Here is a 144179-nt window from a genome sequence, read left to right on the forward strand (position 1 = left end):
GACGTAAGGTCAGTCAACGAGGCTCTCAGAGTGCGACATTTTCGCATGGATACCCTGCGCTCCGTCATTGTGGTGGTACAGCCAGGAGAATTTCTCATGTCTCTGGACCTGAAAGAAGCTTACTTGCACATTCCTATTTGGCCCCCGTACCAACCGTTTTTCCGGTTTGCAGTGGTGTACCTAGGGTAGTTGACACCCGGGGCCGGTCATTTTTTAACAACCCCCCCCCCCCCCCAAATCCAGTACTAGGCATGCCGAGAATACAAAACACTCAGGACCTATAGAGCAATTGTACCATACCATAAGCAGTCATTTCTACGAGTCACACAAGGAAAAGGAAAGCATCTTAAACACTACAGTGAGCACTAGAACATCAATTCACCTACTGTAAAACGAAACCAGACAGAATAGTACAGATCGTAGATCCTGCACAGTCAATGCCAACTGAAAGCCATGTCTTTTTCACAAACACAGATACACCCTAATCCACTATAGAATAAGTAATCATAAACTTTCTATTTAGACAAAAATTAAACTGAACCCCCAATGCCAGACTCTGCATACAATGCAACACCACAGAAACTGTCCCCTAGTACTGTGCAAAATATAAAGACAGCAGATGTAAATTTGAAAAAAACTAACAAGTACCAATCACCACTTTACAAATTAACAATAGAAATAAAACAAATATAGAAAGTAAAATAATACCATTTTATTGGACTAATACATTTAGCTTTCAGAGGCCAAAACCTCCGTCCTCGGGTCAGTACAGTATAGTGCTGTTACAGTATCCTATCCTGACCTGAGGAAGGGGGTTTTGTTCTCCGAAAGTTAGTCAAAATGTATTAAAATTAGTCCAATAAAAAGATTACCTTATTTACATGTTCTATTATAAACATTTAACACATCTACAATACTTTATCCTAAAGCAAAAAAAATAAAATATATATTTATTTACAGTTTGTTGTCTCTGGTTTCTGCTTTCCTCATCTTCTTTTCACCGTCTTCCTTCCATCCAGCATCTGTCTTCACTCTCTCTCTCTCTGCCATCCAGTGTCTGCCCTCTCTGCCGTCCCTTCCATCCACTGCCTGCCCTTTCTCTGCCCCTTCAATCCACCATTTGCATCCTCTCTCCCATCCATCCAGGGTCTGCCCTCCCTCTCGCTCCCCCTTCCATCTAGGATCTGTCCCCTCTCTCTCTCTGCCCCTTTTTTCAGCCCCCCGTTCCAGCCCCCTTCCCCCTCTGAACACCCCCACCCCAGTCCCCTTCTCCCCTCCCCTTCTCCTGTCTGAGACCCCCACCACAGTCCCCTTCTCCCCCCCCCTGTCTGAGACCCCCCCCCCCGTCCCCCTCTCCCCTCTGAACACCCCCACCCGAGTCCCTTTCGCCCCTCTCCTTCCCCACCTCAGTCCCATTAAAACCGGCGAAGCAGCGTCGCAGGCAGCGCCTCGTGCCCTGCTTGTAAAAAAAAAAAATCAAATCTCCTTCCTTCTCCTCGTCTTGACGTCTTGACGTCGACTCGGGCCTTCCAATCAAATTGATTGGAAGGCCCGAGTCGACGTCAAGACGTCAAGACGAGGAGGAAAAGGAAGGAGATTTGATTTTTTTTTTTACAAGCAGGGCACGAGGTGCTGCCTGCGACGCTGCTTCGCCGTTTTTTTAATGTGCGGCGCCACGGGAACAGCCACGGGAGGCGGCGGGAGCGGAGCACCCCCACCCACTGGCACCCGGGGCGGACCACCCCCACCGCCCCCCCCTTGGTACGCCACTGCCGGTTTGTGGTGTTGGGAAAGCATTTCCAGTTTCGGGCCTTGCATTTTGGCCTCGCCACAGCTCCCCGACCTTTTCCAAGGATTACCTTAGCTGCCTTTCTCCGGTGAGAGGGTATCCGGGTTCACCCGCACCTCGATGACTGGCTCATCATGTAACAGCCAGAGTGGTCTCAGTACTGCAATCTCTGGGCTGGGTCATCAGTATACCCAAAAGTCACCTGACCCCTCTTTAGATTTGGGGGTCCGGTTCGACACAGCCTCGGGTTTGTCTTTTACCCGATCAAAGGCGGTGCAAGCTTCAGAATCAGGTCCGTCTGCTCCTGAGGATGCCTTGCCCACGAGCTTGGGCCATGGTCCAGCTGTTGGGGTTGATGATGGCCACCTTGGAAGTGGTGCCATGGGCGAGAGCGCACATAACACCTCTGTTTTCCCTGCTTCAACTATGGTCTCCAATGTCTCAGGATTATCAGCGCAGAGTCACGTGGCTCCCTGCGGCCCAATTCAGTATAGAGTGGTGGCTGTCAGTCAGCATGCTGCGGCGAGGAATGGCACTAGCGCTTCCTGATTGGTGCCTGGTGGTAGCAGATGCCAGCCTGAAGGGCTGGGGAGCACATTGCCAGGGAAGGCATGCCCAGGGTCTGTGGACACCGGAGTAATCGGAGTGGTCCATTAATCCTTAGAGCGATATTCCAGGCGCTTCTGGCCTTTCACACGACCCTGGAGGGACTGGCTGTCAGAGTTCTGTCGGACGACAGCAGTGGCCTACATAAATTGACAAGGCGGCACTCAGTGCAGAGCACTGGCCGCGCAGGCCGCGCAGATTTGCCACTGGGCCGAGCTACATGTGCAGTTTCTGTCAGCAGCTTACATTGCAGGTCAGAGCAACGTGCAAGCCGATTATCTAAGCAGGCATCAAGTTGACCCAGCGGAGTAGGAACTGGCAGACGAAGTGTTCTTTCAGATCTGTCCCAAATGAGGGACGCCCATAGCGGATCTTATGGCATTAAGCGCAAATGCCAAAGTCCCGTGCTTTTTCAGCAGATGGAGAGATCCTCGCTTGGCGAAGTTGGATGCCTAGGGCGAGTCCTCCTGCGAAATCGGCTACATCAAGGAGTGGTGGTCCTCATTGCCCCGGATTGGCCCAGGCGGCCGTGGTATGTGGACCTCCGGCGGATTCTGGTGGAGGCTCCCTTCCTTTGCCTCTGGTACCGAACCTGTTGTCGCAGGGTCCGGTGACAATGGAGGATCCCTGCCGCTTTGGTTTTACGGCATGGCTATTGAGAGGGCGCAATTGAGAGACAAGGGCTATTCAAACAAGGTTATCTCCACTCTCTTGCTGGCCCGCAAGCGTTCCACTTCCATTGCTTATGCTCAGATCTGGCGCCAGTTGAGGCTGGGTGTGCTTCTAAAGCCATCACACCCATGCAGGCTTCTGTCTCGCCAATACTTGACTTTTTGCAGGATGGTTTATAAAAAGGCTTGGCCTATAATTCCCTGCGTGTTCAAGTGGCAGCCTTGGCATGTTTTCGGGGGAAGGTGGCTGGCCTTCTCCTGGCTGCTTATCCGAACATTGCACGTTTTTTTAGAGGGGTGCTTTGGCTCCGTCCTCTCGTGTGGGCCCCTTGTCCGGCCTGGAACCTGGGGCTAGTATTAAAGGCTCTTCAGTGTTGCCCTTCAAGCCGCTTATGCGAGCTTCGGAGAAGGATGTGACCATAGGCGTAGTTTGGCTGTTTCATTTGGGGGGCAAAGAATGGGCGGAGCATGTTAGCATATCATTTGCATATATACATATGCAAATGAATATGCTAATGTGGAGGAAGGAATTGAATTTACAGGCAAAATATCACAGATGCACATTTCAAAAAGCTGACACATTTCAATTAATAAATTATGAATAAAATACTTTTATCTACCTTTGTTGTCTGATCATTTAGTTTACTATTCGCTTTGGTCCCAGTGTCTTCTGTTTTATTCAGTGTCTTCTTTCCAGTAGGCTTCCCTCTGCTCCCCACCCCTCGCAGTCCCATCCATCTCTTGCTCCTTCCCTCTGCTCCCCACCCCTCGCAGTCCCATCCATCTCTTGCTCCTTCCCTCTGCTTCCCACCCCCCAGTCCCATCCATCTCCTGCTCCTTCCCTCTGCTTCCCACCCCTCCCAGTCCCTTTCTTGCTCCTTCCCTCTGCCTCCCACCCCTCCCAGTCCCATTCATCTCCTGCTCCTTCCCTCTGCTCCCCTCCCCTCCCAGTCCCATTCATCTCCTGCTCCTTCCCTCTGCTTCCCACCCCTCCCAGTCCCATTCATCTCCTGCTCCTTCCCTCTGCTTCCACCCCTCCCAGTCCCATCATCTCTTGCTCCTTCCCTCTGCTTCCCTCCTCTCCCAGTCCCATTCATCTCCTGCTCCTTCCCTCTGCTTCCCTCCTCTCCCAGTCCCATTCATCTCCTGCTCTTCCCTCTGCTTCCCACCCTCCCAGTCCCATTCATCTCTGCTCCTTCCCTCTGCTTCCCACCCTCCCAGTCCCATCCATCTCGCTCCTTCCCTCTGCTTCCACCCCTCCCAGTCCCATTCATCTCCTGCTCCTTCCCTCTGCTCCCCACCCCTCCGTCCCATTCATCTCCTGCTCCTTCCCTCTGCTCCCCACCCCTCCCAGTCCCATCCATCTCCCTCTGCCCCCCCCCCCCCGAGGTCCAAGATGGTGACTCCGTTTACCCCCTCTCTTCCTCCTCCCTCCCTCCGCCGCAGGCAGCAGTCTTTTCCAGCGTTCCTGGCAGCGGTAGCGATGTACACGCTGCCTTCGGTCTGCCCCGGAAGCCTTCTCTTCAAGTTCCTGTTCCCACCTATGCGGGAACAGGAACTTGAAGAGAAGGCTTTGGGGCAGAGCTGAAGGCAGCGTGTACATCGCTACCGCTGCCAGGAACGCTGGTAAAGACTGCTGCCTGCGGCGGAGGGAGGGAGGGAGGAAGAGAGGGGTACGGACACGCTCCTCTCCGTCCGCTACTCCGCTTGGCTTCCCTGCCCTCTCTGTCTGCGTCCCGCCTTCCTCTGACGTCAGAGGAAGGCGGGACGCAGACAGAGAGAGCAGGAAAGCCAAGCGGATGGAGAGGAGCGCGTGCGTGCATGTGTTTTTGTTTTTTTTTTAACTAATGGCGCGGCGGCGCCTCATCGTCATTTGGGGGGGCATTGCCCCCCTCGCCCCCCCAGTCTACGCCTATGGATGTGACCCTAAAGACGGTCTTTTTGGTGGCCATTACATCGGCGAGACGGGTGTCTGAGCTCCAGGCGCTGACCTATCGAGACCCATTTCTGCAGTTCTCAGAGTCCGGAGTCAAAATTACGTACTGTGCCTTTCTTCCTGCCTAAGGTGGTTTCAGCGTTTCACCTAAACCAGCCTATATTCTTGCCTTCCTTTTCTAGGGAGGAGTTTCCGGAATCCTTTGGGCAGTTGCACCTTCTGGATGTACGCAGGGCTCTGTTGCAGTATCTGCGAATGTCAATGCTTTCAGTACCTCTGATCACCGTTTTGTTTTTTGTCAGGTCCTCGCAGAGGGTCTCCAGCGTCTAAAGCTACACTACCCGTTGGCTAAGGAAGCTATTTTTTCTGCATATCTGCTGTGTGGCCAGCCTCCGCCTGACGCCTTTAAGGCACATTCCACAAGAGCGATTTCCTCTCTATTGGGCTGAAACAGGAGCACTCTCTCTTCAAAAGATATGTAGTGCAGCAATGTGGGCCTCTAAACTCTCATTTGCCCGACATTACAGGCTGGATGTGGCCACCAGGAGGGATGCGCGTTTTTGCAACACAAGTGCTTGCGCATGGTGTGGCCTGTTCCCACCCTATCTAGGGATTGCTTTGATACAATCCCATTCGTAATGGATTCCTCTGCTGCCTGATGATAAGGAATCCGTGGAAGAATGGCTCGGAGTCGCTCGTCTACAGTGTCTGTCGACAAGGCTGTGGGATCGGTACAGGAGACGAAGCCAGACCGAATCTGCCTTAGGGCGAGGAGGCGGTACGGGCTGACCGGAGGACCGGCGCATCGACACCTCCTGCAATGGGAGGGTGAGAGGTCCTCCCGGCGTCGACGTTTTCACGGGTGCCGAATCCTTCGGCGTCCCGCAGTCTCCGGTACCGTGACGGGAAGCACGTCACCGGTACCCCCCCCCCCCCGGTACTGACGAGGAGGACGTGGAATCCACACGCCTCCTTGGGGTCGGGTCCGAAAGAGCTCAGTCCCGATGGGCCTGTACCGCAGGCGCCCTTGAGGCAGGTGGAGACCCACTCAATGGTTCACTGCTGCCAGCGTGAGATGGTCTCTGGACAGCCATTACCTGCGCTCCTGATGTCAATGCACTCTCGGTGCCGCCATCGACACTGTCCCCGAAGACCTCGGTACCGCTGCCGACGTCAACTCCAAAGGACCGGGCACAGCTCGAAACAGACGTTCCCACTGGGCTAATCTCACACCTGTGTCCGCTTTTAAGGCTAAGACACAGAGTACAGGCGTTGGGGCGATGACCAGCCCCAAGACACTGAATACACGAAGCGTGTGGATCAATGACAGAGATTGCCCGGCTGCACTGCGTGCACTTCTTGAAGCTGCTGGCAATCTTCAATGTCATCGAGAGAAAACAGCGGTGGCGAAATCAAAAACCCGCGATGGTGCCAAAGAAGGGCACAAAAAAGGGAGAGAAAAACCGTACGGGCGGCCAACAAGGCCGCACCCGAAAATGAAAGAAAACTTACAGGGACAAACTAAGAATTAAAAGAAAGTTTGTTTGGGGTTCTTTTTTTTTTTTTTTTAGAAAACGAACACAAGTGCACTCGTACAAGAAACAAGAAAAAAGCGAAAAAACGCTACATCGCTGAAGAGGGCTCTCTTCTGAGGCGCATAGCAGCCGAAAAACAGCCACCCTGACCACAGAAAAAAAAGAGACTGAGTCTGTACGCTCGCGCTACGGGCGGGAAGACGGCTGCACATGCGTGGTGCTCACACATGCGTGGTGCACGCATGTGCGTGCGAGGGCTCTAGCAGCTTTGTTGCTAGGAAGATTTCCGGACCTGGGGCTGCCGTCGGACATCAACCCATCAGTGAAACAAGCAGCCTGCTTGGTCCTCGGAGAATATCTGTTTCCTGATGGGTTCATCTTAACTGGTTGTAATCTGCCTTGGGAAGCCTGGTGTTTTATAAGACGATGGAATATATTGTAGAACTTTGCCTTTTAGATACACAACTGGATATTCTGTTTTGGAACATGTTCAGGGGTAAGTGGTTTATAACTCCAAATAAAAATATGGGCTATAAGCTCCTTATGCAATCCTTTGGTTTTCTTATATTTTGTTCTTGTGATGACTTATACTGTGCCAAAATGAAACTCTTATCGCTATCACCTGAGGTTAAATGAGGGGACATGGGATGAGCTTATCTGGTCCACATGAGACGGTATGACTGTGAAGTTGAAGCCGGTCCCCCTGCTGCAGCCATCTCCATTTGTCAAAAACAATACCAAAGTAGATTTGCCTTCTGTCTTGTAAGGGGATGGGGGTGGGGGGTGCGGGGAGGGAGCGAGAAGGTCTAAGAGGAGTTGTAGGGGGCTGGTGGAATTTTCAAGGGTCTGTGAAGGAGGGAGGGTTATTTTCAAAAATATATTTGTCAGTTACTGCAGAAGCTGCTTTGTTATTTCCAGTGCTGCATTGTGGTTTTCATTGGAGCACTAGATGCCTGCCTTTTTCTTTATGATGACAATAAGAGAGTCCTGTATAAAAATACTTGCAAAAGTTTTAATGCCTATGTGTGTCATTTTTTTAAATTTGACAAAATTGTATTTTATTTTAAAGCTTCTCCTATGAACATATAACATAAAATTTTTAAATCAGCAAAACAGCATTAAAATTACTGTACCTGCTAGACACAGCAGAAACTCTGTTTGCATCACCTGATCACCTTCACACTTCATCACCCTCCCCCTCAGTCCCCCCCAATACTAACCACTACTTCTAGGAATCTCCAGGCGGTTGACCCTCCCACCTTATCCTCTACTATCTCTGATCTCCTCCCTTCTATTATGTCCTCTGAGACTGTCAACAAGACTGTCTCCACATACAATGCCACCCTCTCCTCTGCTCTCGATGCCCTTGCACCATCCATCTCCCGTCCCATGAGGCGTACTAATCCCCAGCCCTGGCTGACCCCTTGCACCCGATACCTTTGCTCCTGCGCCCGATTGGCTGAACGCCTCTGGAGGAAATCTCGCACCCACACCGATTTCATTCATTATAAATTCATGTTATCCTCCTTCCAGTCCTCCCTATTCCTCGCCAAACAGGACTATTACACCCAATTGACCAACTCCCTCAGTTCTAACCCCCGTCGTCTCTTCGCCACCCTTAACTCCCTCCCTCAAAGTGCCCTCTGCTCCCACCCCACCCCCCTCACTCTCTCCTGAAGCACTGGCGGACTACTTTCGCGACAAGGTGCAGAAAATCAACCTCGAATTCACCTCCAAACCATCTTCTCCTCCTCCTCACCCTACAACACACTCCCTCAACCAACCAACCCAGGCCTCCTCCTCTTTTCCTGATATCACGAAGAGGAAACCGCCTATCTTCTCTCCTCTTCGAAATGCACCACCTGTTCCTCAGACACCATCCCCACCATCTTACTTAACACCATCACTCCTACGGTCACCCCCCCCCCCCCCCCCATCTGTCATATCCTCAACCTCTCTCTCTCCACTGCAACTGTCCCTGACACCTTCAAGCATGCTGTAGTCACACCACTCCTCCAAAAACCATCAGTTGACCCTACCTGTCCCTCCAACTACCGCCCCATTTCCCTCCTACCCTTCCTCTCCAAGATACTTGAACGAGCCGTTCACAGCCGCTTGCCTCGATTTTCTATCCTCTCACGCCATCCTCGATCCACTTCAATCCGGCTTTCGCCCCCTACACTCTACGGAAATGGCACTATCTAAAGTCTGCAACGACCTGTTCCTTGCAAAATCCAAAGGTCACTACTCCATCCTTATCCTCCTCGACCTATCCGCCGCTTTTGACACTGTCAATCATAACTTACTTCTAGCCACACTGTCCTCACTTGGGTTCCAGGGCTCTGTCCTCTCCTGGTTCTCCTCTTATCTCTCCCACGTACCTTCAGAGTACATTCTCAGGGTTCTTCCTCCACCCCCATCCCGCTGTCTGTCGGAGTTCCTCAGGGATCTGTCCTTGGACCCCTTCTTTTCTCAATCTACACCTCCTCCCTGGGTTCCCTAATCTCCTCCCATGGGTTCCAATATCATCTTTATGCCGATGACACCCAGCTTTATCTCTCCATACCAGACATCACTGCAGAAACCCAGGCTAAAGTATCGGCCTGCTTAGCCGACATTGCGACCTGGATGTCCAACCGCCACTTGAAACTGAACATGGCCAAGACCGAGCTTATTGTCTTCCCTCCCAAACCCACTTCTCCTCTCCCTCCACTCTCTATCTCTGTTGATAACACCCTCATCGTCCCCGTCTCATCTGCCCGCAACCTCGGGGTCATCTTTGACTCCTCTCTCTCCTTCTCTGCGCATATCCAGCAGATAGCCAAGACCTGTTGCTTCTTCCTCTATAACATCAGTAAAATTCGCCCCTTCCTGTCTGAACACACCACCCAAACTCTCATCCATTCTCTCATTACCTCTCGCCTTGACTACTGCAACCTACTCCTCACTGGCCTCCCAATTTGCCACCTATCCCCTCTTCAGGCCATTCAAAACTCTGCTGCACGTCTTATCTTCCGCCTGAACCGGTACACTCATATCACCCCTCTCCTCAAGTCACTTCACTGGCTTCCGGTCAGGTACCGCATACAGTTTAAGCTTCTCCTTTTAACCTACAAATGCACTCGATCTACAGCCCCTCCCTACCTCTGTACCCTCATCTCCCCTTACATTCTTACCCTTAACCTCCATTCTCAAGACAAATCCCTCCTGTCAGTACCCTTCTCCCACCACCGCCAACTCCAGGCTCCGCCCTTTCTGGCTCGCCTCACCCCATGCCTGGAATAATCTCCCTGAGCCCATATGCCAGGCCCCCTCCCTGCCCATCTTCAAAGCCTTGCTCAAACCCACCTCTCAAAGTCGCCTTCGGCACCTAACCATCATACCTCTATTCAGGAAACTAGACTGCCCCTACTTGACATTTCGTCCTTTAGATTGTAAGCTCCTTGGAGCAGGGACTGTCCTTTATGTCAATTTATGTTAATCTGTACAGTGCTGCGTAACCCTAGTAGCGCTCTAGAAATGTTAAGTAGAAGTAGTAGTAGTAGTATATGTGTAAATTTTCTGGAAGGGATGCTCACACCTAAATCCAGCTGTATTCATTGTATGAGGGGCAGCGTATATCTAGACTGAGCTCTGTTTCTCATCAGAAGGGCCAAAGAGACCAGGATCCTGGTGTATTTGGGATCAAAAGCACAGCACACATCAAGATCCTAGTGTATTTTTGATTGGAAGGCCCGCATACTGCCGGATCCTGGTGTATTTTGCAATGTCAGGGGCCACAAGCACCAGGATCCTTGTTTATTTCGCACAGGAGGGCGAAAAAAGACCAGGATCTGGGTGTATTTGGGTTCAGATGGCCAGCATACCTCTAGATCCTGGTGTATTTTTGATTGGAAAGCCCGCATACTGCAGGATCCTGGTCTGTTTGCAATGTCAGGGGCCACAAGCACCAGGATCCTTGTTTATTTCGCACAGGAGGGCGAAAAAGACCAGGATCTGGGTGTATTTGGGTTCAGATGGCCAGCATACCTCTAGATCCTGGTTGTATTTTTGATTGGAAAGCCCGCATACTGCAGGATCCTGGTCTGTTTGCAATGTCAGGGCCACAAGCACCAGGATCCTTGTTTATTTCGCACAGGAGGGCGGAAAAAGACCAGGATCTGGGTGTATTTGGGTTCAGATGGACAGCATACCTCTAGATCCTGGTGTATTTTTGATCTGCAGGGCCGCATACTGCAGGATCCTGGTCTGTTTGCAATGTCAGGGGCCACAAGCACCAGGATCCTTGTTTATTTCGCACAGGTAGGGCGAAAAAGACCAGGATCTTGGTGTATTTGGGTTCAGATGGACAGCATACCTCTAGATCCTGGTGTATTTTTGATTGGAAAGCCCGCATACTGCAGGATCCTGGTCTGTTTGCAATGTCAGGGGCCACAAGCACCAGGATCCTTGTTTATTTCGCACAGGAGGGCGAAAAGACCAGGATCTGGGTGTATTTGGGTTCAGATGGACAGCATACCTCTAGATCCTGGTGTATTTTTAATGTGCAGGGCAGCACACGGACAGATCCTGGTGTAATTTGCAATGCCAGGGGCCACAGGGACCAGGATCCTTGTTCATTTCGCACAGGAGGGCGAAAAAGACCAGGATCTGGGTGTATTTGGGTTCAGATGGACAGCATACCTCTAGATCCTGGTGTATTTTTGATTGGAAAGCCCGCATACTGCAGGATCCTGGTCTGTTTGCAATGTCAGGGGCCACAAGCACCAGGATCCTTGTTTATTTCGCACAGGAGGGCGAAAAAAGACCAGGATCTGGGTGTATTTGGGTTCAGATGGACAGCATACCTCTAGATCCTGGTGTATTTTTGATCTGCAGGGCCGCATACTGCAGGATCCTGGTCTGTTTGCAATGTCAGGGGCCACAAGCACCAGGATCCTTGTTTATTTCGCACAGGAGGGCGAAAAAGACCAGGATCTGGGTGTATTTGGGTTCAGATGGACAGCATACCTCTAGATCCTGGTGTATTTTTAATCTGCAGGGCCGCACACGGCCAGATCCTGGTGTATGTTGCAATGTCAGGGGCCACAAGTACCAGGATCCTTGTTTATTCGCACAGGAGGGCGAAAAAAGACCAGGATCTGGGTGTATTTGGGTTCAGATGGACAGCATACCTCTAGATCCTGGTGTATTTTTGATTGGAAAGCCCGCATACTGCAGGATCCTGGTCTGTTTGCAATGTCAGGGGCCACAAGCACCAGGATCCTTGTTTATTTCGCACAGGAGGGCGAAAAAGACCAGGATCTGGGTGTATTTGGGTTCAGATGGACAGCATACCTCTAGATCCTGGTGTATTTTTAATCTGCAGGGCCGCACACGGCCAGATCCTGGTGTATGTTGCAATGTCAGGGGCCACAAGTACCAGGATCCTTGTTTATTTCGTACAGGAGGGCGAAAAAAGACCAGGATCTTGGTGTATTTGGGTTCAGATGGACAGCATACCTCTAGATCCTGGTGTATTTTGATCTGCAGGGCCGCACACTGCAGGATCCTGGTCTGTTTGCAATGTCAGGGGCCACAAGCACCAGGATCCTTGTTTATTTCGCACAGGAGGGCGAAAAAGACCAGGATCTGGGTGTATTTGGGTTCAGATGGACAGCATACCTCTAGATCCTGGTGTATTTTTGATCTGCAGGGCCGCATACTGCAGGATCCTGGTCTGTTTGCAATGTCAGGGGCCACAGGGACCAGGATCCTTGTTCATTTCGCACAGGAGGGCGAAATACACCATGATCTTGGTGTACTTGTGTTCAGAGGGCCGGCATGCATCAAGATTTTGGTGTATTTTTGATTGGCAAGCCCGCATACTGCCAGATCCTGACACCATGATCTTGGTGTACTTGGGTTCAGAGGGCCGGCATGCATCAAGATCTTGGTGTATTTTTGATTGGCAAGCCCGGATCCTGGTCATCTTGGATAGGAAGGCACAAATACCTGCAAATCTAATTTGCTATAGTTTTTGACAAACGGAGATGGCTGCTGTTGGGGGACTGGCTTCAATTTTATAGTCATACTGTCTCCTGTGGACCAGATATACTTATCTCATGTCCCCTCATGTAACCTCAAGGAGATAACAGTTTTTAATTTTGGTACAGTATAAGACATCACAAGAAGAAAATATAAGGAAAGCACTGGACTGCATTTAGGGCTATTTGCCCATTTAGTTATGTTTAAATGAAAGAGATCTGCATGAAAGAAAAAAATTATTTTTATTTGGAGTTATAAAACTACTTGCTCCTGAAACATGTTCCAAAACATAATAATCCATTTGTATGTAAAAGAAAAACTTCTACAAAACAAATGAAACTCATTAAAAGGAGAGTTTAATTCTACTTCAGACTGTGCTCTTGCAGTCCCAGATGGTACTGCTTTCAGTTGCTGTTTTGGAAAGGGGGACGGTGTAAACACCGGATACAGCGGGATCCTCGTATTTCCGGTGATCGGTGATCGCTGCGGCCGTCAAAACAAAGTCGGTGATCGCTGCGGCCGTCAAAACAAAGGAGCGCCCGTCAAAACAAACAACCGCTTAAGGTAGTACTTAGATCCGGAGGATCCCGAGGATCTGGCTTTTACACCGTCCCAACCAGAAGAGCTCCTAGCACTAAAAGGAAAAGAAGGGAAGCTAACACATAAGCCAAAAGTGATTCTAAATCACCAAACACCAACAGCAAAGACTGCAATGCTCCCAATAGCACAAACACCAGAAGTACTTCTAACAGCAAACTCTGCAGTGTTCCCAACAACACCAAACCCTGAAGTACCTCTATCAGCAACAGAGCTTCCAAAGCCCTACACACAACAATGCTTCCAAAACCAAGAGGGAAAAGCAGTGGAGCTAAACACACAGTCACCAGTGCACACTGCACTAACACTAACCTGGACCTTAGCAAAAGCAAGCAGGGAAACTAGACACAACGTCAGAAGTGCACACTGCACCACCCTACCTACAGCAAACACCACTGTTGCAAAGGCTCTGAAGGAAACAACACCACTTCCTTATCAAGGCCCTCCCTGATGATGTCACACTCCCTAGACCTAGGCAAAAGCACACTGACCCAGAGAGGCCCAACCCACACCAATGCAAAACCGTGAAACACTAGAAGCCAGTACACCCAAAGAGAGTTAGAGCAACTCAGACTACACCCACAGCTGCAGTGAAGAGACAATTAGCCCCATGCTGCTGGACCCGGAGCGAGTTGCAGCAGGGGCAGCCAAAGAAACAGAAGCCAGCTAAGAAGCTGACCCCCAGGAAAGAGGTAAGTTTGAGAGGGGTTCAGACCCCAATCATAACATTATCGAATGACTGCTTAACCTCTTTGCTATTAATGATCAAGCACTACCATAGGGTTATCTCTATAGTCGACGACCTAATGTATGTTACAATCCAATTTATTACTCAGGAACTTCTTGAAATACCATAATGTATTCTTCCTTACCAGGTACGTCTGCACATGCTACAAATAAATAAATAAAAACTTTGCAGATTTTATTCCTGGTTTCCCTGCTGATTGGATCTGAAGTTGCCAAATTGATTTGGTGTCATACTCCCAACAAACTCCTGGATTCCTGATTACCCAATCTATTACTCAGTTTTTGTTTCTCTTGATCAACTCCACGTACCCCAGAAACACTTTAACTGGTGAATACCTATACTTGTTCCTAGTACACAAGAATGGTTTAATGCTCACCATGCAATATATCACTGCTAATGTGAAGAATATACTAAGCCATTCAGAAAAAGTGATGTCCAACCCATACAACCACAAAACGCTAGACCTAAAAGATTCTTTGTTTTTGTTATTGATGTCCTTCTGTTTTCTGCCTTAGAATCACTTTTTGGATCATACATGTCTATTGCTCCTGCAGTCTCCATGAGTAAATTACAATCCCCTGTACTAACCTTGATGCATGTAGTTTCATTTTTTAAAAATTTAAGACATTACTAAATTCATTCATGTATTAATTTATCTGCTATATATAAGCTAATTTATGAAAAATTTGAACATTATTGTATGATATACTGAAATTACACATTATATTACAATTTAATTATCAAAAATGCCTGTGTTAGGCCCGGGTTTGCTTTAGTATATCCATTTTGCTTTCATTTGTGTTCAGACGTATATGCATCTCTATTGTCTCCTGTCTAGTTGTATTGTTACATAGGCTGAAGATGGAATACACTTCAATGTAGTTATTCTACATTGGGGGGGGGGGGGGGGGCTGTAGGATGTCCCTGGTGTATCACCTTTTGTGCAACTGAAATCTATGAACCAAATTCTGACCAGGACAGGAATCTTTTTAGGACAATACTGTCGTGGTTATCTGAATGTTTCCAGTATATCTACACTGCCTGCCAGCTCAAGGACATGCTGGCATTCCTAAGAGCATCTGTACTCTCATCTTTGGGGATGTTGTGGTATGAGATAAGATGTGAAGTTCTCCTTGGTCAGTGCTGGCACTCTCAGGGAGTGTGTCTGAATCAACAGACTGTTCTCCAGGCCTACATTCTGCCTGCTGGACAGGAGGAATGTGTGATCTGATTGGGTCAAAACACTCATCTGAGCACAGTGGACAGAAGTCTGGTACCGGAATTGATAAACAAAGAGAAGAGTTTTGGCAAGGGACCAGAGCAGATGCATAGCTGATAGAAGGCACAGAGTCTCTTCTCCAGAGCTAAGTACTGAGCTTCTCTGTATAACAAAATTAAAGAAGTGCACGCTGATAATTACAGCTTCTAACCTTGTGTGAGAGACCAGCTACTAGTGCTGCCTGGGTCTGTAACTGATCTCTACACTAACCAGACACTTACTGGTAGGCTCGCTGTGAATGTAGCTTGAGTCAAAGGGAAGAATCCTGCCTTTCATCCAGAGATCCTGCTATGAAGTACATGGCTTGTGATGGTGAGAAATCAGGGTTCACTCCTGTAGTTTGGGGACAGTTAGTTACTATTTCTAGTCTGCAAAAGGCTGTGTCAGCTCTCATGGGCATGGTATATGAATACATTTGGTATTCTGTTCTCAGGAATAATTCTTAGTACTGTAATAGAATATATATATATATATATATATATAATATATGCAGATAGTTTTGTGTAATTCTTATTCAGATCTCTGGTGTAATCCTAGCAGTATTTTGTATCTTTTGCCATGTTGCTAATAATTAGTATTATTGTATAATAAAATATAAATATTTCCACCTTGGCATATATCTTTATTGGGTACTACCATTTCCTTGACACATAAGTCCAGAGAATTGCTATTCTAGTGAAATTCTGCCTTTGGCAAAGTATTACTAAGTTCTACGATTATCTGTTCTTTCCTAAGCACTTTTCACTAAACCACCTTGCTATCCGAATTCCATTATTGTCCAGTTTCTTTCTTATTATGGAGTCACAAACATTGACCTTAGCTGAAGCTAGAGAGGCCTGCAGTTTTAGATGTTCTTCTGTTTTGTGACTTCCCGGATGAGTTGTCACTGTGCCCTTAGGAGTAATTTAAGCAGGCTAACCACTCCTGGAAAGATTAACCACTGTTCCAAGTCTTTTCCATTTGAAAAGGATAGCTCTCATTGTGATTCAATGGAGTCTCATAGCTTTAGAAACAGCTATGTAATCCTTTCTAGACTGATATATTTCAACAATTATTTCTTCTCTCTTCTTGAATTTCCTATGATTGTGATATAGCTTTCTTGTAGAAATTTTGTGGTGACTACTTCACACTCATGGTAAGGTTCAATATATAGTGAGGTTTAAAATTAAACAGGGCTGACCACAATCAAGCCTGGCTGTGTTCAATCAGCTGAATCTAATTCGTAATCACCTGTACCTGAAGAATAGGATGAGCCTCCACACACCACCAAAGACACTAAGGTCCTCCCCAAGGACTTTCACCAACCACACCCTCACCAAAAGACATTACATGGTGTAATACCCGTAAGTCAGCCTTCTCCAGAGTAGCCCCCACACTCGAATGCACTGCCTGAAAGGCTCTGCTTAACACAGGTGAAAGCTTGGCTCTTCAACCAGGCCTTTAATGGAAGAAGTAAATAACTTGTTAAGTCTCACTCAAGGAGTGACTTGGGCTGCACACACTGCAGCAGGACATGTTTATCCACTCCTAACCTAGCTGAGATAATATTTAACCATCTCTCTGACCTCATGTGCAACTCTTTTTAAATCAGTCACCTTACTTTCTAACTCCTCCTACTTTCTTACCTATCTATATGTTACAATTTTGCCTTACAATGTCAACACAATACATAATAGAACATTATAATTGATAGTGAAGGGTAAGTAGTATACCATGATAAACTTTGTATTATTTGAACATTTTTACTGCTGTAATGATCTATTGCTCATGTTTGATCTATTCTTACTGTAAACCGCCTTGAGCAAATTCCTTCAAAAAGGTGGTAAATAAATCCTAATAAATAATAAAATAAATAATTTGGTTAATTGAGTAAGAGGGAAGTTACTTTTCACATGGATGATAGGGTGTTGGATAAAATTTGTTTCTTAAACAACAATGTTAACAACTAACAACTGTGTTATATGTTTACTCCGGTTCCTTCTATCTAATATTACATTTTGTTTAAATACCATAAACCATTCAGTGTGACACATATACAATAGTGGAAATCAGAAGGGGAGGGAGAGAAAATGTATTTATGTCATTGTAAATGTTTGCCTCCTAGTAGTTCTGGTCTCATTTGCTCTGATCCTCTTGCTGCAGATGGATTTGCCTCTCTTGTACTTGGTGTTAACCATTGTACATGTACAGCTTGTTATCAGCTTCTGCTCATTTAGGGATTAATTGATCCAAATAACTTGACCAGGGTACCTAAAATTTTGCACACAACTGTGTTAAGGATTAGGTGAAAATGTACAGGCAAAATTCCTCTGCAATAAATACAGAAGCAAAATCCAGGAGCAACAACTGAATAAGGAACTTTTTTTTTTCCTTTAATGTGTTGTGTCTGTTAACATGAAAAAGGTACAAATATTCCCATACAATTTTATCACAAGGAAACATTGTTGTGGGTAATAATCATTCTCCTTGAGCTTACCATACTCAAATTGTACAAAATGAGTATTCTTCGATATAAAACCTGAAATACTTCTGAATCAATTTCAAAACTGTAAAGGGGGAAAAATAGAACAGCAGTACATTCCAAATATTTTATTTTTTTAAATTCATATTGTTTGACATTTCCTATACTTCCTACAACATATATAGCATGCAGAGGATAAAACTAAACATTTGACATAAACCATCTTTCCCACACAAACTTAAAAATACAAAACAAAATGACCCCCCCCCCCCCCCAAACCTCATTCCCAAGAAATAATGTAAGCACTATTTTCTGTAACGCCAGCCAAGATATGCACAAGCAATTAAGAGAACAGAAAGAATTTGCTAAAATGTTTGTAACAAATACTTATGTACAAAAAATTCACAAAAGACTAGTTCCCTCTTGAAGCAAAGCACATGGCAGTTGACACTGCAACAGATATGTCTGCTGGCTGGGATTATAAACCACGTACTGATCCAGAAGAAGGAAGTTACATGTAGTGGAGATAATCTGTTTGAACATTTACAAATTACCAAAGTTTGGCAACATTCTCTTTTTAAATTATGCAAATTATGTAAACAAGAGGAACATTTTCAAATTGATCTACATGCAAAACTCCATGTCATGCAAAGACACCAAGCACCTGGATTTCTCTCTCACAGACAGAGCCCATGATGTGCAGCACTCAGTCTAAGGAACAGCTATGGCAAGCAGGTGCTTGATTTGATGTACGAGTATAAAACCTGCCCTTTTCAATGCTGATTGATATACAACCAGTCTTCATTAAAGCAAATGTGTCACAGGATAGATGCACTGTTCTACAAATCTAGCAAAGTATGTGTTTGTTTTCCAACCTACAGTACCATTGCAGAAAAGGGAAGGGTTGAGTGTGGCGGCATATGACTCGCATACTTTTATATCACACATAATCAATTTTGCCATTATTTAGAAATCGCGATATGACCATGAACTTTTCCCCACATGAAAGAATGCAGAAGAGAAGGAGTTATGGAGCTAGAAACTCATTAAACTTCTCCTCTAATGTGTTTTTAACATGATTTGTTGCCTGTATCCAATATACATATATTTATTAAAATTCTACCAGTTATCTAGGTTGCCTGCAGTAGTAGGATTATTTTTTGTCTTGCTTTGTTCTTTTTAAATGGAGGGGAAAGATTCTGCCTGAACGATAATAAATTTACTACTGAATAAAATATTATATTCAGGGCTGGCTCAATGGACTCTGGTGCCCTGAACCAACTTTTGTATTGGCACCCCCCCCCCCCCCCCCCCAGCAATCCAGGATCTCCTCTTGCTCCTCTCAAACCCTCCCCCCACCCCCGATGATAAAGGGTGCCATAAAGAGGGGGCATCTCTTCTCTTCCCCCTACCCTGTGGATCCTGAACTGCAAGTGGACAAAGGGAAGGGAAGAAGGGAGACATGTCAGATGAGGATTCTGGCATCCTTAGCCAGTGCCTCACCTGGTCCTTAGGTTGAACCAGCCCTGCTTATATTACTCATACATATAAGTAAATAGGAATTCTGTGGAATTATTAAAAGATCAAAACTTCTTTACATTGAGTTAAACAAAAACAAAAAAAATCATGAAAGCAGACTGCCAGCTGTATTTGAAATGATTTGCTCTCCTTTCCCATCCTCCACCTTTCCAGCTGGTAATTTACATTTACTTAAGGACCCCTGAAGATATGCAAATGCTCCCCCATTTATTAATAGAATGCACCAGCTAAAATAAGCCTCGTGCAAGTACTACATACACAAAGGATTAACATTTGGCATTAACATTTCAACTGCATGTTCTCATACAGAAATGTTTTTAAAGACTACTAACAAAGAACCCGTCCCAAGTAGATATACTAACAGGTATAAATAAAACTTAAGTCTCCTGTTTTTTTTGGGGGGGGGGGGGGTGGAGAAACATGTAAAGTAATTAACAGAAGCAACAATGTTTTGTCCATCAGTCAATATATAAAAATGTTGGAAAAGTCACCAGGAAACCAACTGACCAAACACCAGTTAAATCTTTACAGTCTTCTACTATAGCGTACATATAAAATTGTGTGAAATAAAAGTAAGGATTTCTATTCATATGTTGAACTGGTTATATTCTGCTTGGCACTTGGTACTCTAGTTTTGTTTCACAATAAAGCATGTTAAATTAAAGCCCACCTAACTACATATAGAAAGCTATATATATATATTTCCGTGTTATAAAAGATGAAGAAAAAATAAATTAAAAAGCCAACCCCCTTCCCTTTCTCCACCACACTGATATGCTCTTTCCATCTGCCTGTCCTTCAGACTATAAAGTGCTACACTGAGTTATTGAGAGAATTAAAGTTCAATAACACTTAGTTGGCTTCATGAGGCTCATGTTGGAAAATGTGGCTTCACAGAGAAAAATACTTCCATTTAAATACACAGAGAGCATTGCTGGACGTTTTGAGCAGATCTTCAGAGATGGAGAAGAAAGCAAAAGTGTTGGATGGTGCCTTGAAGAGAGTCACACATCTACCACCATCTTTTTGTGGATATCTAGGCCTCCTACAACCTGAAATTGAAAGACAGTAATGTAGGATTACAACAGGCAATTTGAATAAAAATCTATAAAAAAAAATTTTTTTTTTTTTAAACAGGAACAGATAGGTGTCTGCAAAAAAACTGGCAGACGTTTACCAAATAAAGAGAATTTGTTAGTTTTTGGGTTCTTTAAATAGCAGCTCAATGGATTCATAATATGGGTTGCATAGATATGCCAAGGGTAGACCATTTAGAAGACCATAATTTTTGAGACTGTGTGACTGCGTGTCTAAATTTAGAAAGATTTACATGTCACAAAGCTCTACAAGTGAAAGTAGTAAAGAATGTTATTTGCCTTTCTTTGCTGCCTCTGAAATAATCCATTATCTACTGTAATGAAGAAAAATTTAGGAGTAGACAGAGAGAGATACAGGAAGACAGATGGAGAAAAAAAAAAGCACAGAATGGAAAAAAGAAGGCAGATACTATTGGCTCTCCTTTACTAACACATAAGGATATGCTTCCCCTACTTTTTGTATCTTTTTTTCTCAGTTCTCTCTCCTTACCCCTTATCTCTATGGTTCCTTACCATAAGGCTCCAGAAAAAGGACAGATTGAACCAGTCTGGGTTTTACTTCCATTGCTTTTAATGGAAGAAAAACCCAGACTGGATCAATGTGTCCTCCTTTTTCTGGAGCCATATGGTAACCCTACTTTAAAAAGTGCTTTTCAACAGAACTACTTAATTCCTCCTTCTCAGAAGTTTAATCAGTTTCTGAGAACCAATCATCCACCAGAGGCAGGTAAACATGCTTAAACTTCTTTCCATTGTTGGAACCCCCAGGCTTTTCACCTCTTAGGCCTGCTTCTCAATCATGAAATCAATGATCAGGATCAGTGTACTTGCACAGAGGCTCTGATGAGTGACAGAAGAGGCTCAAAAGTGTGAGTGAGAGATATTGGACCAGACGATCTCACTCAGTATCCCACTCATTTGAAGGCTGTCTTTGTACTCCATCGCTTGAGATCTTTAATCGTTTGAACAGGTTGCTAAGCAACCTGGTAGTCACACTACTAGCTGCCCACTCAAATTTCCACTTTCTTTTCTTGGCAAAACTTGAAGACAGTTGAGTATGTGGGCTGTGTGAATTCATTCAGCTAGAATTTGAGAACTGTAATTACAAGTAAGCAATTTCACTTTCCCTAACAAATAGACTCAAGGGATTCTTAAAGCTAAGGATGCCTCTGGTGTGCAGTGCATATGGACTACTGCAAATTAAAAGAAGGCAGAGAGGAAAAGGAGTCAAGTGTTCAGTAAATGGATCAGAAGACAAAAACTAAAGTTAATGGCAAATAAATACATTATTCAGTCAGAAGTTTTGAAATCAAACACATCAAGTAAAAAAAAAAAAAAATCAACCATGTGTCTACAATCAAAAATCAGACACCAGGTTAGACTAGTGACTCAGCAGAAGTAATTGTAGCATCATGCAGACGGGCCTCGGTTTGATTCCTGGTTCAGGAATGAAGTAGTTGCTTAGTGATTACAGCAGTAGGCAGATAGCTAGGGGAACCATAGTTCAAATCCAGCAGAGACATTCTTTTGCCATTGCCTAAGGTGGACACTTAGGGGCCCTATTTACTAAATGTTTTCTCCATTTTATCTCTATAGGAAAAATGTTTAGTAAACAGGGCCCTTAGAATGTAAGCCTTCTGTAGCAGGGGAAAATATATACCTAATGCTCAGATGTGGAAAGGCACATCTAAAATCCATCCAAGTCTCCCTCTCCAAGAGATGGCCAGGAAGTAGCGATCACATCTCTGGGGGAAGTCTCACCATGCAATGGTGACACCTAGCAGCCAAATTTAAGACCCATGACTGCAGAGTTCCTGAAGGACTGTCACTACAAAGACCAGACTGCAGAAAGTAGAGGGGATATAAATTAAGAGAAAACACATTCATGTAATTGCAAAATGACGGGTTATTGAATTAGATTATGACCCTAGTTTTGACTGTGGAAGAATTCCAAAGAACCAGGAGGAAACTGAACAAAAGCTAGGACTTTGGTATGTCTTTTGCTCTTTTCTTTCAACAGATATCAAAGATATGACAGGACAGCTGGGAAAGTAGTGTCAACTGTCAAAGCTGTTGCCTCCGTTACAGCTTCTGCCTCTATCCAGATGGAAAGCATACTCCAAGATGAGGGACTGATTCTCTCTGCAAGATTTCTGCAGGTTGAATCCCTCATGAAACAAGCAGATGAATTGAGAGAGAAGATAGCAAGGCTGAGAAGAATCCATTTTATTTATTTGTTACATTTGTATCCCACCTTTTCCCACATATCAGTAGGCTCAAAGTGGCTTACATAGTTCCGGAGAGGTGGTTACAGACTCCGGTGTGAATACAGTATAGGGGTACTATTACAGTGACAAGTACAGTAAAGCATCGATAAATAGGTTGGGGTGATTCAGCTTAGCGGAGTTAAAAAAAAAAAAAAAAAAAAAGGTTTGGACAGCTTCTTAAAGGAAAGTCCATAGACCGTTATTAAATGAACTTGGGGAAAAATCCACTATTTCTGGGATAAGCAGTATAAAATGTTTTGCACATTTTTGGGATCTTGCTGGGTATTTGTGACCTGGATTGGCCATGGTTGGAAACAGGATGATGGGCTCGATGGACCTTTGGTCTTTCCCAGTATGGCAATACTTATGTACTTATGTTAGGGTGTGATCATGCGTCGGGGTAGAAAACTGTCTGTTTCCTGATTAAAATGCCATATTTCATTATTCGGTGTTTGTCAGATATTGTGGGGTATGTCTTCTTGAACAGGTGAGTTTTTAGTTTTTTTCAGAATTCTAGATGATTATTTGTAGATTTCAGGTGTTTTGGAAGAGAATTCCAGAGCTGTGTGCATATGTAAGAGAAACCGGACGCGTATGTTATTTATATGTCAGGCTTTTACAACTTGGGAAATGAGGAGTTAAGTACGTTCTGGCTGATTCAATTGTGTTTCTAATTGGTAAGCCGATTAGTTCAGACATATAGATCGGAGCTAGACCATGTATTATTCTGTGAACAAAGGTACAAATCTTGAAAGCGATACGTTCCTTGATTGGTAGCCAGTGTAATTTTTCCCGGAGGGGTTTTGCACTTTCAAATTTAGATTTTCCATAGATAAGCCTGGCTGCCGTATTCTGAGCAGTCCATAGTTTCTATGACTATAAGAAGTATATTGAATGTTTCCTGAGGCATCAAGGATCTCTAGCAGAGGGGAAGAAGCAGCTTAAAGAGGACACATATCACCAGAGCCTGCCTGTTTCCACGTCTGTATACCAGTTTTTCAGTTTGAGGAAGGGTGGAGGCAATAAGAACATCCCAGAACACGAGGAACCACAGCTCAAAAATACAAAGTTGCTGGATCAGTAACCACTAAGGAGCAAAAGATAGTGGTGGTTGGTGATTTCCTTCTGAGGAGTACAGAGGCATCCATCTGTCAACCAGACATGTAATCTCAGGAGGTGCTGGTTACTTGGTGCCTAGATCCAAGATGTTACAAAGAGTTTTCTGAGATTCATCAAGCCTACTGACCATTATCTGATGCTGTTCATGCATGCTGGCACAAGCGATCCTGCTAGGTATCCCAATGAATGTATCAAAAGTAACTTCATGGCTCTGGTATAGAGGGTGAAGAAGCTAGGTGAGCAGGCATTCTTGGTGATCCTCTGTCAAGGGTAAAAGCCAAAGCACAGAGGTTTACATCTAGGAGATGACTGCATGGCTGTGTAGATGGTGTCTTAGGAACTTAAGTATCAGAGAGCATTACCTGACAAAGGTGTTTTCATCATATACCCACTCCAATGGGGGGGATGAGAAGACAACACTCTCGCGTTTTGTTTTTTTCATGCACATGCTTTGCTCCCCAGCTTATTTTTTTCAATGAAAGGTGTTCAGTATTGCATGTTAATGAGTAGAACAAAAATCATTTAAATACATACAAGACTTTTGATAACAAAATGTGAAAAAATATTCAAAAGGGGTAGAGACTTTCTACAGCCACAGTATCTAGTTGATTTTGCCACTTTCTCAGTCTCCTGGAATGTTTCCCAGGACATCAACCCTATATATGGTGTCTGAAAAATGTTATTTGAATAATAGGACTATATAATAAATTTGATATACTTACAAGTTAATGGCAGTAGTATAACAAAATATTCACTTTTATTTTACTTTCACATAAAAATTGAACACTTACAGCACAGAATTCTTCAAAAGATATTCTGCCATCACCATCCTTATCTGCATTAATTATGGTTTTGTCTACTATTTGTTGTAATTGCGTGTCCTTGAGATTGTTCCCAACCATCATCTTCAACACCTGGAAGAGTTCCCCATTAGAGATATAGCCATCTTTGTCCATATCATAGATGCGGAAAGCAACTGCGGAAAGCAAGTTGACAGGAAAAATGTAAGGAAAAATGTCACATGTAGCACCTCAATTGTTTTTAAAATTCATGGCTGAACACTCGATAAATAGACCATTATTATAATTCAAATACATCTAAGATATCAAGTATTAAATCAGACATCTGTAATAATCATTAATGCAGCATTTTAATAAAAATTTGCACCAGCATTGCAGACATCTACTAGAACTATAAAAATAATTTAGTAGTGGATCCATGGTTACTAGAAGATTTCAGAGAACTTTCATTGAAAATGTAAGAATACTATGGGAATTTTAGTTGCATTTCTTGCAGCATTGTTCTGCCAATTTGCATGAGTTATAATTGCTCCAATAAACTTCATCAGAGCCTGGAGACAACCTACCTAGTTATCTTCAAAGACCCAAACAGATTGAAGCACGATACAATACACTTAGCTCATAAAAAAAAGTTGGCAAAGAAAAGTAATTGCAAGAAAAATTTAAAAAGGGAAGGAACTTTGGATTTAGCGCATGCCTTTTTCAGTTGTAGCTCAAGGTGCATCAAAATTCAGGTACATTTAAGCATTTTCCTGTATCTGGAGGGCTCACAACCTAACTTTGTACCTGAGACAATGGAGGATTAAGTGATCTGTCCAAAATCCAAGAAGCCACACTGGGATTTAAATGAGCTTTTCCAGAAAATTTTACTACTACAGGGAGTAATATGCAAAAACACCAGAAAAATAACTATAGAAATGTAAAGTGAAGTTACTCACCTGTAGCAGGTGTTCTCCGAGGACATCAGGATATATATATATCTCACATGTAGCTGTGTCTAACAGAGCGCGTCAAGGCATGACCCAGCATTCTATAAAATAGAATCCTTTGGCAGCTCTGCACCATGCATGTGTGGGTGCCTTCCCGTCTGGCTCAATTGCACGGGACCAGAAATTGAATTCAAAAAGTTTAAAGACTAACTCCTAGGGTAGGTAGGAGGGTATGTAAGAATGTATGCCCTACTGTCCACGGAGAACACCTGCTAAAGGCAAGTAACTTCGTTTTCTCAGAGGACAGACAGGATATGATGTTCTCATGTGGGAATCCCTAGCTACCAGGCTCACTGAAAACAATAAACAGAGAATAGAGACTTGAAACAGTCAAGGACACAACATAACCAATTAAATTAAAACTTATATAGTGTCTTATTGTGTAGGTGCACTTTGGAACTGTATAAAAGTCTAGAAGGATGAAGCTGGATTCTAGACTTCAAACAAACTGCAGAACTGTCTGACTGAACCGGCTGTCGTGTCAGGAATCCAGCTCAAGGAAGTAATGAGGTCAATGTGTGGACTGATGATTACGTTGAAGCCCTGCAAATGTCCTCAACTGAGGCTGAATTTAATTGGGCCACCAACACCATCCAAGGCCCTAACATTGTGGGTTGTGACGTGACCCTCAACAGTCCTGCGTGACTGTGCCAGGTGGGAAGGCACCCACATATGTGCAGTAGAGAGCTATTTATTTCTTATAAAATGCTGGGCAGCATCCATGCCGGACTCCATTGAGAGATGTCATCCACATGTGAGATCATCATCATGCCCTCTTTGTCCTCAAAGAAAAACTTTTCTACCTATTTCCAGTGGCCTGGCCACATCAACCCTATTTCTATATCCGTAGAGAAGTCTATAAACCATGGATAATAAAGTTTTCTGGAATGGCTCTATTTTGTCATTGCTCATATTTGCAAGAGCTTCTGTCTATTCAATATGAAATATATAGACATTAACTTACTGACTGTACTGATGATTATACATCTCCAGTCCAGTATATGGGACTCCTCGTATATATATGTTCAACTTTGAAGACTGACAAAATCTCTGTATGATACCCTTTTGTATTTCTAAAATATTTTTAAAGTACTCTATGCCTTAACTAATAGGTAGATCTAGGCTGTTTAGAATGCTAACAATATTACAACATCAGAACATGGGAAAAAGGAACTACAAAGTAAGACTGGAAACAGTAGTCAATCATTCCAACACAGCCAAACCCAGGATAATAAAGGTAAAAGGAAAGGGGTCGGATAGGAGCGAGGACTAAACGGGGGGGGGGGGGGGGGGGGGGTTAAAATTCTGAGGGTTTGGGTGAATTCTTGATGTTTCTGTCTGTATATAGAAAATTAAGTTTCTTAAGAACTTTAAAACCAGGTTTTTCTTCTTTAAAAAAACATTTGATTTAAATCTATTTTTGAGGTCTCTCTTCCTTTTTTCGGGGCCAGAGTACAGAATAAGTTACCTCTGAAACTGAAGTTTGCACTCTCCTATTTCTCTTTCAAGAAAAAGTTAAACGCATTTGTTTGAGCAATAACTCTGACTTTTTAATGATTTTGTTTTATCCTTATAATTCTATTTTGTTATGTTTTTATAATTATTATTGCTGCTTTAACTGTTAATTCCTCAATATTGTAGTTTTTTTCCCCCTTATACTGTAAACCACTGTGAATCCTTTTGGAAAACTAGTGGTATATAAAACTCCGATAGTATAGTATAGTATACAGGGAAGAGAGAAGTGGGAAAAGGTGAGAGAAGCAGAGAAACTAAAGGAGACCAATGGCATTAGCAGCAGACAACCCTAAGTGGGATTGTAGGCTTAGAGGAAGAATCAGACCTTTAAAGCTGATTTGAATTTATTTAAAAGACAGCTCGGCCGGCAGGATTTGGTGAGCTGAGCTCCATCGTCACTCCGTTTTTCATCTCTTTGCATTTACCTCACTGAACATGCTGAAATGGAAAGACCCATCTTCCCTCTAGTGCCATCAATCTCTCCTTACGGCAGACGGCAATTACCCAGTTTATTGCTGAGAATGCCGCTATGGGTGAATCTGTGCATAGGGAGGGAGGGAGGAAGAGCCCTGCACTAGAGAGCGAGGCATCACTCAGCTCAAAAGGCTCTCTGGTTACCCCGGCGCTCCAAATTATGGCAAAGCCTGAGATGATGTCAGCATCTGGAACCTCACCGCCACTACGTTACTGTAGAAAGACAGGCTTCTCCCTTTATTCCGGAGCCTTTACCATCACCATCTCCAGGCTACATTGCAGTACTGGCTGTGAAAAGGGAGGTCCAGGGGAAAAGTTGGTCATCCTTCCCTGATTAAGCCCACAGAAGCAACCCTTGACTCCATTTGGTCTGGCTTGGGTTGCATCTATAAGCTCTTCCTTTCGTTGCTGAGAATGTTCTCAAGATTCAGCAGTTTGAAGAAACATTAAAGGTTTATAGAGGGATCTGGAACCAAGACGGCAATTGAGGCAGACATGTGGTTTGATGCCTTAAGGCGTTTTCCAGCCTTAAGGTACTCCTGCATCTTGCCCCGTGTTTTAACATGGGCAAGAGGAAAGCCAAGGTCCGGGGTTTCTCCCTCTTCTTCTGGCATTGGTCGGCAGCTGAATCTGATAACACTGGAGAGATTCAGCGTTCAACCACGGGAGGAGGCAGTGCTCGTTAGGGTCATGTCTGCTGCAACAGTGTCAGACCGCAGTTTGGAGGGAGTTTCGCTTAGCCCTCCTCTGATGGCAGCGCCTCCATGACCTGGAAGCAGTCTAGGGGCGGGGGATGCACGGAGTGATGGTACCTCAAGAGAGGTGTATATTTCTCCAGTTGTACAAGGAGGAAATGCTGCAACTTCTACCACTTCTGCAATAGCAGCTGCAGGGGGGAAAGCTGGAATTTAACTTTTGCTTCTGGTGGGATGTTTGATTGCATAGGATCTGGGAGCTCTACAGAGACATGTTGCTGTGACTATGGAGTCTTTGTGGGACCTAATTCAGAGATTACACCTTTCCCTTCAAAAGATTTAAGACTCTTTTGGGAGTGAAGTACAAAATTTGAGAGAGACTTGTGGAACCTTATCTAATGATTTGGGGTGACAGGACGCAAGAATTGGTGCGTTAGAAGAAGGAAATCAACAACTTCAGAGAAGTACATTGTGATAAGGTGGAGTACTCAGAAAATCAAACTAGAAATAATGATTTGAGGTTTCTTAACTTCCCAAAATCTCCTTTGATTTCACTGTTGGACATGGTTAAAAAATACTTTCAGGAAGTATTGGGGATCCCAGCAGAGGGGTTTTCACCCACTGTGAGTTCAATTTCTCTCAGGACTATCTAATAGAGCTGGTGATAGACCTCAAACAGAAAAGAATCTGAATTTCTAGAAAGCTCCTCAGAAGTGATAACTGAACGTATCATACTGTTGGTGACTTTTGCTGTAAAAATGGATAGGAATAATGTTTTCCGTTTGCATTTTTGTCATATTAATGCAGTTTTGTGTTCTAAAATATGGATTTTTCCTGATTTGGTGAGCGACACTCAAAAAGGAGGAAGGAATTCTTGGGCCTTTCAACGAGGGTTTTTTTCCCTAAATGAGTCTTTCATCTTGAAACTTTCTTGTCTTGAAATGCTATTAATTATGTTTTCTTTGACCCCCAAGAAATTGCTAGAATGGATAATTGCTAAGGAAGGTGAATTGAAAGTACCCGGGACAGACCCTGCAATTTAAATATGTACTGTTAGGCCGGCTGCAAGAATTAGCCTTCTTTGTCTCTGGGAGATTTTTTTTCTATTTTTGTGAAAGGAATTTTATTTTCCTTTGAATATTTCCTTGCATCTTGGTTCCAAATTGTGGACTAAGTTAGTAGTATATATTTTTCCTTAAGATTTGGTGTTACTATTGTATTTTCTTATTTTTCCATTATCATTATGAATGTTAAGATTCTAAAAGACTATAAATAAAATATTTTAAAAAAGGTTTATGAAGGAAAATTAGAGGATTTAACAGGTCAAATTAACCAAGTTAAAAACTCTCAAACATCTCTTATACAAGATTGTTTGATGTTTCAGAAAAAGATTAAGAACTTATACCAAATTTTAAATCTTTGTTTAAAAAAAAAAAAACCCACAACTTTCCTCAGTTATTGTCACTATCACCTAAGGATACTTTTTATAAATATCTTCAACAGGTTTACAAATGAAGTGCTTCCTCCATTGCATAGAATACACTATTTGCTGGTGTCTAAGAAACAGTCTACTCCTGAATGAGAATCATCAGTGGTGGATGTTTCTTCTGACATTCTGAACTCGACAGATATATTGGAGAAATTGCAGGAGGAGGCTGTGCTGAGAACAACCTTACTGATGACTTTTGTCTTTAACCAAGATAAAGAAGCTTTGCTGCGACTTTAAAGATTCAAATTTCGATGCCAGTTTCAGTATTTCCTGATGTGGCTAAAATCTACTCAAGCCAGATGTCAGCCGTTCTTGAGCCATCATCAGAAGGTTTTGGACATTGGTGCTAAGTTTCACTGAGATATCCTTGCAAATGTATACTATGCTTAGAGAATCATACTTGTATATTTTATGAAGCATATCAACTTCAGTTTTTTTTCTAGAAGGCAAAGGATCTGCTGTTAGTGGAGAATCTTCTGCCCCTATTATTTAGAGATATTTATAATAATTATTATGATCAACCTACCAAATTATGTTTGTATTTTGTTTCCTGTAAGTTTTCACTTCCTTGGAATACTTAGGATTCTTGCTCCTCTCTCTATTGTGGACTATATTGAGCTAAATTCTTTTCTAATTTTCTGCACTGTTTTCATTGGTCTCTATTTCTTGAATTAGCTTATTATCCTGATTCAATTGTATTGATGTTATATTGAAAAGGCAAATTTAAAAAAAAAAGAAAAGAAAAACAAACAAAAAAAAGACAAGAGCAAATGATGTTCCTGTAGTAAAGGGGACACTTGGTCAGATCTCTTTGCATAGCACAATAGCTTGATTGCCATATTTTGCAGCATTTGAAGACATTTTAAGATGCAACGTGGGGATCCTAAATAGACTATACTGCAATAGTCAATTCTAGAGATTAGCAGAGAGAGAATCAGAGAATGGAATGTAATTGCTTAATGATAAAGAAACCAGTTTTACAAAGCTTGGATGTGTGTGTCGAAAAACAGAGTCCAAAATAATACCTAAGTATCGAAATGACTCAACTGGTGTTACAGAAGTTCTAAAAAGAGTTAGAGGAGTACTTGGCGTTGGAGAACATCCAGTAACCAGCATGCTACTGTCTCATCCTTACTTAAAACCAGTCTGTGTTCTAATAGGCAATTCTGAACTAAGCCCAATTTTGAAGTGGTTGAATTGAGAATGTAGGTTGGTAGGAAAAAGTAAAAGAATGCCATATGCATAGAAGTGGAAGGAAATTCTGCAGGACTGTAGTAGGAGAGGCAAGAGGGCTAACAAAAAAATTAAAGAGTAGAGGAGACAGGACTGAGCCTTGTGGGACTCCACAAGTCAGGGGGTGAGGGGAGGCAGAGGAACAGGAGGTAATGATTTGATAAGACTAATCAGAAAGAAAGTAGGAGAATTAAACAAAGACTGATCCTGTCAGCCCTAACGCAGCAAGACTGGACAGTGAGACAGACATTAGGTATATTCACAAAAGAACAGACCTTTCAACTTTTTCACTAATAATGAGAAGTTTAAATAGCTGAAAATTAAATGAATTATTACAATTAAAAATTAGAGCCTATCTGCTATATTCCTTCCTTTATTCACTTACAGCCAGCCCTCCCCCCTCAGCAATACCAAATGGGTCCACAGAAGAACAGAGTTGTACAGGGGAAAACTCTTAAGTAGACATACATGCCAGCGTGGTTCTAGACTCGTGCTGCATAATGGCCACCAGGACTCTGATCTCTGCTGAAGGAGAATTCTCTTGCACCTCAGCTGAGCGGGAAACAACCATCGGGTCAATACAGTCATTCTCCACAGACATCGGGCTCCCGATGCAACCTCCCTGACGCTGCCCAGAAGCTTTATCCTTTCTGTGGGTCCCAAAAAATGGCTCCCTACCTCCATGGCTACTAAAGCTTAATAGGTGAAAGGAGTGATTTCTTCAGCTTATCTCCTGGCAGATTTCAAGGCTCACTCTTCCAGATGCTTCACTACTTCCTGAGCAGAAAAAAGATCTGTTTTGCCTTGATTACATTTGTAGATCACCAATGTGGTTTTTTATTCATACATTTTTTAAACATATAGACTCGATGTGTTAGCTAGGAAGGAATCTTGGTTCAGAGCTTCAATATTTGCAGAAGTGTTTTTCCCTGATAACTTGAGGACTACTTTCATACATCCTGCAAGATCTGGACTGATTTGCTTGCGATGCTAAGGAAGGAAAAATTAGGGCTTACTTGCTAATTATCTTTTCTTTAGTCCTAAGAGATCAGTCCAGAAGCCCACCCTTTCTATCTTCTCATTTGATATATTTGCTTGTTTCAGATTACAAGACTTCTGTACAGATAGGCAACCTGCAGTTGCCTGTTTGTCAAGTTTGAAGGTGGTTCTTATTCTTTATAGTTGTTTAAGAAGGCAGGAAAAGTTTGGGATGGCAGAAAATTATGTCATTGCTTTATCACTGAAATGTTTAATTGAACCAGCTGCACAGCTGCTATATGGCAGAGTGCAGTTCTTTACTCTTATCTCCGTCTGCTGATAGATAGGCATAATATGTAAGTGCACAAAGGAAGGAATATTAGCAGATAGGCTCTAATTTTTAATTGTAATAGTTCATTTAATTTTCAGCTATTTAAACTTCTCATTCTTAGTGAAAAAGTTGAAAGGTCTGTTCTTTTGTGAATATACCTAATGTCTGTCTCACTGTCCCGTCTTGCTGCGTTAGGGCTGACAGGATCAGTCTTTGTTTAGTTCTCCTACTTTCTTTCTGATTGGTCTTATCAAATCATTACCTCCTGTTCTTCTGCCTCCCCTCGCCCCCTGACTTGTGAAGTCCCACAAGGCTCAGTCCTGTCTCCTCTACTCTTTAATTTTTTTTTGTTAGCCCTCTTGCCACTCCTACAGTCGTGCAAAGTGTTAATGCCAGAACATCCATGTGTCAAGCTACAATCGTAGATCCAAGCTCTTCTTCGTAGTCCTTGTCCTCAGGTTTGGGATTATGTTCAGACCCTTGGGTCCATGGCGGAGACTCTGGATGCCATACCATGGGCAAGGGCGCATATGCATCCACTGTAACAGTCTCTCCTGAGCCATTGGTCTCCGGTATCTCAACTTTACCATCTTTGTCTCTGTTGGATGCCTGCAGCCTGTCGAAGAACTGGTGACTGCAGAAGTCCAACTTGCATTGCAGTCTTCCACTGGCGACTCGGAGCTGGACAGTAGTCATGACGGATGAGAGCTCACTGGGTCAAGTAACTAAAGGCCTTTGGTCTCCGGAGGAGTCGCAGTAGTCAACTGTCTGGCGCTTCGGGCAATTCAGCTGACTCTCCTTGTCCTTCTACCCCTAGTGATGGGCAAGCTGCTTCGAGTTTTCTCTGACATGAAGGCTGTGGCTTACATCAACCAGCAAGGATGCACTCGCAGTATGGACTTGGAGCACGAATCTCAGTTGCTCATTCATAAATAAGGTGAAGAAAAGCACTGAATCTTAAAACAAAATTAATTAGATACAAATGCAGGTCACCAAAGTGAGTGCATTCCATATACATGGCAAAACAAATTAAAAGTCAGACAAGGTGTGAAACTTACACCTTGTGATTACAAACAAATAATCATTGGTCTAAAGGGACACATACCTAACCAGGGGTTGAAAGCAATATTTCCCCTAGCTGACAATGTATATCCAAAACACCCTGAAACAATTGAAAACAAAGGGATACAAAAACAAAATAAAAAACAGGATTAAAAAAAAAAAAAAATGGATACCTAAAATGATTCTCTGCTAAAAGGAAGAAATAAGATACTCTGAAAACACACTCACAATCTGTGACTTGAAAACACAAAAGTGATTAGCAGCAAGGTGACAGCTCATCTCTTTCCACACAAGAATCAGCCATATTGTATTAGCAGACTGCTTTATATACACACAATGCTACTGAGAATCAGTGCAGCTTAAATTCTTAAAACATCACTAAAAGAGGAAAGGATAAATGTCATAAAAAAGAGCTTAGAGCTCAAGGAGCACTTGATAAACATCCATTGGGATACAAGTTGTAGACCACCAACTGGTAAATACTATACATGGCACTTAATGTTTGCAAATAATTGAATAGTCAATGGTAAAAAGATTAAATTTGAATTGTAAGAAATCAGAACTATTTGTAGGGGCAGACTCTATACTTCTCTTTTCAGCAGTCTTGTTTTGGATTCTTGTATATACATCAGTTGTGGCCATATTTAACCCTTAAGAATCTACATGTAGTACTACAGATCATGATTTTATACAAACTGTTGAGTGCAAATGACAAACACTGCGGCGAGACATTTAGGTCATTTGAGGTTTAGAAATCACAACAATGCACCGACTTCCAGTGTGATTAAGGTGTCAGTTCAAAATTTTTATAATTTGTAAGGCCTTGATGGGCTTGGCTTAGGGTTGGTTTCAGGAACTGATACAGGTCATGTATGTCTAATGGGACGCAGAAAAAACACACTGTCTCATCCTCTCATCACAATACAACACGAACAAACCCAACACTATAAACACCCCAGACCACACCCTTCCTGTTTCAAACAGCCTAAAAATTCTTGGAGTTACAATCGACCGAAACCTCATGCTAGACAGCCAAGCGAAAAATACAACAAAGAAAATGTTCCACGCAACGTGGAAACTCAAACGAGTAAAACCTTTCTTCCCGAGGGAAATATTCCGCAGCCTGGTACAATCAATGGTGCTAAGTCACCTAGACTACTGTAATGCAATCTATGCTGGATGCAAAGAACAAATCATTAAGAAACTCCAAACTGCCCAAAACACCGCAGCCAGACTCATATTTGGAAAAACAAAATACGAAAGTGCTAAACTCTTAAGAGAAAAACCACATTGGCTCCCAATCAAAGAACGAATTGCGTCAAAATCTGCACCCTGGTTCATAAAATCATTCATGACGAGGCCTCAGTCTACATGGCAGACCTCATAGCTTTGCCAGCCAGGAACACAAAAAGGTCAGCACGCACATAACTAAATCTTCACTACCCTAAGCTGCAAAGGACTAAAATATAAATGCAACCAGTTTCTCCTACATAAGCACGCAACTATGGAATGCACTACCAAACGTCATGAAAACAATGCACGACCTAATAAACTTCCGGAAAGCACTAAAAACCAACCTGTTCAAAAAGGCATACCACAATGATCCAACCTAAACACCTGAACCTTGCAACACAACGAAACTCATACCAGAACTGGACAAAACTTAACTTTCTCTCCTTGACTACTTAATTTACTCTGTCATTCATGCAATACTTCTCTGTATTTCTCTTACCGGAATTGGCAATCGCTATAACGGTACTATGTAAGCCACATTGAGCCTGCAAATAGGTGGGAAAATGTGGGATACAAATGCAACAAATAAATAAAGATGATTTACAGTTGACAGTGCTTTGTGTCAGTCAAATAAATCAGCCTTTTCTTAATGACTCCATCCTTGTGGAAACATATACCTCAAGAGCTGCGGTTATCATCAGATATTAAACAAGAATATGTAGTGGAATGAATGATGGGTGGATAGATGGAATCTGAATGCTTCTAGTGTTATTTTCAATAGATGATTTTATATCCAAGGATGATACATTTTAGGTTGCAGTTTATGTTTTTATGAGCTAGTATGTAGTAATGTCTGCTAAATGTAATAAATGGAATGGAATGTTGAGTTTGTTATAGCTGTTTAGTGTGTGGAAATACTTATTTCAATTTCAAATCTTTTAAATATTTATGTGGGATTTAGGAGTGAATTATATGTACATGTATTATAATTTTTAAAATTATAACTTGCCTCAAATAATTACAGTGAGGCATATAGTCAAATACTGATAAATTGCTAAGGTTGCATTTACTCACTTGTACGAATTGCAGTTCACTTGCGCTCACAGCAAAATTTCTTTAAACAGTATTTCACCCTGAAAACAGTATCACACTCTACAGATAGTTATTTTAACCCACAAGCTCTCTCCCTCCTATAAACTTAAAGGCTCAATTTTACAGCAAACCAATACTCGAGTCCTGCTCACTCACCTACAGAGTCATCTTCTGATACCAGCCTTCCTCTATTTAGATCACATTTGACTTAGATGCAGTTAGGAACTGAAGACAGAAATGTCTTCACAGAAAAGGTAATTTTTAGTTTGTGAAAACAGTTTAACCAGATGTCTCTTTGGCAACAAGCCCAAATTTGATTACCTCGTGCCAGAAGGCCAAAATTATGAGCCTCCTAGAGGAAATGCAAATTCGAAGACAAAGTGATAGATGAACCTGTCTGCCTGCTTCCCATAACTGCTGAATACTGAAGACAGTGCCAAGAACTATCTGCTCCTGCCCTGAATACTATTTTTCTCCCATCAAATTCACAGAAAGGCTGTTCCACACATCTATAACCCCTGTCTGGGAAGATCTTTCCCTACTTGACTCCTAGTTTTCTTCAAATAAAACTATTTTTATAAAATCAAAAGATAATTCAGTGGCCCTGAAGCAAACTACTGGTCAGAGAGGAGAAAGTGCACTTGGCCCTCAAAAACAAAAATCTGAGCACTCTGCTTCATGTATTCCTTTTAGAATATAAGAATAAGAGTTGCTGTATTGGTTCTAAGGGTCCATCTAGTTTCCAACAGCGGCCAGTACAGGTCATAACTACCTGCAGAATCCCCAAGATTCCATACCACTAAACCTCAAGGATAATCAGTGGCTTTCCCCACTTAACAGTTTAAAGACTTTTTCTGCAGGAATTTGTTCAAATCTTTTTTAAACCCAGGTACATTAACTGCTTTTACCACTTGTTCCGTCAATGAGTTCCGCAGCTTAACTATAGGTTAAATGAAAAAAAAAAATTTTTTTTTTGCCTGTTGTGGATATGGTAACTTAAAAAAAAAAAATACATGCCAATAAATACACCCTTGTTCCCTCATTGGCTTATTGTGGAAGGGTGGGTTCTCAGATTTAAAACAGAACACAAAATAAATCAGTATATATCCACGAACACTGGAAAACCTATCAATACTTTCCCATTATAACTACTTTTGCAAGAACACAGAAGGTGAGAACAGTGTTGGAAAATGGACATTGCCTAACGTAAACGTACATAAAGCCACACAAAAGCTAATAAAAAGAGACATTTGCTGGGTGCAGCAAAGACATATCAAAGCAAGGGTAGTGGCTAGGTTGTTAGAATATGTAAGGAGTTGAAGAGTGGTAGATACAAATTAGGTGGGGGGGGGGGGGGGTAGAGTAGCAGGGATAGTTTTGTGATGGAGCAGAAAGAGCAATAAGCTGGGGAAGACAAAAGACAGCAGTACAGACAAGCAGTAGTAGGGAAGACAGTAAGGTGGCTGGGGGATGGTATAGCATGTAGGCACAGTGATAACAGTATAAGCAGATAATGGTGGGGGCATGTAGAATACATTTCTTCCATTAATGTTTGGAATTTTATAATAGTTTTATTACCCAATAACGTTTATGATGATTCCACAGAAAAGGAAGCATGTTTTTATAATATGCAGTCACATCCACATATTTGTGAAAATAACAGTATTGAAAACTACCTCTAAGCATATGATAATGTTGAACTTATTTATTACATTTGTACCCCACATTTCCCCACCTATTTGCAGGCTCAATGTGGCTTACATAGTACCGTAGAGGCGTTAGCCAATTCGGTTGATAACAGATACAAAGTTATATTGTGGTCAGAAGAGGTAGTTATTTATTTATGGTTTGCTTATATCCCACATTTTCCCACACATGCAGGCACAATGTGGATTACAAAAAGTTAAATAAAATCACAAAATAGGAAACTTAGAAAAGTATACAAGGAGGAGGCAGGATGAAAAACATCTAACAGGGTGAATCTAACAGGGTAAGGGTCAAGGAGAGTGCATCAGTCAATGGTGAAAAGTGGGGAGTAAGTCTTGGCAAAGTAATAGGACTTTAACAACTTCTTGAAGAGAGTGGTCTGCTTGGGTTTTAAGGTGTTGCGGGAGTGCATTCCAGTGCTTAGGACTCCAATAGCGGAAGGACGAGGCGAAGATCCTCTTGTACCTGACACCCTTACAGTTCGGGAAGTGCAGATGGAGATAGGAATGAGCAGCAGGATTGGCATTTCTGGGCGGAAAGGCGATCACCCTATCTAACAGGGTGAATCTAACAGGGTAAGGGTTAGCGATCAAGCGAACCGCTATGTAGATAATGATGAAGAAAAAGCCAATTTACTAAATAGATACTTTTGTTCGGTTTTCACTGAAGAAAATCCTGGAGAAGGACCACGAGGGACTGGCAAAAGTACACCTGAGAATGGAATGGATAGAGCACCGTTCATGGAAGAGAGTGTGTATCAACAACTTGGAAAGCTAAAGGTGGACAAAGCCATGGGACCGGACGGGATCCACCCCATAATATTGGGGGAGCTCAGAGAGGTTCTGGCGGGTCCTCTTAAAGATTTGTTTAATAAATCCTTGGAGACGGGAGAGGTTCCGAGGGACTGGAGAACGGCTGAGGTGGTCCCTCTTCACAAAAAGTGGTGATAGGGAAGAAGCTGGAAACTACAGGCCGGTAAGCCTCACTTCGGTTATTGGAAAAGTAATGGAAGCCATGCTGAAGGAAAGGATAGTGAATTTCCTAGAAGCCAATAAGTTGCAAGATCCGAGACAACATGGTTTTACCAGAGGGAAATTGTGCCAAAGGAATCTCATTGAATTCTTTGATTGGGTAACTGGAGAACTGAATCATCGACGTGCTATAGACGTAATCTACTTAGATTTTAGCAAAGCTTTTGACACGGTTCCCCACAGGAGGCTCTTAAATAAACTAGATGGGCTGAAGATAGGTCCTGAAGTGGTGAACTGGATTAGGAACTGGTTGACGGACAGACGACAGAGGGTGGTGGTAAATGGAGTTCGCTCGGAGGAGGGAAAGGTGAGTAGTGGAGTGCCTCAGGGATCGGTGCTGGGGCCGATTCTGTTCAATATATTTGTGAGTGACATTGCCGAAGGGTTAGAAGGTAAAGTTTGCCTATTTGCGGATGATACTAAGATTTGCAACAGAGTGGACACCCGGGAGGGAGTGGAAAGCATGAAAAGGGATCTGAGGAAGCTAGAAGAATGGTCTAAGGTTTGGCAATTAAAATTCAATGCGAAGAAATGCAAAGTGATGCATTTATGGAGTAGAAACCCACGAGAGACTTATGTGTTAGGCGGGGAGAGTCTGATAGGTACTGAGGGGGAGAGGGATCTTGGGGTGATAGTATCCGAGGATCTGAAGGCGACGAAACAGTGTGACAAGGCGGTGGCTATAGCGAGAAGGTTGCTAGGCTGTATAGAGAGAGGTGTGATCAGCAGAAGAAAGGAAGTGTTGATGCCCCTGTACAAGTCGTTAGTGAGGCCCCACCTGGAGTATTGTGTTCAGTTTTGGAGGCCGTACCTTGCGAAGGATGTTAAAAAAATGGAAGCGGTGCAAAGAAAAGCTACGAGAATGGTATGGGAATTGCGTTCCAAGACGTATGAGCAGAGACTTGCTGACCTGAACATGTATACCCTGGAGGAAAGGAGGAACAGGGGTGATATGATACAGACGTTCAAATACTTGAAAGGTATTAATCCGCAAACAAATCTTTTCCGGAGATGGGAAGGCGGTAGAATGAGAGGACATGAAATGAGATTGAAGGGGGGCAGACTCAAAAAAGATGTCAGGAAGTATTTTTTCACGGAGAGGGTGGTGGATGCTTGGAATGCCCTCCCGCGGGAGGTGGTGGAGATGAAAACAGTAACGGAATTCAAACATGCGTGGGATGTGCATAAAGGAATCCTGTGCAGTAGGAATGGATCCTCAGAAGCTTAGCCAAAATTGGGTGGCGGAGCAGGTGGGGGAAGAGAGGTTGGTAGTTGGGAGGCGAGGATAGTGGAGGGCAGACTTATACGGTCTGTGCCAGAGCTGGAGATGGGAGGCGGGACTGGTGGTTGGGAGGCGGGAAATACTGCTGGGCAGACTTGTACGGTCTGTGCCCTGAAAAAGGCAGGTACAAATCAAGGTAAGGTATACACATATGAGTTTATCTTGTTGGGCAGACTGGATGGACCATGCAGGTCTTTTTTCTGCCGTCATCTACTATGTTACTATGTAAGGGGTGCATGTAATCTGGGGCAGCCCCATAGATGATTTTATGGGTCAAGGAGCAGAGCTTAAAGGCAATGCGCTCTTGTACAGGCAGCCAGTGTAATTTGAAATGCAAGGGTTCGGCATGTACAAAGCGTCATTCTCTTAGGATGAGTCTCGCAGCAGTGTTCTGAACTGTCTGGAACTTTTTCAACAGTGAGGCCTGGCAGCCTGCATAAATTCCACTGCAATAGTCCAAGTGGGAGAGGACAAGCCAGTGGACAAGTGTGAGGAACAAATCTCTAGTATCTGATGCACCGGAGCCTCCACATGGCGTGAAACATATTTTTGGAGACCAAGTGCACATTTATTTATTGCATTTGTATCCCACATTTTCCCACCTTTTTGCGGGTTCAGTGTGGCTTACAATATGAGTTAAATGTTGGAAATACAATTTGTTACAGATTGGTTATGGATTACATTGTGCAGAGTTATGGTTGTCCAACTGGAGGTGCGTGTCCAGATGCACTCCTAAAAGCCGGAAGCTGTTGGCAATCGGAAGAGCAGAGCCCATTGCTGGGAGCACTGTGTCAGTTACTGGGGTGTGGATGGATAAGAGGATGAGACACTGTGTTTTTGTCTGTGTTTAATTTGAAACGGAATACCTGAGCCCAATGCTCTATGGTGGAGAGGCAGGCATCAATGAGGTTAGCAATTTCTGACACGGTGGTGCGAAAGGGGATGTAGACTGTGATATCGTCAGCATAGATGAAAGGGTTGAGGTCCAGTTTTGCAAGAGCGGCGGCTAAAGGCAACATCATGATATTGAATAAGGCAGGTGAAAGTGGAAGCCTTCCATGGAGCAGAGGTAGTGGAGTTCACTGTGACCTGGTAAGTTCTTGTAGTCAAAAAGCTATCAAACCAGGGTAAGACAGAACCTCCTATGCCAAAAGAGTCCAGCAGATGAAGTAAGATTTCATGATCCACCATATCAAAAGCACTAGACATGTCAAATTGAAGCAGCAAAACCTTCCGTCCGATGGATAGCTCTCGTTTAAAGTTAGATAAGAGGGTGACCAGGACAGTCTCGGTGCTATATTGGGCCCGGAAACCTGACAGAGTGGTGGAGGATATCGAAAGCAGTCAGGAAGTCATTGAGCTGGACGTTGACCATACTCTCCATCAACGTGGTAACTAGGGGTATCGAAGCCACTGGGCGATAGTTAGAGATGATGTCTGGCTTAATCTTTAGGTTCTTCGGAATGGGGGTGAGAAGGATGTGGATCAGACACCAAGGGGTCGAGGGAAGTGAAGATTATAAATTGTCCAGTACGATCATTAGTTATGCTATGTTGCTGGGATTTATGCTGGATTGGTGGGATAGGCTTTTTTGAAAAGGTGAGTTTTGAGTGATTTCATGAAGTTTAAGTGGTCACGGATTGTTCTCACAGCAATTGGGAGTCCGCTCCATAGTTGTGTGCTTATGTAGGAGAAGCTGGATGCGTAAGTTGTTTTGTATTTTAGTCCTTTACAATTTGGATAGTGTAGGTTTAGGTATGATCGTGATTATCTGATTCTGTTTCTAAGGTCAACTACACTAAAACTTTTAAATTAAAAAATATATATACATATATAAAAAAATAAAGCAACTCCAGTAGTTGGGGCGTAAAGACAGAGCCAAGCAGACTTTTACAGTCTGTGTCGCGAAAATGACAATGATCAGGATCAAGTACACATTTTATACCATATTCATTGCTGATATAATTATGAATTGATAATGAATGTGACTTATGGGCACACTGGATGGACTGTTCAGGTCTTTATCTGCCATCATCTATGTTATAAGCTACTGTGGATAAATTGGACGTTTAAATAAATGTCAATTGTAGCAAAATAAAAGCTCATTATACAAAAAAATTACTTTCCTACCATTTACTACTTATATAACTAGGAAGAGATTTACAAAATAATTAAAAAAAAAATACTCACACCTCAGTTTCTGTTCCTTGTCGCCTTTGACACTGAATTGAGAGACTCCTTCTATAAACTCTAGAAATCATAGGGGAAAACATATACAGAATGAATTGGCAACATTTAATACAATATTCCCTAGTATTTATGTAGCTTGCATTATACAGAATGGTACAGTTGGGTTATCAAATAAAGATACAAAAAAAAAAAAAAAAAAAAATCAATGCTACATCTAAACGCCAACCATTTTATTTAAATAACGCAAAGTTTACCTGAAACGGGGAGTTCTCCATAGACAGGATAAAATCAGCCACATAGGTGTGGGACATCAACTGATGGCACCAAGGCACAGTAACTTTCTAAAGTGTGTGTTCATGTCAACATTCACGAACATGCATTAATGCACATTATGTACTACAGGTCCCATTTGCTGCACAATCCTATTGGGTTGTATCCCCTTCTACCAGCAGATGAAGGTAAAGAAACTGACTCCCCCCCCCCCCACCAGTGACATCACCAGTATAAGGGCTGGTGGCCTGTGGAACACTCCAGTATGCCTCTGCCAAAGCAGCAGAAGGTCCCATAAAACACACCAGTGCCCCATCAACCATTGCAGTTATAATTCATTCCATAATCAGAAACGTGGTTCAACCAAAATATATATATTTTTTAAAACACCATTAGACAGAAAAGCAGTGAACTCAGTACCATGAACTAAGGGAGAATCTCAGGATGCTGCAGCAGGTATGATTATCTTTCACCATTCTTAGTGTCCAGTTGTATCATCCTGACTACTGGGATGTATCCAAACAGGAATTTACTGAGCAAAGGAAGACAAGGCCCGCTAAACGGCAGCTCTGCCAAAGTCCAACTGGGCTCTGGCAAGCACATCCATCCTGTAATACTTCATAAAGAAATGGAATAACCACCACATCACCAACCTGAACCTGCTCCACCAGGCAACATCTGCCCAAGCCTCTGCCCAAGATGTCACCTGAGCACAAGTGTGTTTTCAGGACAGAAAGCACTTTTTTTTTCCCCTGCAAATCTAAGCGGCCTCGATGTCTGCTTTTATATAACAAGCAACAGAAGCCTTGAACACTGCCTGGCCCTTTCGGAGCCCATGGAAGAGGATAAACAAAGGATTTGACAGCCAAAATGCATTCTTCTCCTGCAAACACAAAGAGGACTCCGAGGACCTCCAGCCTGTGGAGCCTTCTGGCTGTTGAATTTGATCCAAGACTTACAAGAGGGCAAACAGACCTAGTTCATATGGAAAGGGGAAATCACCATCTGAAGCAAAGAGGGGACAAGTGCGAATGGACACCAAGTCCTTCAAGAAACAGATACAGATCCCAAAAAGACAGTGCCTACAGTTCAGACATTTTCCTGGCCAAAACAACTGCCACCAAAAGGACCGTCTTCAAGGTAAGATCCTTGAGGGCCAACCTCAGGGCTCAAAGGGAGGCCCAGAGAGAGTCTGTCCAGCACCAGAGTCAAATCCCAGGAGGGGAGAGACAGTCCAATTGGGGGGGGGGGGGGGGGGGGAGTGGGGAGTAGGTGGAAGGCTCCCTTCAAAATCCATGCAATGTCTCCATGAGCTGCCAGGGAAACCCCTAGCACCTTGTCCCTGTAATATGAGAGGGCTGCCAGCAGGACTTTGAGTTCAGTGCCAATCCTTGGTCAAACCCTTACTGCAGAAATCTGAGTACTTCCAGGATCTGAGCCTTTCATGGGGAAAGAGAGTGCTGTTTGCAACATCCCTCAAAACCTTCAAGACTTGGACATAAGCCAAGGAAGTAGATGGCTTACAGGCTTTAAACAAGGTGATACTCACAAGAGAAAACCACTGCCACCTATCGAGGGCCAAATTATAAGCCAGAAGGGCTCCAGATCCTTTATTTCCATAGGACCCTTTCTGAGCAACTCAAATTTCCTTGGCAGAGGAAGCAAAGCTTCCACCAGTAGTCAGACTAGATCGGCATACCATGGTCTTTGGGGCCAATCAGGAGCTACCAAAAGGGCCAGAAAGGGAAGACGCACTATCCAGCACAGGACCTGGCTGATTAGGGGCCATGGCAGAAAGACAAAGAGGCTCTTCCCTGGGCCACTGTGGACTGAGGCATCTATTCCCATCGAGGCTGCCTCCTTCCAGTGACTGAAGAAACTATCTGCCTGGCATTCTCATTCAAGGCCACAAGTTTGAAGACAGGCTGCCCCATCAGCCAAGGAGAGCTGGAAGTTTGTATGTCCCAACTCTCATTCCCCTGGAACCAGTAGAGCACGGCTGAGAAAGTCCACCAAAACACTGTCCTTACCACAGGTCAATGGATTCCTGACAAAAGCCAGGAGGTTTGCCCAAAGACAGAGGCCACTACTTCACTTCTGGTGCGTCCCTGTTTGTTGACATAGGCCTCTGTCATCACCTGAACTGCTCTCTCCCAGATCAGGGGGAGCAATTCCACAAAAGCCAAACAAACTGCCCAGGTCTCCAGGCTGCTGATGGACACCAACACCCCTGTGCCACTCTGCCCAAGAACTAAGAACCTAGCCAAGAAGACTCTCAGAAGTGATCACACATCCCCTCCTCCCCAGAAGGGAGACCATTAACTAATTTTGGGCACCAAACTTTGAATCTGCTACCTTTATAGAATCCAGGGACATCTGTGGGTATGAGAAAGCTGAAACCAGGTGAGGAGTCTTGTGTGTGTGTGTGTTTGGGGGGGGGGGGGTGCAGGGGGACAACAGGAATCTGAGATGGCATCCACATTTTACAATGTTGAATACTCAGGTGCCCACCGGATCTTCTGCCATTCCTGAAGAACAAACAAACTATACTTGATCCCCTACAGAAAGGGCAGGACATGTATTTATTAAAGAAATTAGCAGGAAGGTGGTGTTTGGGCAGCTTGCTTTGTTTGCAGCCTCTCTTTGGAGAGGCATAGCGTAAGTCTGATGCTGAGCCTGTTATGACTGCCTGGAAAAGGCTATAAACTTATTTTCGTGTAGCAGAATCATCTTAACTGGCTGTGCTCATTATAGAACAATACAGACTCTGGGGCAACTGCAGAGAGATGCTGCAATGTGGTACAATGATCCTTAGTATTACCTAGTCTCTTAACCTTATCACCAAAAAGTGTCTCCCCACTACAAGACACATCTGTCAATTTAGAACGCACTGTGTACTGCCAAAAAGTATGCCCATCAATGACTCCTAGCCTTGAGCCATTGTCAAACATTTCTGCACTGTGTGTGGGGTCTAGACAGAAAACAACACCTACAGAAGGTGATCTCTCCACAGGAGAAATGAAAGCCAAAACCAACAGTGGATCCAAAACAGTCCTCTCACAAATGGTGTTTTCCTAAACAAGGTCTTTATTTCGAATTAATAAAAACAACCTGACACGATTCATGTTTCGGCCATAGAGGCCTGTGTCAGGGGTCTATTAATTTTCAATACAAAAGTAATCTTGCAGAATAAATGATGAACAGTTATTAGTCTGCTATCTGAGAAATCGCATACAAAGTGCCGCTGCATTATCTGGCATAGGCTAGGCATTTCTTGAAGTTTGGTACCTCCATGGATATCCTGAAGAGGAAGAAAGCTATATCAATGTTTTTCTCATCTAAATTAACTGAAGTATTTAACTGAAAAAAGTAACTTAAAATGAGGAAAAAAAAGTTAAACAAAAATTTACAAGGGTGATAACTATTTCCACATCTGGTCATTAGAGCAGAAAGAAACCGAAGTTCTGATGACAACGGATGGGAAATGACCACACATTCAAAATTTTAAAAAATCTAATTCTAAGCTCTGAGAGCACTACTCCATCTTGGTGCCAAGTCTGATGATATCCTCATGTGTGGCTCACATCTTATTTGGCAGAGAAACTCGCTCTTGAAATTGTATACTGCACTTCAATATGTCACAAAACATTTTTGGCTACACCACTAGAATAAGCTTTCATTAAATATACTTAAGAGGCATATTTTCAAAGCACTTAGACTTACAAAATTCTGTAGTAATCTATGGAACTTTGAAAGCCTGTAAGTCTAATTGTTTTGCAAATAAGCCCCTTAGTATTTTTTCTTAAAATGGAACATTCTTTTATAGGGGCCTATGTACCAAAGTTCACTAATGTTTTTTTCCCAGTAACATGAGTTAACAGCAAATATCTCCATGGTAATGTTTTCTGGTTGAGGGGGTGTAACTGGCATGGCTGGAGGGTAGAAAGGGGGGGGGGAATGACAGTAATGAATGTTACTGCATGCTAAAGTGGCTGTCACCTCATTTTCTTGCTAACAGCTTCACTTCTCACCAACACCCTAATATCTGTGCTGCTCTCCTACCCTTCCCACCTTCCTCCTGCTGTTAACATAAAATTCTGCCATTAGTTGTTTTCATGTGCGACTTAATGGTATTTACTATGTGTCAGCTCAAAGTGTCATGAAACCTGATACACATTTTAGTAAATAGGCATTATAGTATGACATTAAAGTACGTTTATGGGGTTAAACTTTACTAAACTCCTCAAAGCAAAAATGATACACTCTTCCCACTGTAGAGAGTCTCAGGCTTACTTGTTTTCACTTTTGATATTACACCACAGTTCATAAACTTTCAACGCCAGAAAATTATTAGGAAAAATAACTAGTTATAAAGGTTCCATACAAACGTGGTGTTACTGGTTAAGGAGTGAATTCAAAGCAACATATCAATATAATTTATAAACCAGGGGCTCTCAACCCAGAACATACCACACCAATCAGGTTTCCAAGATATCTATATGAATATACATGATAAAGCGAAGGAGTCACCTGTAGTAGGCACTCTCCGAGGACAGCAGGCCCCACTGTAAACTAGAGCCAAGTCCCACCGCTCCCAATCTGACGATGGAGCAGGACCAGCCAAGGGCATACAATAGATCCCGCTACTGGGGTTACTGCCAGGTACTGGTGACCTGAAGTGGCCAATGCTGGAAGCAGGATACTGGTCCAACCCAGTATGGATATTCTTCCCCAAATCAGCCAGGAACCTGAGACTGTCAGTATGCAAGCCATCCACCTTCCAGAATAAAGGAGGCTGCGAGGCTGCAAAATAACACTGAAGATCCCACACTTCCATGGATACCATGGAGACAGTGCCCCAGTAGCAGAACAACCTCAAGATGAAACTGATTCCAGAAATATGGAGCTAACAGCACCAAGTGGACCTCTACACGCACTCCGTGCAAAGATGGTGCCAAATAAATACCTGCATGGCTCTGAGCAATAGCGGTCCAGGGACACCAGAAGTGCGGGAAACAACCAGAGAATTTTTTTTTGGCATGGTGCATTGCAGCCACCAGTAACCACAAGGTGGTGTGTGTGATGATGGTGGTGGTGGTGGGGGCTCCAAGCTCCCCCAAACGAAAGGGCACAGAACCAGGCAAGGACTGTTGCCACCAAATAAACCCGCTGAAAACCAATGCAGACGTCCCAACGCATGGGAGAAATAGCATGACACGGGCGCCACGGACTCCCTTAGCAGAGTAGACGCCTAACGTCTGAATCCTGCAACACATGTAGCTGCCAGAACTGTGTCTCAAGAGACCAAACATAGCCCGAGTAGGGTCAGGAACAACGAACCCAGCAACTCCACTGAAGAAAGGCCTTGAACCGCAGTGACAGCCTTGGGCATCCAAAAGAAACGGGAAGCCGCTCCTAGGTCCCCTGCAGCCAGGCAGATCCAAACTGCCTCAAAGGCCCCTGCAGAAAGAGGTGCCCAAAGAAGGACCAACCCCCCACTAGCCAAGCCTGACCGCCCCTGTTCACTCCAGGAGCCAGGTGAAGAGGTCGGGAGGCAGAGAAACCTGACAGCTTCAGTGCATGCTGGTGCGGTCCGTTCGTTTTTGCTTTTTTTTTAAATTTAAGAAACAGAGATTTGCTGGAGATGAAACAGAGGAAACCGCTGTGCCAAAACTCACCCCCCTCTGGAAAACTCTTGGATCCGCAAGGGGAAGGCAAGCACCAAACAGAAAGTCGGTCAGAAAGACAGACCCGGCTTGCATGCTAGGAAGTTGCACAGGAACAAGCAGCGAGGCCCATACAAGCACGGCCTCGGGAGTCTGCTGCCAGCCTAGATCAACCACTGGGAAAAATATTGCACTGCACCTCCCACCCAACTATGGAAGCAATGATCACACCTCCCCACAGACACCCCTGTGAAAAGGATGAAAACAGTGGGACGCAGCACAACAAACGACAGAAATGAGAGGCTTCCCCCAGGGCGCCAACCACAGCCCAGTTCATGTTCAAGTGCAGCCAGAGCACCATCCTCTCCTATTCAGCACCAATACTGGGGGCACCAGTATCTATCCTAAAGGCATACGCAGGTCCACAGCAGAATGCCCCAAAGACATGGCTTTTTTTTTTTTTTTTTAAAGATGAATTTCCACAGCATGGAAGGAGAAGAAGCAGGGCAGGAGAGGACAGAAGGGTGGGGGAGAGACCTGGGGTGACCAGGTATACCCCTTAAAGGTAGCACCGCTCAGCCGCACACCCCATATCTCTACTAAACTGTAAAACCCAGAATAGGAGCTGAAACCAGGAGCTGCAAGAGACCGTCCATCCACCTGCTGGAGATAGAGAATACTGACTGACTTAGGAGTGTCTCGACCTATAAGACAGTGCAAATCAGCGCTTTCTATCTCCATCTGTTGGTAGATGGTTACAACCCACAAGTTTCTGGATTCATCTGTTGCTGACACTACGGAAGTGCTGGGGAGAAGCTAGTTGCCTTGGTACATGTAGAAACCAATGAAATTGGAAAATGTGGGCAGGAGGTACTGAAAGCCAAATTTAGGCTCTAAGGTAGAAAGTTAAAATCCAGATCCTCCAGGATAGCATTTTCAAAAATGTTCCTGTTCAATGCATAGGGCCCAAGAGCAAGGCGGAGCTCTGAAATCTCAACATATGGTTAAGATGATGGTGCAGGGATGAGGGATTTAGATTTGATAGGAATTGGGCAACATTCAGGAAAAGGGAGGAGCCTGTTCCAAATAGGATGGCCTCCACCTTAACTAGGATGGAACTAGGCTGCTGGCACCAACATTTAAAAAGGAGATGGCGCAGCTTTTAAGCTAATATAGGGAAGAAAACAGTCACCCAGGAAAACATGGTTCAGTGTGGCGTATCCTTGAAGGATACTACTGAAATATGATCTCTAGGGAACACCGATACAGAGGTTTCAATAATGGTGAAAGAAAGCCAGGAGTGGTTCATGAGAGAACAGAGTAAAGGATGCAAATTATCCTCGTCAACTTCAAAACAGCTTAAAGATGCAAGTGAAAAACACAATCTGAAGTGTCTATATACAAATCCTAAAAGCTTAAGAAATAAGATGGGAGAGTTACAGTATATAGCACTAAATGAAGAGGTAGACGTAATAGGCATTTTAGAGACCTTGTGGAAGGAGGACAATCAATGGGACACTTATCACTGTACAAATTACATCACAATGATAGCGTGGATCAAATCAATTTTTCACTCTTTCAAGAAATACACAGACTAGGAGACACTCAATGAAGTTACATAGAGATACGTTTTAAACAAATGGGAGAAAATATTTTTTTCACTCAACAAATAGTCAAGCTCTAGAACTTGTTGTCAGAAATGTGGTAACTGCGGTTAGCTTATGGTTTGGACAAGTTTCTGGAGGAAAAAATCCATAACCTGCTATTGAGATAGACATTGGGAAGCAACTGCTTGCCCTGGGATTGGTAGAATGGAATGTTGCTACTATTTGGGATTCTGCCAGGTATTTGTGACTTGTGACTGCCCACTGTTGGAAAGAGGATACTGGGCTAGATGGACCATTAGTCGGCCCCAGTATGGCTCTCTATATGTTCGAACTCCAACATACTGCACACCAAGTTTCATAAGTAGATGCTTACGTAGAGCTGGAAGGACTGTATGTGGGACACAAGTAAGTATAGAGGCCTGGTAAACATTTCTCCCATAAGGCTCCATGGTCCTAGCATCTTGCCCCAAGGGCACCGAGGCGTGGGTTCTAGAACTCTTAAGAGCAGATTCAATCACCATAGCGCGGCGAGGTGGCTGTTGCTTCTCGAATCTGGGGGACTTCCAAACTCTATACATAGACTCTGCCTTCCAAGGAACTGGCTGCACAACAACGAGAAGGGGGTCCTCTCAATTCTTCATCTGCGCTTGCCTCAGGATGCAATGCACTGACACTGTCATGGCCTCTTTAGGAGGATCCTCAGTCAAGTACATCCAATATTTCAGCAATGGACTTATCCTCAAACTCCGAATAAAACTGAATGTCTTTAGCCATTTCCCTGACAAAGAGGAGCTCCTCTGGTGGAAATGTTCTCCATTCCTGACGTGGGAAAGGGGGCCTGATGATAGACCAAGGGAGCCCTCCTCCAAAATCTCCTCTGGTTCAATTTCAGACACTCAGAAAAGGTCTGAGTAAGACTTAAAATACTTCTCCTGAGCAGACTGGACTCTGGGCAAGAGCGCTGAGGGACAGCCCTGTCCTGAATACCGGGGAAGCTTTCTCTTCTGATGGGCTGGAGATGAGCACTGCCTCTTCCAAAGTTGATGCCAGTCCCTGTTTAGGCACTGGTGTCTGTGCACTGGTGTCTGTGCACAGGTGACAGACAAGGCATGGGCCTCGAGGATCGCTTGGGGTGGAGCCATGGTCGGTCTCGACACCCTACCCCACATATACTAGGATACAGCCATATCATGGGAACCCTGTATGGCTGCCAATCATTTTTTTTTTTTAATTTTGAAGCACTGGAAAGGGAGCACAGATCATCCTCAGAACTCTGGTCTGCGGTCTTCCAAGGGCGGGATTGCAGAATAGCGTCACTGACTAAAGAAAAGAAAATTATCTGGTTAAGACAATTTCTTTCTTGGCAACAGCTCCACCATTCTGCTCAAATGGGATGTACCAAAGAAGTCTAGGGTGGGTGAAGATGAGGGCCACCCCCCCCCCCCCCCTGAAATGATGGCTCTGCCAAAGTCCGAGCAGACTATGGCCAACAAGTCCAACCTGTAGTGTTTAACAAAGGAATGGAGTGATGACCAAAGTTGCCGTCCTCAGGGACACTGCCCGAGCCTCCACCCAGGCAGTGGCCTGAGCCACATCTGTGTAGGCCATCAGTCCTTGAGGAACCCGACGATTCTTGCCAATGTAGGTGGACTCGATAGCCACCTTGATCCACCTCGCAATGGAGGCCTAGAGGCTGCCTGGTCCTTCCAAGGGCCATGGAAAGCACGAAGAGGTGGACAGACAAAATTTGTCTCTTCAGGTACCAGACCTGTGTCCTCCTGACATCTAGCTCATGAAGCTTCTGATCCCCAGGAGCCAAACCTTCTGCCAAAAAGGAGGGCAAGCAAACCTCCTGATTAACATGGAACAGAGACACAACTTTCAGCAGAAAGGAAAGGGACCACACACATGGATCCCAAGTCCTCCGTGAACGATAGATACATGTCCTGAGCAAATTAGTGCCTGTAGCTCGGAGATTCTACGAGCAACGGTGATACCTACCAGAAACACCACCCTAATAGTAAGGTTCTTGGTGGAAACTGAGCACAGATGCTCAAACGGAGCTATGGACAGCGCCCAGAGCAAAGAACTGAGGTCCCACAAAGGGAAGGAAGGGTGTAATGGAGGTGGCAGATGAGCCACCCCCTTCAGAGACCGAGCCACCTCTCTATGCAAAGCCAGAGAGATGCCCTTCACCTTCCCACGAAAACTGGCTAGACCCACCACCTGGACCCTCAAGGAGCTCAGAGCCAGTCTCCGCCCAGACCTAGCTGCAGAAACCTCAAAATAAATTGGGAATCTGAGCATTTCATGGAGACAGCTCTCCACACCAGGAATCAAGAACTCGCCAGACCCTGATGTAAAACAGGGACCTTCAGGACTTCCTGGAGTAGAGCAGCGTAGAGACCACTATGATGGATAACCCACACATCTCCAAACCTCTCCTCCCAATGGCCAAACTGTAAGCCATAAGAAATCTGTATCTTCCATGTCTACCGGCACGCATCTCCAAACCTCTCCTCCCAATGGCCAAACCGTAAGCCATAAAGAATTCGGATCTTCCATGTCTACCACAGCAGACACCGACCCTAGAGCTGTGAAAGACGATCTTCCATCAGGAGGCACCAGAGAACCAGATGAGGACGACACGCAATCCTGTGCAAGGGACAGCCTAATCAGAGGCCATGGAGGGAAGAAGTAGAGGGCCCACAGCCACAGTTGAACCAGGGCATCTATCCCCTGGCAAGGCCAGCTCCCTCTGCTGACTGAAGTTGATCCTGGATGCAATCAACTCGAACTTGGGAGGGCCCCAGTGGTCCAGAATGAGCTGAAAGGCTTGTTGTCCCAGTTCCCACTCTTCCGGATCCAGAAGAGCGCAACTGAGAACTTCCGCCTGTATCGTGTACTTGCCTACAATGTGGACTGCTAAAAGGATCTGCAAAGGGGTCTCCACCCACCGACAGACACGCTGCCTCCAGGGACATTGCCTGACTCCTGGTGCCATCCTGCTTGTTTACATACACCACTGCTCCTCAAAGAGTGGCCAAAGCTCCTGCTGAGCTAGGCAGCAATTTACAGACCAGGACACCTCCTGGCTCAACCAGTGCCCTGCCCCCCAGTCCAGACACTGAACTCCCCAACTGAGGAGACCTGCATCTCTGGTGACCAGAACCCACTGTGGGGGATCCAGAGGAACACCTCTCAGCAGGTGAGCCAGACTGTCCCACTAGGCTAGACTGAGCCTCACCTTAGGCGGTAGCGGCAGAGGACAACTGAAGGTCTATGAGGTCAATACCCATTGGGACAACAAAGCCTGCTGCAGAGGGTGCATATGAGCCCTCACCTAAGGCACCACCTCCAGCATAGCGGCAGGCCACAGAGACTAAGAGTTGCAAGTAATCCCAAACCGTGGGCTCCAGGAGATGGCACAACCAGCCCAACTGTGCCCAGAACTTCTCTGCCCACTCCTCCAGAAGAAAAACCATCTCTCTGGCTGTCTCGAAGCAGACCCCGAGGTACTCCAGGGGTTGAGACAGAGCCAGATGGCTCTTGGACCCATTCACTATCCAAGTCCAGGGATGCTAGGAGGGAAATGACCTATGAGGTAGCCATGCCCACTGAGCCTGCCATGAGTGGGAAAGCGCGGGGTACAAATGTAACAAAAACTGACCTCGAAAGAAATTAGGCAGTTGTCCAGGCAAGGAGAACCCGAATACCCCAATGACAGAGGGTCGCAGATACCACCGTCATCTCACCTTGGAAAAAGTGTGTGGTGCCATAGCCAGGCCAGATAGCAACGCCCAAACCTGAAAATGCCACCCAACACACAGAAGCACAGATATTTCTTATAATGATCTGCAATAGGGAAGTGGAGATAGGCCTCCATGAGGTCTAGGGAAGTCAAGAACTTCCCCGGCCGCACCAAGGTGATAACCAAGCAAAGCATTTCCACCCAGAGGTGGTGCGCTCACAGACAAGCATCCACCCCCTTGAGGTTCAGGATGAGGTGAAAGGAACCTTCTTCGGCACCATGAAATAGAGTACCGGTCCAGGTCACGCTCTGCCAGCAGAACAGGTTTCATCACTCCTATAATCACAGAGATGCTAAAGGGTAAGAACGACAATCTGGTGCTTTAGACCCAAGCCGCAGAGAGAGATCATGAAGGCATCCGGAACTGGACCGATGCACTCCATGGAGTATGTTCAGAACCCACTCGTTGGGGAAGAGACAGCTTGCCTCCCACTGGAAACAAGGGGCCAGTCACACTCTCATTGGGCAGGCCAAGCAGCTGTGGTCCCACCTGAGAGACCCGAGGATCCAGCTTTCTTGGGGCATTGAAAGGACGCCTATTTGAAGGACCTGCTATCCCCCCCCCCCCCTGGGTAACAGACCTGAAGCAGCCTGCCCCCTAAAGGGCAGCTGACTTGAAAGCTTCTTGGAAGCTGCATCCATATCCAGAGGCAAAGCCACAAAACGGCAACTCCCAATGTCGCGACTCAGTGGGAAGCCAGACGGAGAGTAGAGGATGTTCGCCCACAAAGACCGCCCCAGCTCCAGATGAGAAATATCCGGGGATCTCAGCAAACGCTGGAACCAATACAGCATGGAGGTACAAAACTGCCACATATAGCAGCCTGAATGCTGGGGTCCCCATTGAAAATGCCAGGCGGAGCTGCTGCTCCTCCTCCACATTCTTTTCATGGAGCTCCCTAAGGGTTGAAGCCCCCTTGGACAGGTACAGCGATCACCTTCATGACTGTCATAACCAGGGCATCCACCAAAGGGAAGACCCAACACTTCTCAATCTCAACAAAGGTACAGAAACGATCAAGATCCCAGCCACCCTGAGGGAACCATCCAGGGGCTCCGACACTGCCATTATCACGCAGTTGAGGGCCTTATGGAGTGGAAAATGCTTCAGGGCCTGTTGCGGGAGGCTTAAGAATAGCCAAGGCCCTCACGGCCTTGTCTAAGAGACAAGACAGCTACTCATGACAAAAGAACTAAAACCCATGAAACCACTCTTCTATAGCCTTCCGACAAAGAGCGTACTCAGAACCAGAGACCATGGGGGACTGGAAGCTGAAGAGGACCTCCAAAGAACACAGACCCTATGGAATAACCAAATCCATTCTATGGCACAGACCAAAAATGGCACCCCCGTCGATCCTCTTTTGGCCCCACCCACACAGAGGATGAGGGTTAGAGCTAGGATTAGGTAACAAGAGGGGACCTATGTAGGGTCTGCTTAACCATCTGGGTCAAGTTCTGGAAGCAAAAAAAACAAAAACAATAGGAGCTGCGGGTTGGGGGAGAGCCCATGAGGAGCACACCCAAACAGGGTGAATGGGAAAGAGGTGGGGGGAATGGGGCACCCCTCAGTCAAGGCCCTGCAGAACCAAGCCAAAGCATCACACAGTGGCACTAAGAAGTACGACAGGGGGTTTCGGAGCCAAGCAACGAGCTCATCCATGTACAGTTCTGAGACACTGACCTGGAAGCAACAGTTAAAACTCAACCATGCTGTGTCGCCGTCAGCATGACCTACCACCTGCCAAAAGGTAGAGAAAAATACTGGACTGTTCCAGGGAGCTCCTCTGCTTATGCTGGTGATGCCACTGGCAGAATTCAGTTTTCTTTACCTCCATCTGCTGGGAAGGGATAACACCCTTTTGTGCAGAACAGGGGACCTGACACTAAGAAATAGGCCTATCTAGTCTAGCCAGTAATCTGAACCACAATTCTAATATACTCAAGCTGGTATACAAAATCTTGACCATTTGTCCGATATTATTCGTTAGTGCATCTAACATCAAATGAGACAAGCATAAATTCTATACTCAACAAGCACAGATGGCAGTAAAAATAGCCAAATATTACAATTATAAAACAGTCTAGTATGTATGCAGACACACACATCCTTAACAACCATCCAAATATTTTGAAAACTTAGACTCGCGTATATAAGCGATTTAAGAGCTCAGCATATGAGTTAAAGTATAAAAGATTTGCTTCTTTCAAGATAATACATCTATGAAAACAAAGCAAAAAGTGTCTTACCTTTAAAGTCTACTTCTCCATTCCCATCCGTATCAAATATGTCTATTACTCGCTGTACTAATGGGTTTTGTTGCAACTCAGGCAAAGACATAAACTCTTCCACACTCAAAGACCCAGAGTTATCTAAATCAAGTTTCTTAAATCTTTTTCCCAGCCTTTTAATCTCATCAGCATCAACTGAAAAAAAGGAAAATAAATAGTTTAAAATCTTAAATGGTTATAGGTCCCTTAGCTGTGATTTATCAGGACTTCACAGTAATATGCTAGCTCTCATTTCCATGCAAATATTTACATCTTGTAGAAAAATTACCTATCATCTTGTTTGTACCAAACACAGTTTACAATTGGACTCAGTAGCAGCAATGCAATTCAAAGTTCAGGGATCAGCATGATGTTTATTAAATGGCTATATGGAAGCCTCAAGTTAAAAATGTTAAAATAGCTACTATGATGTATTAAAGACTGTACACAGGCACAACAGTAGTTCTATAGATCTGATCTATGAGAAAAAAAATTAAATACAGTACAGTCTTGATCATCTGACTTTCGGTATTCTAACCATTCTGCATATCCGACAGACTCCCCCGGTGACTTCATCTATTTCTATTAATAATCTTTGTTTTAGAACACATTTTGAAAATCAGGAACTCTATGCCTTTGTTTATGCATTATTTGAGGGGTTTATGCAGTGTTTTCCATAATTATTTGACTTCCGTTATCTGACAACAGGTCAGTCCCATTAGGTCGAATAAGCAAAACTGTACAGTAGATTTACTTCAAATTATTGCAGGTATATACAAAAACTACTATCCTCAATTTAAGGGCAGTTCTTTATAGTCTTCAAATGGACTACACAATAAATTAATACGGAGAGCACCCCTGGTAAACATTAGAAAAATAGCTTACAAAAATATGCTTCCCTTCTTAAAATTAATCCAACCTCCCTCTTTACTAATCAAGTGTTTATAAATTCTCACTAATATTGATGTGTCCAGGTAAGGATGAACTCTGGCGATGCAGATAGGAAACCACAATTACCATATCCTTGGAGAAGGTGCAGGGGGTCACGGACAGACCAAAGGGCAAGGCCCAAAACTGGAAGTACCAGTCAAGAACACAGAAGCATAGATAATGCCTATGATGGGCCACGATAGACACATGCAGATAGGCCTCTATGAGGTCCAAAGACATCAAGAATTCACCCGACTGAACCGAGGCAATCACTGACTTGAGGGTCTACATGCAACAGTGCTGTAATTGAAAGCAGGCATTTACTCCCTCTTCAAGTCCAGGATGGGATGGGAAGAGCCACCCTTCTTTGGTACCACAAAATGGAATAATGCCCCAGGCCTCGCTCCTTGAAAGGCAAAGGCTCCACCACTCCCAGACCTAGGTGGTGTTTGAGAGTAAGGGTGACCATGCGCCTCTTTTTGTGACACATAGGGAAACAGTGATGGGAACAGGGCAGGCAAGTTCCAAGAAGTAACCCTTCTCGAACACCTACAGAACCCACTGGTCCGAGGTGACGCGACCCCACTTAGTGAGAAAAGGGACAACCTGCCCCCTTAATGTACACCACTGAGGGACCCAGCATATCCCCTGAGCTGGAGGCCTAAGTGGGAGTATGCTGAGCTGTCCCAAAATGGCTGGCAGCTCTGAAGCACCCTCTAGATGCCTGGGAAGGCTAGAATCCCATCTGCCTCAGCTCAGGAAGACAGAGGGGCTGAGCCTCTCTCTATGTATTTCACCAGCTTCTCCAGGTACTCTCCAAAAAGGAGGCACCCTTGAAAGGGCACAGTGGACTAAGAAGCTTCTTGGAGGTCACGTCCATAACTCAGTGGCAGAGCCACAGACAAGCACACTGGCAAACACCAGGCAGATCAAATCATAAAGTATGTCTGCCAAGAGAAACGTCCCAGACTCCACCCGGAATACTTCCACAGATTTTGGAAGCTGCTGCAGCCAACAGAGAATGGCACGTGCCACATAGACACCACAGATGGTAGTCTAAACACTGGAAGCTCCTACTGAAAAGGCTAAACGCACCTATTGCTCCACCTGTTTGTCATGGACCTCCAGAAGGGCCGAGCCACCCTTTTGCTTTGGTGATAGAAATGACAAGGGTGTCCACTTTGGGGTATGCCCAATATTTCTTCACCTTCCCAGGGACGAAGTAATAAAGGTGCTCCAGAGCCCAAGCCCCCATGAGTATCCCATTCGGGGATTCCCACTCTGCCATCATACAGGTTAATGTTTTGTGCACCAGGAAATATTTCTAGGGCCCATCCAGGGCCTCTAACACTGAGTCCCCCTAAGGTGGGTCCGCAGGAGGAGACTTGAGCACCCCCAGGCTCTCTTGTGACCCCATCAATAAGCTGGAAAAGTTCCTGGCAACAAAAGAGCCAGATCACACGGAACCACTCTTCCTCCTCCTCCTCCCGCTAAGGAAAATCCTCCAAATCCCAAGCCAGAGAGCAACGAAGGTCAGAGACAGCATTCAGGTCCTCTCCAGAGCTGACCGTAGCATCCATGACCCTCAATCACCCTTTGACTGCCTGAGGCAATAACATTTTGAGAATGGACCGTTAACAAGGATTTATTTATTGGAGTACATTTTTATGCTTTGAATTGGAATGTTTTGTACACAGTGAGCACCAAGTGAGGTAACACCCCAGTTACAATGTGGTTTTACCATGAAAATAAGCTACAAATGTTTGAAAATATTTTTCTGAACTGCTGAATGACACAGAGGTGTATAGACATCTGCTGCATACGCTAAGGAAAATCTATTTTACTGTTTTGGGTTATTGTCAGGTATTTGTAACCTGAATTGGCCACTGTTGGAAACAAAGATACTGGGCTTGATGGACCTTTGGTCTGTCCCAGTATGGCAACACTTACGTTCTATGTTCTTAAACAGAGGCTATTTCCTTTTTGCTTCACCTATCAGGTGAGTAATGCCACACTGTTGACAACATGCTTCCAGAAGGGAAATTTCTGTGTTTTGGCTATGATGTGCAGTGGTACCTTAAAGAACTGATTTACTAAACTTTCAGTCATAAAATGGGGAAAGAGCATTAGTAAAATCAGTTTCTAAAGATGCTGCTGCTGATGATAATAGAGGAGATTCTCCTTCCACCCCCTCCAACACACACACTTCAATTTCACTTTGGGTGTGGGGTGAAGGGGAAACAAAAGTGGTTTCAGCCACTAGCTCCTAAGTTTGGGGGCTGGCTCCTAGAGTCAGAGTCAATGAAAATTTATCGACGCATGGCCTATATACAAAGCTATAAATTGAAAAAGCCAGTCAAATAAATTGATGGCAATAGATACACACTTATGTCTGTTTTTATTTCTAGTACTGGTCAATGAAAACCTTTAACAGACCATAAACAAAAAATCTTATATGAAAGAGAAAAAGCAAAACAAAGCTTACTGTCATAAAACAATCTTGTGGGTGGCACTTGAAACATTATGTATTTTGCATAATCTTAATACCAAATACTGTCAAACATTTATAAAGAACAAAATTAGCACATCATGCTTCAGGTATGTAACGTTCAGTACAGGTGTCTAAATAAATTGATGGCAATACATGCACATTTATGTCTGTTTTTACTAGTATATGTCAATGTAAATCTTTAACAGACTATAAACAAAAAGATAGCAAAGACTCTCCCAAATGCTTAGAGAGAAAATATGAGAACATTTAACTTAAAAACTAAAGGTAATTTAAAAAGGATACATGAAATGAGGAAACTTGACAAGTGACTTACAGTGTGAGCACATTTCCAACGGATAACTTGCCTCATTGCCCTGAAAAGTAAAAAGTTGATCAGTATAAATACATATTCAATAATGTAAACTTGTACCACAGTACAAAACGGTTCAGCATTTGTACACATTAACAGCAACTGAAAAAGTGAGGTTTATTTATACCTGTTAATTTCCTTTCCTTGAGTCCTGCTAGACCAGTCTAGACCAACAAGGTTGGCCTGTCTGATATCAACTAGATCATCTTTCCCTTCAAGAGGGGGATAAATTCCCATAGCACTAGGTGATCGTCCTTTGCCTCTAGTTGACTGATGGACCATGACACTTTTAATCAGGACCACTGACCTTGTGCAACCGAACTCAAGCAGTGGGCTCCACACCCCTGGAGGTTCACTCAGGGGTGTCTACAGCAACCCCCTTGAGCATAAAGCAGGGCTTGTCCCACAAAGCCAAAAGCCAGATTCCACCGAAGACTCCCTGGAAGGGGGCGATGAGCATCAAACTCCTGGAACCAAGAGGTCCAATGAAAGAACAACATTCTCTGGAGCAGACATATATGGGCCCTCAACTGAAGGTACCACCTTCAGATGAAAGGCTGTGAGTAGGACCTGCACATGACAATGGCAGGTAGCACAAAAGCTGCCCCTTCTCTTACAAAGACAGAAGAGGCAGCTTCTGTGCCATCTGCCATTGAGAAAGTGCTGAAGTCATCTTGGATGCTCAGTTTTACTACCAGGTCAAAGCACTGTGGGTCCCTGGCTAGCTGTTTTAGTTTTTACTGCTGAGGCAGCCTTACTGGCGAAATGTGGCCACGTCGGGTTTGTTCTAATAATGATTCTTTGGATTTGATAGTGTCTGCTCTGGTGCTTCCTTTGTATTGCTGCAAGACACCAAGTGCCTCTTTTCGATTCGGTCAGGAGGATGGTAGTGCACTCCTATCACTATCCTTTCCCCCTTTACACATGGAATTTCAACCCATAGGGATTCCAAGATGTGTTTTGTTTCCTGCAAAATTTTCAATCTATTTGTTCAAGGTCCTCCTTAACATAAAATGCTACCCCCTCCACCAATTCAATCCACCCCACCACTATGATATAATTTGTAGCCTGACATGACAGTGTCCCACTGGTTATCATCCTTCCACAAGGTCTCAGAGATGCCTATTATATCTCATTTTTCATTTAGTGCAAAGACAACACACACAGATGCTGTAGTCTCATAAAAGTTTTGCTAAAGGGCTCAGAAAGATGTTAAATAATAAAAGGGAAAGGAAAGAGCCCTTTGGGAATCCGCACTAAAGAGGAAATGCTGCAGAAGGAGAAAAAGGGGTGGGTACAGAAGGAGCAGTCAGACAAGAAAGAAGTAAACGAAGCCAAGGTAATCTACAAGGCTTATGGCTTGTACTAGAGAGTACAGTGGTCTTAACCACAAGTAAGATTTCCCAGTTCTGGCCTGCTCTTTTTTTTTTTTTTTTATAACAGCTTTAAAGCTGTGGTGGCAGTTAAAAAGGCTCCATCCACCGGGTCTCATAGATGGAAGAATAATAGGGAATAAGGCTGACCAGGGCAATTTGGGCCAAATTAAGCACCTGGGAGCTGCAGGAGCTCATCGGGACTCTCCTAAACAGAGTGCATAGGAAAGTGGGGTTTGTGAGGGGGGGGGGGGGGGGGGGAGGGGAGACAAGTTGGTGGTATCAAGCCGGAGTCTCACCCAGTGGCACTAAAATGCAACGGGGGGCTGCAGAACCAAACTTCATGCTTGACCAGATACTGTCAGGGACTATGAATCTGGGAGAAGCCATTAGGTTCAACCACGTATTATGGCAGCAGCCAGCAGAGTAGAGAGCTAAACCATGGACAGAACACTAAAGATAACCTATCTCCTCAAGAAAATAGGGAGCACCACAGTTTATACATCGATGTCAAGAGAAAATAGGGAGCACCACAATTTATACATTGACGTCACTAGTAGAATTCAGTTTTCTCTACCTCTATCTGCTGGTAGAAAGGGATGACAACCCATTCTTTCAGAACCGTGTAGGCGATGCTAAGAAAAGGTTATTCTTAGCTTTACATACAGGACATGTAGCATTTTGGCTTTGCAGCTGGGTTTTATTAGAGCTGTTTTTTAAACAAATGTTTACATTAAATCTCATCATCAAATCATTCAGATTTAAACAGCTTTAAGTATCAGGCTTCCATGGCTTGTGGGCTAGCCTAAACAAGCTGGCTAATATCCATCTTTCCATTATATACCTCCTGGGGCAATTCTGCACAAAAAAAATGTTTTTTTAAATGAAAATTCTGAAAATCCCGCACACTTTATTTGCAATTTTTTTTTGTGCAGAATTCCCCATTTTATTCCAAATGGATCACTTGATTCCAGGTAATGTATTTCTGAACTGAACTGACACTTAATCAAAATGGTCCCCAAGAGCTTCTCATTATGGGATCTACTTCACCTACTGCCTATATTTATAATACTATATTTTGTGATAGTCAGGTCCTGTCTATGAACTAGGAACCTAGGAGCAAAGCAGTTACTCTACCAAGCGGTGCAGCCTTGGCCTAGCTTCCAGCTGTGCAGGCTGAGGACCAGGTGCACAGGCCCATACAATTCACCATTTGTTGGAGACAGAGAAAATACGGCAGTTATCCTCAGAGTACCAACCCTTATACTGCTGATGTCACTGGGAAGTGTCAGCTTCTCTACCTCCATCTGTAGAAGGAAGAGGATACAATCCAACTGCTACAGGATCATGCAGCTGGACAAGAAATGCACAGTTAACACACTATCGAGAATAGGCTCCATTCATTATTATATGATTAACAACTGATTTTTAATGTGAATGTGCATTAACACTTATTATAATGGCCAGTTTTTAAAATGTTTCCACAAATAGGCCTCTACAGAGCCCTTTTGCTAACGCTTTGCAATTACTCTGTGGAAAGTGCCCAAGTTACTGCACGATAATTGAAATGCCTATGCAGCAGTTGTTGGAGTCCTGCCCATGAGGTTAATGCAAAGGAAACTACCAGTACATCCATGCTACTGAGTAGCACTAAGAGATCTGTGCTATCCGCCATGATAACAGTAAAATGTGATCAATTTACTGTGAACTAACTCACAAACTTAGTCCATGCCAATTTCTTACCCCATTTCAAACTATATATTCAGATTTAGCTCATACCTTTTTCAGCAGTAATTCAAAGTGAGTTATGTTCAGTTGCACTAGATATTTTTCTGTCCCTGGATGCCTCAATCTATTGTTTCCACCCGAGACCATGGTTAGTTAGGTGACTTGTTCAGAATTATAAGGAACAGTAAAAGGATTTGAACCTGGCTTCCCTGGCTGTCATTCCAAATGCACTAGGCTACTCCTTAATATATGTACTAAGTAGGCATCAAGTCAGAATGCTAACTTTTACTACAGCTGTACGCTAACAGTGTACTAAATTCACATGCTGTTTAATATACCAAAAAAATATATATATATAAATTCTTCCATCTGTGAATCTGACAAAACACTTCCAAAGAAATCTGAGAATGAAGCTCTCCCCGCAGCCAAGGCTCTCTGGCACATTTGAATCACCTCATGCCTAATCTTCTGTGAGTGTGTGTGTTTTTGTTTTGTTTTACAGAAAAACAACAAGGAAGACACCACTTGGCATTTCAGGGTCTCCAAAATTCAATTTCAAACTCATCTCTCTATAAAAACAGACCATTAATAGAGCATTTTTCTATAGCAGAACTCAAACTACAGAACACATAGAAATAAGCTTACGAAGCACGAACATAGTTTAATGAGACAGAGTCAGCATGGATTCAGCCAAGCGAAGTCTTGCCTCACCAATTTGCTTCACTTCTCTGAAGGCATGAATAAACATGTGGATAAAGATGAGGCTGTCTGATGTAGTGCTATCTAGATTTTCAGAAAGCTTATGACAAAGAGAAACTCCTGAGAAAATAAAAAAGTAATAGGATAGGAAGCAATATCTGTCTGTGGATTAGGAATTGGTTATTGTACAGAAAATAGAGGGTACGGTTAAATGGCCATTTTCCTCAATGGAAGAGCGTGAATATTGGAGTGCCGCAGAAATCTGTACCGGGACCAGTGTTATTTAACATATTTATAAACAATCTGGAAATCGGAACAAGCGAGGTGATTAAATTTGCAGATGACACAAAACTATTCAAAGCTGTCAAAACACAAGCAGATTGTGAAAATTGCAAGAAGACCTTAGGAAACTGGAAAACTGGGCATTCAAAAGGCAGATGAAGTTTAATGTGGAGAAATGCAAAGTGATACACGCTGGAAAGAATAATCATCATAGTTACATGAAGCTAGGGTCCACCTTAGGAGTCAGCACTCAAGAAAAAGATCTAGGTGTCATTATAGACTGTACGCCGAGATCTTCTGCCCAGTGTGTGGCAGCGGCAGGCAAAAAAACAAACAAGATGCTGGAATTATTAGCAAAGGGATGCAAAATATGACCAAGAATATTACAATGCCTATGTACAGCGCCATGGTGCGAACTCACCTTGAGTACTGTGTTCAATTCTGGTCATTGCATCTCAAAAGATATAGAAGTATTAGAAAAGGTTCAAAGAAGAGTCACTAAAATAATAAAGGGGATGGAACTCCTCCCATATAAAGGAAAGGCTAAAGAGGTTAGGGCTCTTCAGATTGGAAAAGAGACAGCCGCGGGGGGATATGATTAAGGTCTATAAAATCCTAAGTGGTGTAGAATAGGTAAAAGTTAGTCAATTTTTCATGATTTCAAAAAGTGCAAAGGCCAGGGGACACAATGAAATTGCATGGAAATAAGTTTAAAACAAATAGGAGGAAATATGTTTTCACTCAAAGAATAGTTAAAACTCTGGAACTTGCTGCTGGAAGTTGTGGTAACAGCAGTTAGTGTATCTAGGTTTAAAAAAGGTTTGGACAAGTTCCTGGAGGAAAAGTCCATAGTCTGGTATTGAGATGGACATGGGGGAAGCTACTACTTGCCCCGAGACTGGTAGCATGGAATGCTGCTACTAACTGGGTTTCTGCCAGGAACTTGTGACCTGGATTGGGCACTGTTAGAAGCAGGATACTGAACTACATGGGCCATTGGTCTGACCCAGTATGGCTATTCTTATGTTATGCTCTTATGTTAGTCTTTCTGTCGCCGTGACTTCAAATTGCAAGGGTGCAAAAAGCGTGAAATCCCTGAGTGGTGCAAGACAACAAATGTCCTGTGAGGTGCCCGTCCAGGTCCCGAGTCGAAATGCAGGTTCCATGACCTCATGCCTAATCTTCTATAGAGATCTCAAGAGTGGTGGTCATATCAAGAGAACCCAGACTTCTCCCCTAACCTTCTCAAACAGCCAGGAACATAAGCTCTAGAAATAGGAGTGTGTCTACGGGCTTAAATTTTTCTCGATATAAACAGCCTCTTGTTGAAATGTGAAAGAGAAAATTCAAGAGTATCAGATTAAAGGTAAGATAATTTTCCAGAAGGTCTTTAATGATTGTCCCTTGGATTGAATCTTAATATTAACCCTCTCAGGGTCAGAGTCCACAGCACTAAAATTTATCAACTTTCTCTCCTAAGAACCAAGCTGAGAGAGTTCAATAAAAGTAGTCTTGACACTTGCCATTGAGTCATTCTGTGTCAAGTGGACCAGGGGTCCCCACCTCACCATCTCAGATTTTGATGAAATTTGGTACATAGTTTCTTTATGATAAAAAAAAACTAAGCTGTGCAAAATTTTAGTTCAAAAGACTAAAAATTGGAGGTTCTAGGGGACCTCAAGTAAAGGGTTGCAAAATGTCGCCTGAGCAAAAATGACATTTTGGGCCAACTTCCAGAAGCTGTAAAACTGGAAGTTTTAGTAGTACAAGGGGGATATTTGGAGAACCTGCACTACTTTTAGGGCTTAATGAACTGGCAAAATCCCATGTTCCTAGTCCTCTTAACTTTCTGAATGGTTTAGGCTCAAACTTTGCCAAAACAAAACGGCAAAAATCAATTTACAGCGATGTTGAGGCTGCTATAGTTTCTAAACTAGTTGGCCTTTCAGGTTGATTTTTGGTAGGTGTACTAAATGCACGGCTGTAATGAGGCATTCCAATTTGCAGCACTTTCCTTCAAGTGGTTGAAAAATTATAATGAGGCAGCTTGGGCAAAAGAAATCAGATTAATTTGGTAACTTTTCAGTCCTGTAAAGTGATGGAAGAATGCCATCTGTTTTTAATTACTCAAATGTCTAACTTTTGCTAGACTAAGAGGTTAGAAAGGTCAGTGAGAAATGAAACTTTTTGTCTCTTTTTGAGTGATGGACTGTTCATAGGTATTATTTACCACATCTGGATACCATTATGAGCCAGGCATACTGTAGTTTTAAAAGGATTAGATTGAATGCTGGTTAGAAGGAAATAGAGTAGATATAGATATTCTAGATGAGTTAGATTTTGTCTTATAAGGAATTCTGATTTCTGCTTATTTTAGAATATGTTTTATTCTGTGTAATTAGTAAGTTCTATTTCTATGTAGAATATCTTTTAATTCAGTGTTACATTAGTGGCTGACTTTTCAAGTGAAGCTTTGTCTGCCATCATCTGGTTTGAATTATCCACAGTCCTAGCGAGTTCTGTGTATGAAGCTAATAGGTGAAAGAGGTCAGGGAAAGTCTTGATTAATTATAGCTAAGTGAAGGACTGGTTTTCTGAAAGTAGTAATAAATGTATGTGTATCATTAAGTAAGATTGGCCCTTGACCCCTTAATGAATGCCAGAACCCAGTTAGTATGAAGTTAGCTGGGAACCTGAGAATTTGATCATAATAAAATGCAAGAGATAGGTGCCACAATGTCTAGTGTGAGAGGCCCCAGGTCATAGGTCAGTTTAGGAAATATCTCAAACCTATGTAACTGATATTTTGAATATATGTGTAGAGATGATTGGTTCAGACAGGGTAATCAATCTATTCTTTACCATCTGGTGAGAAAGGGGGGCTAGAGGGGTTTAAAAACTGTATATAACTGGGAGCAGAAGCAGCTTACGGCAGAAGAAGAAGAGAAGGAGCTGAGACAGAAGCCACAAGACACAGAGAGCTGAGAAAGAGAAGAAGAGACTTAGTGCTGATGTCCTACTTTGTTTGCTGGCAAATAAAGAAGACTTCTCTCTCATTCTGGTGTGTGCTGTTTGACTTCTGAAGTACCACAGATTCTGCTAACAATAGTGGTAATTCCTGCAACAATAAGCGATCAAAGTTGGTATAAAAATCATTTTTGCCCATTTTGGCCTATCTTTGATGCCCTTGATCTCCAGTGGGCCAGCTTCAATATTCTTTCTTTTAGCACCATTAGAAAGAGCAGATTTCCTTCTATCAGAATATGTAGTTTTCATTTTGGAGTCTCTTCATATAAGGATTGCAAAAATGCCCTCAAATGTTTGCGGGCAGCAGCCTGTGATTTCTTCACTACACCCTTGATACAAGTGTAGTAAAAGTGATTCTTTCAAAAAGCACCAATTTTTTTAAAATAAAGAACACATTATGTTATAAAACTGTATTCAAGAAAACTGAAAAACAAGAATGTTTTTTAGGATGTGGAAGGATGAGGCCAGGTTTCATAACAGGTTTAAAGAAAACTGCAGTCAGTTAGGATGACCGACTTGGCCAATTATGATTGGTGGACCCTGTTGCAAGGCGTCTGAGTGTCTGTTGCTGGTGTTTCTTCACCCTTGCTACAGTTTGACCTCTTAGTGAACTGTAGGCATCAAAGTAAGCCTAGCAACAGACACTCAGGAGCCAGGAGGTACCAGAAGCATACAATTGGGCAATGAAACAAACAATTCTGCCTTGCAACAGGGTTCACCAATCATAATTGGCCAAGTCTAACTGGCTAAAGAAGTTTTCTTTAAACACTATGTTATAAAACTGTGTTCAAGTAAACTAAAAAACAGGGTGGAAACCATTGTAAACATACTTGTTGTTGAAGAAACTTGCACCTGCACTGACAGGCTCATTTATATTGAATTAAATGCCACAAATCCTTTGCTTGTCATTTAACTGAGCGGGAGCGCACGGGCGGGAAGATGGCCGCGCATGCGCAGTGGGCATGCCCTGCGTGTGCTACCTCCCGCAAGACTTTTCTTCCGGTTGATGGGGGCTGCCGTGGATGTCTACCCAGTCATGAGAACAATCAGCCTGCTGTCCTCGGAGAACACCTGCTACAGTTATGTATCATTCGCTGTATTTGAAAATGCACATCCCCGATACCTTCAAATTAGCAACCCTGCAGGGGTCTGAGTGCATTTTCTTAAGTCATTTTGGATGTACTGCAGCACAGATTTTGATGGGTAGAATCAGGGACTGCAAATCCCACATTGATTTGGGATGCGAGTTCACACTAGGACTGGTTGAAAAATGTCCCTTCTGTAACTGGATCACTTGGCAGCTCTATACACAGCTATTTGATAGTGGGGACATAAAACAAAAGATCAGTGCCAAACAGATGTAGAGAAGGAAAAGAAAAAGACAAAGAGGTGAGAGAAGAAATGGAAAGGCCAACCTGGAAAAGAATTGTAAGGTTGACTTATGGAACATGGAAAAAAAAGACTGGGACCAGCCAAATTCCCAGACAACATTAATTCTCCCAATGAGAAACCTCTCTCTAAATGGAAGTGGAGCACTCAATATCATTTACTCCCTTCTTCCTAAGGTGGTTACATATTTTAAGTAGCGGCACACTCCCAAGGAAGTACACATTCAACCCTAAACATAGAAGGCTTTACCAGTGTTAGAACTGTCATTCTATTTCCCCCAGAACTTAAGATGGAAACATTTGGGGCTAACTGTGCCAACACTCATGGTTCACTGCTTCCCACAGCTTCTCCTTCCCAGATCGGTCCTTTTACATTCCTAGACAAAAGCACTCTTCCCAGAACCTGACTCATACATTTACTTATTTGAACTTAGCTCACACTTTTGTCAGTAGTAGGCTCAAGGCAAGTTACATTTAGGTACATTAGATCAGTGTTTCTCAACCCAATCCATTTTGAACACCCAGCCAGTCACGTTTTTAGGATATCCAAAATGCACATATATGACATGTTGAGGCAGTACATGCAAATCTATTTATTTGGATTTATTTACTGCCTTTTTGAAATAATTCACTCAAGATGGTGTACAGTAAAAAGAGTGGAGGAGTGGCCTAGTGGTTAGGGTGGTGGACTTTGGTCCTGAGGAACTGAGTTCGATTCCCACTTCAGGCACAGGCAGCTCCTTGTGACTCTGGGCAAGTCACTTAACCCTCCATTGCCCCATGTAAGCCGCATTGAGCCTGCCATGAGTGGGAAAGCACGGGGTACAAATGTAACAAAAATAAAATAGTGGGAAAGCACGGGGTACAAATGTAACAAAAATAAAATAGATACTACTGGAGATTCTACATGGAATGTTGCTACTATTGGAGATTCTACATGGAATGTTGCTATTCCACTAGCAACATTCCATGTAGAAGGGCTGCGCAGGCTTCTGTTTCTGTGAGTCTGACGTCCTGCACGTACATGCAGGACGTCAGACTCACAGAAGCAGAAGCCTGCGCGGCCACATTGGTGGCATAGCATCATTCCATGTAGAATCTCAAATAGTAGCAACAGTGGAGGAGTGGCCTAGTGGTTAGGGTGGTGGACTTTGGTCCTGAGGAACTGAGTTCGATTCCCACTTCAGACACAGGCAGCTCCTTGTGACTCTGGGCAAGTCACTTAACCCTCCATTGCCCCATGTAAGCCGCATTGAGCCTGCCATGAGTGGGAAAGTGCAGGGTACAAATATAACAAAATAAATCAAACATAAGCAATAGACAATACAGCAGTGAAAAAATATTAACAATAAAAAGTACAGCATAGTATACTACTTAAATATATATATTCATTATGGATATCTTGAAAACCCAACTGGCTGGGTGTGCCTGAGGTCTGGGTTGAGAGCAACAGCACATTTCCCTGTCTCCAGAGGGCATACAATTAAATTCTGTACCTGGGGCAACAGGTGACAGAGGTGTGTTTTCAAAGCACTTAGACTTACAAAGTTCCATAGTAACCAATGGAACTTTTTGTAAGTCTAAGTGCTTTGAAAATGAACCCCTTACTCAAGCTTACAAGGAGCAGCAGCAGGATTTGAACCTGGCTGTACTAGTGGTCTGCCTGGTGCTCTAACTGCTAGGCTGCTCCTCCACAGATGTAGACCAGGACAAGGGCAATCACGGAAACATCCTCCACTCCAGCATATCCTATCAAATCATAACCCCTAGAAATGAGCAATCCCATGCTAAGTTAGATGTTACACCATCTGGTCTGATGTACTAGAAACCTTAGGTTGCAGTACATCTCTCACATTAAACTTTCTTCTTAACTACTGTGAGTAGCGGTTGCTCTGCAATCATTTCCAATCCACAAAAAGTTCCTCCAACTCCACTGGGTTTCCAATGGAGCACTCCCCTTTGGTCACCCATCCACGGGCATTCATCAGCAGCTAGGTGCTGCTTTTGAATAGGGTGATCACTTCTTGGCATGCTACAGGACCCTCCTTGGGACTGGAGTAAAGGTTGACAACTGCTTTCTCCACAATGGCTTCTTCGCAGGTTGTCTGGTCAGTTTTGCCTTAAGATGAATGAAGAAGTGTTCTTGGACTAAGGACAATGAAGCAGAGCTGAAAAAAATATTCAGTGAACTTGGACATCTACCAAAAGTTAGGAGCCAAGGTAGTAGAATCTTTCAAGTATTTGTTACTTGTGGTTTTGTCTTTTTTTTTTTTTTTTTTTTTTTTGAGGGTGGGGGGTTGTTGCTTATTTTCCTTTATTTTTGCTCTTTTCTCCTCCAGCTACTTTTTCCACTCCATCTGTTTATCCCTCCACCAGCCTCTCTCCCCCCTTCCACTAGACTTATCTTCTCCTCTTTACCTTCTTACTCCAGACTCCTCCGTGCTCTTTAATGCAAGTAGCAAGCACAGAATTTTAAGCACCCAGGAATCAATCTGGTCAATCAAGGAAAAAGATCAAATCTGACCAAATACATACTGTGCCGTGGTGGTGGGGGTTACAGTAAAGAAAGAAAAGATCTCTGGGGCATTATCTGTGGGTGTTGGGAAGAAGGGAAGACAGACACTGGCATGGCAATGTTAGATGAGAGATGATAGGGGGATCAAAGCCACAGGAGCAGCAGTTTCAGAAGCGGTACAGTCACTGAGGGGCAGAAGAGGAAGATTGAGACCATGACTCCTACAACTGCCAGTGTTCTATAGAACTGGGCCCAACTCCTGCCCCAACATTTCTTCTGGCTCCCCACAGTGCAGGGACTTTCCACTGTAATAGTTCTCCTTTGCTTAGTCCTGCCCCTGTCAACAGCCTAGTAGAACTGAAATAGTAAGGTCCATACTCATTGTTATACTTCCTCAGCTGTCAACCTTACTATAGCTGCCCAACTCTTTGGCTGACAACTCCTCTCCTTTAAATAGATTCAGTGGTTCATTCATCCATCAGCAATATAGATGCATCCCTGCAGACATTCCTTTACCTAGTTACAACCAAACCCATCCACCTGCTGAGCATCATAACCTATACAGTTTAAAGACTTACATTTCTAATACTGACTCTTGAAGAAAGCAGCTTTGCTAAAAAAAAAAAATATATATATATATATTTTGATCACATATTTTCTCCTATGTGCTCTTATGTACTAGAGTGCCAGCTGAAGAATTAACCTCATAAGGAGGGTTGATTAATGCCCAATTCAGAAAGCCTACTCAAAAATTTGAAGCACTGACTGAGCACTATCTTCTGTTGCTCAGCCATTCTTCTTTACCACTACAGCAATTCAACTTTTTTTTTTATATATTACAAAGGAGAGGAATTACTTCTTTTGCACCTAAATATAATATTAGCAGCCTGAAACACTGGCAATCTTCAAATTCATCTGACAAAGTTACTCTTGGATCTCTCTTGCTGGTTGTCTTAGTTGAAGTGTATCCAATAAGTTTTTGTAAAGCAGATGAACAATTTTATGGAATACTGTACTGGAGAACAGATGGTACGGATGGGCAGACTGGATAGGCCATATGGTCTTCATCTGTCCATACTGTTTTATGTTTCTATGAAAGAACTGGTGTAAAAGGGGTCTGGATCAGTCTGTCTGAGGGAAAAATAAAGAGGGGACAAAGAAATTAAGGGCCCCGTTTACTAAGCCGCACTATATGTGCACTAGAGTTTTGCATGCGCTAATTTTAGTGAGCGCTAAAAACACTAGTACACCTTAGTAAACAGGGCCTAAATCTGTTACAATGAAAAAGAATGGGAATTATTGGAAAGTTTGAAAACCAGAAACTTCAAGTAATTTGGATATGAGTCTTCCATAGAAAACAATGGGGATTTCTTTCTTTCTTTCAGAAGCGGTTAGAGTAGCATAAATTGATGAAACCCCCCCATTTCAGCCTCTTCCTCCTCCCTACCCCCCAGCAGTTTGGACCAGGGCAAAATACACACACCCTAAGGAAATAAGGTGATGGAAGCTTTTGGGATAGGACCGCGCTTCTGCGGCTGGATTCAAGTCTTTTATGACTCCCCTAAAGCGTGCGCGAGAGTAAATAGGGGCAACTCTGAAATGTTTACGCTACATAGAGGTACTCGACAGGGTTGCCCACTGTCCCCATTACTGTTTGCCATGGCTATGGAACCTTTTGCTTCAAGGGTACGATCGAGCCTGTATATCTCTGGAGTTACCATAGCAGGGAGAGAGCGTAAAATGGCTCTGTTCGCAGATGACGTGCTATTTGTTATGCACCCTCTGGTTACTTTCCCCAGTCTTCTGCGAGCTATCAATGAATATTTGGTAGTATCAGGCTTTAAAGTGAATATGACGAAATCTGAGGCTTTGAATGTAACCCTTCCTGAGGAGTTGGTGGAATCCTTAAAATCCTCTTTCGCCTTTTGGTGGGCCACCAAGGGAATTCGCTACTTGGGAGTGAATTTAACGGCTAAACGTTCTGACCTTTTTACAGCAAACTACAAAGGAATGGCTAGAGTTATCTCTGCTGACTTGGAAAGGTGGGGGGACCTGGAGTTCTCTTGGTTTGGCAGAATAGCCACAGTAAAGATGAATGTGTTGCCGTGCCTGCTGTATTTATTTCAAGTCCTTCCAATAACGCTGCCCAGAAAGTTCCTTGTGAACTTGCAAGATCGTATTGTCCGCTTCATATGGGCGGGAAAACTCCCACGGTTATCGCGCTCCTTTCTATATCAAGGCAGGAGGTGGGGAGGGCTGGGGGTCCCCAACCTGGCCTGGTATTATCGAGCAGCTCACGAGCGTGCAGCAATTGAATGGTTCAAGGACTACCCTGAGACAGTGGGTGCATTTAGAGCAATACTCTGTAGGCCCAAGACCTCTCGGGACACTTGTGTGGCTTTCAAGCTCGTTCAGATCACTTGGGAAGGGATTGTGTCCTTCCATACACATAACTCTTTCCTATTGGGACAGTTTTTTTCCACGGAAAAGGTATGTGTTATCACGTCTGTCACCTTTAGCTTATAATCCATTGTTCTACCCTGGGACTGAAAGAGGAGTATTCACTAGATGGTATGGTGAGGGTTTGAGAACATGGGGACAATTGTTTGAGGGTGAATCATTGCTGTCATTTCATGAGGCCGTGGCCAGGTTCCCAGTGGTGGGGAGGGACGAATTTGCATATCTTCAATTGTCCCATTTCCTTAGTACGAGGGCAGTTCGGGAGGTGCTATCCCGGTGTCACGTTTATAAAGCAGGAACTAGGTTTGTGAGCCTTTGGGCCACTGCCGAGGAGCGGCAGGCAAGTCACCCAAGCAGAAAGCAGTGCTGAACACAACAGGCAGGAACCACAGAATATAACTAGAAGAGGCTTTAATAGTAGACAGTAAACATTATCCAGTAGCACAGCAAGGTCAAAAGGGCAGGCAGCAAACACGGGTAATCCATAAACTAACCAGAGTCTTATAGGCAGGCGGAAAGCAAAGTCAAAGTCCAGGTCCAGGCAAAGGGTCAAAGGCAGGTAGCAAGCAAAGTCCAGGTCCAGGAACAGGCAGGGTCAAACACACAGGAAACTTCCAGAGCAGGACCTCCAACAAACCAACAGGAACTCATGGATGACCTTTGATACCAAGGCAAAGCAAGCAAGGCTCACAGAAGCTAATTAGCCCATCAGCTGCTGACACTCAGCTGCAGCAATCACCAGCCAAGTAAGGTTGCTGTTCAAGGACAAACCAGCAGAGCAAGTCTGGCAACGTGGAAAATCCGGACCGGACTCTCTGAAGTCTGGAACATGGAAGATAGCAGAAAACAGTCCATAGCAGCCACCAGTTCTGGCCACCAGCGGGCGAGGAGGGCACCCACATGGAAAGCAGTCACAAACGTGAAACCCGGAAGAAGTTATCTATGGAAGAAGCATGTGAGGGGCCTGCAACAAGTGGTTTAATTTCTTGTTTATACAACTGTATCAGATTGCAAACTCCGCGGTACACTCTTCACAGAAGAGGCTGGCAGAGGGAGCTGGGTCTAAAGCTGGCAGAGGCTGAGTGGGAGAGGATAGAACGGGTGGCGGCGGGGGTGTCCTCTCATGTACCTTTCAAGGAAAATGCAGTCAAGGTGCTGTTTAGGTGGTACCTGACTCTTGAGTGCCTTCAGCGCATATATCCTGCATCGTCAGGTTTGTGCTGAAGAGGTTGTGGTGTCAGAGGCACCATGGGGCATGTTTGGTGGGCATGTGTGAAAATAAGGCCCTTCTTGAAATCGATACAGAGTAGATTGCAAAAGTGGCTGGGGTGCTTGATCCCTTGGAATCCTGCCTTTTTCCTTTTTTCAGCTAGGAGGCAAGCCTTTCACATGACCAGCAGGTATTGATATGGTATGCAACAAGTGCAGCTAGGATTGTAATAGCTTCTTGCTGGTAGTTTGTCTTCGACTCCTCCAATAACGAGATGGCTTCATAAGCTGAGGTATGTCTGCGAGATGGAGAGGCTCATAGCGGAGCGGCGTAACCAGACACATAAATGGTTCTCAAATCCTGTGCCACCTATCATCTACGCATAATGTAAGCGGAGACGGAGGATGGAGTCTTGACAGTTGGAGTATTTTGGCAGGGGGAAGGGGGGAGCCAGGGACTTGGAACTGTTAAAAAGTTTATAAAATACTGAAGTTATACTTTGTTTCCTTTTGCTAGTTAGAACTGATGTACATAGATGTACTTTATGTTGAGCTGGAGCGTGTTATAAGGTTCACGACGCTTCGTGTACTGTATTTTGTATCATATGTTTTAACTAATAAAGACCATGCAAATAAAAAAAACAATAGCAAAATAACCAAGTATGAACATAAATACAATAGATGAGGTAAATCTGAAAACAGCAAACAAACCTAATAGAACTACCGTGAAACAGTATCAAAAATATACACATTTAATAGCGCTGGAATTCAAATACCAGAAATATAATACAATATTAGCATAATACAAATGATACACCTAATAAGAATGCATTACAACATTCAACTAACAGATATGATGCTAATAATTTTCTACAATACAGCTTGACGTAGGTCAAAAACTTTAATAAAGGATGACTCAACAAGGTACCATGTTTCGGCCCACAAGGTGCCTTCTTCAGGAATCTGCATAGATACAAACAGAGGCATATGAACCAATACCATATAAAAATTTGTACAATAATCTGTAAATAAACAATACAAATAAAAACATACAAATGACCATTTAAAATAAGAATAAAAACATGAGTATTAAGAATGAGTATAATAAATAAATATTCGTATGTGAAGGAGTTTAAAAATAATTTTGCAATGTGCATGTGTAAAAGGACAACTAAAAGGGATGTGAGGCACTATGTAGAGTAATTCAAAGGAGGACAAACATATAAAACATTGCTAATACAGAGTCTATAAACTTGCATAAGGTGAATCAATATACTAAACAATGTAGAAAATATATGTACATATATATTTCGGAAACATTACTAACAAGCCCTAAAAACATTTCCTGTGGTAGGGAAGCTAGAATGATACATCACTGTAGAGTAAAGTGGTCTACCCAGTGATTCTGAGATGAAAATCTCTTGTTAAGACTACACCATGTCAGTTAAAGCTATGAATAAAAAAAAAAATGTAGACGTAGCAAATAAACCGAACTTGTTGTCTGTGTCTGAAAATCTGAATCCTCGGTTTGAGGATTCTGGAAGGAAATGGTCTGGGAAGAGAATGTAGTAAATACGAGATGAGCAGCACAAAATGGTTCAACTATAGGAACTGTCTGTAGAAAGAAAGAAATAGAAAATAAAGATTAAAATGAAAATGAACAAACAGGAATGTTGCATTGCTTAGTGTGAAGCGTAGAGCTCTACTGTGCTAAGTAATAGGAAACAAAAGATTGTAGAAAAATGAGAAGATGTGAAAAAAAATGAAAGGACGTGAAGAAGTGAGAGCACCATCTCGCAAACATAACCTAGGGAAATGCAGGACATCTGAAGCACCAAAAGCACGTAGTTCACATCTGGGTGAAGTGCTAGGGAAGAACAGGGAATAAGTGGAATACTGTACATGAATGGACATAAAATGTGCAGGCTGTCTAGGAGTGAAAAATTGAAAATGAAATGAGCATGCAGGTCGTATTCATAAAATGTCAATTTAATAGGGCTGTGCAGTTTGAGAGTAGTGGAAAGCAGAAAATCGCGCCTTCCATAGGCTTGAAGTGTGCCAAAAGATGTGTGCAGTGGCTCTACAGGTTGAAGGAAGCAAACTAAATATAACCAAATATGTAGCGATGGTACATGTATAACTCTCAAATCAAAATTTACATTTAAAAAGACGTTTGTGATGATGGTGAGTATTGCCGCTTCTAAATGTCGCTATAGAGCTGTAAAAGATCACACTGAGGTGTGTGCTGGTTTAAAAGGAATGTAAAATGGGCACAAAAAAAAAAAAAAAAAGATGCATACACGCTAAACTGATTGAAGACAGCATGAAGGAGGTAAGTGTATATTGATGCAGTGAAAAAAAGGCTATTCTGAAAAGGTTTCGCAAGACATAAAAAGAAGCGCACGTGAAGATATTGAGATGACAAAGGTAGTGGATTGAGCCGCTCCAGATAGAGATGTACAGAACATAAAAAAGTGCCAGAACGGCAAAGACAATTATAAATGTGTGCCATGGAACAAGGTTGTGTGAAGTGGCTTGTGTAGAAGTGCTGCATGTCATTGGTTGTGTGTGATCTGTAGTAGTGTATTAAAGGCAAAAAATGTGAAGAATTGGAAATGAGCTGTGTGCACGCGTAAGCAGAGTGTAAAACCATGAGTGATTACTAAAATGGTTCGCGGTTGCGGGGGGTCAGGCCCAAAGGAAGGAACAGAAGGGTGCAATGATGAAGCATATGAAGTGTATGCACAGGGTGCAGATAAAGACAAATAGCACACACATAAATAATGTGAAGCATACAAGATATACATATACGTGGTTTTAAATGTATATGAAATGACGAACACCTGAGGGTAATGGACAAGCATGTATGGGGAAGGATGTGACTCTATGTTTGAATTAGAAAATGGAGTGACAGATGCTGTGGCACAAAAATATAGTGCAATATGGTAGAGATGGTGTGGCAGATGCATGTAAATGTGTGGATACATGGGTGAATGAAGTTGCATAATGATTACCCTAATGTGGATATATAGGTGGAAATGGTAGAGAAGAGCATATGGAAAATCCGGACAACAGTGCTTTAAGAGCTGGAGTATATACCTGTTACGGAAAAGGGTAACACAGTGATGAACAAAAGACAATTACTAAAAAACAATAGTGGTGTCATACTCCAAAATTTTACAAATGTAAAGGGTAAAATATGATCTAAAAGGATAAGATAGAAAAATGTATAAGGTACAAATACATGTTATCACAAATACAAAGGAATAATGACCTATGGCATGAGGCTAAACATGACCAAATGCATTGTCACTGTGCAACAGGGATACATTAATGCTTGAATATACATAAACAACAGGAGTAGGAAAAATTTTGAAACAGGGATTCCTGTTGGACGTTTTGGAGAAGACATTGAAAAAAGTGAGGAAATATTATTATTATTATTATTTGTAGCATTTGTATCCCATGTTTTCCCACCTATTTGCAGGCTCAATGTGGCTTACATTTGCCGTTATGGCGATTGCCATTTCCGGACTTCAGATATGCACATGATTTTGCAATCATAGTAACATAGTAACATAGTAGATGACGGCAGAAAAAGACCTGCATGGTCCATCCAGTCTGCCCAAGACAAACTCATATGTGTATACCTTACCTTGAATTTGTACCTGTCCTTTTCAGGGCACAGACCATATAAGTCTGCCCAGCAGTATTTCCCGCCTCCCAACCACCAGTCCCGCTTCCCATCACCGGCTCTGGTACAGACCGTATAAGTCTGCCCTCCCCTATCCTCGCCTCCCAACCACCACCCCCTCTTCCCCCCAACTGCTCCGCCACCCAATTTCAGCTAAGCTTCTGAGGATCCATTCCTTCTGCACAGGATTCCTCTATGCACATCCCACGCATGTTTGAACTCCGTTACCGTTTTCATCTCCACCACCTCCCGCGGGAGGGCATTCCAAGCGTCCACCACCCTCTCCGTGAAAAAATACTTCCTGATATCTTTCCTGAGTCTGCCCCCCTTCAATCTCATTTCATGTCCTCTCGTTCTACCGCCTTCCCATCTCCGGAAAAGATTCGTTTGCGGATTAATACCTTTCAAATATTTGAACGTCTGTATCATATCACCCCTGTTCCTCCTTTCCTCCAGGGTGTACATGTTCAGGTCAGCAAGACTCTCTTCATACGTCTTGGAACGTAAATCCCATACCATCCTCGTAGCTTTTCTTTGCACCGCTTCCATTTTTTTAACATCCTTCGCAAGATACGGCCTCCAAAAAATGCATTGTGTACTTGCGTACTTGTTAATTAGTGGTTTTACAATCAAGTGTGTATATATGTGGTAGAAGAATACATTGTGGTCTTGTGTAGTAGGTGTCGGCTTTATGTAGTTGCTCAGGTGACGGTATTATGGTGAGAGTAATAGTGTTGGGCAGTGATTATGTCGTTTCAGTCTTATTCTTCGTTGTTGTTGTTTAGAAGTTAGGACGATTGTTTGTTGTATGCTTTTTTGAATAGGTCCGTTTTCAGTAGTTTACGAAAGATGGTTAAATCTTGCGTTGTCTTTCTGGTCTTTGGGATCGCGTTCCATAGCTGTGTGCAAATGTAGGAGAAGTTAAGTTTGCTCCTTTCTGCTCTACAACATTCTGGTGCTTTTTATATATTTTGTATGGACATAATTATTTGAATTTTGTGTGGACATATTTTTTTGATTAGTTCTTCAGTCAACAGAATTGGAGAAGGGTGTATATGGATCTCTATTGAAGTTTTCACACTCCTGTTTGGATTTAACTATATGTATAGTGTTTAGTATGTGTGTTACATATAAGAAATGATGTACAGAGCTTTCAAGTGAGCCGTTTTTTTTGGCTAAACGCACTGAAATTCAAGCTCAGCTGTGGGAGCAGCCTCTGCTGAATTCTCCTTTTTGTCCCTTTTTCAATCAAGTTCTCTTTAGTGCCACAGGATTGTGTAACACACTGGATTTCCTATACTTCCCATGTATTGGGATCAACTATGCTTGACACTTCCTGGCACTTGTTGGCTGTCTGCATTTCTGGTGGGTCAGGCTGTGGGAGCCCTCAGGCTCTTAGGTCATCCCCATGCCTTCCTCTTTGGGCTGCTGCAGGGGTCAGCGCCTTCTCAGATTCTCTCTCTTCAGCCACTCTTAAGGCTGTGGTGGTCGTGCTAGGGCTCTGGGTTCTTGGGGTTGTCCCCACTGCGGTCTTCTCTTTGTCAGTGGAGCTTCAGAGGCCTTTCTTCTCTGATGCTGGGGTTTCTGACCACAGGCAGTCTATTTTCGGCAGGCCGCAGTGGTCTCGTCTTGTAGTCTTCTCTTACTCTTCAGTGGGGCAGCAGTTGCCTCCTCTCGGGGGGGGGGGGGGGTCTTTTTCCCATGTGTTTCAGCTGCAGCAGCCACTTTTATTCTGCATGGCAGATTTTCCTGTTACACCCCTGGGGCGATTTGTGCTGAGGGTCTTGGCAGTTTCAGCTGTTTAACTGCAGCATGGCAGGCATCTTGTTGGCAAGCCTGAGGCAGTCTCTTCTCCTGGGGAGTTGTAGATAGCTCCTGGTCTTCACGGCTTTATCTGTCTTCTCTCTCTCACAAGTGGGTGCTCCTGGACTTTTCTGGCACAGCACTCTCTCCTCTTTGGAAGGACAGACACCTCCTGGCCTTTACTGCCACGACAGTCTCCTCTCTTCAGACTTGTCTGACATCTTCTAGATTTCCTAGCTATGGCAGTCTCCTCTCTTCAAGGTTGTAGACGCATCTCAGACTCAGCAGTCTCCTTTTTGCAGAGTTGTAGACACCTGCTGGGCTTCACAGCTGTGAGTCTCCTCTTCGGAGGTGCATGCTCTTCCGGGGTTTCAAGGCTGTGGCGGTCTCCTCTTCGGAGTGGCAGATGCATCCTAGGCTTCGCAGTTGTGGCAGTCCCCTTTTCAGAGTTACAGATGCCTCCTGGGCTTCACGGCTGTGGCGGTCTCCCCTTCGGGAGTTGCCGACACCTCCTAGGCTTCACAGCTACGGCGGTCTCCTCTTTTTATAGCAGCAGTCGCCACCTGATCTTCACATCTGCAGCAGTCTCTCAATTTCTGGGTCGCAGACGCCTCCTGGGCTTCTAACTGTGGTGGTCTGCTCTCTTTGAAGTGGTAGTCACCTCCTGGGCCTCACAGCTACAGCAGTTTTCTGTTTCAGACGCCTCCTGGGCTTTCCTGCTTGGCGGGCTCTCTCATTGGCGTTTCAGGCCATGCTGGTTATCCTTGGCCACGGCAGTCTCCGTTCCTAGAATCCAGTGGTTTTGACCTCCAGGGTCACCTCTTGAGGGTTGTTTTCAGCTGGGGATTCCCACTGTTTGCAGTCTCCCTTCGGAGTGGTGATTTTCTCATACAGGTCTCCGTTTCGCAATCTGTTACAGATATCTCCTTCTGTGCCCGTTGTCTCCTCTCCTGAGAGTTGAGGTGCCAGCTTCCATGGTATCTGCTCCTGCTGTGTTGATGCAGTCGGTGGTTTTTGCATCGGCTGCAGGTAGTCTGCTCCAGTGGTTTGCAGCTGTTGCTGTGGTAGTCTGCTCTCTCTGGAGGAGCAGGTGTCTGAAGCTTCGGTCAACTTCGGCAGTCTTTGGACTTGAGATCCTTTTGGGAGAGGCTGGCTCATGCCACTGCAGCAGCCAGAGGGTCAGCCTTCTGTCAACACTCAGGGGGAGCGAGTCCCCTCTCAGTAGCGCATGCTATTAAGCGAGGTGGATCCCATCCAACCCTCAGCGTTCTTTGTCCTAGGGCCTGGGCCTATGGTGGCCATGGAGGTGGTTCCCTGGGAGAGGACGTATCTACTTCCGTGATGGTTCTCCCTTCTTTGCCAGGGTTTCCCAGTCTTTCAGGGTTATAGCCAACTTTGGCCTTTGGGTTGGTCTGCGGGGCAGAGCATGTGCTGAGGATTGTGTCTGCAGACACTTGACCTTAGGGTTTTCCCTTACGCTTGGGAGATGTGGACCATAGTTGCCATCCTTTTGGGTGGCCATCTTCACCCTGTTGCTGTAGAGTCCCCCGATGCAGGTGTTCTCTGCCACAGTGGCAACGGAGACCTCCAGCTGCATGCAAAGGCTGCCGTTCTGCACTCCACTGGCACTAGGTGCCAGGCTGCACCTGGTCTGGGCAATGGAGCCTCTTCTTTGTCGAAGGCACTTTGAGGGGACCCTGTATGGGGTGGCGGACTTCTTCAGTGTCCCTGTCCTTCATCAGGCATGGGGGAGTTGTCGGCTGGGGTCCTTCAGCTTCTCGTGGGTCACCAGGGGGTTTCTTGAGCTCCTTCTATAGACACTTAGGGTGCATGCCAAGGAAGGAACAGAAGGATGAACTGATGAAGCATATGAAGTGTATGCATAGGGTGCAGATAACGTAAAGACAAATAGCACACATATATACACTTTTTTCCCCCCATCGCTGGCAGGAGAAGGGGCTCTGGGTCCAGCTGTGCCTTTTCAGCAGGGGGGCAGATGTGGAGCTCCCCTTAAAGCTGGCACCGTTCAGCCAGAATACTCCCATGCTCTACTGACCGGGAGACCTAGGCCAGGAGCACCCCTAACAGAGGAATCCAGGAGCAAGTGGAAGACCCTCCATCCACCTTTTGAAGAGACATACTGACCTGCTCAGGAGCTATCCCGTCCTATACCACTGGTCAGAAGCCAGTGATCTCTATTTCCATCTTCTGGTCGACAGACAACCCACTAGTTTCTGGATTCATCTGATGCAAAGGAAAGACTACTGTCGAAGTTTGAAGGGGAAACGTATGTACAGTGCTTTCCAAATAAATTTCACACTTACATATTTTTCATATTCTGCTGTCTGAAAACTACCATTCAAAAAGTTCTGAATACGAAATTTGTTTCACTGATCTAACAACACACTGAACTTTAAAAATGTACAACTCTGATTGGACTTTTTGACTTTAAGATTTAGGAATAGGTTTCATAAAATGAATAGAACTAGAAACCAGAACAAAGTCCTCAATTAATCGCATTAAAGTTAGTGCTCTGTAAAATAAATTAAAGCTTGTCCGGGTTTCTGCCTAGCTTACTATTTCTGCTCTTCCCAATTTCCCCTACATATTCCAAATATTTTTTTCACATACTGAGAGGATACTTTAGTCAGTTTTTATGGAAAGGTGATTATTTAAAGCTCCTGTGGTCTTCCCAACCACAGACATGATGCCATCTAAAGGCCACCATCTCAATACGCATTGTTTTATAAAAGTTGAGAAATGAGCCTTTCTAGGATTCAGGACTATTCAGGGATCCTCTGCTTTGTCCGGCAAGTGACCGAGCTAAGACAGAATACTGCTTGCTGCACTTAAACCACTGGGTGTTAAGCCTGATATCCATAATTTGGCTACTAGGTTTTTTTTGTAGCCAGCAATGTTGCTTTGGCTGCAGCCTGGAAATGACCTCTGCTGCCTCTTGTGGTGACAGTTCGCCATAAGATGGATTATATTTACCAGATGTCTAAATTAATGGCTTTGAGAACTGGCCAGATACTTCGCTTCCATTGACAATGGGTATGTTATCCAACTTGAAGGTTCCAATCGGGAATAGATCTCAATACAGATCGGCTAGCAACCATTACTGCTTAGTGCTTAGACCCACACACAATTTTCTTTTATCTTCATTGAAGTTCTCAACTGACTTTTCTGTGGGATGGTGTGGGGGGGGGGGGGGGGATACAGGGGAGGGATGGTTTGGTTGTATATATACGGTTTATATGCTTTGTTCTTTGTATGCCGAGATTAATACATTTAAAACAAAAAGAAGAAAAGTCATTGCCAGAACAGAGGAAACAAGCAACAGAGAAGCAGTCAGAGATTTTGTGGTTGTCAAAAGCTGCATTTGAGAATGGAAGACGGAGAAATCTGAACAAGAAAAAAAAATAAACCCACAAAAGTGTGAATGCTGCAGCCCCAAAGTAAGATAGCCTCAATTAGCGAATGACAAAGGAATGGATCCTGGCTCAAAGGGAAAATAATCAGGCTATTTCCACTGTGGCAACCCAGATGAAAGCCAAGCTTCTGGTAACGAGGCATCTGCGATTTTAAAGCTGGTTTTACATGGTTTGAAACATTTTGTGAAAAGAAATTCTCCATCAGTGAGAATGCAAATGATTAAGGGCATTATTTATGCATTTGAGGACAATCTGTGTTAGGTAAAAAATACACTTACTGGTAATTACAGTTAGTTATAAAATAGGCTAAAAGTTTGTTATGACAATTTTATTGAGAAAACATAACCAAAAAAAAAAAAAAAAAGAGAGAAAAATGAGCTCCCTGAAAGTACCTCTGGTTGGTGTACAATAACTTTATTTCTCAGCTGCTTACAAAAAAGTAGGGCATTTTTTCCAGGGAAGTACCAACATATCAGATCTGAAAATACTAGAGAGAGAGATTTGCATCTCTAAAACTTTCCAGTTGTATTTCAAGGTGAGTTACATTCATGTACAGCAGGTACTGTATTTTCCTGTCCCCGGGAAGGCTTACAATTTAAGCCTGAGGCAATGGAGGGTTAAGTGACCTGCCCAACAGAACAGGAAGCTGCAGCTGAATTTGCACCTGTCTTCCCTGGTTCTGAGTGCTGATCTAACCACCCCTCACGTTTATCCAAAATATGTGTAACAGACAATGTAAATCCAAAAGTGACTCCTGAAGAGTACCACTAATCTCTTTATTTTTCAAGTGAATGCTGAATAGTATGGAGATACCTTAGTTCACCAGATTCTCAATGATATATGAATGATGAGCGATTTGATTTTGAAAGTTTAGATGAAGCAAGGACATTATTTAATAAGACCATTTTGGAAGCTGCACAAAATATATTCCAAAGTGGCTTAATGAAGCATGCTCCCTATCGTGGAGAGGGGTTTGTAAGCATGGTGAAGCTTAAACCTATGCTGTCTGGAGTTATGACTCCTGATAGGGTCTCCCAGCTGGCAGACAGGTTCAAGCAAAGATGTCAGACCAAGTCATACCAACCCTATACTAGGAAACAGCAATATAGTGGTAATGCACACTGCACAGGAGAAGGCAAATGTAAACCACTCCTCTATATGTAAGAAAACCACAGGAAAGAACGATATAGTGCTGGAAGATTGGCCTCTAGACGGAAGGCACTCAAAATTACTGAGGATTAGCCAAAGGATCTTTCAAAGTACTGAAAATGTATTTCTTACCTGCTAATTTTCTTTCCTTTAGTCACAGCTGATGAATCCAGAGATGTGTGGGTTGTGACCATCTACCAGCAGGTGGAGATAGTGAGCACTGAACTGCAGTATCCTATAGGATGGAATGTTCCTTGGTCAGTTAGTGTTTCTCATAACAAAGCAGAAGAAAATAGAATTATAACATTTCTCCTTCCCACCAGGAAAAGTGCTAAACCAAGAACTGCAAACATGTAAACCAATTACAACAGTCCATCTACAATATAACAATGCAGCAAAAAAGTTCCAACAGAGAGAACTGACCGATAGGAACCACCAGAAAAACAGGGTGGGCCTCTAGATTCATCTGCTGTGACTAAAGAAAAGAAAATTATCAGGTAATAAATAATTTTTCATTCCTTTGCGTCAGCAGCAGATGAATACAGAGACTTGTGGGATGTAGCAAAGCAGTCCTGAAATAGGGTAGGAACCTGAAGCTCCCGCGGATAGCACTGATACTCCAAAAGATACATCCAACTGAGCAGAGACACTCAAACAGTAGTGTCTGGAGAAGATATGCAAGGAAGACCATGTCACTGCTGTACATATTTCCTCCAGGGAGAACAGATGGGCTTCCGACCAGGAAGTCATGACAGCTCAGGTAAGTGGCCAGAATCTGTCCGGAAGTGGTTTAACAGTGTACCTACGCCTAGCATAGAAATAGGGAACACTCTGCGACCCCCCCCCCCCCCCCCAAAATAAAAACCCTCCTAGATGAGGAGGGTGTAGCAGAAGCCATAGCATCCGTGTGCTTCTTGATCTGGTCGACCAGGTCTTCCACCTTCTCTCCGAAAACGTTATCCCCCCCAGCAAGGTACATCCGCCATCCTCTGCTGGAATGGTCTAGGTCAGAGATGCGCAGCCATGAGAGTCTATGCATTGCTATACCTTGAGCAGAGATTCTGGATGCCACATCAAAAGTGTCATATGTGCCCCTGGCCAGGAATTTACGACATGCCATGTCTGCAGCTTGACCACCTGGCATGCTCTGGAGGGAGGGCATCGACCAAGGTAGACAGCAGCCTCACAGAGTTCTGCAAGTGGATGCTCGTGAAGAGCTGGTAAGAATGGATACGGGCAGCGAGCATAGCAGCCTGATACATCTTCCTCCCAAAATAATCCATTGTCCTAGCTTCTCTGCCTGGGGGCGCCGAGGCATATTCTCTAATACTCTTGGCTCTCTTGAGGGCGGAGTCCACCACCATGGAGTTATGGGGTAACTGAGACCTCATCAACCCAGGTTCACCGTGGATCTGATACTGGGAATCAGTCTTCTTAGGGATCACGGGACCAGAGGGAACGACTAGTTTCTAATAAGGACTTCCCGGAGTACCTTATGCAAAGGAGCTGTTATTGCCTCCTTAGGTGGAGAGACATAGTCCAGGACCTTGAGCATCTCAGCCCTGGGCTCATCCACCACGTCAGCAGGGAATGGAATGGCCTCAATCATTTCCTATACAAATGAGGAAAAGGAGAGGATCTCAGGAAGAGACAGTCTCCTTTCAGGTGGAGGGGAAGGGTCAGAGGGAATCCCAAAGGACAAGTACCTGGGATCTTCCTCTGACTCCCAAGAGAGTTCCTCTTTAGTATCGGAAAGCATTTACCTCAGGAATGTCCGAGGCTGAGCCTGCCTCAACACCGAAGACAGACGTCTTCGATAGTGGTGTCGCGGGGCCGACACCCGCATGGACTGCGGTGAAGCTTCCTCCACTGACGTCGATGGGGAGTCAACCTGGGTGGCAGCCAACACCAGAGACGCAAGCGGCACCAAGGTCAGGGACCTCACCAGAGGTGAAGGGCCAGACACAGCTGCAGCAGATGGCACAGCAGGCGCAAGCATAGCTGACGCTGAAGCAGACTGGCGCAGTCCTTCCAGAAACTCTGGAAGCAAGGCTCGGATGCGCTCGTCGAGAGCTGCCATCAGAGCAGGCTGCAGGGCTGGTGGAGCAGTCAGTGGCAGAATTGACTGAGGCTTGGGAGCAGGAACCGGACTGCTGGGAGGCCAACGTGTCAGCACCTCCTGTATGGAGGGGGAGCGGTCCTCCTGGCGCCGATGCTTCTCGGGTGCCAAATCCTTCGATGCCCCAGAGCTCCCAGCACCGTGTATCGAGGGAGAATGGTGATGGTGCTTCTTAGCCTTCGCTCGATGCACGTCGCCGAGGCTCCTCAGTGCCAAGGACAATGTTGAATCCTCAAGTCACCTCAGGGTCGGGCCCAATGATGGATTGTCCCGGGGGGCCTGCACAGCAGGCGGCCTCGAGACAGGTGGAGACCCACTCGAAGCTTCACTGCTCCCAGCGTGTCGTGGCCTCTCAGCAGCCATGTGTACCTCGATGTCGACTCCTCCGACCTTGATGCCAATATCGAAGGACCGGAATGAGCCCCAAACAGCTTCTCTCTCTGGGCTTCTCGAGCAAGTTGTGTCCTCTTCTTCATATGAAGACAAAGGGCACAACGAGCCAGGCTATGGTCGGGCCCAAGGCACTGGATACACCAACAATGTGTATCTGTACCTGAGATGGTCCGGTTACACCGAGTACAACGTTTGAAGCCGCTTGGAATCTTCGATATCATGGAAGGGAAAACCACAACAGCAAAATCAAATGGCTCGATTGTGCCAAGATAAAAGGCACAAAAAGGGAGAAACCGGGCCACTGCAAAAAACAAAGGAAACTTCAAACTGGGGAAAAATTAAACTAAATAAAGTTTAAAGGAATGATTTTTATTTTTAAACAAATGAATTAAAAAAAAAACCAAAATTAAAAAACCACGTCGAGAACTGTGAAGGCTCTTTCCCGGGCACTAAGGGGAGCCCCAGAAAACGCTGTTGCTCCTCACGCAGAAGAACGAAAACTGAGTAGCGCTGTTACATGGCGGGCGAGAAGTCAGTCCACGCATACACGGTGCCAGAAGGCTCTGGCAAAAGTTTTTTTCTTTTTGCTATTGCAAATGCTGGTTCCCGGGCCAATGCAGACATCAACCCAATTGTGATAACCTGCTTGTCCTCTGAGAACAGTTGTATATCTGGACATGAAGTGGAAACCACCAAATCAACTATATTTTCGGTGGAAGAGTTCTATTCTGGTGGATAAAATCAGACCAGAAGTAGATTGTGGAACTGATCATGAACTACTCGTATGCGAGATACGTTAAACTGAAGAAAAAACAAACCATTCTGATCACAAACATGATCTGGAAAACATACCAGTCTCCTTCACAGAAACCACCAAAACCCAGTTTGAGTCACTGAATCTGAATGATAGAAAACAAGAAGAAATGTGGATGGAATTAAAGACAGAATCAAAGTTGATCACAGCACCTGAGGATTAGAGGGTGGCCGATGGGAAAATTAGGATCTTACCATAGTAATTTTCTTTCCTTTAGTCACAGCAGATGAATCCATTACGAATGGGTTGTGTCCACCTACCAGCTGGGGGAGATAGAGAACACAGAAAACCATAGTGCCTCTAGGACGGCTAGCTCCATCTGCCTCTCAGTATTTTGAAGCTTCCAAAGCAGTGTTAAACCGCAAAGTAGCATAACATGAACTTTCCTCACAGCGAACGAACGCCCCAGAACAGGCGCAATAACACAAAGGAGGGACAAACTCGACCTCCTGTAGTAGAACAGAAATCCTGAAGACTGTTTTCCAACTTCTCCCAATGAGGGAACATGTCTGCAGGAAAAACTGAACACAAAACAGAGCCAATCAGGGAGGGATCATGGATTCATTTGCTATGACTAAAGGAAAGAAAATTACCAAGGTAAGAACCTAATTTTCCCTTCCTTGTCATCAGGAGCAGATGAATCCATTACGAATGGGCTGTATCAAAAAAATCCCTAGATAGGGCGGGAACAAGCCACACCACGCGCAACACTTGTGCTCCAAAAAGCGCATCCCTCCTGGCAGCCACATCCAGCCTGTAATAATGGGCAAAAGAGAGTTTAGAAGCCCAAGTAGCTGCACTACATATCTCTTGAAGAAAGAGTGCTCCCGTCTCAGCCCAAGAGGAGGAAATCACTCTTGTGGAATGTGCCTTAAAGGCGTCAGGCAGAGGCAAGCCAGATAGCAGATATGCAGAAAAAATGGTTTCCTTAAGCCAACGGGCTATAGTGGCTTTAGACGCTGGAGACCCTCTGCGAGGACCTGACAACAATACAAAAAGGTGATCAGAAGTCCTGAAAGCATTTGACATCTGCAGATACTGCAACAAAGCCCTGCGCACATCCAGAAGGTGCAACTGCCCAAAAGATTCCGAAAACTCCTCCCTAGAAAAGGAGGGCAGAAAAATAGGTTGGTTTAGGTGAAACGCTGAAACCACCTTAGGCAGGAAGGAAGGCACAGTGCGTAACGTAACTCCAGACTCTGAGAATTGCAGAAATGGGTCTCGACAGGACAACACCTGGAGCTCAGACACACGTCTCGTCGATATAATGGCCACCAAAAAGACTGTCTTTAGAGTCACATCCTTCTCCGAAGCACGCCTCAGCAGCTCGAAGGGCGAACACTGAAGAGCCTTTAATACTAGCTCCAGGTTCCAATCCGGACAAGGGACCCGCAAGGGAGGCTGGAGTCGAAGCATCCCTCTAAGAAACCGTGCAATGTCCTGAGGCGCAGCCAGGGAGAGGCCCAAGACTTTCCCCTGATAACATGCCAATGCTGCCACTTGAACACGCAGAGAATTATAGGCCAAGCCTTTTTGTACACCATCCTGCAAAAAGTCAAGTATCGGCGAGACAGAAGCCCGCATGGGTGTGATCGCTTTAGAAGCACACCAAGCCTCAAACTGGCGCCAGATCCAAGCATAGGCCACGGAAGTGGAACGCTTGCGGGCCTGCAAGAGAGTGGAGATGACCTTGTTAGAATAGCCCTTCTCTCAATTGCGCCCTCTCAATAGCCACGCTGTAAGACCAAAGCGGCATGGATCCTCCATGGTCACCGGGCCCTTCGTCAACAGGTTCGGTACCAGAGACAAGGGAAGGAGAGCCTCCACCAGCATCCGCCGGAGGTCCACATACCACGGCCGTCTGGGCCAATCTGGGGCAATGAGTATCACCACTCCCTGATGCAGCCGAATTCGCCCTATTAAGGGCCAAGGAGGGAACACATACAGGAGGCCTGGAGGCCAGGGTTGAGCCAAGGCATCCAACCCCGCTGAGCAAGGATCTCTCCGTCTGCTGAAAAAGGACGGGACTTTGGCATTTGTGCTTGAGGCCATAAGATCCACTACGGGCGTTCCCCATTTGGCACATAACTGAAGGAACACTTCGTCTGCCAGTTCCCACTCCGCAGGGTCGATTTGAAACCTGCTTAGAAAATCGGCTTGCACGTTGCTCTGACCTGCTATGTGAGCTGCTAACAGAAGCTGCAGATGTAGCTCGGCCCAGTGGTATATCTGAGCGGCCTCTGCGGTCAGTGCTTGGCACTGAGTGCCGCCTTGACGATTTATGAAGGCCACTGTTGTCGTGTTGTCCGACAGAACTCTGACAGCCAGTCCCTCCAGAGACTTGTGAAAGGCCAAAAGAGCCTGGAATATCGCTCTCCGTTCCAAGCGATTGATGGACCACCCAGTTTCCTCGGGTGACCACAGACCCTGGGCATAGCTTCCTTGGCAATGTGCTCCCCAGCCCTTCAGGCTGGCATCCATTACCACCAGGCACCAATCGGGATGCGCTAGCGGCATTCCTCGCCGCAGCATGCTGTCTGAGAGCCACCACTCCATACTGAGTTGGGCCGCAGGGAGCCACGTGAATCTGCGTTGATAATCCTGGGACATAGGAGACCATCGTTGAAGCAGGGCAATCTGCAGAGGTCTCATGTGCGCTCTCGCCCATGGCACCACTTCCAAGGTGGCCGTCATAGACCCCAACAGCTGGACAAAGTCCCAAGCTCGCGGGCGAGGCATCCGCAGGAGCAGACGGACCTGATTCTGAAGCTTGCACCGCCTTTGGTTGGGTAGAAAGACAAACCCCGAGGCCGTGACGAACCGGACCTCAAATATTCTAGAGATTGAAAGGGGTCAGGTGACTTTTGGGTATATTGACTACCCAGTCCAGAGATTGCAGTACTGAGTCCACTCTGGCTGTTACGTGACGACTCTCTTCTGCAGAGTCCGCTCTGATGAGCCAGTCGTCGAGGTACGGGTGAACCCGGATACCCTCTCGCCTGAGAAAGGCAGCTACTACCACCATTACTTTGGAAAAGGTTCGGGGAGCTGTGGCGAGGCCAAAAGGCAAGGCCCAAAACTGGAAATGTTTTCCCAACACCGCAAACCGGAGGAACCGCTAGTGTGGGGGCCAAATGTGCAAGTAAGCTTCTTTCAGGTCCAGAGACGTGAGGAACTCTCCTGGCTGAACCGCCACAATGACGGAGCGCAGGGTTTCCATATGAAAATGCCGCACTCTTAGTGACTCGTTGACTTTCTTTAAGTCAAGACTGGGCCGATAAGACCCACCTTTTCGCAGCACCACAAAATAAATGGAGTAACGACCGCAGCCGTGTTCAGCGGGAGGCACAGGGATCACCGCTCCAAGGTGCAACAAGACTTGTAAGGTCTCCTCTACCACCGCCCGTTTGACGGCAGTGCCACATCGGGACTCCACAAACACGTCTCTCACCAGGGCACTGAAATGCAATCGGTAACCTTCTTTGATCAGGTCCAGGATCCACTGATCTGAGTTAATCTTGGTCCACTCCTCGAGAAACAGGGAAAGGCGTCCTCCTACAGCTGTAAAGGAGGAGTGGACCGGCGTCCCATCATTGTGGAGGACAGCCCTGAACTCCTGGCCTTGAGCCTGCCGCTGCGGAGCGTTTGTCCGAGCGAAAGGAGTTCCTCTGCTGAAAACGGGCACATTGAGTAAACCCAGCAGAGCGCCCCGAGCAATACCTTCGAGCTTCACGGAAGCGAGGTCTGGAGGAGGAGGGAACCACCTGACCCTTGGAAGAAGGCCGCGGCCTATCCTCAGGTAATATCTGGGGTTTAGCATCCCCCAGGTCTTTAACAATCTTCTCCAATTCCTCTCCAAATAACAGAAGGCCCCGAAAGGGCAACTTCACCAGCCTTTGCTTAGAGACCATGTCAGACGCCCAATGCCGTAGTCATAGAAGGCGGCGGGCGGACACCGCCACAGACATCTGTTTAGCTGAAGCTCTGACCAGAACATAGAGGGCGTCAGCTAAAAATGACAAGGCCGACTCCATTCGCAGTGCAACCTCAGCGAGGGACTCGCACCATCCATGGGCTGTTCCACTGCCTTTTGTAACCAAGAGAGGCAGGCTCGAGAAGCATAAGACCTGCAAACAGACGCACTTAAGGCTAGGCCCAAAATCTCAAAGGACCGTTTTAGCGCTGATTCCAGCCGCCGGTCCTGAATGTCCTTCAGGGCGACCCCTCCCTCTACTGGAAGGATGGTCTTTGTCACCACCATGACTAAGGCATCCACTTTAGGCATCCCAAAACGGGCCAAGTGCTCCTCACTCAAGAAGGTAAAGATGCCCCATCGCCCTGGCCACTTTCAAGGGCCCCTCAGGGTCAGCCCATTGAGCAGAAATAAGCTCTTGGATGGAGTCACGCAAAGGAAAGGCTCGTGCAGGTTTCTTAGTACTCGCCATCCTCGGATTAGCAGAGGAGGCCTCGCCTTTAACAGGATCATCAATAGAGAGGGCCTGTAAGGCATCAGAGATAAGCGCTGGCAGCTCATCCCGGTGGAAAATCTGAACCGCAGTGGGATCATCCAGATCCAGTGGCAAACCGGCACCTTTCTCTGGCTCCTCAGACCACGAAGGCCTTCCAGATCCCTCAGAGTCCCCACAGCCCGACCACGGGGGGGGGGGGGGGGGGGGGGGGGAAGGGGGGTGCGCCACTCTCCGACGGGGAATTTACCCGTCTATGCTTAGTGTGCATCCAACGCTCAGGGGAATCCACGTCTGACATCAGCCCCGGGCCATCATAAGTTGGAGGGGGACCAGGTAGAAACGCAGTGTCAGACAACCGCAGCAGAGCTCTTTTCAGCATGAAGGCTTTATATAAAATAAGCACAAACTCAGGGGAAAAAAAACCTCACCCTGACCTCCCATCTCCGAATTAGGAGCCACGGGGAACGGAGTTCCTCTGGTAGCCTCGGCCCGAGGTGCCCCTCTGCTCTCAGACTCCTGCGCAACCGCGGGGGTCGAGCCATGCAGCGCTTCCAAGATGGCGCCCGCTGCCAGCTCCATCGAGCAGGAAGAATCATCGCTCGCCATGCTCATACTGGCTCTACTGTCTGAACAGCACGTTTTACAGAGCCCCACTGCTGATCTGCGCTTGCCACAACGGGAACAGCGCTTAACTCCCTCAGCAGCCATCGCAGAAATCTATGGGTGTCCAGCTTATATAGCCTCCAGACTGACGAGCCTGACTCTTGATCAACAGAAAAGAGTATACAAACCTCCTGGTTCACACGGAAAGGAGAAAATTACCTGAAAAGTACTTTAAATTGTGGAGTGGAGGAGCAGCCTAATAGTGCAGCAGCCACAGCAGCCTGTGAACAAGGTTCGATTCCCAATGAATCTCCTTGTGTCTCTGGGCAAGTCACGTAACCCTCCATTACCTCAGGTACAAAATAATTATATCATATGTAAACTTTTGACTGTAACCACAAAAAGGTGGAATATCAAATCCCATTCCCTTCAGCTAAATTATATGTAAAGCAACAAGATCGGTGGAGACCATACTATGAACACACATTTTCACAATAAAACCGAGGCCTGAAGAGCTACCTGATGGCAGCTTTGTAAATTGCTATTTCAGATGCTAGATTTAAGCAGCCTCAATCCTGATGAAATGCTTCATTTAAGGAAGTTTTTTTAGCACACTATAATCACAGAACAAAATGTTAAAAATAAAAGGAAGATTTTAGGACTAACTGAATTTTCAAGGCACTCATGTTGCCAACATGAGAATTCTAGAACGTCTTTTCCTCTTATTATAGAAAAGATTTTAAAATATAAAATTTCATTAAAAAAATATCACAGGATGCAAGGAGTAATTTAAAGTTTGTACATTAGAGAACTGTGGATTGTTTGTTACAGAAACAGTCTTAGGTGAGCCTATAATATTTTTGATTAGTATAGCAAAAGTACTGAAGATGCCTCCAATTCTACACAAAATGTTTGCTGGCTTTATTGTGAACACAGGGTATACCACACACATCAAGATGAAGCTGAAAACCTGTGCACACCCACCCAAATTTTATAAATGCCACTAAAAATTCTGCATGCAAATTTGGGAGCATGCCCAATTTGGTGCATAATTTAATGGAATAACAAGCCAATTGGGCCCTATTGGTGCTAATTGGCATTAATTTAAGTTTACATGAACATTTACGCACAGCATCAAAAAAAAGGGGGCCCAGCCACAGGAGGATATGGGGGTATTCCCACAATTTATGTGCACCGTTATAAAATAACGGGATCTGTGCCTAATTTAAGTGCAAGAATTTATACCAGGGTTCAGTTGGTGTAAATGCTCTCTTAAAAGGTAGTCGCAGATCCCGGCGCTAAGAAGTTTTTATAAACTGCGCCATTTGTAGAATAGCACTAAGTACTATTTTCTTTTGGCATCATTTATAGAATTCAGTCCAAAATGGGCCAGCAAAAATTAGACAGCACATTGCTCCAACTCCCTGGAGACAGTGAAGTGAGTGACTTGGATCGACTAGACTCGGGGCCTTTTCATGTAAAAGGAAACAGGTGCCCTGTCACCTCTGCTACTGCTGGTCCCACCACCCCAGAATCTAGAGGGTTGGAGGAGTGGCCTAGTGGTTAGGGTGGTGGACTTTGGTCCTGGGGAACTGAGGAACTGAGTTGGATTCCCACTTCAGGCACAGGCAGCTCCTTGTGACTCTGGGCAAGTCACTTAACCCTCCATTGCGCCATGTAAGCTGCATTGAGCCTGCCATAAGTGGGAAAGCGCGGGGTACAAATGTAATTAAAAACTATTATTTGAGCCACCACATCCTCATCTACCCCCTACCCGCGACAAAGCACACTGCCCAAACAACCCATCCCCTCCCCTAGAACTTCCTCACCAGTGCTCTCAACAGGGGTGAGCAAGACAGACACCTGCAATGGTCCTATCCCACATACATTTCCTCCAAAACCTCCACCCAAAATAACCTTTTATGCTCATGCGAAAAACGCACAAACATGTGGAACAGCTGAAGTATTAATAGGGCTTCAATTCTCTGTTGAAGAAAGATGAGTGAAGTAGCACAGGCAAAAAGCCCATTGGCTAAAAAAGTGATCAAGTGAAAGGGCATGAAAAGGAATGAAAACGTAAAACAGGAAGAGAAACAAAGGAGATTTTATTTTATGTATTTACTAGTAAAAAAGGCCCGTTTCCAAAACAAATGAAACGGGCGCTAGCATGTGGTTTTTTGTTTGTTTGTTTTCTTTTTCTGTTTGATATTAAGGGATATATTTTTTTTTAAAAAGGAAGAGAGTTTTTTTTTTTAAGTTGTAAAGTCTGTATGAGTGTTTGTGGTTTTGAGGGGGGGTTGTGGGGGTCTATGGGTGTATGCTATTTTTTTTTGGGGGGAGGGGTGTTTGTGGGGTAGGGTAGCGTTGTTCTGTATGAGTGTTTGTGGTTTTGAGGGGGGTTGTGGGTGTCTGTGGGGGGGTGTTTGTAGGGGAGTGTTTGTGGGGTAGGGTTGTTCTGTATGAGTGTTTGTGGTTTTTTTTTTTTTTTGGGGGGGGGGGGGGTTATGGGAGTCTGTGGGTGTTTGTAAGAGAGAGATGTAGGTTTTTACTGTTTCAGGTTTTGTATTAAGGGGGTTGGGGGAGTTAGTGTGTGTGTATGAGTGTGAAAGCAAGATGTCTGTCCATGGCAGTGTGTGGCATTTTGGGTGGTGGGCAGTTTGGTTGTATGTATGTGTGTTAGTGATGTGGGGTTTTTTTGTGGCTGGTAGGGGGTGATTCTCTGCGTGTGAGTGTGATACAGTAATCTTAATTCAGCAGGGCACTCTGATGTGGTATTTGTAGGCACTTGTATTTTTGTTGAAACCAGAGGGATCCGTTGCAGGCAGGCAGTAGGAGTAGATATGGTTTTTTTTCGAGTGTGGAATGTGGGTGGTGTTCTGTAGGGGGGGACGGGGCTGATGGCGCATGTGTCTGGAGGTCTCCTTGTAGGCACTGATTTCAGCTGGGTACTCAGGTGGGCTGTGATCCGTTTTTTTAGGGGGGGTTGGGCGCCGGAGATTTCCGTTTCGGTGGTTTTTTTTTTTTTTGGGGGGGGGGGGGTTGGTTTGGTTTTAGTGTGGAATGTGGGTGGCGTTCTGTAGGGGGGGCGGGGCTGAGGGCGCATGTGTTTGGCAGTCTCTGTTGTAGGCACTGAACGCCGGCTTGGAGACTCACCGCATGAACAGCTTGCAGAGTAAGGTCCGCGATGTAGTGGTAGTTTAGTGGCGTTCTTCGTCCGCGCTTTCCTCGCGGTTGGTCCCCGTGCTGGTAGCTACCCCCTCCTCAGGAAGGGGCGGGACTAGTGTGTGGTTTTTTTTTTTTTTCCTGAACGCCGCTGCATTTTCTTTGCTGTCCCACTCCTGCTCCTCTGCAGCACCGGTCCCATTCAAAGGCTTGGTGATTTCTAAGTCCATGTGAGTGTTTGGGAGGTGGAACCGTACTTTGTGTGCATCACCTGAGGCACAGCCAATCAGCAGCGTGTGGGCGGGGCAAACACTGATGTTCAAAAAGTGGTCTCTGCCGCCTCACTTTAGAACGTTGGGAAAGTGAGGCTTCATTAGAATGTTGGAGGTGCGTTTTATATAGAGAGATTGGGATTTATTAACTGCTTCTATGAAGGGATTCACCTAAGGCGGTGTATAGGAAAGGAGGACTGGAAGGATGGAAAAGAAAGAAAATGGAAGTTGGGGGTGGGGGGGGGGGGGGTGAGATGTGATGGAAGGGAAAGGTATTTGTATTGTATTGTAACATTTATACCCCGCGCTTTCCCACTTATTAGCAGGTTCAATGCGGCTTACAAATATAACAGGTTTACAAGAATACAAAATGGATAAAACAGCAAAATATAGTATATAAAAAGGTGGACAATAAAAAGTGGGTAAGTAAGAGTGGTAGAGGTTGGGAGTGGGAAGAGGGTGTAAATAGGGATAGTGTGTTGTAATTAAGGAAGAATGTATACTACTAAACATTTCTAAAGCGCTACTAGGGTTACGCAGCGCTGTACAATTTAACATGGAAGGATAGTCCCTGCTCGAATAGCTTACAATCTAAAAGACAAATGTACAGTTAATCTGAAAGGTCAGACAGATTGGGGCAACCTATATGTTCGAAAGGTTAGGTTCCGAATGCAGCATTGAAGAGGTGAGCTTTAAGCAAGGATTTGAAGATGGGTAGGGAGGGGGCTTGGCGTAGGGATTTAGGAAGATTGTTCCAGGCATAGGGTGAGGCAAGGCAAAATGAGCGGAGCCTGGAGTTGGCAATGGTGGAGAAGGGTACTGAGAGGAGGGATTTGTCGTGTGAGCGGAGGTTGCAGGCAGGAACGTAGGGGGAGATGAGGGTACAGAGGTATTGAGGAGCAGCAGACCGGGTGCACTTGTAAGTAAGGAGGAGAAGCTTGAATTGGATGCGGTATCTAATCGGAAGCCAGTGAAGTGACTTGAGGAGAGGGGCGATATGAGTATATCGGTTCTGGCGGAATATAAGACGTGCGGCAGAGTTCTGAATGGATTGAAGGGGGGATAGATGGCTGAGTGGGAGGCCAGTGAGGAGCAAGTTGCAGTAGTCGAGGCGAGAGGTAATGAGAGCGTGGACGAGAGTTAGGGTGGTGTGCTCAGTGAGGAAAGGGCGAATTTTGTTGATGTTGAAAAGGAAGAAGCGACAGGTTTTGGCAGTCTGCTGGATATGCGCAGAGAAGGAGAGGGAGGAGTCGAAGATGACCCCGAGGTTGCGGGCAGATGAGATGGGGAGGATGAGGGTGCCATCAACTGAGATAGAGAGTGGGGGAAGAGGAGAAGTGGGCTTAGGTGGAAAGACGAGGAGCTCGGTCTTGGACATGTTCAACTTCAGGTGGCGGTTGGACATCCAGGCAGCAATGTCGAATAGGCAGGCCGATACCTTGGCTTGGGTCTCTGAGGTGATGTCTGGTGTGGAGAGATAGAGCTGGGTGTCATCAGCGTAGAGATGATACTGGAAGCCATGAGATGAGATCAGTGAGCCTAGGGAAGAGGTGTAGATAGAGAAAAGAAGGGGTCCGAGGACAGATCCCTGGGGAACACCAACAGATAGCGGGATGGGAGTGGAGGAAGATCCATGAGAGTGCACCCTGAATGTACCATAATGATGGCTGGAAGAGGGATGAAAACAAAAAAGGGTAAAAGAGGAAGCGTATTTTAGGTTCTGTCATAAGGTCAGATCCGGGAGGCGCAGATGGGTCTTAAATTTAAGTCCTTTGTGTAGGCTTGCTTGAAGAGGTAAGTTTTTAGCAGCTTCCGGAAGGGTAAATGGTTGTCTATTAGATTGTAAGCTCTTTGAGCAGGGACTGTCTCTCTTTGTTAAATTGTACAGCGCTGCGTAACCCTAGTAGCGCTCTAGAAATGTTAAGTAGTAGTAGTAGTTATTGAACAAATAAGTTCTTAACTTCTTTTGAAATATCACATAAAAGTGTTCCTGATGAGTTTAAGGCAATGAGTTACACACACACACACAAAACCTTGCATGTTGATAGAAGTATTCTTAATCACTGCTAACAGCACAACTAGAAGTTCATGAATGCTGGAACATAGAAGTTGTGAAGGCATTTAAAGATCAAATAAAGAGGTTAATTCATTTCCATCAATGTGTATACAATCCTGAACACTAAACACAAACACTTGAACTTCAATCTAAAACAACTGACAGCAATCCAAGGTAGTATGATCATATCTTCTACCCCCTGTAATGATTCTCACAGTCACATTTCGCACTGTACTTAGTTGGTTTTCCTCCTTCCTATCAAACCGCATTTTTTAAGGTCATTACTTGGGAATCTATTTCAGAATCTCAATCAATGCACTGTAGTGTTCCACAAGGCTCAATATTGTCCCCCATCCTTTTCATCTATTTCCAAGTCCGCTGGCTTCACTTATTCAATCAAAAGGATGATAACGTTTTAGGGAAGGGATGCATAGAAGCTCATTTCAAATTATCTGGCATACATTCACTTAGAGAGACATTAATAAAATCTCTAATTAATAAATAAATTACAAACAACCACCACCACCCTAACTCCCTTAAATATTTCACATGCACCCTTACTAGTTACTTCATGCCCTTTCACCCTTTCATTGGTAGCTCAAGACAAGTGACATACAAGTATAACAGGTATCGCCCTGTCTATGAAGGGCTTATACTTTTTCAATGCAGCACTTTACTTAAGTGTGTAAACACACTTACACAAATCTCATTATTTTCAAAATGGCCAACTTACTAATAATGCACACCAAATAAATGCAAATCAAAGCCCTACATTGGAAAATACACTGGTTAACATGAGCTAAAAATGCTAATGCACCTGTAATGCGGCTTAGTGAACAGGGCCCTTGAACCCTAGTCTTTCTGGTCCTGCCTGCTGCTCTAGCCACTAAGCTCCCAAGGGGAGGGGAGGAAGAGATTAGACCATAATAGCCATACTCAGGCAGACCAATGGTCCATCTAGCCCAGTATCCTGCTTCCACCAGTGACCAACCCATGTCACAAGCATCTGGCAGAATCCCACACAGCAGCAAAATTCCATGCTACCAATACCAGTGACAGCAGTGGCATTACCCATTTCTATCTGAATAGCAGACTATGGACTTTTCCTCCAGGAACCTGTCCAAACACAGATACGCTAAGAATAAAAGAGGGGGCACCCAGATTTGAACCGGGGGCCTCTTGATCTGCAGAAAAATGCTGCCAGTGAGCTATACCCCCACCCACCACTTACTACCCATTAAATCTGGTACTGACATCCCACCAATTCACTCATATCCATGTACCAACCTCACAAAGCCACTCAGACACTCCTAAATTCCCTCCCACACCACCAATTTCAGTCTACCGATGCATTCCACCTATACCCAGTTCTAACATTATATAGTTTGATTTTATATAGAGAAAACATCTTTATATCTTTTCCAGATTTTTTTAAAACTGTTCCTATCTGGTTTTTAGAACACATTAACTAATCATCCAGTGTTACATTTTTGCAGGGAACAGCATATTCTTTAAATTAGTCACCTTATTTTCTAACTCTTCTTACCTATCTGTATTGTCTTTGCTTATACCCTACGCTATTAAAAATATTCTATTACATACTGTCTTGACATTGTAAGTACTATACTATGCCATACTTTGTATTATTTGAATATTTTTACTGCTGTAATTATCTATTGTTTATGTTTGATTTATTCTTACTGTACACCGCCTTGTGTAAATTCTTTTAAAAAGCAGTAAATAAATCCTAATAATTCAAATTTCAATTACTCAAATAGATCTGCAGGCCTTTTCCAGTCATATACAGTAATAACCTCCTAGGTTAGTTCCCAAACCTGTTCCTGGAGGCACCCTAGCCAATCAGGTTTTTGGGTTATCCACAATGAATATTCATGAGAGATATTTGAATGCACCAGCTCCACCGCATGCAAACCTCTCTCATGAATATCTGAATATTGTGGATATCCAAAAAACCTAACTAGTTGTGCTGCTTCCAGGATCAGGTTTGGGAACCACTGGGTGAATAAAGGTTTTTCACCAAGTACAGATCAATCCTTGATAAACTGTTGAATCTCTCTCCATATACTCCACTTTAAAAAGGACAAAGACACACTTTCGCCTATATACACACACTTAACCCAGTTCTACAGTCCTTGTTTTCAGCTAGCTATGTACCATATGAAAGACACTATGCATGACCCAGTCATGTTAAAAATGTCCGTACAGGAGGTATATTGAGAATTTACTCATAATATTGGGGGGGCCACCACTAATCACTGGTGCATGTGGATGAATACACACAAACTAGCAGGTAAAAAAGAACCACATTTTTGCATTCTCTATGAATAATCCCTTGTTTTTTCTTTAAATAAAGAATGACCCATCAAAGAGAATTTCAAAAGACAGCTTTATGAAATCAAGTTTAGATGCAAGATATACATTGACACAAAAACATTTTTACTGTTTTAACTTGAACATCTCTTGATACTTTGTATCGTACTTCATGTATCTATGTGATACCTTGTACCATACTTTGTATTATCTCTGTGATACTTTGTACCATTGCTTGTAAGCCACACTGAGCCTGCTATCAAGTGGGAAAGAGCGGGGTATAAATGCTATAAATAAATTAATTTAGACCTTTAAGTGTAAAAGACAGAAATCCTCATCTCCAAAGGAGATGTACACATTAATCCAAATTAAGTGGAACACTAAATTATGGAATTTAAGATTTTCTAAGTACCAGAATCTTACATTAATCAATGGCATAAGTACTGATGTTCTCAGTGAGATCAATAAATACTGTGCTTTATCCTGATGGACTTTGTAAAAGGATAGTAAAGCAAAATGGGCAGTTAAAACCTCCCCAAATATATTTAGACAAATACATGAATTTTAAAAGGCCAGATTATATACACACATGCTTGCTTTTACAAATACTTTTAAACTACAAAAGTGTTATTCAACACTTCCCCTTCTGCACTTGTCCAAAGGCTCTATTTAGCACGAATCAACTGCAAAATTGTTAACATTTTGTTTTCACCTGGCCGATTAATACATCAAAAACTCATCTAAAAACCCATAACAAAATCGTTGGCAAGGCACTATTTCCTCGCCTCTCTCAAAAGCATTCTACATACAAGACAAAAATATAAACGCGGAAGAGGGAAATCCAATACAAGAAACCCATAAAACACAAAATAAAGAATATCATTTTTCGCCAACGTAAAGTTTTACGAATATGTATCGACGATAGGCACCACCGTGTGTTGCTCGATGTATCTCAAGATTTGTTTTATCACACACACAAAAAGGCAACAGCCTTGCACAGCAAGAACTGGGAAGAGAGGAGGGGAAAGAGAAGCTGGAATAAAGCTGTCGCAGCAATTAAACATGTGCCGCCCTCATGCTTTCCAGATCAACTTGCAATGCCAAGGTATTTTCCCATCTTAAAGATGAACGATTTATTTAAAAAGGGCGTTGATTTCTTGGCAGCGCAGGCAGGCAGGAGACACCCCTAGTGTGCACAGACAATACTACAGGCACCTAACAAGCACCTACTCCCCTCCCCACTCCCGAAGCCAAAGGCATTCACTACCTATATAAACAAACTTTTCCGATGGCACCAGTCCGCAAAATAATCCGCCGTCTCCGACGTAGGAAAAAAAAAATCCAACAGAGCTATGTAAAAAAAATACAGCCAAGTCATTTGCCTTCTGGGTGGCGCGAATGAAATCACTCTCCTTTCCGGTTTACACTATAAAGATCAAGGCAAAAAAAAAAAAAAGACAAACACGTTTTAATTTTTATATAGATTATAACGATTCCACCACCCCAGCCATAAATATTTAAACAAATTTGCATCTTATACATAGAGATTTGTGCTCTCGCCATCTGTACAGAAATCCCATTCTGCAACACTGAATGCACATCAACGACCCCTTAGCTCGGGTATAAGAGAAACAAGCAAAGAAGCGGGTTTCCTTTCCATTCGCGTCTTTATATTATCATGGTTCTGGTGTCTCCTGCTATTTATTTATTTAATTTGGGTTGCAGGAAGGAGGGATAGAGCGGGCGGAGGAGGCGCTGCGACTCAGCGGAAGGCCGGCGTTGGCCTGACAGGTTCTCTTCTCCCTTTTGCACGATGGCCACAATCGCCCGCACTTCTTTCCACCGTCACCTCCACCTGTTCTCTCTCTCTGATTGCAAACGCGGTCTCCAGTCTTCCGTTGCACATACGAAAACACCTCGTGTTGTTACCTCAATAATTTCTATATATATATTTTTTTTTTCAGAGCTTACCAACCCCATTCGCCCCCCCTCCCTCGCTTACTCCTATTCTCACCATTTTGTCCCGCCTGCTTGTTGCTGCTGCTGTCTCGCCGCGTTGATGTTCGCCGTCCGAATCCGCAGTCTTTCGCGCGTGCCAACCTAGCAGTTTCGCAGGCTCGCGCTCTCTACCTCTCGGCAACGATGATGACCCGCAACCTCAGGCTGGGAAAAGGGAGGGGGGGAACCCGAGGAGCAACAGTAGAAAGTGCCGTAGTGTGGATATAGCAAGGGCTGGGACGAGTCGAGTATACAACATCCGGGGAATTTCCGACGCTCCTTCTACTTTGCATACACGCGAACAAAACCCCGCCTTCGCGTTCAGAGGAACTCCTTGCGTACAGCGTTGATTGAGAGAGGGGTGGGGGGGGGGGGGGGGGGGTCGTACGTGAAGACTGCTCGCGCTGCCATGGTGCAATCCTCCACCCACCCTGTGATGCCATTGCGGACACGCTGTATTTATAATTTGAGCGTCCGTCCGCGCATGTAGGGCGAGTTGCCAAGGAGAAGAAGTGTTGGGGAGGCCTAGCCGGGGCCAGAAGGCTGCCTGCTGGTGTGCGGTGATACTCAGCTTACAATCTCCTAAAATAAACCAGCACGTAGTGTGAGGCACGGTCTCTGGTTTTCTCCAAACCACTCAAGGATAGTTTTTTTGTACCAAAGACTAGAAAATTGACCTAGTGGTTTGGCTGTGATTTATGTGCACGTACTAGTATATGCGCTATGCACATAAAAAGTGAGTATTATTTTTTTGTTGCTGCTGTTTTTATATTTGACATTTTATATAATTTACATTATCTTTTATATTTCACAAATGTCTGATCAAATCTATGCAAAAAATAGATACCATTACCAACAGACGCTTACAGATTTATACAGAACATAAGGAGGGGGGGCAAGAGGGTCATTCCCCCCCGAAGTCTCATCAGTCAGCCCCCTCACCTTTCCTATCTCTACTTGCTCCGTAGAAAGCTCTGTTGGGTAGTGCAAAAAATTACCTCATTTGGAGAAATTCCTCCCTTACACTACTTGTAACTGCATGTTTGGGAACTAAAGATAGGTCAGTCGGACTTCTGTGGTAAGTAAATTAATGGAAATGCTTTTAAGAATAGAGAATACCCCTCCGAAGGGACACCACCTTGTAGTGGTGGAGGGGCTTCTGTGTTTCAATGACTCAGAGGGCTATGCTGAAGGGTTACCCATATCAGACAGGCCTCTGAGGAGAAACCAGACAAAGAGTGTCCCAAACTGGGAGAGTGGTAAGATGGCAACCTGAAGTTTGTATGCCCAACGGCCCAGCTGCCCTTTGAAGTTTCGTCTTCTTTACATAAATTTCCTCTTCAATTGCAGTTACCTTAATTGAGAGGAAGGGGATAACCGGCGGTCAGCCACCGATGGCCAGCGTTTTGTACCCTGAGCAGCAAGTGCAGGACTGCTGCGCAACGAACTGCCCACAGATGAAAGGGTTGGCGAGTCCTTTGATTAGCGCCGGCGAAGGAGCATTGACGCTCTTGGACCTGGAAAAAACAACATCACTCCCGAATTATTCAACCACCATGTCCAAAGGAGTGGAGGAGTGAGTTAGAGGCATATGCTGAAACGGAGGACATTTACAGCAGAACCCAAATCGGCAGAACCACTCCTAAACACCTAAGAGAAATCAACTTGGAGTTTTTGGCTCCCGTGGAGGTTACATTGAATACCATCTGGAAGGCGCTTCAGGTCTAACGGTGGCAGTAAATAGTAACATAGTAGATGACGGCAGAAAAAGACCTGTACGGTCCATCCAGTCTGCCCAACAAGACAACTCATATGTGCTACTTTCTGTGTATACCCTACTTTGATTTGTACCTGTGCTCTTCAGGGCACAGACCATATAAGTCTGCCCAGCACTATCCCCGCCTCCCAACCACCGGCTCAGAATTTTAATAGAGAGTTTCATGGACAATTCAACTGAACCCTTTGAGAGTAAAAAATTGATATAACAAATTATTCTACATGAGCAAGAAGTGGTTATGATTTTGAAAATGATAATAGACCAGAAACTTTGAATAATAAAATGAATATTATTATAGATTATTAATATTGAGATTATTGTTTTTCCCAGAGTTCCGGGTATGACTCCTAAAGTTTTCCTCAGAAATATTTCTTCACTTATTACTTTAAAAGGAGTGAAGCCTGTGAAAACTGGGATTACTTTAATCAGTGGGGTTTGAATTAGAGACTTAAGTATATGTATTGTTAAATAACTTCTGGTTTTTAAAAGAGAAAGAATGTCATCAGATATATTATTTCTAATTAATATTGGACAATAAGTATGTTTTCAATTAAATGATTTGACTATGCACCGTATTGGCCTTGAAGAAGCCAACCAGATGATCAATGTGGAATAATGAATTAGACGAGTAATATCTGGAGATAATCAGGTTAATACCACGTGTTTTTTTTTCTGTTTACTGTTTAATTGATCTCCTTATCTTGTTTCACTCTCCCTATTTAGTGGTCTAAGGATGAGAATAGAATTACCTGACTGAAATAATTCCTATATATTACTTTCTCTGTATTTCCAGCAAGTTGTTTTATCTTTTGTAAAAATTTAAATGGTTATAAATAAAAAACTAAAAAAAAAAAAAAGAACAGGGAATAGTAAAGTTTTTGGAATCCGATGGATAAGAGGACCGAAGGTAAACATGGTTGAAGTAGAGACGGTGGTAAATGCCTTGACCGATTTTTCAGGATCTCCTGGAAGTGAAACCTGTTCGAGTTTTGTCAGACAGTTCGACGACGGTAGCTTACATCAGTCGGCAAGGAGGGACTCGCAGTGTGTCTCTAGCTGTGGATTCATCCCGTCTCATGGAGTGGACGGAGACTCATGTTCTTTGTTTTTCAGCGGCTCACATTGCGGGCCAGTCCAATATCCAGGCGGATTTCCTCAGTCGAACTCTGTTGGATGCGGCGGAGTGGACGCTATCAGCGGCTGCATTCAGACTGATTTCTCGTCGTTTTGGGAATTCCAGTGATGGACCTCATGGCCACAGTACAGAATGCCAAGATGCCCAGATTCTTCTTCCAGAAAAGACAACCCGAGTCTGCAGGAATCGATGCCCTACTGCAGCCATGGCCAAAGCAGGGTCTACTCTATGTATTTCCTCCTTGGCCTCTGTTAGAGTTCTCCATCGCATCAGTCGTCATCGCAGGCTCGTAGTCATGGTGGCTCCAGACTGGGCCCAAAGGCCGTGGTACGCAGACCTCATTCGGTTACTACACAACACTCCACTGCGGCTTCCGGTAACTCTGGATCTACTTTTTAATATATTTATATATATTTATAAATGATTTAGAGATGGGAGTAACTAGTGAGGTAATAAAATTTGCTGATGACACAAAGTTATTCAAAGTCGTTAACTCGCGACAGGATTGTGAAAAATTACAGAAAGACCTTACAAGACTGGGAGACTGGGCAGCTAAATGACAGATGACGTTTAATGTGAGCAAGTGCAAGGTGATGCATGTGGGAAAAAAGAACCTGAATTATAGCTATTTCATGCAAGGTTCCACATTAGGAGTTACGGACCAAGAAAGGGATCTGGGTGTCGTCGTCGATAATACACTGAAACCTTCTGCTCAGTGTGCTGCTGCGGCTAGGAAAGCGAATAGAATGTTGGGTATTATTAGGAAAGGTATGGAAAACAGGTGTGAGGATGTTATAATGCCGTTGTATAGCTCCATGGTGCGACCGCACCTTGAGTATTGTGTTCAATTCTGGTCGCCGCATCTCAGGAATGCTATAGTAGAATTGGAAAAGGTGCAGCGAAGGGCGACTAAAATGATAGTGGGTATGGGACGACTTCCCTATGAAGAAAGACTAAGGAGGGTAGGGCTTTTCAGCTTGGAGAAGAGACGGCTGAGGGGAGACATGATAGAGGTATATAAAATAATGAGTGGAGTGGAACAGGTGGATGTGAAGCGTCTGTCCACGCTTTCCAAAAATACTAGGACTAGGGGGTATGTGATGAAACTACAGTGTAGTCAATTTAAAACAAATCGGAGAAAATATTTCTTCACCCAACGCATAATTAAACTTTGGAATTCATTGCCAGAGAATGTGGTGAAGGCGGTTAGCTTAGCAGGGTTTAAAAAGGGGATAGATGGTTTCCTAAAGGACAATTCCATAAACCACTACTAAATGGACTTGGGAAAAATCCACAATTCCAGGAATAACATGTATAGAATGTTTGTACATTTGGGAAGCTCGCCAGGGGCCCTTGACCTGGATTGGCCGCTGTCGTGGACAGGATGCTGGGCTCGATGGACCCGTGGTCTTTTCCCAATGTGGCATTACTTATGTATGTACTTATGTGCCAAGGCCCTGTCCAGATGGAAAAACCCTCCCGCTTTGGTCTTACGGCCTGGATATTGAAAGGAACCGATTGAGAAATAAAGGGTTTTCGGAACCTGTGATTTCCAGGCTTCTACAAGCACGGAAGCATTCCACTTCTTATCCTTACGCTCGAGTATGGAAAATCTTTTCCTCATGGTGTGAGCAGAAGACCGGTTTTCCCTTCCTGGCGTCAATTTCAGTGATATTAGATTTCCTCCAGAAGGGTCTTTCTAAGGGTCTCGCGTATAATTCTCTGTGAGTACAAGTAGCAGCTCTAGCTTGCTTTCGAGGTCGATTAGCCAGGTTCTCCTTAGCAGCTCACCCGGATGTGGTTCGCTTTTTGCAAGGAGCCCTTCATCTTCGTCCGCCTCTTCGGCAACCTTGTCCTCCTTGGCGGCTTAACCTGGTGCTCAGTGCTTTGCAAGTGTCTCCGTTCGAGCCTTTACAAAAGGCAACGGATAAGGATCTTGTGTGTAAGGCGGTGTTTTTGGTGGCTATTACCTCAGCTCGGCGCATTTCTGAACTGCAGGCTTTGTCTTGTAGGGATCCCTTCTTACAGTTTCCAGATTTGGGGGTCTTGATTTGGACAGTTCCTTCCTTTCTTCCAAAAGTATTTTCAGAATTCCATCTCAATCAGACTCTGTTTCTTCCATCGTTTTGGAGAGAGGATTTTCCAGGGGAGTTTGCATCCCTTCGCCTCTTGGATGTCCGGAGGGTGCTTTTACATTACCTCCAGGTCACCAATGAATTTTGGCGATCAGATCACCTCTTTCTCCTTTCGGGGCCACGGAGAGGTGAGGCAACTTCCAAAGCCTCTATAGCGCATTGGATTAAGGAGGCCATTGGGTCGGCGTATCTGTCAAAGGTCAAGAGCCACCTTTGGCTCTACGAGCTCATTCCACTCAAGCGCAGGCGATGTTCTGGGGGGGAGACCTCTACTCTTCATGTGGATGAGATTTATTGAGCAGCTGCTTGGGCTTCTCGTCATACTTTTGTCAAACACTATCGGTTGGATGTCGCCGTGATGGAAGATGCGCATTTCGGGGCTCAGGTGTTGGCGCGGGGGATGTCGGCTTCCCGCCCTTCTTAGGGTAGGCTTTGGTACATCCCACCAGTTCCTGGATTCATCTGCTGTTTGTGACAAGGAAGGTAGAATTAGGTCTTACCTGATAATTTTCTTTCCTTTAGCAACAGCAGATGAAGCCAGGATTCCTCCCGTTAGCCGACTATTTTTTTCTGCTACTGTGTTCCTTTTTTCTCTAATGCAGATTCAGACAGATATTTAAAAAAAAAATAAAAACCTGCCTCGGCAGGGATTGTTGGAGCTCAAGTTCCATAGTTACAATTTTCCAGTTGGTTCTCTTTTATTTTTAGTGAGGATGGTTTCTGAGTTCAAGTTGTTGAGTTTGATTGGCCTACTTCTACTGCTTTCGAAAGACTTATACTAACTGATAGAGGGGCTGACCGTCTGCTATTACTCCCAACAGTTCTGTTCTCTATCTGCACCTGCTGGTAGATGGACACAACCCACCAGTTCCTGGATTCATCTGCTGTTGCTAAAGGAAAGGAAATTATCAGGTAAGACCTAATTTTACCATTTTTTTATCCAATCACTACTAATCGGGTCAATCACCCATTGCGCAAATACACAAATTCACACTGTCTGCTTGATGCATGCCCTACTTATCTCAAGTTAGCTTCTGATTTATTCTTACATCCATTTGCACTCAAATCTTAGTTTGATGTTTTCTCAAGGTTTCTTTCCCGGTGACAATGGCAATATTATTTTTACTCCTATACCTAAAAATACCCAAATTAGCCTAAGTTTAGTTTCCAACTATAGACCAGTATCCTCAATTCCTCTTCTTGTTAAAGTAATGGATAGACGTCATGCGCCAACTTATGGAGTATCTCCAGCTTCATGTCATTTTGCATAGTTCACAATCCGGTTTTAGGCCCTCTTACAGAACAGAAACTGTGCTTACCACCCTCTTAGCTAACTTTAGGACAGAAACCTATTTTTAGACGTTTTTCTTTGAAGTCTGTCAAAAGTGCGTCCAAATCTCAAGGGGGTGTATCAGGGACGTGTTCAGGGCGGGACTTGGGTGTTAGCATATAAGCACTGCTATGCTGGGAAAAGACCAAAGGTCCATCAAGCCCAGCACTCTGTCTCCGACAGCGGCCAATCCAGGCCCCAAGAACCTGGCAAAAAATCCAAAATTTAATAACGATCAATGGACTTTTCCTTCAGAAATCTGTCCAGACCCCCTTTAAACTCAGGAAGGCCAGCTGCCGTCACTACCTTCTCCGGCAATGAGTTCCAGAGTCTAACTACGCGCTGAGTACAGAAAAACTTTCTCCAATTTGTTTTAAACCTACCACATTCTAATTTCATCTTGTGTCCCCTGGTTCTAGTATTGTTAGAAAGCGTAAACAAACGCTTCACATCTGTCCGCTCTATCCTGCTCATTATTTTGTAAACCTCTATCATATCACCTCTCAGCCGCCTTCTCTCCAGGCTAAAGAGTCCTAGCCATCTTAACCTCTCCTCATAGGGTAGTCGTCCCATCCCTTTTATCATTTTTGTTGCCCTTCTCTGCACCTTCTCCAATTCCTTTATATCTTTTTTTGAGATGAGGCGACCAGAACTGAACACAATATTCCAGGTGCGGTCGCACCATGAAGCGATATAACGGCATTATAACATTCTCATGCTTGGTTTCCATCCCTTTTCTAATAATACTCAACATTCTGTTCGCCTTCTTAGCCGCAGCAGCACATTGAGCTGAAGATTTCAACGTCCTATCCACGATGACTCCCAGATCCCTTTCTCGGTCCGTAACTCCTAACGCGGAACCTTGCATAACATAGCTGTAATTCGGGTTCCTCCTTCCCACATGCATCACTTTGCACTTGTCAACGTTGAACTTCATCTGCCATTTGGACGCCCAATCCCCCAGTCTCACGAGGTCTTCTTGTAATTTTTCACACTCCTCCCGCGTTCCTGAACTTAGTTGTTTTTCAGCCATAATGGAAGAAAACAAAATCGTCCAGGACTAAAACTAAGACTTTTTGAGCTAGACCTATTTTTAAAATGAATAAAGCATAAAAAGGTGCCCTAAATAAACAGATGACCACTGCAGAGAATCAGGGATGACCTCCCCTTATTCCCCAAGTGGTCACTAACCTCCTCCCACTACCTAAAAATGTGATGGAAAACATTATTTGCCAGCCTCAGATGTTATACTCACGTCCATTAGAACAGCATGCAGGTCCCTGGAGTAGTCTAGTAGTGGGTGCAGTGCACTGCAGACAGGTGGACCCAGGCTTCTACCTTCCCCTACCTGTTACACTTGTGGAGAAAACTGTGAGCCCAACAAAACTCATCAGAAACCACTGTACCCACATATAGGTGCCTCCACCCGTAAGGGCTATGGTAGTGGTGTACAGTTGGGGGTTTGGGGGGGGGCTCAGCAGACAAGGTAAGGGAGCAATGGTGAGATGTGTACCTGGGAGCATTTTATGAAGTCCACTGCAGTGCTCCCTAGGGTGCCCTATTGCTTTCCTCGGATGTCAGGAGGATCAGTGTACTAAAAAAACTGGCTCCTCCTACATCCCAATGGCTTGATTTTGTGCGTTTTGCACTTGGACATTTTTTTTTTCACAAAATGGATCAAAAAATAAAATGTCCAAATCACAAAACCTATTTTCAAAATCAAAAGATAGACATTTTTCTTTTTTGGAAATGACCTTTGCTATTCAGATTTTGGACATTTTTTGCAAAACGTCCAAAGTCAGACTTAGACATCATATCAAAAATGCCCTGCCACGTAACTTTGTAAGTTTAAGTGCTTTGAAAGTACACCTTATAGGGTCTTTCCTCTACTTATGCTTTTTCAATGGGGAAGGCACTCAAAGTACTGATCTTCCATTATACTAAAGTATTTGCACACGTGTGCTTTACTATGGGATCTCTCTGGATCCTTGGGGATTTCTGCTGGGGTTGAGAGCAGATAAAGGGGTAAAAGTCAGGGCCACCTCACTTAGCTTGCTGTTGTAACATTAACAACACAACTTATATTCTGCCATATACCTTGCGCATCAATGTGGATTACATTATAAAAGATACTGGACATTTCCAGGAATTATAACATTGATTCATCACATTCATATGCAATTGCTAACTTAAACCAGAAGATATAATGTGATACCCCAAGCTAGTCATTGGTACTCAGTAGTGCTGTCCGATTCACACCGAAATTTTCAATTTGATTCAATTCGATTCGCTCGTATAAATTGGTTTTTCGATTCACTACTACTACTGCTACTAATCATTTCTATAGTGCTACTAGATGTACACAGCACTGTACACGTCATAATCAGGTACTTTCTCTGTTCCAAGAGGACTCACAATCTAAGTTTTTGTACCTGCGGCAATGGAGGGTTAAGTGACTTGCCCACATTGGTTAAGGTGGAGCCCATCCTTCCGGAATAGTTTCCTCTTCCCCAGAATGTTGTACAGTTCCTTACAAATCTAAAACCCTCCTCCCTACACCATCACCTCATCCACACATTGAGACTCCAGAGCTCTGCCTGTCTCTTGGGCCCTGCGCATGGAACGGGGAGCACTTCAGAAAATGCTACCCTAGAGGTTCTGGATTTGAGCTTTCTACCTAACAGCCTAAATTTGGCTTCCAGAACCTTTCGCCCACATTTTCCTATGTCATTGGTACCTACATATACCATGACAGCCAGCTCCTCCCCAGCACTATCTAAAATTCTATCTAGGTGATGCGTGAGGTCTGCCAGCTTCGCACCAGGCAGGCAGGCAGGCAGGCAAGTGACCATGCAATCCTCACGTCCACCAGTCACCCTACATGCCTAATAATATTCTATAGGAGCAAAAACAGCAACACTGGGCCTTCAAGAAAGAGATAATTGCCGTGCTTTATTATGAAAAAGACCCAACATGGGCCGTGTTTCGGCGCTCAAACGCCTGCCTCAGGGGTCAGAGTATATCTTCACAATCTAGATAAATAAAGATATTCAGACAGTCTAGATAAATTACCAACGACTGCTAATCATCCGTTTTGTTGAGCCAGATGCTGTTAGTTTGAAAACCACCAAAGAATGGGGATTACGCCATTGCGTGCTTATACTGTGACTGTGTAATAATATTCTGCAACATGTTATCATCAAATAGCTATTTAAGGGCTAAACCTTAACCCCTCCCCCCTCGAATTGGCACAGCTGTCACCAAGGCATACACCTAAGGAATGTCCAGTACCTTTTGATCTCCCCTGGAGCGAATGTATAAGGCGATTCAGAGCCCTAGCACCCCAAAGGGTTCTCACACTCCACCAACATCAGATGGACAAGAACCATGTGTAGGGTAAAATGCTTCAGGAGTCCCACAAGGTGCTCCAACAGCAGATCCCCCTCAACAGGGTCCGCAGCTGAAGTATTAAGTATGGAAAGGTCCCTAGTAACCTCGTCAATGTGATGGGATAGCTTTTCTCTTTGGAAGAAATGGATCAGGTGGGACCGCTCTTCATCTTTCTGAAGTGGGGGAGGGGTGGTCCTCCAATCCAAGTCCGCAGGGGACTGGGAGGCACCCTCATCTCAGTCCCACCCTTTTAGAACCAAATCTCCTCTGCTATCAGACTAACTACGCCAAGCTCTGGAGCCAAAAAGCTCCCAAGGCCCCAGTGGCTCCCAGGGGCCCCATCAGGACCCCCCCCCACTCAAATAGACCTGAGGGTGGGTAGAAGAGGAAGACCTCCCACCTCCCCCACCCCCGAGTCCTGAAGAGGGAGGGAAAATCCCCTGCTGCTGAGAAGCAGAAGCAGGAGAATAAGAACAATAAGGAGAAGATGACAAAATGGCCACTGGTCCTGATGTTGCAGCATTTGTGGGGGGGAGGTCACAACTCCAGTAACCCTCCACCCCCTCCTGGACTGTTTCCGAAATTGGAAATGGCTCATCACACTGCAGGCAGACAGCTGCCAGCTCTTACAGTTTGGGTAGTAGCTGCTGGCCAGTAGTCCCGGCCACATGGCAGGCACGAGTGAACCTGCTTACCTACCCAGACCTGTATCAGCATGGGGAAATGGCTTTTGCGCTGTCCCAAGCTCTCTGGGGGTGCTTAGACACGGAAATGTTTATATTTAATTTAAAACTTTATATACCACTTTTTCTAGTAAAAGGCCAAGGCAGTTTACAAAATTCACTAATAGAATAAAAAATGAAAAGAACTTCATTAAAAATAGGAAAGAATACACTCATTCAGAAAACAATACATCTGGACCTAGTTACTCTGGGAGACCATACAGGCAAGGCATAGCACTATTAGGTAACACAGAGATTGAAAGCAAGCTGAAAATAATGTCTTCAATAATATCTTCAATTTGGGCAATGAAAGTTCAGCCCTGATGTTAGGAGAAAGGCTATTCCAAAGTCTAGGTGACAGAAAATAAAAATGCAGAGGATCTAAGTCAATGGCTGGTGGTAAGGTCTCAGACCCAAAATGGACGCGTGCCAATTTTTATTTTGCTGTATATCCATTTTCGGCAAAAATTTTTAAAAAAGGCCTTTTTTACAGGCACACTGAAAAATGGATCTGCGTGCGCCCAAAACACGTGCCTATACTAGCGCAGCCCATTTTTTGGCGCACCTTAGTAAAAGGGCCCCTATGTTTCTTACAAGGTCTGCCTTCTGGTTTTATCTTCCATGTTGGATTTGGCGCACTGCCTGCCTTGTTTTCTGAAGGAATAATGTCAGACACATGCAATAACAGCATTACATAGGTGTATATATTTATAAAGACAGATGAGTTTTCGTCTTTTGTGTAACTTGAATATTAAACCTTGAGAACAAAGAACTGAGGTTTGTTTTTAGACTTGTTAATATCATTTTAAAGTATTGGCTGTCTTATTTTCATGGTTTCTCCTCTGTGATTCTCATACTCATTTTAACCAACAAAAAAGTTGTATTGCAAGTGAAATAATGCAACAGACTAGTTTAAATCTTTGAAAAGCAACATATTTTTGTCTGGTCTTAGTATTGAAATTTTCTTCTATAACATTCTAACCCCCCCTGTTTACTAAGCCACGTGGCAAAGCCTACACAGCCCATTCAAAGTAAATGGGCTGTGTCTGCATTAGTGCATGGCAGCCACTAGCACAGTTTAATAAACAGGGGGGTAAATGTATAGTCCTGTTTTTCTTCCTGGTGAAACACCAGGATCCAAAAAGTCCAGAAAGTTTTGGCCTGGGAGGAAGATAACCAAGACTGGAGAAAAATGCCCCAGCATTTGTTAGAGATAGGCAGACAGAAAATTTTGTGCCATTTTTGTTTGTTTGTTTTTCATTTCAAAATGAATACCCTCATTAGTGTGCACTATGTGCACATAAAAGGCAGTTCTACAAATTTGTGCCTACTGCAGGCACCAAATGCCCTTCTATGTTACATAATACTAGCATATATGCAGATAAGAGGCACCACTTACGTGCCAGCCATGATTCAATAACGTTTGTGTATTCGCTTTAGTGCATATGTGAAAAGGGGGCGTTCACGTGCCCAGGCAATAGGTGACTTTACCGGATATGAGCATAACTTATAGAATACTGTAAGTTATGTGGAAACTAGTAAAAAAGGCCCGTTTCTGACACAAATGAAATGGGCGCTAGCAAGGTTTTCCTCGGAGTGTGTACGTTTGAGAGAGTGTATGTCAGAGAGAGAGTGAATGTGCGAGTGTGTGTGTGTGTGTGTGTGAGAGAGAGAGAGAGTGAGTCTGGGTGCGAGTGTGTCTGTGCGAGAGAGTGTGTGTGTGTGTGTGTGAGAATGAGAGTGTGTGTGAGAATGAGAGTGTGTGCACTGTTTTAGCAAGTGCAAGTGCGTATGTGAGACACAGTGTGAGAGAGAGAGAGAGAGTGTGTTTCACACAGATACAGTGTGTGCAAGAGAGAGAGTGTGTGTGAGACACAGACTCTCTGTGAGACTGAGTGTATGAGACCAAGAGAGTGTGTGACTGTGTGACACATAGAGAGTGAATGTGATACAGTGTGAGACACAGAGTGTGTGAGAGACAGTGTGTGAGAGTGAGAGAAAGACATTGACTGTGAGAGAGAGAGAATTTGTGTGTGACAGAGATACCTCCCCCCCCCTCTCTGGTGTCAGGCCCCCCTCCCTCCCTCTCTCTGGTGTCTGAGCGTTACTGTGCAGGACGCTGAGCTCTGGCTGTGCTTCAAAGAACTGACCAATCCTATTTAATAGAATGCATCTCCAACATTCTGAAGCCGAAAAACCTCGTGTGGTTGGTCACTTCTGCTTGTGACGAACCCGGAAGTACGTGATGTCAATTCAGGAGATGGATACAGAGAGCAGGAATGCCTCAGCCATGCAGTCAGCTTCAGAATGTTGGAGGTGCATTTTATTATATAGGATGTGGTGCCATAAAGCTATGAACACTTACCCCAGCTATTGACATTGGGTAAGTAATCATGGTTACATGTTGGCTTATAAGTGTTGCCTTATTCCCATATTCTATAATGGCACTTACCCATTAAGTGCCCTTATACAACATTGCTTGGTGTCATGATTTTGGTGCTAATTTTGTGGCACCCCATTGGGCGCTCTTTACTGAATTGCCCCCATGGTGCACATTTTTCTTAATGAGTGTGCACTATTTTCCGATAGAGCACACTATCAATGAACAACATTCATTTCACATGACAATCCATCTCTAGTACTTATAGATTTGACATATTCAATTGCCAGAGTATTATTTTATTGCCACTACATAGAGTTTTGTGAAGACTGTTGCTTGTATGTATCTTTAAATATAATTCAAGGGAGTTCTAAACATTTTCATTTTTAATTTACTATTTGAAGAAATGTCAAGTCCACAGACAATGCTTGCTCCTTCCTGGAAGATGGTTTGTGCTGTGTAAGTTCCAGTTATTTCAATGTTGTTTAAAGTTATGTTCCTTCCTGTTATTAAAGGCATCATTGATGTCTGTCCCTCATGCTCTTTAACCTTTGAGTTTTTGGTCTTATTACTGTTTTTAACATTATTCTTGGTTTTGGTCCAGCTGTTTCCTGTGGCCCTCTAGCTGAATCAACATATGAGCTTTCAGTTGCAACTATCCAGGGATTCTCTCCTTCTAACTCCTTTTAAAATCTAGCCCAGCCTTTGCAGTGGTAGTTCTTTGGCCCTGAATCACACAGATCATGGATCACTCTGGAGCCTCATATGCATGCAGACTGAGTTGGAACATTAGGTGTCCCTATTTCATAATGTCCTGGGCTCCTTTCCTGCCATGGGCTTTGAACTCTGCCTATAGCAGCTGCAGTCTCAGCTGCTCTGTGGAGAAGCAGAAGCCAGGCTGAGTACTCACATTGATTTTTTTATGTGGCGAGCTCATTGAGCTACCAGACTTGTCTACCTTTGTACCATTTTTAGGGCAGGAGTCCTTGGGACACACACAGCCAATCAAGAGCCCCACAATGAATATGCATTAATTAAATTCACATGTGCTGCCTCCATTGCATGCAAATCTATCTCATGCACATTCATTGTGGATATCTTGAAAACCAGACTGGTTGGGTGGGTCCAAAGGACAGGGTTGAGATTCCCTGTTTTAGGAAGTCTTTCTGTTTTGATTTTTAATTTTAAAATTCAAATGCCTGAAAACGCAGAAAGGACTGAGATGAAAAATCACACAGTTAATCACACATATTGATAAAAATTCCTATAGCAAGACTGGATGTCACTTGTGGAGTGGAAGAGTGGCCTAGTGGTTAGGGTGGTGGACTTTAGTCCTAAGGAACTGAGTTCAATTCCCACTTCAGGCACAGGCAGCTCCTTGTGACTCTGGGCAAGTCACTTAACCCTCCATTGCCCCATGTAAGCCGCCATGAGTGGGAAAGCACAGGGTACAAATGTAACAAAAGCATGATTACATATTTTTGCTTGTTGCTTGCATTCTGCCATTTTGCTTTTAAAAGTTATAAATGTGATTGGAATATGAAATAATAATTATAATAAAGGGGCTGAAACAACTAAAACGGGAATGAAAGGGAATAATAAAATATAGAAAAGAAATAAACGATATGAAAATAGATATAGATATATAGATATACTGTACACATATATGAGAAATATATATCCACAGTCAAGTGGGTTCTCAAAATACAAATAGCAAACACACTTGTTGGTATTTAGGAGGAAAAGGCCTCAAGAAGCCCCCAGACATATAACAAAGTGTAAAGGGAGCTGGACTTCCTCATCATCAGCCAGAAAAACCTCTATAGAATCAGCATTAAACTTTAAACTCAGCTAAACAAGTAAATCAACTTAGCTTCTTTAAGTAGATCTCTGCTTCTTTCTGTTAAACTTAAGAGTAAATTTACAATTCTAAAAAAAACACCAATAAGACAGAAAGAAACTACAATGTATCGGTAGGACAGTTTTAGTGAACTCTGTCATACAAAAGGAAGGAACGCTCAAAAACAAACATAGGAGAAAAGGATGAGGGAGGGGAGGAAAAAGGGTATCATGGGAACAGTAAACTTTAGTTACACAAGAAAAAACTGTCAAAACAGCTGCTAAAGGGGAGGGAGAAGGGGGTATTGCAGGAGCACAGGTGACAGGTCATGAATACTTCAAGCCAGGTCTTAAGAGATACTTTACACTTTTTTTTAATGAAGGTTCGGCATGTATTGTGAGTGGCAGAGAATTCCAGAGAAAGGACACTACGAAAAAGAAGGCCCGATGCCAGTTCGATTCCAATTGAGCAAAATGGGGACTGGGCAGACATTCATTCATTGACTGGAGACATACTGGAGAGTAAGGAATAGTGAGGTTGGATAAATATTGGGGGTTACCTAACCTATAAGCTTTAGAAGCAATAGTAAGAGTCTTGAAGATAATATGTTGCTCAACTGGGGGTCAGTGGGATTTTAGGAACAGAGGGGAAACATGATCAAATTTATGGGCATGATGAAGTAATTTAATGGCAGTGTTTGAGTTTTTTGAGGAGTGAGCAGGAGCAACCTAGATAAACAATGTTGCAGTAGTCAAGCCTAGTGATAAGAAGTGAGAGAGTGAGTGGAAAGTGTTGTGATCAAAGAATTTGTGAGCTGACCAAAGTTGACGTAGAATTAAAAAAAACCTGTTTTACATAACCCAGAAGTGTGTTGAGAGAAGCTAAGTTCAGAGTCCAACATTACTCCTTGATAGCGGAAAGACTTTACTGGGGATAGTGTCTGACCGAAAAAGGTTAGGGGTAGAGACAGTGATGGAAGCCAACCCGTGAATCATGCTACTGTCTTATCTCTGTTTAAGACCAGCCCATGAGAATGTAGCCAGTCTGAAATTATTATTTTTTGTTATATTTGTACCCCACGCTTTCCCACTCATGGCAGGCTCAATGTGGCAATGGAGGATTAAGTGACTTGCCCAGAGTCACAAGGAGCTGCCTATGCCTGAAGTGGGAATTGAACTCAGTTCCTCAGGACCAAAGTCCACCACCCTAACCACTAGGCCACTCCTCCAAGACAGTCGGAAGAGGCTGGATAGGTGGTGAGGATGGATTTGTAGGGTAAATCAACAAAATGTCATTGGCATAGATATGGAAAGAAATCCCCAAAGATTGAATAAGAGTTGCCAAGGGACTAAGGAAAAGATTAAAGAGAAGGGGAGAGAGGACTGACCCTTGCAAGACTCCACAATTGAGAGAGTGAAACAAGGAGGAGGAGGATGGTATTTGGATCTGAAAAGCGTGGTTTGTAAGAAAGGAAGTGAACCAAGTGAGAACCGTGCCTGATACACCCAAAGCTTCAAGATGAGAAAGTATAAGGGAGTGATTGACCAAGTCAAAAGCTGCTGAAAGGTCAAGTGAAATAGCCAGAACTACATTGTGTCTATCAAGATGAGTGTGGAATTCACTAAGAAGAGCAGCAAGAACTGTTTCCATTCTGAAATGAGACCGAAATCCAGACTGTTGAGGATGAAGTGCAAGAGTTTTATCCATGAAATCAGAAACTTGAAGAAAAATGATCTTTTCTAGAAGTTTGGATTAGAAACACAGATTAGAAACTGGACGATAGTGTGCAGATATTTGAGGATACAGGGAGGGTTTTTTTCAAGATGGATTGTACTACAGCAGATTTCCAATGAGTAGGAACTTGGCCTGTAGAAAGACTTTGGTTAATAAGAAGAAGAATTTTAGGAAGTTCCAGTTCTGATATTTTTAGCCACTGCGATGAAAAAGGATCTAAGGAGCAGGAGGTAATTTTCATTGATTGTAGAACCTTAAGGAGAGAAACGGTGGATTGGAGTTGAAAGGATGAGAAGGGGGGATAAAGGTATGGCAGAGGGAGATATTTTAGAAGGTGACTGTGATAAAGGAGAAATCTGTAGATGTGGAGAAGAAATTAAGGACGGGCAAGGAAAAGGATGGAGGAAAAGATTGAAGAGTTGCTACCTTTGAAGAACTGTGCAAGAGATTCAGCAGAAGGGGCCAATTTCTCCTGGGTGCGTACTAAGGGGGTGGTCAGGGAATAGAAAATGGACTAAAGTTCCTTTAATGGGTTGATCGCTGTTCTCTGATGATTAATATAGTATTGTCTCTTAGCTTGTCTGAGGTGAAAATTAAAGTCTCTAAGCAGTATTTTATAGTCATTAAAATTACTTGTTGATTGTGTTTTCCTCCAGGTCTGTTCTGCTGTACATAGCTGTTGCTTGAGCAGACATAAACCACTGTGAAACCAGGGTTTGCTCTGGCGAGTGTGAGATGGCCTGGTGGGTTTAAGTGGGGCAATTTTTATCTAGAGCCTCAACAAGAGTAGAATGCAGGGAGTCAGTTTTCATGTCTAGGTTAAGTGCCTCAAAATCATCAGGAAAAGTGAACAGAGAAGAAGAAAGACTGTGTGGATCAATACTGGCTAGGCTTCTAGTCCATTTCTGAGCTTGTGTTGGGAGTGGAGCAGAAGAAGCAAAGGATAAGTGAAAGAAAATGGCTAAGTGATCAGACCAGGGGATCTTCAATGAAGAGAAAGAGGACGGAGAGAAAGAAGCTTCAGTAGAAGAGAGCACTAAATCAAGAGTGTGTCCAGCTTGATGGGTGAGGAAAGATACCCATTGAGAGAGGCTAATATTTAAGAAAGACAAGAAATACTTAGAGCAAAGTAACTCCGGGTTGTTGACATGAATATTAAAATCGCCTAAGATAAGGATATTTGAAAAACAGGTTACCGCATCTGTGATGGCATGATAACAGGAGTTCCATTGAGATTGAGAAAGGGAGGGAGGACAGTAAAAGAGAGAAAGAACTATAGGATTTGAACTGCAAAATCTTACTGCGATGACCTCGGGATAGGCAATGGAGAGAGAGAGAGAGTTCTACAATCTGTAGATTAGAGGAAATGAAAATCGTGAGACCACCACCTGCTCTAGAGTATCTGCCAGTTTAGAACACTCAAAAACCTTGTGGGAGTCATATATAAAAGATTCTTCACCAATTGTGATCCAGGTCTCAGTGACACAGGAAACTAGCAAAGTGATTCTAAAAATATAATAGTGTTGAGATGACTTCCAGGGAAAGCCTGTGTACATGCTGGTCATGTGACCCGTGATTGGGGGGACAGTAAGGAGCTCAGTTGAGAGGCGGAGAGGAGGCTTCTGACAAGCACCAGACGGTTTTGCAATACAACACAAAGTTTGTGTTGACACCAGCATACACACATTAAGGCAAAACAAGAGAGCAGGAAACAAAGGTTTATTAAGATTTACTATGACATGGCGGGCCTCTGAGTCACATTTTGTGTGCTCATATACTCAGGAGGGTAGAGAACCACAGAGTGAGACAAGATAAACTGACTGGGATAACAAACAATATCCTACAAGCTTCAGTGGCATCTGAAAAATATTTCAGAAAAACTGCACAGACTGGAGGGTCAGTTGGTCTTCATCTGCTTTCTTCTTATTTTAATTAACAATGAATGTGTTTTGTTTGCCAAATATTCTTCAGACAGGAATTTTTCTAAGTGTCAGATTCGATTGAATTGAGCCTTTTGTCTCTCAGAAGGCCAGAGTCTTGCCTACTTCATTAAAGTGCTGTTGAACCATCTTGCTGATTAATAATGTTTTCTGGTGTTCTTTGCTGCAGTATTAGTGTGGGACTGATGTTATTGAATTGAGGAGTGGTTTGTACTGTTGTATTTTTTCCTATTATGTATGTTGTATTATTATTCACCTTGGATAAAGGCAGGATAGAAATAAATAAACATAAACATAAAGTCATGTTCATTTCAGAATGAAATGAAAAATATAATGAAATAGGCAGGTCAATATTCAAAAGGATTTATGCAGTTGCTGGCAGTTGGTGATGGCATAAATTTGCATGGACATATAGGCTGAATATCTGCCTGACTGTCCCATACTATCTATGTAAGTTAAGAATGGAGAAAGGGTGGAGCAAATGGGAGACAAAAAAAAAATTGAATAGTGATAGTATTCAGCTACTCAATGGATAACCCAAGAATTTTCTTTAGGCCTACTGAAAATGTCAGCGGTGAATACATATCTTCAGTATTGCTGATATGTGTATAGCAGAGATGAATATACATTATTTAAAATAATAGCTGATGCTTAAAATATCTGCTGACTGCCACCACTGAATATTGCCCTGTAGGTGTTTTCTTTCCTGGTAACAAGACCAAATAAGCCTTCTAACAAAATAATTGTTTCAAAATTTTTAACCATTTTAAAGCCTATGGGAGAAGCATATGAGATGCATGGTTTTCATTTATTTACTTTTTTTTGTTGTTGTTGTTGACAACAACTATTTTTCAGTAACCTATCCTGATTTGCCTATTTCTCTTTTCATTTCTAAACCTGAGACTAAAATAGTAAATGAAATAGAAGACATTTTGACTCACTTTTGTGTCCAAGTTCAGAGGTTCAACACGTGAGGCTGTGAAGTTCCTTCTAGTTTCTAGTCTCAGCCGAGAGTTAGAGGAAAAGTTTATAAAACCAGAATTATAAGGAAGTGGGTTGTCACTGCTCCTGTGCATTGCAGTGGTTGGGTGTAGTGCTTAAGTCCTAAGACTAGCCAGGCTTATTGTTTTTTTTTTGGGGGGGGGGGGGGGGGCGGGGGAGTTGGGGAGGGGTCAAGCAGGGACCCCCTTTGCAAAGCTGAGGGATATCACTGAGGCACAGTTTCAGGGTTAACATTAGGGCAGGACAAGAGGGTGTTGTTTCAGGTGCTACAATATTCTGCTCTTTAGAGAGGCGAGGAAAGACACACTGCTGTGTTTTCTGCAGTGGTGTCCCAGGTATCACATCAGTCCACTCCTTAGATTCTGCCCTGGATCCCAATGTGTCTAATCATGGGCCTGAGCTTAGCTTGCTGATTGTGTCGGCTGTGTTACAGTTTGAGTGACACAGCAAGACTAAGAGTACACACAGACATGTTGCTTTAGAGATTGTCTGTGTGTTTTCAGTGCATTCCATTATGTCCGTATGTGTGTGTAGGTGGCAGCGTGACACACAGCACAGTAGACAGTTACTAAATTGTGAGCAGTGCACTACTGTGTCTGACAACAGTGACTGTGTGGGTGTGTTTGCTGCTTTGCCCCTCTTTCAGAGTTGCCAAGGTGCCTAGTTCTAGGAAGGAGATTTTAGACCAATACTGGGTTTCTGACAATTCCATCCTGATACAGTACAGAATCTGCAGCACTGATTTCAATGGTTAGAATCAGGAACTGCAAGTGCCACCATGCATTGGAATATACATTCAAAACCAGAAGTGACCCAATAGTCCCCCTTCTGGAACTGGACAACTTGACAGCTCTGCTCCTTGGTGTGTTGGAGTGTTCATGCTGCTGTTTGTGTCCTTTGCTCCCCTCATTATGCCTTCAGGTGTTCATGCCACTTCCTCTATTGCTTTGACCTGTTCTTGGCTCTCTAGGGTGTTGTTTTCTCTGTTGCTGATGCCTGACTTCACGTTTCCTAAAATATAGATGGAAACCCACAGTGTTAATGTCAAGTATAATTATGCACCGCTTCCCCGACTGACTTTAATGGAGCCAAAATAAATGATATCAGACCGAAGAATTTTAGGAGTCGATATTCAAAGTGATTTAAATCACTTGTCTGAGGCTAATCAGGTATATTTAGCACTATTTAACCTCATGGGGGAGATTCTATGTATGGCGCCTAAAACATCAGCGCAGAAATTGGTGCCAACTAAGTGTATTCTATAAGTGGCACTTAAATTTAGGTACGGTATATAGAATACGCTTAGTTGATATCTGAGTGCCTAAAACTATGTGCCTCCATTTACACCAATGAAAATGTGGCATAATTCTCAGGGTGTGGATTTAGGATTTAGGCACATTGGGCCATATTCTTTGACTACGCACCTAAATTTTGGAACACCTAGAAACACCCATTTCCCCACCCATAACCACGCCCCTTTTTGCCTGCACGTGTTATCCGGGGAATAGTGCTGCTGAATGTACCCAGTTAGCTCCTAAGCTGAGACCAGCTATTTTGTGGGCGATTAGTGAGGTGGAGTCAGTATTTATCTGGTTAACCTGCAGGCCAAACTAGATAAATGCACTTCAAGATTTAATAAAGGCAATTTTACGGGCTTAAAGCACACTGTTCTGTCATAGTAAACAATTAAACAACAGAGGAGCAAAGATAGATCCCTTTAGAATACCAGAAGTAATAGGATGAAGAGATGAGCCGATAGAGAGAAGCAGCTAAGACTAGGCATAGATATTGGGCAATAAACTACATGCCTTACCTGAGGAGACTGGCATGGAGGTATGGCTGAAGGGTTTTGATGGGTTCACAGGACTGGAATGGAAGAGGAAGGCACCATCACTGAAGGAATGTCAGACTTAGTAGGATGCTGGAGAGAAACTCAGCCCCAAACCAAATCCCCCCCTCACTTCCTCCGGCCCATCTTTTACTCACTGCACTGATTGAAGCTGGGAAGAGGAGGACATATGCAGTGCTTCAGACAACATCCTCTCCTCTGCAACCAGTGGCTCAACTTGTTCTTTGAACTACACTTCAGTAGGGGGTGGCAATGGCCCAAAAATATTTGTTTCATTTTTGGATTTTTTTTCCTGATAGGGGAGGGGGTTGGTGGCCTAGGCAGCTGCAGTCTTAACCCTCATAGACCAAATCAAGTGGTATGGTTCAAGCGACTTCAAACTCTACAGGTCCTGGCCCATCCAGAACAGCAGTAGGCAGCAAACCTATGGCACCACATGCTACCCTCAAGATTTTTGCCACCCTGGGCTTAAGCCTAGTAAGCTTGTGTTATGATTTGAAACACTTACTGTAGTTAATTGATTTATTATTGCAATTGTTTTTGTTTTCAGTGCTCAGCAGCAGTTATTTATGTGTTGCCTTTTGGTGTCTAATCTCTCGTAAGGCCCTTTCTACATCCTTATCCATTGCATTGCTCCTCTTGGTCTGAAATCCATACATGGTATGGAAGTTCATTCAGCACAACACAGGGCTGTTAGCAATGAGAATAACATGGAATTTTAAAGAAGACAGCGTTCCTTATTAATAAAAGTCTTCAAAGATTTAACCTTTCAGAGGTGTTCCTCTATTTACACTAAGCAGTTTGCTTTATGCAAGAAGGTTTATACTGTGACTCAGTCTTTAATGTGTTACCATCCTTACTGGTACTTATTATATTGCATCTGGAAAGTATCAGAGCATTGGTCATATTATGCTGTAGTTGCTCATCAACAAGATGATATTTTTGGCACTATCTCAGCTCCCCATATGTCTCTGGATCTCACCCTTCTAACCAAGATTTTGTAAAACTGTTTGAAGACAAGAAAAATCTTTCTCATGTGACCTATTAAAAGGATTGCTTGGGGATTACAAAGAGGGACCAGTTTTACATACAACATTGGTAGCTATTGAAAGTCAATATAAGATGAAAGCTAAAGATGTATGTTCAGTTTCTCCACCCCCCTCTCCAAATTTTGCTGTTAAGGTATTGCAGAGTTTTCTTTCTTCCTGCAGATTGGATCTTATACCAGCTAAGGGAGGGTATTTACTAACATGTAATAAGGGAATAACGCACATATTTTTTCAAATAATGCATATTAAATATCAAACTAATGCATTAGTACATAAGCACAAAAGTATGAAAAGCATCACCATGACGGGACAGGCCAAAGGTCCATCAAGCCCAGTATCCTGTTTCTAACAGTGGTCAGGCCAGGTCACAAGTATCTGACAAGTTTTATGTGTTTTTTTGCAAGATTTAAATAGTGGGAACAACTGGAGATGTAACTATCAAAAATTAATTTTCTTTAGGGGTTAAAAACCCAGCACCAACAGCCAAATCTACAACTTCTGTGATTTGTTTTTTGTAAAATCTGAATGGGATCTTCTTGAAGAGGAACATAATATTCACAATCTGGGAGCTGTCTATAAAGTTCTTGTACGTAATCTGGCAGACAAGGGGTTGCAGTCGCCAGTACTACTGCAGGATGCCTGATGATGCCTGTGGTAGTGTATTTTCCCACATGGTAAGCACGCGCTAGTGCTTACTGCTGCTTAGTAAAAGGACCGCTAGGTCTTTCCCTGGAAGGCTTACAATTTAAGTGTGTGTTTTTTTTTCTATCTGAAATATTTAGAGGCCCTTTTACCAAGCTGCAGTAAAAAGTGGTCTGTAGTAGTGTGGGTGTGTGGGAATTGCTGCATGCCAGGCCACTTTTTACCACGGCGGGAAAAAGGCTATTTTTTTAAATGGCGGTCATTAATGGCCATTCTCTAATATAAAAATTGGCACATGGCCATTTCTTGCCTGAGCCCTTTCCGCCTCTTATTTAGGAGGTGGTAAGGGCTCATGTGCTAACCCGGCGGTAATCGAGCAGTGTGCAGTGCTGCCTGATTACTGCTGGGCATGCCTATTCCCTATCCCCTGTGCTAGAAAATACAAAATTTTCTGGCACAGGAAACAGCATGAAGCAAACACAAAACTACTGCTGGGCACCTGGGCTTGCCAGGTGGGAGTACTGTTTTGCTATGTACTACCCATGTGGTAGCCCTACTGCCAGTTGATAAAAGGGCCCCTTCATATATTGTAAAATCAATGTGTTCTTAAAGGTTCATCTTGACAAGCAGAATATAATTGATTAGTTTGGGGAATGGGAAGATCATTTAGCCACTGGAGCCTTTGTGGCACCGAGGCCATAACATATTTTACTATATCATACATTAAGAACTGCAAACTTAATATTTTGTAGCAGATCATGGCAGTTTTATGTTAATACTCAACATTTAGGTGCTTGATTCACTTAAGCTTTTCTTTCATTCTGTGTTTATGGTTTAAAAAAAACAGTCTTGATATATCAACCCTTTGGGAAATGTTCTATTAGATTTTTTTTTTTTTTTTGCATAACAGGCTTCTTCCCATTCCATGGTCTTCCAGCTTATTTGGAATTTATCCCAAAACAAATCCATATCATTAACAGGAGGTTGGAACCCAAAGAGTCAGAGATCTTGATTTGTGAATACCTGGCTGTTTTTCTTATTCATAATCCCTCTTCCATTTCGATCAGCAATCTATGGCTCCCTTTCAAACCTGGCACAGGCCAATTCTTTAAAATGCTCTTAGTAAATGAGTGATCTATTTATATAAGACGGGTGCCACCTTCCACACTGATACTAGGGCTCATGGGAAAATTCTGAGACCATTATACAGCCCATTTTTCCTGGGTCAATGCTGGATGGAGAAGGAGTTGGATTCATTGTTTTGTGATGGAGGCATCATTGGTGGAATATTGGTTGTCAAGGGACCATCAAGTGGAGGACCTGTGATTTATTGTCTTTGATGTGGAATTGCAGTGAGGGGTAGATATTTCAAAGATATTACGCTGCAGAGAGCAATGTTGGATTTATAGATGGAAAACTGTTTCCCCCACTAACCTCAATTGCAAGGTTGAATGGCAGGCTTTTCTATAAATTTGACTGAGTGACATTTGATGATATCACTGGGGTGGGACTTTAAAGGTATTTCACTAATGCTGTGGCATTACGAACATGGCTGTTGAAGAGATTGCTTGTGTTTAGTGTGTTGGCTATATTAAAATCTGTCTAATGATTTTTCTGTTTCCAGATTAAATTGGATTTATTAAAGGGTATTCATTTGGTGGTCTTTCTGAAGCAGGGTAATGAAATATGGTCCATGTTGGGATCCCCAAATACAAAAGTTAAGTGCACTGGTATGAATTTCTAAATTATTTCTTATAGCCGCAGTTTTTGAATATGCACAGTGATTGTGTGTTGTACAATGATTATAAGATTTGAGTTATGCTGTCCATGAAATATCATGAGTTTACAAATGTCTCAATGGTTATTAATATATGAAGTGCGGAGGAGGCGGTAAATAGTTTCACAACCAGCAGTCCGGTGGCACACTGTCAAATGTAACTTGCCAGGCTGGCACACTCCCTAGCTTCCCTCACCTTTCCCAACACAGATCCAAAGCTCCGGTCAACTATTACAACCCATCCCAGACACAGACCTGAAGCAGCAGTCAGCCATTACAACCTGAAAACAGACCTGACTATCTCAATCAACCAATGTAACTGCACCAACAAAGGGGTAACTGTCAAATTTAGATGATCTAAATATCAATCTTGCAGTGGTGTTCAACAAAGTTTGAAGTTTTTTAATCACTGTATCCTTACATCCGCTATAGCTTATATTACAATAGTCGATATGTGAAAGCACCAAAGTCTGTACAATTGATCTAAACACTTCTTCACTAAAATTTGACCTTACACGACACAATTTCCATAATATTTTAAACACCTTATTAGCTACAGCCAGGACTTGCTCTTCAAATGGGAGATATTTATCAAAAATCACTGGTTAAGTTGCCACAGTCAAAAGTGAAACTGGATATTCAACGCCAGTTACCAGATATGGTCCAGCACTGAATATCCGGTCTGAGCGCTGGTGTCAGGCAGTCACCGTGAAGCCAACACTGGCTGAATATTGGGGGGAATAGTAAAATACAGAAGATAAAGATCAGCATGGCCCATCTACTCTACCTAGTAAGGCAATTAGAGTTGTACTTGCTGCTCTATGCAGGTTGCCTCCTCTATGTCTTTGTTTAGCGGTTTACCTACTGCTCTGTGCATTTTTATTTATTTAGCACATTTGGATATACCACTGAGGCCTTCACATAGGCATACAGTGATTAATAAGTACAATATTTCTCTATTGGTACTAGTAATGTCTCTAATGGGTTCACAATCTAAGTAGCATATATATTGTACCTGGGGCAATGGAGGGCTACATGACCTGCCTAGGGTCACATGGAGCTGGAGAAGGAATTGAACCCAGTTCCCAGGATCTCAACCCATTGCCAACTGTGAGGTAGCAGTGGGAATTAAACCCAGTTTTCCAGGTCCACAACCCACTGTATTAACCATTAGGCCACTTCTCCACTCAGTAGTTTATAATCCTTCTGAAGTGTGAAAGTCTTTTCAGTTTTTTGCTATGGATGCCATCCTATTTCTATATAGGGATCGTCTTGGGTCAATATTGAGCTGTGGCAGTTGGTGTTGTTGTAAACACTGACCACTATTGGCTAATTTGGACCTGGATGTTCAGTGCTTGGCCATCCGGTATAGCCAGTATTCAGTGTTGTATCCATATAGTTAAATGGGTCAAGATAGGACTGTTATTTATACGGTCCTACTTGCCCAGTTAGCTATACGAACACCAGCCCTCAATATCATCGGTGCTAGCGTAACTCCTGGTTCCACCATCTCACTGGCCTAGCAGTGCCTGGACAGTGCTGTGGCAGTCAGAGAGGATATTCAATTGTATACCAAGTTAAGTGCTGAGGAATATCCCCTCCTGACCCAATCAACGCCATTTAACCAGGCAGGAGCCTCTCCTGCCCAGTTAAATTGTTTTGAATATCAGGGTCGCTATATTTATCCCAGGTCTTTTTGAATTCTATCACTGTTTTTGTCTGCCCCACTCCACCAGGAAGGGATTCCAGGCATCCTCCTCCCTTTCTATGAAAAATCACTTCCTGATGTTGCTTTTAAGTTTACTCCTTACAGCGTCATTTTATGTCCTCTAATTCTATAGCTTCCTTGTCTTTGAAGTATTTAAATAACTGCATCATACTCCCTCCAACACTCACTGATGAATCAGGCATCCCCCTTGATTAAGAGAACCCATCAGTAATCTCCAGAACAATATTTTCTAGTTATCAAAAACTTCTCAGATGCAAAACTCTTGTTAGGCATCCTGTTCTCAAGAACTTTCATTGGTTATAGACCCATCAGCAACTTGTCTGTGTCTGAAAGTTCTTTCTCCCAGCCCCTCTCTTTACCACCACCTTCTGACTGTCAGTCCTCTCACTTAGCTTTCCCTTAGTTTGTCATAGGTGCTGTGCAATCTGTCATGCCACATCTGTTACAGCAAAAGAAATCTGCAATTAAGAAAGACATGGGGAAAACAGTTACTTATCCCTGGGATCAGTAGCATAGAATCGTGCTATTCTTTGGAATTCTGCCAGGTACTTGTGACCTGGATTGGCCACTGTTGGAAGCAGGATCCTGGGCTAGATGGACCAGCGGTCTGACCCAGTATGGCTTTTCTTATGTATGTCCTTAAACCTCTTAACTTTATTGTGGACCTCAGTCAGCACCTGGGACTCCACTGACTAGGAAGCCCCTGATCCCATGTAGTCAGCTTGGAAAAAAGGAGGCAAAAGACAAGTTTACCCTCAAATTTCTCTAGTTAATAAATCTGTTATATCATCTTAGCTCCTCCCCTGACTTGGGAAGCCAGCTAGAACATTCCTCATACATATATTTTAACAAGGTGCTGGGATTGGTGGTAGCCCTGCCTGCCAGTTACTACTTAAAGGAACTCATTGATAAATGCTTTGTCTGGCTTTCTCAACCATGGGGTTGAAACATTCAGTCTGTACAACAAGCACACCATTTCTGCAGTACTGCTGCATCTGAATTGGCTTCTGACTTCAGTATGAAAATGGAACAGCCTAGATAAAATGCTGCAGTGTGTTCAGATCCAGACACAGACTGATGCACTCAGCCTGCAGGATTACAGCATGTTCAAGACACAGTCCTTAGAGAAGAGGGTGAGCTGCTGTTTTTCTCTGTTTACAAGGTCCCAAAAGATTATTGCCAGAAGCTTCATGAGGCTAATATGCAGAAGAAAAATTATGAAGCCATCAATGCAAATATTGGAAACTAAAAAGTATTTTACAATTATGCAGGTGTATTGGAGTTGTAATTGAGACGTGCACAGTCCTCCATGGGGTAAAGGGCAATAGAAAAGAAACCATATAACTCACATAAATTTGATCATGTGACACACCTCCTGAAAACTGAACACTGGCTTCCCATTTCTGCACGCATTCACTTTAAACTGCTAAACACTTTAAACAGCACACTGCTTGCAATCCCTTGCTCCCGATTACATTTAAAACTTAGGTCTACCATCTATTTCGTACCCTTCGTTCTTCTCAAGAAGCACTGTTATGTCTCCCTCCTTCCTCTGTTATACATTTGGACATTACGACATAAGAAGATAAGTGTTGCCATACTGGGACAGACCGAAGGCCCATCAAGCCCAGTATCCTGTTTCCAACATTAGCCAATCGAGATCACAAGTACCTGGCAAGATCCCAGAACAATAAAACATATTTTATGCTGCTTATACTAGAAATAAGCAGAGGAATTTCCCCAAGTTCATCTTAATAATTTTCTATGGACTTTTCTTTTAGGAAATTATCCAAACCGTTTTTAAATCCTGCTAATTAACTGTTTTTACCACAATCTCTGGCAACAAATTCCAGAGTTTAATTGCACGTTGAGTAAAGAAATATTTTTTCCTGGTTTGTTTTAAATTCACTACTTAGTAGGTTCATTGCATGCCTCCTAGTCCTAGTATTTTTGGAAAGAGTAAACAAGTGATTCACCTCTACCCATTCTAGTCCACTCAGTATTTTATAGACCTCTGTCATATCTTCCCTTAGCTGTCTCTTCTCCAAGCTGAAAGCCCTAGCCGCTTTAGCCTTTCCTCATAGGGTAGTCATCCCATCCTCTTTATCATTTTCATCACCCTTCCCTGTACCTTTTCTAATTCCACTATATCTTTTTTGAGCTGTGGTGACCAGAATTGCACACAGTATTCGAGGTACAGTTGCACCATGGAGCGATACAAAGGCATTATAACAGTCTAATCTTTGTTTTCCATTCCTTTCTTAATAATTCCTAATATTATATTTGCTTTCTTAGCTGCTGCTGCACACTGAGCAGAGGGGTTCAATGTGTCACCAGCGATGACACCTAGATCCTTTTTCTGGCAGGGCTGGTGGTTGGGAGGTGGGCATAGTGCTGGCCAGACTTATACGGTCTGTGCCAGAGCCGGTGGTGGGAGACGGGGATAGTGCTGGGCAGACTTATACGGTCTGTGCCAGAGCCAGTGGTGGGAGGCGGGGCTGGTGGTTGGGAGGCTGGGATAGTGCTGGGCAGACTTGTACGGTCTGTGCCCTGAAAATGACAGTTACAAATCAAGGTAAGATATACACAAAAACTAGCACATATGAGTTTGTCTTGTTGGGCAGACTGGATGGACCGTGCAGGTCTTTTTCTGCCATCATCTACTATGTTACATATGACACACCAAAACTATGGAATACATTATCTCTGGAATGAAGGTCTGAACACTCGTATTCTACCTTCAAAAAACTTTTTAAAACCTGTTTTTTCTAAAAAATAAATACTCAATACTTCAGTCTATGCTTTTTTTTTAAGCTTTCTTCTGAGTCTTGCTTTTGTAAACCGCACTGCTATTATTTTGTGAATGTCAGTATATCAAGGTTTAAAAAAAAAATAAATTTAAGCACAGATGCATTTGCTTCACAACTGTACTCTGTTTGCCATTTAAAAATTTAGACATCTGCTAATGCCTTGCGTGAATCTTGCAATGCATATCTCCCTTCCCCCGTAGTCCAGCATCTCCCCCTTTCCTATTCTTATATCCAGCATCTCCACCCCCACCATTTCCAGCAAATCTCCTCCCTTTCCCCCTCCCCACAGTGTTCAACATCTTTCTATCCTGCTCCTCTCTCCCCCGGCATGCCCAACATCTCTTCCTCTTCCATTCCACTTGCCACCATTGCTACAACCCTACCTCCATCCTCTGCTCAAGCAGGAAATATGGTGAGGGGTCTTTGAGTACCCATATATGTTCTATACCTGCAGCATCTTCTCCAGCACAAACTTCCTGAAAGAGGGGATGGGAACATAGCCAGCCTTGAGCATGTGCAGGTACTCCAAGGCTATCCCCAGTGCTGCTGCTATCATACCTGTCTTTCAGGCCATGCCAGTGCTATGCTGCTGCCCTTCGGATTCTGCCACCATAGGTGGGCCTGCCCTGATTTGCTATTATCTAGCGACTGTTTTTTACTTTCAGCTTGCTGTCTTGCAGAAACAGTACAAGAGAAAAAATAATTCAGTTGACAGTGTGTTTTGGCTTTCTACTTATATACAGTGCTTTGGACCAATAAGGGATTTGGCGGTCAACAAATACCAGATTCGATTAGAATTGCCCCCCCCCCCCCCATAGGGGTTAATTCTGTATCATAGGTGCTTGAATTTATGTACTCATTATAATGATATTTATTCACATGTGGGTGCATATATGCACATAACTCCCAAATTCTAGCTGACTATTCTGTAAATGGGCAATTAACTATACTGTGTATTTGCAAGGGAGGGGGTATATATATGGGCAGAGCTCTATGTCTGGCATAAGTGCTCACACCTAATTAGTAAGTCCATTTATACCTGGTTATACTAGTATTCTATAAAGAAAAGTAGGCACCTATATTCCTTTATAGAATGGGCTCCTACCAGGTGCCCTCCAAGTGGCTAATTATAGGTGCCCTGTTACAGAATTGGCCTCATAGGGAGTAATTTTATAAGAAGCTACATGTGTCATTGCAGGTATTTTATTTATTTATTAGGATTTATTTATTGCCTTATTGAAGGAATGCACTCAAGGTGGTGTAAAGCAAGAATAAGCCAAACATAAGCAATAGACAATTACAGCAGTAAAAATATTCAAACAAAAATATTGACATTGTGTTGACATTATAATATAGTATGCTATATTATAAAGTCAACACAATACACAATAACACATTTTAACAGACAGCATAGGGTGTAAGCAAAGATGGAACATATAGATAGATAAGATAGGATAACAAGAGTAAGAAAATAAAGGTACTAATTTCAAGAAAGCTACAAATGAGGTCAGAAAGGTGCTTGAATGTTATCTTAGCTAGGGTAGGGGTGGATAAACATGTACTGCTATAGTATGTGCAGCTGGTCATTCCTTGTGTGTGTGTGTGTGTGTGACTTGCAAGTTAGTTATGGTTCTAGGGGCACTTGAAAGCGGACAATTTGGCGTGGACATTTCAGAGTGGGATATTGGTGCCAGACAAATTGGCACAGACATTTTGGCGCGAATAGTAAGATAAACAGTGATTAAATGAAACTTTGTAAAAGCTTTATTAAGAAAACACACAATAAAAAGTGTCAATTAATTTTGCAAATGGATGGTCGACAAACAAATATTATTTTTTTTAAAAAGCCAATATTAGCATTCTCTAAAGGATGGACTAATATAATGGAATCAAATAAAGCAAATTTATTTTCAAAAAGATGTGCAAAGGATGCACCAATGTAGAATCATTTAACGAAACATGTCCAAATAGATTTTTCACTCTTCTAATCAATCAAGTTAATGTTGTGGCTGCATCAATGCAAATAATCCATAGTTGAATGATTAGCATAATCCATGACAATCATTCGAAGTTGATGATCGAGATCCCAGTATGTCTTCATCTTCAAGGAAAGCTGTTCTCCAGCAGTGTGATGTCCGATATGCAGGCAATTCATGTTCTGTTCCTTTTGTAATGTCAGCACTAGCCTCACTGGTGTTTATTTATTTATTTAATAACTTATATTTCACAACAATCCAAAAGTTCTTGGTGGATAACAACACTAACACTGACAAAATAAGGAGAATAAACAACTGAGATAAATGCAATCCGCTAACAAATGCATTACGAGAACTTCATCCTTAAAGCTATCTTCATCCTTATAGATATCTCGTGTCTGTGCTGTTAACACTCATCCTTCATCTCATCAAATGCCTGATAAAATGGAAAGGTTTTTAAATCTTTCTTAAATTGCTTAAAATCCTGAATTTTTTAAAATCTTAATGGTAGATCATGCCACATGGAAGGTTCAGCTACATAAAAAAAATCAACAATCTGAATTCTTTCAATCTCACCTCTCAGAATGATGGCACATCTAGTCTTAAATGATCATTTGCTCTTAAGGCTCTCAAGGGCTGATACACATGTAGTTTTGTGGCCAACACAGCTGACATTTGTCCCATCACAATTTTAAAAATCAAACATAAAATCTTAAATCTAATGCAAAATTCTATTGGGAGCCAGTGTAAACTCTTTAAGACTGGTGAAATGTATTCATCACAGTTGTACCCAGCTATGACCCTTGCAACAGCATTTTGCACAAGCTGTAAGGCATTAAGTTGGAATTTAGGAATGCCTAACAGTAAGCTGTTGCAATGGTCAAGGCATGGCACAATCAGACGTGTCGAAAATTCTGGGGTGTTAATGCAAGGAGACAGGCAGCATGGTTGTCGCAAGTGATAGAAGCTGCTCTTGAAGGTTGCTTGGATTTGGGGGATCAAAGTAAGCGTTGAATCTAGCTGTATTCCAGGGTTCCCAATTCATGATTTGAACAGGAGTTCATGTTTCCCAAAAGAGATTTTGATGTCGAATATGTGCCCACTTGTGTTAGGGACCCAAAGAAGCTTGGTTTTCCTTGGGTTCAGTCAAAGTTTGTTGTTCTTTTCTAAGGCGATTGGTCCATTGACTGTTCATTTGGTGTCTTTTAGTTTCTCTATTTATGAGCAACGTCCACCATTAATAATATTTATTATGCATATTTAAAAATATAATTTCATGGATTGCTTATTCCTAGTTGAGTTTATTCGCCAGTCCTGTCATTTTTTTATATTTATATTTGTTATTTTATTAATATTTTGTAGCATGTATAGATTTTGTAACATATATATATATATATATATATATATTTATGTATGATATATTTATGTATGTCTTTTAGAACACTATTGTGTCCTCTGAGGCAGGCGTTCTTTGACGCCAAAACACGGACCGTGTCGGATCCTTTGTGTCCAAGCAGCAACTAAAGCATCTTTTAAAGCACCATTCTCTGTGTTGGACTGTCCTTCAGCCAGCCTCTACTCTTTTGTTCCTGTACTGTACACGTAGAGGTTCTTCCTGTTTGCTGTGCCTGTTCCTTGTTTTTTAGACCATTCTTGAATTGATGTTAGACAGGTAATCAGTTTATCCAGGGCTGTGGTAAGTCAGGTTCAATGGATATCTCATCCACATAGATGTAGAACTGAATGTCCATTGACCGAATCAGCTTGGTTAGTGGCTTGAGGTAGATATTGAACAGAATAGGTGACAGTATCAATCCTTGTGGTACCCCACAGGTCAGTGCCCATGGTGGCGATGAGGTGCTGCTGAACAGTATGGTCATTTATGTAGGGAAATAACCTCTTATAAAATACCTACCAGTGTGAAAATATGAGCATAAGTTTCACAGTGGGAATACACAAAGGCGGAGTATGGGCAGAGCCCACGCTTAAATGTGTAGATTGTAAAATTCCTTAATTTATATGTGTATTTGAGGACAGGACAAAACATTTACACCAACCCTCAAACTTGCATGTACACATGCTCTTTTGTACCTATGCTCTAACCATTAGGTATCCTCCTCTCTTTGGGCTGCATCACAGCAGAGGGAAGTGAAGAACAGAAAAGTTACTGAGGATTCAGAAAATGGAACTCAAAGACTAGACTTGGGGATTAGGTAGGTGCTGTACAAGTATTTAGGTGTGCAGAGAATGACTTATGCAATAATTACTCTGGACTCGTTTGCCAGGAATATGATCAGTACCTCTTACGTGTCCCTTAGACTCTGCTGACAGGCTGTACCAATGAAAGGAATAATGCCAAAATGGAAATACATTATTTATTATAGATATAAAAATAACAATATGGCAAAATGCAAAGCAAGTTACAAAACTCTGTACACTACCAAAATAATATACTGATTAGTACCAATAGATATATGAAAATATATATGAGTAATTGCACAACTATAATATCCTGAGAAAAGATTATCAACAGCAGCAGAATTAGGCTACTGACCACATGTCCTGTTAAAACCAAAATTGCAGGCAAAAACCAGAACTAACTACCCTGAGCTATAAGAAGAAAATTCCTGCAAGCTCACCATTTGAGGTCCCGTAGATCCCAGAGTCCAAGGCGGTGATGAATCGGCTTCTCTTTTAAGCTCTAACAGATTACCTGCAAGCTCTGATAGACAAGAACAGTCCCAAGTCCCTGCTCTGTGCAGCTGGCTACTCAGTTCATGGAAAGTCACAGAGCTGCTTTTGAACTGAGAGGAGGGCAACATTGGACTGTACTGGGGGAGGAGAGGAGAGAGGAAGGGCAATACTGGACTGCATGGGGGGAGGAGAAAAGGAGGGCGACACTGGACCTCGGGGGCAGTGGAAGTAGAGAGGGACAGTGACACTGGAATTCACCGAGGGGGCGATGGAAGAAGAGAGGGACAGTGACACTGGAATTCACCAAGGGGGCGATGGAAGAAGAGAGGAACAGTGACACTGGAATTCACCGAGGGGGCAATGGAAGAAGAGAGGAACAGTGACACTGGAGCTCATGGGGCAAGGGGGAGGAGAAAAAGATGCCAGATCACAAGGGCTAGGGAAAGAAATTCCATACCATGGGGAAGAGGGAGAGGAATCAAGAGCTTGGATGAGGAGTTAGGGAAGAAAAGGGGAGAAAAACTGGATCCACAGGGGATAGGTGAGAAACATGTTGGGATGGGGGAGAGAAATATGGGATGCAGGATGGAGGGACAGATTGGGAAAGATGCTGTATCCATGGAGGGGGAGGGGAGAGAGAGATGCAGTACCATGGGAGGGAGCAGGGGATAGAAGAGGGAGAGATGCTGGCCTTGGGGTGGGGGTGCAGGGGCAGAAGCGAGATGGGGATGGGGACACGGGACAGATATTGAACATGGGAATAAGGCCAGAGACACAGAGGGGGGGGGGGGGTTGCTGGACGGGACAGATAGGAACACAGAGGTAATGACAATGAGCATGGTGAAAAAAAAGTCTAATAGTAGATAATGGAAAGTAGAAGATTGATGGGACTGTTGTGGAGGAAAGGAACAGAAGATGGATGAGACTGGGAGGAATGGGGGCAGAGGGAAGGAGAAGAAGATGGATGGGACTGGGAGGAGTGGGGGCAGAAAGAAGGTGCAGAAGATGGATGCAGCTAGAGGGTATGGGCAGAAGGTGGGGCTAAGGGGGAGGGGAACAGAGTAGAAGATGAGGCTAGGGGGTTTGGGGAAGAAGCAGGAGATAGATGAGGCTGGGGGTGTGGGGTGAAGAACAGCAGGAGATAGATGGGATTGGGGGTAGGGAGGAGAAGGAACAGGAGATGGATGGAGCTGGGGGATATTGGTAGAGGGGAGGGGAGAGGAACAGAGTAGAAGATGGATGGGGCTAGGAAGTGTGGGTGAAGGGGAGAAGAAGAGGAACAGAGCAGTAAATTATGGATCAGAGAGATGAATGGGAATTTGAGGGGCTAGTGAATACTTGGCAGTTTTAGACATGTGGGGGTATATTGATAGGTTGGGAGAATGAGTGAGGATGTGAAATGAAGGATATGAGAAGAGGGGCAAGAAAAATGAATGAGGTGAGGAAAGGTTGAGACATAATGTCAATGACCTGGAAGACTGGGGAGAGGATGAGCGGCATTGAAAAGGGATGGGGGTACTGGGGAAGGGGTATGGTAGAAGGGGGTGGGTCTCCGAAGAGGGTTGAGAGTGGAAATGGGATTAAAAGATGGTGAAAGAGAGGCTATTGGGCATGGGGAATAGGGTAACAGATAGAAGAATGGCCTTGGAGGCAAGGGAAAGAAGGAAAGACAGGGATGGAGCTGCAACTGATAGGGTGATGAGATGCAGTAGAGGGTAGATAAGGCTAAGAGGGTGGGTAGAGAGGATGGGATTGGGGGACTAAGGAAGTGGGTGAAAGATGGGGGATGTGTTTAAGAAACTGGGCAAGGGAGAGACAGAAGGGGCAATGGCAGTGCTGGAGAGGGAATGAGAGGCAGATGGCAAAACCTGGTGGGTAGATGAGAAATGAAATGGAGACTGAGAACAAAAGGATGAAAGAAAAGTTGGAAAAAAATTAAATGAAAGATATTTAGAGAAGGAAAGGAAGAAGACAAGAGGAGAGAGAAGAAATGAAAATGCCAACCTGGAAAAGAATTTAGGAGATGACTGACACATGGAAAGTGGAAAAGAAACTGGAACCAGCCCAATTAGAAAAATAAAATGCTCAGACAACAAAAGTAGAAAAAAAACATTATTTTTATTTAATGCTTTTTAAGGACTAAGATGTGCCTGCTTTGTGAAATGTACATTGTTTTCTATTTTTATATTTTTCCAGAGAGCAGGAAAACATACATTTCTGTTTCTCTTTTACCAGTATTTGCACTACTACTTATCATTTCTATAGCGCTACTAGACGTATGCAGCGCTGTACACTTGCACTGCTTTCAGAGTCTGGCTTTCTCTGTTTTAGATTTTGTGGGCCCCTATTTTGTATCTTCTGAGGGTCTGTCCATGTTCTGCATATGCAACTGAGGTGAAGGATTCTGCTGGCATGTAGTGTCTATGTAGGAATGTGTAACACTCCAGCTTGTTCCAGTTTTCCACTAGCAGGTATATTGGTGCTCTAGGGTCCAGTGTAATATTTATAGCACCATCTTTTCATAGGTGGGTTATGGCTGTGTTGTGTGTTAAGTTTTCTGTATAGGTTTTGAGTGTCTTTTTGGAGGGTTTTGTGTTATTTGTGGAGGAGTGGCCTAGTGGTTAGAGTGGTGGACGTTGGTCCTGAGGAACTGAGTTCAATTCCCACTTCAGGCACAGGCAGCTCCTTGTGACTCTGGGCAAGTCACTTAACCCTCCATTGCCCCATGTAAGCTGCATTGAGCCTGCCATGAGTGGGAAAGCGCAGGGTACAAATGTAACAAAAAAAAAAAAAGTATCTGGCCCTATTTGAAAGCAGGCTCTGGGGCAAACAAAAACCCATCTGTGGTGATCACAATTTGAATATTTTTGTATGGTGAGTTGTAAGGGGGTAAAGCACTTAAGCGACTAGGGTAGCACAGTGCTATCTTAATGCTGTTCATCCTAGCCAGTTAAGTGCTGAATATCACACTAGCTATGTTTTATCCAGCCACGTATGCCTGGATATTCAATGCAGCTGCACGGACATGGCTGACGTTGAGTAGCCGGGAATAAAGCCGGCAGTGGTCAGCAAAACACTGACTGCCATCAGCTTAATATGAGGCCCAATAAGTCTGCTGGAGAAAGGTTACGTTGCTGATCCTGAGATGAAACCAGAATCAGATTTTACTTTGTATGGTGAATTCTATGGGGAAATGCTCTAGTTTATCTCTACACTCATTGTTGCGTGAAGAAGGCTCCTGTGTGTGGATGCAGAATATATGCCTGAATTTACTGTGACAATGCAGAGTCAGGGGTCAGTATTTTTTTTATATTAGAGTTCCAGGAAACATAATTTAACCCAAATAATTTTCGTTGCATATAATCAATGTTGGCAGTTTTTTGTTTTGTTTTGCATAGTTTGGGAATATAAATTACATTCTTTTCCCTGGGGCAACTGCCTGACTAGTGTTTAGAGCAGTAACCTGAGGAAATACTTTTTCACAGAAAGGGTGGTGAATTCATGGCCTCCCGGTGGAAAAGGTGGAGACAAAAACAGTATCTGAATTCAAGAGAGCTTGGGAAAAGTACATCGGATCTCTAAGGGAATGATAGGGAGAGTAGATGGCATGGATGGGCAGACTGGATAGGCCATATGATTTTTATCTGCCTACTATTTTCTCTGTTTCCATGATTCTTGTATTCTTATGTCCAAGAATTAAGTGTTAAGTTGACTTTGGAACTGTTCCCAGATCACAGTAAGGAGAGCTATATTGTAAATAATCCTTGCCCTCTGGAACAGGATGATCAGCCATACTTAATTTACTTTGCTTCTGTAAATACTGGATCCAGTGATTTTCTAGAATTAACTACTAACTAGTCCATCGATAAATGGAACTCCAAGGCAGCTCTAACCCGGTATACAAATTGGTTCTTATCCATCAGGGGTCCAATTCACCATCTTCAGAACTCCACAACAGGGACTCATGACCCAACCATTCCCAGTACCAGGATGGAGGAAGATTACTTTCATTATATATATATATGAGAGAGAGAGAGAGAGAGAGAGAGAGAGAGAGAGAGAAGGATAAAACCAAAAAAAGAAAACAACAGATCCAATGAATAATTATCAAATTGTTTGTCTGACTCTACCTACCACTGCTGCTATGGAGCCCCTATGTCAGAGATGCAATTCTAAAGTAATATCTTAATGAGGTTCATAACTTTTTTTTTAACATGAAAGCTGCAAACCTTGCATACTTCTTTATGTGGATAGTCAAATAACAGGATTAATGTATCTGCCTTTTGCACGTAACTATAAAAAACTGTTTACATAGAATCAGCCGATATAAGCAGGGCTTGTGAAAGGGTGTTAGGGAAATCTTACACCTTGCACCTTCCTTGATTAACTTTCATGGCCTTAGACCCCATCCTGAGATACTGATAACTAAACTGGAAAATCACAATCACCCCAACATCACCCTCCCAGAAGCATCCCAGAAAAGTGCAGAACTGGACAAACATCTAAATAGCATACTTACCTATTTATCTCTTCATCTGTCTTGCAAGTAAAAGTACATATTACTACTTTGAACTTGTATGGCTATCAGAATGTATTATTTTGTTTTGACTGCATCTGCTCTTTGCCACGCTCTAAAAGATGCTACTCTAGGCAACTGCCTAGTCTACCTACTGGCTAAACCAGCCTTGGATATAAGAAATTAGGGATGTGCATTCATTTATGCACATAAAACCTCCAAATTAATGCACATAAAGTTGATTTACAAGTGTAAAATTTTTTTAGCATAGTAATCACATTTTACATGCATTAATGGCTATAAAATCTGAAAATGATCTTAAAATGAACCAAACGTTTTCCATACATATCTCTATATTCAGTTACAACCTGTTACTTTTGCTGCTGTTTCTAAAGATTTATTAAGAAGGAAACACCTCCCCCCCTAAGAAAAACAAAGGGGTCAATGGCACTTATTGGGGATTGACAGTGGTGTAGCCACAGGGGTGTGTGCCCCCCCCCCCCCAATGCAGCACCTGTTCAATAGCTGGTGAGGATGCTGAAGCTCCACCAGCCAGAGATTCACTGCTGAAACTATCCCCTCCGCCTCGTGTTTCCGACGGAGGAAGTCAGTGGCATGCTTCCAGCCGCCGACACCCGGACTCCTTGTGCATGCTCAATTCTTGTGGGGCTGGGATCTGGTTACGGCCTGGCGCTGAATATCCAGGTATGCGTTTAAACACTGCAGTCAGCATGTGAAATCAACGCTGACTGCAGTGTTTAAATTTCAGGGGGAGAGAAAATAATCACCTCAAATCCAAAACTGACAGAAAATCTTTAGGCATATATTGAATGAGAAACAGGTGCCGTCCTGAAGAAGTATTAGCATTCTTCTATCAAATGATCACCCTTTGTGGCTCCTGAAAGAAAGAACCTGCAGAGTTCAAGCCTAAGTGCATTTTGGAGTAAATATTGACACAAGAATTTTATGTGTTTGGATTTTTGGTTTTGCTAAAGGACAGCTGACTGTGTCTGAGCCATTTGTTAGAACTGAAGGGTTTTGGAAGAAATGTTTCTTTTCCACTATTCTTTTTTTGGGTCGGTATTCAAAGTGTTTTATGGGGCAGGAGAGGCTCCTGCCTGCTTAAATCACAATCTGTGGGCCAGCCGCTGATATTCAGTAGCATTTAATTGAATATCGACACTAACTAGCCATCTACAAAGTGGGCAGCAGAGAGACGCTCCGAGGGCAGTCAGGGAGGAGCTGGCAGTTATGCAAGTGCCGGCAATATTCAGTGCCAATGCATGCATAGCTAAGTGACAAAACAGCGCCATATAAATAGGAGCACTAACTTTGGTCCCTTAGCTATGTGGGTGCCGGCACTAAGTATTGGCTGTCACTTGCATAGCTTCTGGGTAGAGGCCAAAGTTGTTGTATGTGCTCCCCTCCTTCCTGCTCCCCAACATGGTCCAACCCCCCCCCCCCCCTCCTATGATCAGGGCCCTTTTCCAAGATCAGACCTAGCCACTGGGGCCTACCTTACATCCCTGGTAGTCCAGTGAAGTATCCTGTCAGGAGTGATCCCTAGTTGTTCCTGGCTTTAGTAGCTCCATTAACTAAAATAGGTGCCGTGAACTCTAGTAGTACTCTGTTTGCCGTCAGGCCCAGTCTTAGACCTAGGGCACATAGACAGCTGCCTCCTGTGGCAAATTCAGACATGCCAAGTTACATGTATTTGCCCATCTTCTATAGCTCACATGCTAAAGCACCTTTTTCTCCAGCATTGGTTCCTCTTCTCTGTTCCCCATCCCCGGTTCAGCATCTCTCTCATGCTTCCCTCTCAGTTCAGCAGTTGTCACTCACTCGCTCCCTCCTGCACTCCGATGCCCTTTAAGCTTGCCTTCCATCCTGGCTAGCTTCAGCGTTGAAATCAGGCTGTCTGTGGGAGGTCCACAGAGCCTTCCTTCTGCCGGTCCCGTCTCCTATGATTTTACTTCCTGTTTCTGGAGGAAACCTTCCCACCCCAGGACTCTGATAATCTTTTGGTGGTCTACCATCCCCCTCTTCCTCTCCCTGGTATCTATGGATGTCCATTTTAAGTCCATCCTTCCTTGAACCTGATAATTCTGATATCATTATGACCTGGTTTTCTTGCATATTTTAAAACCTTTGCAGCCATAACAAAGTTTTTCTTTAGCATTTCATCAGTTCTAAAGTGTAAGGGTAAAGGGTCATGGACAACAAAAGCAGTTTACATATTTTATGCAGGTACTTTCTCTGTCCCTGCTGGGTTCACAATATATGCTTTTGTACCTAGGTTAATGGAAATTAAAGTGACTTGCCCAAGGACACAAGAAGGTGCAGTGAGAACTGAACCCAGTTCCCCAGGCTTTCAGTCCACTGCGTTAACCATTAGGCCACTCCTCCACTCTGTAACACAGGTACTTTGCATTAATAATTATACCATGTTGCTACTACTATTATTGTTTTGACTTATCTTTAAGATGTATCTACATAGAAAATTGTGGGCAAGTGTTCTGAATTATGAAATAAGAACATTGGACATTGTTAATTAGTGTCATAGTACAGAGCTGACTCCCAGCGGGACCTATTAAGTACTAGACAAACAAAGCAGTTCAGGGGTTCTCAGGTGAATTGAGCCAAGCCTCAAGAGCTGTTGGCCTCGTCTGGAAATGCAATTTGGGGAAAAAAAAATCAAACCAAAACAAACCACAACCTCATTCTTTCTTGCATAGCAGTGTCTCCTGGCTGCATAGATTTCCAGCATCTCGATTTCCTGAAGTGTACCAGTGAAAGGACCTTTCTTACAGACCGTTTTCAATTTCTGACGAATAGCAGCTCATTGGTTGGAAAACAACTAGGCCTCCTTGTTTTGTATTTCACAGGCCCTTCCCTTTGGAATTCACTGCACATATTGTTCTTACTTTAGGAAATTAAATAATAAATCAGATTTTCGTATGCTTAAGAAAAGGCTTGATCTATGTTTGATTTTTGATTTAAAAAGAAAAAAAAGATTTCCCATAAACTTTTATCACTGATTCAAGCTATGCTCATGACAAAAATCCGAGTTTTCAACAGATATGTAAGAAAATAAAATACGGGACAAAACATTAAGTGGTAAATTTATAAGCAGCCACCTAGTTGTTGACATTAAGAGCACATGCAAATGATGATATATTAGTCTTTTACATGTGTAAGTGTTCTGTTTAATGGTGGACTGAGGGGGAGAGTACAGAAGGAAGGGGAGAGGGGGAGCTACCGTATTGGGGGGAGGGGGTAGTTGAGAGAGAGGTGATGCCTGATCTAGGGGTAGAGGGGAGTGGAGAGAGAGAGAGAATGAGATGTGCTGAACACATGGGGGTTGGGAGATGCTGTTGCTAGCCAGTGGCATAGCTAGGTGGGGCGCCAGGGGAGCGGCCACTCCCCCAAACGGAGTTCTGCCAGCACCTAATTTTTTTCGTCCTGTTGCAGTGAACTCCCCCCACACTGTCAACTTGCCTCATCCTGGCTCCGCTTCTGCTGCTAGCCCGGAACAGGGAGGTGGCCACTGCAGGGGAGCAGGTGAGGCAGGCTTTTCATGCCCTGA

General features: G+C 43.7%; 1 protein-coding gene across 2 annotated transcripts; it reads right to left on the bottom strand.

Annotated features, from left to right (window-relative positions):
* Window positions 1–18988: 18988 nt before the first annotated feature.
* On the bottom strand, window positions 18989–102430 carry PPP3R1 (protein phosphatase 3 regulatory subunit B, alpha). Of its 2 annotated transcripts, XM_030196378.1 has the most exons (9): window positions 80420–80423; window positions 74104–74113; window positions 64411–64417; window positions 61637–61641; window positions 59153–59193; window positions 55377–55553; window positions 41773–41832; window positions 24463–24647; window positions 18989–20240 (listed from the first exon to the last, which is right to left on the bottom strand). In XM_030196378.1, coding segments are annotated over exons 4-9 (513 nt in total). In that variant the 5' UTR covers window positions 61639–61641; window positions 64411–64417; window positions 74104–74113; window positions 80420–80423; the 3' UTR covers window positions 18989–20192. The 2 variants fall into 2 exon arrangements, with proteins under 2 accessions (XP_030052238.1, XP_030052237.1); XM_030196377.1 differs by lacking the exons at window positions 61637–61641; window positions 64411–64417; window positions 74104–74113; window positions 80420–80423 and adding an exon at window positions 102183–102430 and having other exon boundaries at window positions 59153–59192.
* Window positions 102431–144179: the final 41749 nt, after the last annotated feature.

The sequence above is a fragment of the Microcaecilia unicolor genome, chromosome 3 (genome assembly GCF_901765095.1).
Source record: "Microcaecilia unicolor chromosome 3, aMicUni1.1, whole genome shotgun sequence".
NCBI classification, from domain to species: domain Eukaryota; kingdom Metazoa; phylum Chordata; class Amphibia; order Gymnophiona; family Siphonopidae; genus Microcaecilia; species Microcaecilia unicolor.

Bases quoted from the DNA above. Each gene is read 5' to 3' on its own strand.
- PPP3R1 (XM_030196377.1), bottom strand. The intron at 41,833-55,376 runs GTAAGACACTTT...TATGATTTCTAG, and splicing joins TGGAGAAGTAGACTTTAAAG to AGTTTATAGAAGGAGTCTCT. The intron at 20,241-24,462 runs GTAAGTGTTCAA...TTTCAATTTCAG, and splicing joins CTTTTGAAGAATTCTGTGCT to GTTGTAGGAGGCCTAGATAT.